Source organism: Pleurodeles waltl, chromosome 12 (genome assembly GCF_031143425.1).
Source record: "Pleurodeles waltl isolate 20211129_DDA chromosome 12, aPleWal1.hap1.20221129, whole genome shotgun sequence".
In the NCBI taxonomy this organism is placed as follows: Eukaryota; Metazoa; Chordata; class Amphibia; order Caudata; family Salamandridae; genus Pleurodeles; species Pleurodeles waltl.
The window spans coordinates 273,067,595-273,211,773 of NC_090451.1; positions in this window are offsets into that span (position 1 = coordinate 273,067,595).

Sequence of the window (144,179 nt, forward strand, 5' to 3'; positions counted from 1 at the left end):
CTGCAACATCACTGGAGAGCCCAAAAGCACAAGGTGTGCAATACTCAGAGACATGGCCAAGGTAAGAAAGGCTGAAAGACGACAACCACTGAACAAGACACACAAGCTGAAACGTCAAGACTGGGCCAAGAAATATCTCAAGATTGATTTTTCTAAGGTTTTATGGACTAATGAAATGAGAGTGAGTCTTGATGGGCCAGATGGATGGGCCGGTGGCTGGATTGGTAAAGGGCAGAGAGCTCCAGTCCGACTCAGACGCCAGCAAGGTGGAGGTGGAGTACTGGTTTGGGCTGGTATCATCAAAGATGAGCTTGTGGGGCCTTTTCGGGTTGAGGATGGAGTCAAGCTCAACTCCCAGTCCTACTGCCAGTTCCTGGAAGACACCTTCTTCAAGCAGTGGTACAGGAAGAAGTCTGCATCCTTCAAGAAAAACATGATTTTCATGCAGGACAATGCTCCATCACACGCGTCCAAGTACTCCACAGCGTGGCTGGCAAGAAAGGGTATAAAAGAAGGAAATCTAATGACATGGCCTCCTTGTTCACCTGATCTGAACCCCATTGAGAACCTGTGGTCCATCATCAAATGTGAGATTTACAAGGAGGGAAAACAGTACACCTCTCTGAACAGTGTCTGGGAGGCTGTGGTTGCTGCTGCACGCAATGTTGATGGTGAACAGATCAAAACACTGACAGAATCCATGGATGGCAGGCTTTTGAGTGTCCTTGCAAAGAAAGGTGGCTATATTGGTCACTGATTTGTTTTTGGTTTGTTTTTGAATGTCAGAAATGTATATTTGTGAATGTTGAGATGTTATATTGGTTTCACTGGTAATAATAAATAATTGAAATGGGTATATATTTTTTTTTGTTAAGTTGCCTAATAATTATGCACAGTAATAGTCACCTGCACACACAGATATCCCCCTAACATAGCTAAAACTAAAAACAAACTGAAAACTACTTCCAAAAATATTCAGCTTTGATATTAATGAGTTTTTTGGGTTCATTGAGAACATGGTTGTTGTTCAATAATAAAATTAATCCTCAAAAATACAACTTGCCTAATAATTCTGCACTCCCTGTAGGTGTACAGTACCTCAAGTGGGTATGCAGTAATACAACTGTATACATCGTACTGCACAGTCAAAAATGAAATATTTACTGTGGTCTACAAAGGAACAACATGAGCGTTTCTAAAAAAAAAAAAAAAAAAACTGCACAAAGTTTTGCACGTAAGCATGAGTGGGTGGGAAGTACCATAAGCACACATTCAGCAGACTGCACAATAATACACGTGTATACGGTAACAGTGTGCAATTTAGTCTTCACAATAACAAATGTGTTTGTGTTACTGTGAATGCAGAAGTATGTCACAAAGTTGTCTACAGTGACCTCCACACGAGAACAGTTAGTATTCAATAACGTGTTTTGAGTGGTGTGCACTGTAATGCAAAGGTGAGCACATAACGCACCTACGTATTGTCTGCACAGTAGTGCAACTAACTGTATAATAGCAATTATATTTAGTCACCGTCGTAACACAAGCATGCACAGTGCTCTGAACAGTTAGCACAAGTATGTGTATAGTAACATCTGGATCACCAAATGATCTCCATATGAAAATAGTTTGTGTTCAATAACAGGTATGTACAGTACTGTACGTGTAGGCACAAAATAACACAACTTATGGACAGTGGTCTGCACAGTAATGCAAGTGTGCAGTTACACAGTTATGTGTACTTGTTTTCCCAGTAACACAAATGTGTGGACAGTTACACAATATATACAATGACACAAGTGCCCCTTCAGTCACAAGTGTGTTGAGGTCTGCACAGAGTGTGAGTGTAGATTAACTCATTTGTTTAGGATTGGACAGTAATGATGTACGGGTGCATGAATGGTAACACAAATATGTGTAGTCATCTGAAGTGAAACACAAGTGGCCATGCAGTAAGACAAGCATGCATGGGCTTGTTTGAATATATGCATTTGTATTCTAACTCTCATAGGAGCACACATTTGTGTCCAATAATTGTGTTAGTGGTTTGCAGAGAAGCAACTGTGCAACGGTGTATAGTGACCTATAGATTAATACAAGACGGTGTACCGTAAACACAGGTGTGAATAGTGATCTCCATAGTAACATGATGTCATACATTTCATTTTCACAACCCTAGTGTTTTACCATGAGAAGTGCCACGTTCACTTATGGGGAGCACTACATTTCGGGGAGGTATGTAAAGATCCTGCGTGCAGTGTGACAAATATCTTTAGCACCCTCTGCCATAAAGCCCAATAATAATGTGCCCTATGCCTGCCAACTTGCCGCCCCATGCCTGCCAACTAGACTCACTGAGACTTGTAACATTTCTAATGAAAGGGGCGGTACTAGTAAATATGCTGTTTTTTTTGGAGGCACTGGCATTGTGGTAATAAAGAACCTCTGTTTCATATTAAAAACATCTGGCCTAGGGTCACATTAAAAGTGTACGCAAGCCTGAGATAGCATTTATTTATTTATTGCATATATAGCTTTTGTGGTAAGGCACAAGGTTAACAGTTAACACCTAGATGTTACTAACAATGGTTAGATGTTATTAATTAACATTAGTGGTTATACATCTCATCCGCCCACGGTCTGGGGCAGCGTGCAATCTTTAAAAATAGTGCATGGGTGTTTTCCATTCACCCACTCTTGAATTGTACCCCAAATGTGGGGGAAGTATTCTACATTTGCAGTTTCTGCACTGTAAGGTGAAACACTCACCTATCATGCTCTGTATGATGATGTGGCCTGCCCTCAGCGTTTTTGCAACATGAGGCCAAAAAGCACTTGCGCGCTCAACCTAAAAATCCAGAGTGCGCTTCGGTGTAGAGACTGACCACTGCAGGAGAGAGACATGGGACGCTGCACTAGAGAGAAAAGGGCTGAGATAGCACAGTATGGATGGGGTAAAGCACTGATTAAATCCCATACACCAGTAATCCAGACTGTTCCATATTCCTTTATAGTGTCCGAGGAACATTATTTGGGTCTACAACGTAAAGCAATGTAATCTACTCGTAAGGACTATGTGAATTGACCCACTTACAATCTTAACCACAGACAGACAGCATAATAGCGATAACTGCCAACAGCTCAGTACCAGTACAAAGGTTCGGGAACTAGGGGCAGTGCTGTCTTGTGCCCCCCTGGATGTGCCACAAGTGTGGCAACATAAGTATATTAAAGAGCGACCCAACTCAGTAATGCAGTTGGTTTGCCTTATTTTTATATTTGTTCCGTAATAAGAAACGTTTTATATTTTTTCGTTTGGGGAAGAATTGGGGCTGATCGTCATATACTAACGAGAGTATCACTTTCACTAATTGTTCCACTAGAATCATACCCAATATTTTGTTTAATATTTTTACCATTGACAGTGGAAGGTACGACTGAGGCTCTAGTGGGTATTTGCCAGGATTGGTGGGTGCCACCACCACCTACTTAGATGCAGAAACCCTCTATTGCTTCATGGCCCCTCTGTAGACACAGTAGCTCAGGTGACAGAAATTCTGAGTAAGTTGTATAACCGCAGTTTGCAGACAGTCTGTCTCCATCCACCCCACCCAGTGACTTGCCCAAGTTGATGGGTCTTATTATCCATTTTATCTCTTGTATTGTTAGTGGTACTCGCAGTGCAAGCCCAGCCTCTCCCGGCAATGTAGGCAGATATCTTTGTCCAGAAGTCTTCCCCCCCCATATCATGAAGGTCCTGCCTGAGTGGTTGCAAGCATAGGTCTGGATGGATTTGTAAACTCCTCTAACTAGTAACAATCTGTTTTAGTTAATTGTTTTCTGCTTTTTAATTAACTTTATGTCCCTACTGCGCTCTGTTATCCAACCATGTCAGTAGTGCAGATTTTTCAACATCACCGTATTGTGCTGTATTTTGTTTGTAGTATTAAGGTGTATTTGACTGTCATCAGTCACTATTTCTTAAAATCTTTCCATTCTGTTTCTAATGTGTTTATCTGTGATGTGAAGTCGTGTTTTCTGGATGATGTGCTTGGCTATCTAAAAGTTGTAATTAACAATGGACACTCGAAAATAAAATCCTGTGACTCCAGGTAAATGCAGGAAGCTCCATTTATACTTCATGATTCTGGTGCAGCAGCAAAAGTACCCCTGCTCGTGAACTCTATGGTTCATAACTAATAGATACCGTATATCTGACAGGTTTACAGACTTGCCTCGGGCGTGGCCCCATCCGAAAATAATCCAGATGTAACAAACAAAAGTAGTTCTGTTGAAAGGATAACTTTAATACAGTCAATAAAAACTTGTTGCTCTAACGCGAGTGTGCAGTGAGTCTGTATACCGGACAAATATACATCTGTTATGCTTGTGTATCTGACTCATAGAGTAACTTTAAATGCGTGCCAAAATTCACCATGTGTATTTCTACTTCCCTTATTAGATGTGAAGTATTATTCAATGTCCCCTTTTATTTTGTCTGCTAAAAAGTATCAGCAGCCACACATAAGTGTAAGGGCATACATACGTGTCCTTCCTTGGTTGTGTGTGTTTTGTGTCCATGGTTGATACTCTCCAGCATGAGTTAGGCCAAAGGGTGAGAAGAAGTAGATCAACAGCCTCTGACTGGAGTTTTAATGCCCCAGAATAGTGCAGAGCCTCTCCTGGTCAGTTACAAAGTGCTTCTTGCCTTTTGCCTCTATCCACTCTTGGACCCTATGGACTAGTGCTTATGGCATGTTGCATTCTTTTATTGTTTATTTCACTTTATTGAATGTTGGTCTTTTCTCTTGGGGCATTATAGTTACTGTGTATCCATGCAGCCATCAGAAGTCATACTTTGTCCCGGTTTTTTAATATTCAAATCATCCAGTGTGACCATCTTTGACGCGATGTGTAGTGTGCCCTATCAATCTGCACCCGTTTGATTGATTCTGTGCCGCTAAATGTTAAGGGTATGAGTATCTCAAGGAAAGTCTTCATAGGGCATTTCTCTGTTCTTTGGGAAATCCCATTAAACGTCAATTATCACTTTGTGATCTGTCTTCCAAAGCTGCCAACTTCTCTCCATTGCTTTTCAGAGTGGCATTCGTGGCAGTTAGATGGTAAGCATTGCGTTGTCCTGACCTCAGCTTCTGAGATCCTCTGCTCCCTTTCAGTAGCTTGTCTCTAACTTAATTAATGGCTTCTTTCGGAAGAGTTACTGTGATGTCCGTGATTTGTTTATTCCCTTCGATTGTCAATTATTTCAGTTGAGTATTGGAGATGTCTGTTCTGGCCGAAGTTGCAGCTTTCTCTGCCACCAGAGGTGATTGTGCCATATTTTCTATCGTTGAGTAATAGCATATGTTTAGTTCAGCCACACCTGTTAGTGTGTTTGCTATGTGGAATTGACGTAGAACCTACTTTCTGTCACCTGCTATTAGTTTTTCCTCATCTGCATAGCACGTCTTTGATGCAGTACAACGCTGCCTTTAAACAATGTAGCAAGGGCGAGTCGGCCTTTCTACTGATGTAAATGAAAGTCGTATTGCCAATATCAGCAGTTGCAGTTATAATAGTGTAAGCATCACGTGTCTTCGATCACCCCCTCTGTGTATCAGGCTCTTTAGTCACAGACACAGTGCATTTGAGTCCCTACCTGTCATGTTTCCTCCACAAAATTCTGTTGGTGGCGAAGGGGAACACAACTTGCTGTGTCTTTTTGAAACTAGAGTTGTTCTGCATGCCTGCTGTAACTAGTTTTCTCGTTTCTAATTCTGTTACCTTTTATTATAGACTCTGCACTTCCTTCACCCCCACTCTGCCTGATGACTGACCCACACTTCAGCCTGTGGTTGAGAGAATGATCAGGTAGCGGAGAGTCTGGTTCGGCCCTGTTAATCTTTTGATCTGATGAATACTTAAAACCTCATATTCTTTACCCTATGAATCCTACCAGGCTCCAGACTGGATAATGTTTCTGCAATAGCTCCTGTGCGTCGGCAGGTAGTGCCAATGAATTCCATGGCTCCATCCATCTCTAAAACTGATGAACCTGATAAAGACACCACCCCTGCACTCAAACCATTTTTTTCCTCTGCCCGTCAACCCAAATCCAGAGCTTTTCTCCCATTTTTTCCTGTTTTTACCAATTTCGCATAAATTCTCTTTGGCGGTTTTCAATACTGTCTCCCCACACAACTCTCCCCCTCCACCCCTCTAAAACTACAGGGTTTAAGCCAGGCTGCACCTGCACAAATCAGATGTCGGTCACGGACCAGCACAACATCTGTCTGTGGTGCTTTGCCTCCAAACATGAATCGAAGGCCTGCGACAAATACTCCCTGATGCTTCAGTGGGTCATCAGGGAGCATGAAGCCTAGCTTTACGTTGCCAATCATAAAAAGCGTGAATGGTCCCTGTCCTTATCACTGTCCTCTGGTAAGTTCAAGACCTATTCGAAAGGCAAGTCTCACTGCATGCAGAAGAGGGCCAGCTGGGCACGACCCCTGACATGCCATTCCCACTCCAAGATGAAGTTGCATAGACGGTACATGAAAGCTCTTTCTTCAGCAGTGGCCTTTAATTCAGAGAGCCTTCTGCTGCACTGCTGGGGCCTCCAGTAGGACTAGCTGGTAGACCCTTTCCCGGTGCCAACCGACCCCATTCATCCACAGCTGGCATCGGGCTGTGCCTCAACATTTCTGCTGCAGGCTTCATCTGTAGTGCCAAGGTCTGCCCTGGACTCCACTCCAATTCCTGTGTCAGATCCGGAACTGACTTCAGCCAGATCTGGATCTATGTTGCGCTTTAAAATACCTAACTCACAATTTGTCAGTGTGGAGGATTCCCCTACTGTTCCCTCATCTCAATGCTCGTACTATCGGGGTTGGACAGCTCTTTTTGGTTCTGATTCCAATGCATTTCGGGACCAAACCGGTTCCTCAACATAAAGATGACAATAAAGCAGACCATTTACTCGCATCTTGTTATACGGATGCTGACATCTACCTTGATCTCCAAAATGCTGGTGGTTTAGACATTTTGACTGAAACTAAACTAAATTTTCCCTTGACCCTTCCTACTGATTCCTTTGTGGTGATTGCTCACATTGCTGCAGAGGTCTTGGATGTACAGTTACCCTCATTGTGGATCAAAGCAAACCTACTGAAACTTTGCAACCTGGGCTCCTATGACTAAGCTCTGACTGCAATTTAACAAGGTCTTGACTGGACCTGCTACGGCTAATTGGCCCACATCTTGTTCAGCACCATCTGACAGCTGCCCAGTTGATAGTCACAACCAGCCTGCTCTTAGGGATCCATCTTTCCCGAGCAAACATTCAGTTTGGGAGAGCGTCATCATTCATGCGTTGGTAAGCAAGATGAACCCTGATGCTTCCCTACTGCTCCAATTGACATAGAAGCAAAGAAAAGTTGCCACTATTGGCAAAAGAGTTTTCTTCTAGTAGTTTCACCCTACATTGATTGAATGTTGTTAGCTTCTTGGCCGTAATGTACATACACATTATGTCAAACCAGGGAGAGCTTCAAAATGTTCAGTTTGATTTCGCCCTTCCCTTTTTTATTTTGTCCACCCCTTCACCTGCTTCTGGTGAGACTTTTGTGGTGCATGCAGCCATTCTAGCCAGAGAAGTTCAGACACTGCTCTCCTAGAGTGCAACCCAGATCTTCGCACTGACATCCTAGTGCATGTGTGTAGTCTGCGTGATACATGCAACCCGTGTGTCTGAGTAAACTAGGATAACTCAGGTTTCCATTTTGGAACCCCTGAACATTTCTTGTGCGCACAACGGGGGTATGGTATTCCAGGACTGTGGAAGTACATTGGTGATATTCCAGGAACTGGACAGATGGGACCCAGATATTGGAATGTGACATGGAAGACAGGCTTCCCCTAAGTAATTCAATGGGGTTCTTTTATTGCAAAGAGCTGCTGATTCGTCTTCCTGAAGTACAGCCATTTGGTGTAGTGTGGGACTGCAGTCTCTGTTGTTCAGAGGTTGAAGGGGCCATCAAAAGAGGACAGACTTTTGTATCCTTTCCTGTTCACTGTCATTGTGGCTTTTGAAAGCCAGGTTCAAATGACACATACCTCTTTGTTCCTCTGTTGTGGGTGCTCCAGCCTGGCGACAACCCCCCTGTGAAGAGCAGCCTGAGAAGGACATTTGAAGAGAGAACTGTCTCAAACCGGTTCTGGAAGTGTAGATGTCTCCTGTTTGTGGTACCTATATAAAAGAGCAATTGACCTTTGAGCTAAGGGTCCATCCACCAGAGACTCACAAGAAAGCCCCTGATTCACTTCCCTTACGGGGGCCATCACCTGATCTGAAGCACATGATCTGTGCCGCTGTCAAAGTGTACCAGGGATGATTGTCCTGATGAAACAGGCCTGCTGCTTGCTCATGGTATTTGCCCGAATTGACCCTTGGTGTTGCGTCCGGCTGCACTTTCCTAAGTGTGCCTGAGCATTGTTCACTGCTAAAAAACAAACTATCCAAACCGGTGGCACTTCCCCAAGTGTGCCTGAGTGGTTAGCTGCAACACTTATCTGGACTAAACTGCTTTGTGCAAAACTGCTGCCTCGAAGCACTTGTCCACTGTCTGCTAGAGAGACTGCAGCTGCCAAAGACACTGACCTTAAGAGCACCCAATTGGATTTTGCTGTTGTAGTCTAACCATGAAGTACCTAGAAGCTGAGTTGGTGACACGCTGCGTGCCTAGAAGAAAGGTTCACTTGTGCAGCTGCGATCAGCAGATGAGAAAACGGAGGCCCTACGAGGCCTACCAGCGATCCCCGCACTGCTAAGAGATTTAAGAGTGCCAGACCAAGTGCATGACTGTGCCTGTGAGGGGAGAGCATTGCACATGTGCTTGAGAGCCACCCCAGCATTGCTGTAACACTAGAGAAGAGTGAGAGGAGGTGGAAGGGAGAACAGATGGGAGGGGATTTTTATCACAGGAAAGATATATGCCCTGGGCAAGAGACTCGGAGTACCTGCATTTTGTAGTGTATATATAGATTTATGTTTTAAACTGTATTAAAGATGAGAACTGGGTGTGGCAATTGAGTTATTACCCTGTTGGGGGAGTTTGAAGAGCCATGGTAGGACCAGGGCATCAGAGGCAAACAATCTCAGCCCCCACAACTGATGCCCAGTAACGTCTGCTTACCCCACGCCCCCCCAATGGGCTCTGACAACTGCTAACTAGAACATAATAAAGTCTTGTGTATGATGTAAGACCCACAGCAGAAAAGTTATAATCTGTCTTTTCCTTACCTTTCCATAGGTCATGAACACCTCTCATGGTTAGTCAATCTCTAAAATCTTTTGATACCTGACATCAATAAAGCTGACTAGACCTGCCACAGGTGTTCTTCATGATTGTTTGTTTCCCAAAATACAAGGTCACCCTCAGTACATATAATGGATTCAGAGATTGCTGATTTCTTGACTTGTGGTGGGTGTGTACAAGACTGTGATTGTGTATGTTATGGCCCAAAGTAACAACACTCCGCCCCATGCTCATCCTTTTGGCTTTGGTCATTTCTTTCTTTGATGGGACAAAGGAGGGATGCTCTACTGGGAAGCATATGATCTGCAATCCAGACCAGTCCCTTGAGATAAACTGCATCTCTTTGAGTTATACTTCTGCGTTTGTTTCTTTAAAAAAAAAAAATATTGCTAGTTGCTTAGCACAGGTATTGAACCCTTTGATGTTAATGTTTTCAATTGTTAGCTTTAAGTGCTGTTACTACTTGCCAGGTATAGATAGCAATGCATCTCTCCCTGAGATAGTTAGCATTTTGCAATTTATTATGGCTCTATGTACTAGTAGAGAGAGTGTGTTCCCTTCCCAGCATTTCTCTGTAGTTCCCCTCCTGTAGAATAAAACGAACTATTCCACTAAAACTGTAGGTAAAGAATAGCAATTAGGTCTCTTCCCCCCTCAAGGAAGCATCATTCATATTGCTACAACAGGGTTTCTTTTAGCACTCTCTACCCCACAGACTCCATGGATATACCAATGTTATAATCCTGATCAATTGACTCTCCAGACGTTTTTATATTGCTGGTGCACCTCACTCTTACTCTCATCTGGTTCAGATAACCTGGCCGGGTCTGCTCTTATATTTGTTTGTGTGTTGCTCCATTGATGCATTTTACCTGTCCAAGGGCCTCCAGGAATGAGTAGTCTATATAGAAAACAGAGGGGTGCTTCTGTTGGTCTGAGCAGCTCACCCTACTCCACCTTTAATCGGAGGTTGGAAATTGCCTCATTCATTTCCTCCCTCCCTCTCTCACAAAAAGCCAGGAATGTCTTTCACCTCCATTAGACCTGGCTCTTTCTGTAAAGTTTTTGGCCTGTATTTTCACATTTTTACCGACAGAACAGTTATACTGTATGTCTCTAGCGCCAGGATACCAGTCTGGTGATAGTGTGCTGTATAAATGCCATAAATAAATTACTTCTCAAATCTCTCTCCTGATCTCTCATATGGGGGTTGCGTTCAGTTAGCTTCCGATCAATTGGAGGAGATTCTCCAAGTATCCCACTTGCCCTTCAGCATGATGCTGGAGTCCTCTTATACATTTATTATGCCTTGATTGGTTTTCTAAGTATTCCTGTTAATAGTATCTCCATATTGTCCTCCTGCTATAGACGTTTGTTCACAATGTGGTGGTGGTCTCCTGAGTGCTCATGAACAGTTTTCTCTAAGTCGCCAGTTCTTTGTCCAGTTTCAGAGATGTCCTTTCACAGGTGCTGTATGCAGGTTTCAAAGTCATTTTTAAGGGAGCCAACCTCCGATTATAAGGCCTATAGGAAATATTTGAGAGAGTCCTGCATGATCCACAGAGGGTGTGTTGGTCCGGTTCTTTCTGTAAGGACTGACAAGCCGACTCTGATTGCTTTTAACTTCATTCCTTCCATACCCCATTTGTCGTCAGCATATAATTCACAGCTGCCTCTTTTTCACTCTTTGAAAAGCTATCAATGTAGATAGACGTTAGAAGGCCTCGGAAGAAAGCCTATGTTGAGTTGAAGCATGGTGCCCCTCTCCACTATGTGCGCTCCATGAGATGCCTCTCACCTGATGGTTAACATCTCTTTTCGGTGATTGCAACTCTTGCTACAAAGGCTGTATAATAAAGCTCAGGCAATGAACCCCGTTCTGGAATTGGAGGCCCTCCACCATCCTTGGGACTCCTAAGTCCTCAGGGACACCAGACACAGCGCCCGGGAGACCTTGTAATACCTATGACTATTGTTCTTGTGCTGTAAGTTCCTCCTTAAGCCCTGGTATCGCACAGTGAATGGCGTCAGAACTCTGGCACAATTTCGTTAAGTATAGTCTAGGTTTTTATGCTTGCATCCAACAGGTGCTCTTCCGTGCTTCATTTCTTCCGCTGAGTGTATGCAGTGCCATCCCCGTCGGCGGCGTGTTATGCCATTCCAGACACCTCCCAGCTCATTGGCACCCCCAGGTGGTACCTGGTAGCAACAAGACCTCCACATTGATCACCTGCTTTCCAGGGCCTTTGGCATAGGGATCGAGTTGAATGTTCCCCTGCGTGCCACTTCACTCCACACTGTCCTACCTCTGTTTGGGATGTCTGGGGGGAATCTCACCTCAAGGTTCGTCTTTTATACAGCCTCCGTTTCCTCTCAAGCACAGTATCTCTGTGCTCTGCTGCTGTCACATGAGTCAGTGTTCTTTTCACTGGGTCCCTCTAGTTTCCATACAAGGGTCTCTCCTGCAATTGGAGAGACCAGGATAATCAGTATTGGGATCTTCTTGGGCCTGGGTGCTTCACCCCGCTGGGCCACGTGCTGCATCTGGTCCATCAAGAGGGAGTTTGGGGCTGCTCGTAGTCGTCTGCTGGTCAAACTGTCTTCATTTCTTCTTGAAGCTTACAGGAGCATTTCACCACTGTTGATGGTCTGCCAACCTCCATGTTCTCTTAGTGTTATTGGGTCAGTCACATGGTGCTGTGTTTACTCTTTAAGGCTGGATCTCGTGTGGGACACTGAACACTTACGTTTTCTCCATTCCCCGCCTGTCACGATCTGCACAATGCTTCTCACTACTGACTGAATGATTTGAAAGAGCACTTGGTCTTCTGCTGGTTCTAGACAGAGCAAGATAAGGGCAACCCTTTTTAGTAGCCACGGTGCTGCTTGACAGGAAACGCCTAAGTGGACCGTACCCTCCAGAAGGAGTCCCAGAGGGAAAAACCCAAAATAATGTGGGAAAAAAACCTCAAACCAGGAACTCTTAAAAAGGAAAAAATGAGAGTGAAAAAAGGAAAAGATTTGGAAAAAATCTCAATCAGAGCAACAGGACCTGGAGAAAACACGACGAAACAGGAGCGAGGATCAGCACCAGAAGGAAGTGTTTGCAACGCAAAGCAGATCAGGACTGTGTGACTTATATACTGGAAGACAGGAAGTGACAGCACAGGAAGAGGAAACAACACCATCTTGGATTGGGAAAGGCACTTAGAAAAGAATGGGGAAAAAGTAGCAGTATAAAAGAAAAAGGCATTCTGAGAAAAAGGAACAGAAAGAAGACAACATGGAAACCAGCAAGAAGACAGCATGGAAACCAGGAGAAAGAAAAAGACGAAATGCACTGAAAAAACAGCAGAAAAGAAGAAAAAATAAAAGAAGAGGAATCCACCACCAACAAGCAAGAAGAAATGTCATAGAGACAGGTAAGGATGACGTGACCGGGAGCACGAAATGTGCTTCCTGAAACACACCGAAAATGTTGTGCAAAAGCGTGTAGGAAGGCGCTCCGATAATCGGAGACGCGGTCTGACCGCGTCCGAAAAAAGAGACGCCGGAGTTAAGAGCAGCATCACAGTAGGTCCCCTCCCCGATGCCCCAGGCTTGTCAGGACAACGGGAATAAAAAAGGCGAACGGGGGGCACGGACCGATGAGGCATCCTCCCAAGAGCAATCACTGAGGGTATAACCCTTCCAGTGAATCAAAAACTGCAGTCTGTTCCGAAAAAATCGGGAATCACAGATTTCCTGCACCTCAGATTCAGGATGGCCATCCACAGAAAGGGGAGGAGGTCGTTGAAAACGGTTGTATGGATCAGAAATGAACGGTTTTAACTGGGACAGAAGAAAAACAGGATGAACTCTCCAGGTATGAGGCAGTTTTAGGTGAACAGCAACAGGATTCAGAACTTGCTGTACCCAAAATGGTCCATAAAAACAAGGTTTGAATTTGTTTAGAGAAAAAGAGGAAAGCCACACCTTGTGTCCTACTTGATATGAGGGTGCCTTCTGACGTTGACGATCCTCCTTCCATTTCATTGCTTGTTTAGAGGCCAAAAGAGTGGCATGGATTAGACCTTGGATTTGGCAGATTCGTTGTGCAAAAAAGTGACTGCAGGAACAAACAAAGTCTTACTAGGAATAGTGAAATGGCCCTAAGACGGAAACCATAAGTGCAATAAAAAGGTGTTGCTCCGGTTGCACTATGTACTCTATTGTTATAGGAGAAGTCAGCAAGGGCAAGAAAATCCGACCAATTACTTTGAGTGGCATTACAGTAGCATTTCAGGTATTGTTGAAGTTCCTGATTCACTTGTTCGGTTTGAACATTGGTTTGTGGATGAAACCCAGAGGACAAGGACACATCAATGTTTAATAAGGCACAAAAAGCTCTCCAAAATCGTGACACATATTGAGGCTCTCTATCAGAAATGACCTCTTGCGGAAGACCATGGAGACGAAAAATGTCTCACATGAATATGCTACTCCTTTCAGGCACTGTTGGTAATTTCTTTAAGGCTGTGAAATGAGCCACCTTGGTAAAGGAATCAACAGTGACCATGATGACATGGCTACCAAAAGAAGGTGGTAAGGAACAAATGAAATCTGTGGAAAGGGTACACCAAGGAGTTGAGGGAACAGGTAAGGGCATCAATACACCTGCTGGTTTCGTTCTGGGTGTCTTGGTTTGGGTGCATACTGGACAGGCTGAGACATAGGTTTCCGTGTCGTTCTTAAGGGAAGGGCACCAAAAAGATCGTTGAAGCAGCACCTGGGTTTTCTTGATTCCTCGATGCCCAGCGACCGGAGAATCATGACACATCTGTAATGCCTCAGTTTGTACCTTTTTAGTAGGTATGAAAAGAAAAGGGTGTTTTGATGATAGAAGTAGTCTTGTTCTTTTCGTAAGAGGTGTCACTTTCTTCCACTCTTCAAGTGGAAGGAACTGGTACTCAGATTTTACACGATCCAGAAAAGATTGAGTAACCCCAATGATTCGACTGGACTCAATGATGTGTGGAGAGGAGGTATTGGCAATGTCAGGATATCGACAGGATAATGAATCTGCCACTAGATTCTGGGACCCGGGTATGAAGTTATCACAAAATCATATTGGGTAAAAAAAAAGGCCCATCTTGCTTGGCGACTTATACGGCATTGGAAGCTTCGAAGACATTGTAAATTGCGGTGGTCAGTCCTGGCTTAAAAAACCCACCCAATACCTAGACATAACAAACTCTTTACGGCTCCACTTTCAATAAACAACTGACAAGTTCACCTAACCAATCCCATGAAAAGTTTTATAACAACTAATGTGAAGTCATTATACATTTTCCACCAATGACAGATTGTTTCTTCATAACAGCTTAGTTGCCTCAACATTGGTAATGCAGCTTTGGGCCAGTGTGCATTCAGTGAACATTGTTGACAATAGCTTTCATTTCAAATAATGGATTGTCCAGGGACATTTTGGACAGTTGGTTACCAGCCACAAAAAAGACTCGGAGGAAGCTCTATTAGTGAATTAGATTGCAAGTTTGCTTTCCTGTCATGGCAACAACGACCTGCAGTCAACCCGAGCTGGCTTTGTGCATAGGGCTTAAGGTTGGGTCCTCCTGGACAGAAGGTCTCTGCACAAACTGAAAATGTCAATCCTTGCTTTTTTTTTGCCTGCAGTTCCTGGAGTGCAGCAATACTTGCTTCCTTTGGTATAATTCAGCTAAGAGACCATGGCTGTTGAATTGGGTCATCACTTCATTGCAATAGAAACGTCAACTGCGTACTCTGTTTACCTAAAGTACTGTGCCCTTTTATTAAGTCTGTCTACAGACTGCTTTAGCTGTCTGTTGCCAGAACTATTGTCAAAACATCAAAAAGAAGTAGAGAGTGATTGGGCTTTGGGTGACTCCTCTTCATCCATTGAACCTTTGTGTGTTTTACGTATTGTGTTTTTTTAATGGTTTGGTATTGCTTGGAAGGACTGTCCGTTAAGGCTGTGATATTTTGAAGTAGGTTACATTACCTTTTTTGTGTTCCCATTGGATTTTGGTGACGAGATCAAGTACTGAAGATACAACAGGGAACATAGCTTGAAATACAGGCCTGGTGTTGTATCACCAAAGTAAATACATAAAACAATGTTTTATTTCTGGTTTATGGCTTTACTCCCTGCTTTTAGGATGCCTCAGCTAGTCAAAAAATCAAGACATAGGCCCTCATTACAAATAATGAGCGGTCATCACTGCTGCGGGAGTTGGTGGTCGCACCACTGCGGGCCCGGCGGTGAAGACCGCCATACTATAAGTACTGGGAAGGCACCTGCAGAACACAGCCAAGTCACTATTCAGCCTGCCACAGCAGAGGGGCCGGCGCACGCAGGCAGTATCCCACAACCACATTACGAGGTTGCACACTGCTAGTATTTCCAGGGCGGATCCACTGCCACCAAAAGCCTGGCAGAAACAAACAATATAAAAGGAAACACCCATCTTCAGGAACATAGGCACGGCCATAGGCGCCATGGAACGAGAATTGCAACTCCTCACAATGCTCTACCTGGCCATGCAACTTCTGGACCGGTGACCAAGAAACCCAACGTAAGTACACACTGGAGGGAATGACGTTTGTACATACACAGGAAGAGAGAGAGAGACACACACACAGACACACACACACACACCCCTACACCCCTCCCCCTCCCACACACACACCCCGGAAGGAAAGCCAGGATTAGGTAGGTACCATCAACACCAACGGTGTTGTGACGCATATATATAATACATTTTAAAACTATGAGCACAGAGGCCCAGGGTACAGTTCAAAAGTCCAACAGTGCCCTGAGTACACTGGGCACAAGATGACGCCCCAACTTGACTACAAAGTGCAGGCCTCCACAGGACAGGGGCATCAATGGGGTATGCAGGCACCTCAGGGGTTGGGCAAGGGGAGGTCTTTGGGCTTTGAGGGGGGTCCTTTTGTCTGGGCTTGCCCTTGGAGGGGGGTATAGCTGGGGGGCTTTGGGATTGGCCTTGGAAGTGGAGGGAGCAAGCATGGGCTTGGGTTTGGCAGGAGGAGCAGTGGAAGTAGCAGGTGGTGGAGGGGCATGTCGAGCGGCAGTGGTGGACTCAGAGGCGGAAGGCAGGAGCCTCGGAAGGGTAGCAAGGCACTGTGTGGGGGGAACAGGGACTGGGGCAGTGTTGGGGAACAGGGAAAACTCTCTGAGGAAACATGTTTTGGGAACACAAGGGAGGTCAGGGTAAGGACGTTTGGGAGTGGAGGGAGTGGGAATGGTTGTGAGGTGTGTATGTGGAGGTGCCGTGGTCCAGGTGCGTGGGTGGATGAAATGTGTGTGCTGGGGGACTGTTGGGTGGGTGAGTGCAGGTGTTTAGATGTAATGGGAGGAGGCAGGGAGGAGATGGCAGGGGGGACGTGTGAGTGTATGTTGGGGTGGTGTCTGCAGGTAGGGTGGATGTGCTGCATGTGGGTGTGTTCACAGTCGTAGTGTCTGCACCAGTGGTGTATGGTGTGCATGAATGGGGGTCAGAAAATGGGATGACGGTTGCAGTAAGGGCACATGTGGCAGGATCAGTGTGGCGGTGGTGACATCTGTGGTGCTTATGTCTGTTCATGCATACCGTGTCCGTTTATGTGGATGCATGTGGGTCACTAGATGTGCCTTGGATGGGGGAGACGGATGTGGCTTTGGGAGCAGGTAGCTAGAGGGGGACGGAAAAAGAAGGGGCACTGGCTGCCATCAAGGAGGAGGCCAGAGGCTGAAACAATCTCTGTAGGCCAAAACAAGGGACCGTGAATGCCTTCCAGGAACACATTGCTCTGTTGCATCTGAGATACCAGTCCCTGGATGGCATTCACAAGAGTTATCTGCCCCACAGAGATGGACCTTAGGATGTCAATAGCTTCCTCATTGAGGGCAGCTGGGCTGACTGGGGCAGGGGGAGAGGTGCCTGAGGCGAAGGAGATGCCCACCCTCTTGGGTGAGCGGGCAACTGGGTGGGGAGCTACAGGGAGGATGGTGCTGGCAAGGGAGGTGGCATATGAGGATATTGCTGGGGTGGTCCCAGATGGGTCCGCCACCACCAGGGAGCCACCATTGGAGGAGGAATCTGAAGATGGTTTGCTTGATCCTGTTTTCCCCATGGCACTCCCCTTACCCTCCGTCCCACTGGTTCCCTGGGCTCCGCTGGTGTCAGCCTCCTGGGTCCCATGGGCTGCAGCTTCCCCACTTGCCGGTGCCCCTTCTCCTTCGCCAGATGATGCTGATGCACACAAAGACAGAGGAGGACAGGGATGGAGAGAAAGAGAGAGAGAGAGACAGGGTGCAATCGGTCAATGCCAGCAGTTACACAGGGTAGAACATCAGCACTTGGTACCATGCCATGAAATACTATGCCCAGCCCTGCATGTCCTACAACTAGGGAACAGCATGTGGGATCTCACTTCCACCTGTAGAGGACCGTTACAATGAGGCCCACGGTCGTACCAGATGGGTCATCGAGAGGTGCTTCGGCATACTGAAGTCCAGATTATGGTGTCTGCACATCTCCAGGGGTGCTGTGCTCTACAACCCATAGAAGATGTGCCAGATCATTGTGGCCTACTGCAAGCTGCACAATCTGGCACTGAGGCGTCACATCCCAATTCTGCATGAAGAAGAGGGTGTAGCTGTACCAGTGGCTGATGAAGGAAACATGGGGAGTGATGAAGAGGAGGATGACGAGGATGCAGCTGACTCCAGGGCAGAGCTGATTCAACAGTACTTCAACTGAGATGCAAGTATGTGTCAACTGTCTGGTATGTGTCCTCTACGACTGTCTGCCTCTATAACCCGAGTGAGGGCTTGAGCAGCAGTCATCCAACGAGATGGCATCTCTGCTACTGGCTAAACTGATGCTATAAAACACTAGCCTACGTAGACAGTCACAGAATTGCTGGTAGGTGTGTGTGTGTGATACGTGCAGCAGTAGAGGTCACCTTACCTTCGCTTCTTCCCTTAATCAGCACGTTCTTTCAAGACACTCAAAAAAAAGACACACTATTACTTCACCTTGTCACATGCCAATTGTCACAGTCTTTAGCACCTCTGGCGCCCAGTCCAACAATCATTATTGGTGCTCCCACTCCCATGACCTCCTCCTCCGATTCCCTCACTACCACCCAGTAAAGGTGCCCTTCATCTCTCCATAGCCCCCCGCACATACATTTTATTTGTATTATAGCACAAGTAATGGCTGACTTTACTGATGTACTCAGCTATTTACATAAAATACCAAATTGATCTTTGCAGTAGGCATATAAACCTTCTGCGCTACTTTATGGCATCAAAACTGCCACTAGACAAAAGTCTGATCCTTTTGTAGCAGAAACATAATCACAATACTTACTTGACTTTTTTATTGCTGCCTAAAAGCTACAGTTGAACCGCGTCAGTTGAAGTATGTGCATTGCTTTGAAGATGCAAGCTACAAATGCAAGACAACTGGTGGCGAATATATATATATACACATAGATCTCTTTTACATGTGGGTCCTGTTTTCCTGGGGGCCCATCGCAGCCCCCAGGGAAACCACACACGCATTGACAAAAGTGATCTATATATATATATATACATATCTGTCTATATAGATATATCTATCTACATAGATATATCTATATATATATATATATATATATATATATATATATATATATATATATATATATATATATATATATATATTTTTTTAGTAGCCATAGTGGCCCCCAGGGAAACCATACAACTACAAAAAAAATTATTGCCCCCACAGAGGCCCTGCCCCCGGGTGACCCCTTGTCAATTATTTTTTTTGTTTAAATTTAGCCCGATCGCACAGCCCACCCACCCTCCCCCGCCCAGGGGACACCTACCTTTTTTTTAAATATATGCCCCCGGAGGGAGGGAGCGGCCCATTTGTCAAGGGGGCCAACCCCCCGAAGTGAAATCCCTGGTGTCTAGTGGGGTTTCCTGGCCGCGTGGCGACTGAGGGCCAAGAAACCTGTTCAGGAAGGCCTTGTTTGAAAGGGGAGGGCCTTGTCTGAGAGGGGAAGGCCATTTGGGGCCATTTTCTCCATTGGAGGAGGAAGCGGCTACAAGGGGAAAAAAACAGTGACTTCAGAAAGGAGCAGGTGGGGGGAGACACAGAAGATCTTTCATGTCTCCCTGGGTATTTTTAGAAAAAAAGAAATCCTCGGGTGTGACGCACCCTAGGATTTTTTAACCCCCTCCCTGGCGTCGGCCACTGGTCATGACCCGCACCAGGGAGCGACGCCCGCACTCTAGGGGTTAAGAGACCATCCAGTGCCCTCTGTTTATTACATGACATTGTTCCTATCGCTAGTACTGCTGCAAGTGGGCGAAAAGCAGATTCAGCTGTTACAGAGTGTCTGCGGTGGACTCTAGGATGACTGGGCCAGCAGAGCCATACTGTCCCTAAATTCCAAGGTATGCCAGTGATCTTGACGAGGTCAGCACAGCAGGCACAAACATTATTTCTCCTAGGCAATGTGCATAATTCCTGAAATTTTCAGCACTCCGTCCCCCTCGTACCACTTTCAGACTGCAGCTATTGCAGCTTCTGAAGCTCCCCCTCAGAATGTCCGTTGATGCTCAGCCCTGCACCACCATCTTACTCCAGAAATGGCTCTGTCTTTATAAATTCTTGATTTGCAAAAACATAAGTGCTGAGGACCAAAGTTTTCCTCAGAAATCTGCAGACTGTGTTATCAAATGTGGGAGAAGCTGAATGCCGTTCATGTGTAGTCTTGTTTCGACCTCGTGCCTCTCATCCACCAACAGACACTCGCTGCCCCTTTTCCTCACTCTTTAACAATATATTTTTCTTTTGTTAATAAATATCTTGCAAGTTTCGAATTGACATTTAGCAAGATTTCGTTAACCATGTGCAAGAACTATCAAGGGTGTTAAACTATAGATGTTCATGCACCGTAAAATTATGCAGCTTAAACTAGCCATGATGTGAAGTTGTTGAGGGTCCTAACGATGAGGTAGCTAGACTGCTGTAACGTCATCTACAAAGGGTTTCTGGAAAAAAACTCTCAGATGGACTGCAAATGCTACAGTATTGTCTGCCAAACTAAGCCTAATCTTTAGAAGCACAATCATATGAAACTAGTCTTTAATATACCCCGCTAATAACCTCCAATCGGTCAATTTATTCATAATCCACCAGCTGGCCTCCGGGCAAAAGAGACTTTGTAGATCACTCGGTACCCGTTGTCCCAAACCATGGAATGGCTTGCATTCAACCTGAGAGCAGACCCTAAAACTTCTGGAGGCTGTTGCTCCACTGAAGACCTGTCACAGTGATCCAGAAGCTCCAGACAAGGGCTTCAACCCTCGTATCCACTTGCACACTAGCAACCCTTTATCTTTTCTGCGGTTCATGAACACCAAGCAGATAGCACTAAGTAGTGGTTGCAAGTAGGCATGCAGGTTGTTATAAAACTAAAAAATAAATGAGACCTGTAGTCTGGAAGGTGGGGACAGGCTTACGAGTAACATTCTTAAATATTAACTCACAGAAAGAGTATGACCTGCGTGAAACCATATGTCTTAAAGAAAATTTAGGTTAAAATTGCATAACCGGGGTAAAAAAAAGATCAGAAATACTAAAAAAAAAAAACGGATTCAACTGAGAATCAAAGTATATCTGCCAGGACTGGAAACATTTGGTGAGAGGGTGTTTCGATACTTCACACACAGAGCCAAATGGTAGCAAGTACTCCAAATTTCACCATCAGTAAAATAAGGTTTCTTAGGGAAGAGCAACCTCTCTCTCGCATTCTCTCACCCGCTCTCGCATCCTCTCTCATACACTCTTCCAGCCTCTCTCATGCACACTTCCGCCTCTCTCATACACTCTTCCCGCCTCTCTCATACACTCTTCCCGCCTCTCTCATATACTCTTCCCGCCTCTCTCAGACACAATTCCCGCCTCTCTTATATGGTTGACTTCAGGTCTCTGAGCAAAGTTTCTTTCCCGTACCGGTTCAAAGTTTCCATCCCTCAATCCCAAGCTCTCCTCCTCCTCCTCCTTGGGGTGTTTTCTTCGTACATAGGCGCTCCCTCTGTGTCGGTCACCTGCTCCCCCTTCTTTCTGTCTGTCTCACACACTTTCTGCTCCTCTGTCTGGAGTTCATATACCACTTTGTGCACAAACTACCTATACCTCTCTGTCTTCCTGTCCAAACCAAAAAACATGGGTAGAAGACATTGCCATTTACAACGTCAATAGCCCGAACTCTCAAGATCGATTGCATTGCAAATGCTTCTACTGTTCTCTTGCAATGCCTGTCATGGGGGTGGTTCATTTTCCTGGACATTATGCAGTGAATAATGTAGCACATTTTAATACAGTCTGTAACACAGGTCACGGCATAACAGGACTAACTTACCTTTCAAGGGGATTTAGAAATCTTCTTAAAGGAATTTTAGCTGAATGAATGGAAATGCTGCATTTTGGTACATTTAGCTGGTAGGCGTAGTGCAATGAAGCCTTTCAGATTTGTGGGACGATCAGTGGTAAGTGGTGCGTTCTAAACACACCGGGCCAGATGCGATATCCTTATAGAATATAAACATTTTTTTTTACAAAATATTTGGGCACCTTCTCCCAGAAGGAAGTCTTGAAAAGTTGGTTGCACATCATACACTTTCAGCACCTTTCTTTTAGTTATAGTTTTGTTTGTGCAGCGTTTACCGGCATACAATATTTTGTTGTTTGCTTGGTACCATGTTAGTTAAGGAGAGAAAACTGTCTTGCTGTGAAGGGGAGAAGGCCCAGTGTCCAAGCTCTCATATACAAAATGTTGAATTTTTATTTCACTGTAATTTGTGCGCGATCTCCAAAGAATTATTGGTTTTATGTGCCTGGGCAGTCTTTGAGTCTGAAATGCACCCTTGTTGGGTAATAACCCAGAATGAGGACATAAACTGAACACAAAAGTGTAATTGCCAGTAGTATACCCGCATCACACACAAATGCCAATTAGTGCTTACAAAAGGAAGCCAAAGCTACACTTGTGGTGTAGTTTGGTGTCCTAGATGCTGCATTTGCTATCTCTCATCTCAAGGGTCATGTAGGCAGTGTTATGTTGGTTTATTTTGAGCTGAAATTCTTTTCCCCCATCCTAGCTCCTAAGCAGAACATTGGTGCCTGGTTAGGAGTAAAAGGAGGTGAGGGGAAGAGGCCAACTATGTGATGACATTGCCGGTCGAAGGGCACGTGATATCACTTTCTCTACCCCAAGCATTTTAGTGCATGAATGCCATTGATGGCACTGATCCAGTACCAAAACTTAAAACATAGCCGCAAACACAGTAGGAGCAGATTATTAAGCGGTAATAATTTTCTGAAATATTTCATATGTGTTTACAGCTAGCATGCTGAGTATATTTCATTTAACTAATTGTGCTAGGTAAAAGGAGTATGAAATATGACTGCTAAGTAATAGCATAACAAAGTGCTTCTGAAACAAATTGGCAAATTCATGAGCTGGCTTCTATCAGAGGTGGTGGGACTAGGCAAAACATTAGAAAGGATTTTGAACAAACTGGAGTAATCGTACTGTGAGAAAAATATTTGGTTGCAGACAACATACTGTGCTGCAGGAGGCCTTTCGTCTAACTTTAGACTCTGTTTCCTTGGAGAGCCACCAAGCCATTGCCTACAAAACTGCAAAAAGAAAACTCATTCCTTGAGCATATGCCACCTCAGTATTTCTTTAGATTAGTTTGATTTTGACTATTTCATTTTATGGGTCTTTCAGTCTTTTAAGCCCTGTCTACACATGACTGTGGCAGACTGTGTATTTAATGTTCTAGTGCTTTCTGTTAACGTGGCAGCCCTTTTCTTTTCCTTTTGTTGCCCCTGCCTTGTATATTACGTTCCATACATGGAAATGCCAGTGCCAGGATACCCTTGCAGACGACAGTGTGCTTTACAAATACACAACAATAAAATTTGAAAAAGGTTGCAGCAAGCAGAAAAGTCGACCTAACTGGCAAGCCCTTCAAATCTAATTGCAGCCTTTTAGGCCGAGCCTGCAGGCAGCGTATGCGTGCTGTCGCTTGGCAATGATCTGTTTTATCTTAAAAATAAACAAGCATTTGCAATGCAACAGGTTTTGCATTTGCTCGATTTAGAGCTATTGGCATTTTAAATTCATAACTGGACTTTGCATGCCACATAAATCGGTCAACCCTGTCTCATAATTTCATCTTTTCCTGCCATATAATTCTAGTGACCATGCATATAGCAAAAGAACTTCCATGTACCTTCTTCCTCTATCTGCAGCAAAAAATGAAAATGTTGCCATATAGCATCCTAACTTAAACCACCATCACATGGTTAAAACCCACAGAATAGATCCCAACAGTTCGGAAGCTTGCACGATCAACCTAAAAAGAAGGGACAAAGAGGCATGTCTGACCACTAGCAAGCAAGAACTTTTAAATGACACTGAAACGAACAAATGAAATGGCTTTAAGCCCACAGAGGTATACAAGAGGCTGTATGCTTATGCTCAACCTAATAATTCTAAAGTTCTGCTCCTAGGATGGATATGGTCATGCCATGACTTCGAAGTGCAAGATGACAGCAATTTTAAAGTAAAAAAATAAAGACCCAAAGCAGAAGCATAACGATGTGTTATTTCCAATATCTAACCGTATCAACACGTAAAAAAATAGAAAATGGGGAAACTTAAGGCAAAGCGCATCTTGGTCCCAATTTTATCTAGTGCAGTTCTCAAGAAAACATTGATTTAATTTTGGGGGTAATTCTTTGAAAACAATAGCAGCTGCCAGTCTGCAACGTAATACATTTTAATGGTAGGCTAAATGCAATATAAAATTAACATTCCTTTATTGAGGGGCAGACTTTAGCCACTGATTAAATTTGAACATGATGTTATGTTGCAGCTATTTTGACACAAATATGTCCTGGAGACAAACAAACTGGAGAACCACTCAACCCCAGACTTATTACTTCCTAATCCCCTATGAAAACGTTCATGTCTGCGTTTTGAAATCCCAATCTTGTTTGGGATACACGTATTAAAAAGTAAAAGGAATTTGAAGGCATACAATCACAATGCAAAGTATGCAGCTCCTGCAATCTGTTCCACCAATCAATGGTATATTTTAGTAGCTTATTTTATAAACCACAATCGAACTGGTTACAGTGCATTTCTGTGCAACACAGACATTATTTGTGACACTGACAGCTGTCAATTGAGCCCATATCACGTGTGGCACCTTCAGCCAGTACTGACTGACTTTATGGCCAAGCAGACATTGAATTCTGGGACTTTTAGTTTCACTTTCAAATTGACAGCAGGAAAATCCCAACATACAAAATGTTGTATTATAAAAAGCCAGGACTAGCTGAAAGTGTTGCAGATGGCAACTGGCCACTGAAAAAAATACATTTAAACCTAGGGCCAGTATACACCAAGGAATTCTCCATTTCAAACAAGGCACCTTAAAAACAATCTACCCCAAACATCATGCAATCTAATGTTCTTAGTACCAGCACAAAATATCACAATCCTTCCATTGTCGCAGTCAGCCCGCTCCAATTAATCTGTGTTTAAACACTGATAAGCATCTGCAGAAACCAGAACTGAACGCACGAGAAGCCATGAAGCACAAACCTAGACCAATCAGTGCAGCATTTTGCTTTCAAAGCTACCCGCCGCTATGTTCTTGGTTTCATTTGTGACGTCCTGGGCATGTAATAGCCGGTAAATGCAGTGCCATGAACAAACACGGACTGGTAGCACAAACAGCATTCCTAATGTTTCTATGCCTTGAAAAGGGACTTGCCAACCTCTTCGAATCACACCGGAAAAGGGGGCCAAGCTGCAAAGCCGTAGAGAACCGAACAACAAGTTAGAGCTATTAGCGTTGTCAATTCCTAACTGGACTTTTCTTGCCACGTAAATTGAAAATGAAAAGTAAAACAGTTGACAAAGCAAGCCGATTCAAAGTGCCAAGGCCACCATGAGCATGAGCGCGAAGGAGAGACACAAAATGAAAACAAGTTAAAAAAAAAAAAAAAAACATCGAACACTGATCATGGCGCCGAGCAGTATCGAGAAAGGATCGTGGCTCGGATTAAAAGGGAAACTGAAACCAGATGGGAGGAGGGAGGCGGGGCCATCCAATGCTAGAGGAAGCTTGACGGCGTGTGATGGCCAACAAAAATGTTGTCTTAGTGAATGGTCCCTGGGCGGGAGCTGAGCATGCATAGGAGGGGCATTTAGCACAATGCACCAATAAAAGTGAAGCATTTAAGACAAGCACAACAAAGAACGAATGGCAAGAGTGAGTGTGGCTTAAGCACCTATACTGAACGCAGCATGTCTTGCAGAGACACAGTGCATGCCCATCCGTGACTTACAATTCATTAGCTTCATGATCACTCTCATTTCGTGTCTTACTGATTGGTCATTACCTGGGGCGCATCACATCCAGTTTCACTTTCTTCTTTGTGTTGTCCCTTTCATAGAGCACATGGACCAAGTACTGATTGAAACACTTATTTATGTGTCCTTCCTCTGGTCGCGCTCGCTAGAGGCACTTGTTTTTTCTCCATCCTGGCCCCTCTCCGTTGCTTGTTGCCCCGTGTCCTTCCCCTTCCCGCGCTATTGCTTATTTCTTTTGTTTGCTTCTTACCTTATCATTTCATGGAGGGGCGTTCACTTCACTCACTTCCAATCTGTGGCGCCTACCTCAAATATAAATTCAAATGAGCTTGACAAATGAGCTGCTATCTCAGTCAACTCCAATATCAACTTGTAATAAAAATGTAAATGATTCTTGGGTGCCTCAGAGCTGAAAAATAAATAGAATAATTGAGAGCGCGATACTTTTTAACTTGTGTGTACACTGCTGCATGCACGGGTTGCTTATTTCCTTGACATACATCATTCACTAAATGTGCTTTAGCTCAGAACTGGAACTAGCATTCCTGTTCGTGGTTTTAATTTGCCGGCAGATTGTTAAAAGAAAGTGTGGTGATCTTTGCACTTGTAATTTACAGTGAGACTTGACAAAGTTTGGTATTTCTTCCGTATGTTGCCTCTGGGCTAAGGACCTACTTTCCTTAAAGAGTGTCTCGTCCGATTACAAAGAGCTCAATACATTTCATGTATTTGAGAACAGCAACAAACTCTCCTTGTAGACAAGAACAACACTTTTATTTTAGTAAAACTGAACCACAGATGGGAGACAGATTTACAGCTCCGTGACGCTGTGCCTTCTTTTTTAGGCGTCGCTTCTGATGAGTTGGCTAAGATGTTGCTGAAAACATCGGAGTTGAACCAGCAGTTAAAATACAAAATCATTTCAGCGTCTATAAAAAGAGTATATTGGATGACAGTGACACATATAATCTACAGGTCCGTGACGCTCACACGAGCGCTGTGTAAAATACATGTTATTCTCATAATCCTATTTTATGGTTTAAGGACAGCGTTCAAACCGAAATTAGTCACCGGAAGCGCTTAGATTTTTACAACACATATATTAAAACACTTTAACAGCTGCTTTATTTTAAGAAGCTCGTGATGCAAGTTTTGTGGAAAAACGCTGATTCGAAAATATTTATTTTTTCTTTCAGTGTTTAGATTAAGGTATGTGAAATTAAAAACTTGCCAGCCGTATAAAGCAAAGACATCTTCAACAGACAGATACGAAAATGATGGTAGACTTTAAGACGGGAAAAAGTCAGCTAGCTGCACACAGGCCTGCACTACTGTATTCCAGGAAGGGCTGGATCCAAGTCAGTTACATGTGCAAACCAGTGTCTCTACCACTAAGGCTGGGGCATCGTCAATCACATGGACAAGACTGTGGCTGTCAAAGGCTGGGAGGATCGGGCATAAGCCAGCTAGATGGACAGGTAATGTCTGTTAATGACAAAATGACTGGCACAGATTTAATAAAACGTGAGGCATATCTCTGGGGCTGGCCTCCAGGCTTGCTGGGCTTTCACAAACCCCACCCTGTCCAGAAACCAACTGATGTCTAAACTGGCCAGTACTCCTCTTCTGTTTTTTTACTTTTGAGCTACCTGACTTACACATTTATATAGATTTTAAATGTTGTTTCATTCTTGTAGATTCAATATTTTTCGGTCTCCTCGCGGACTTTAACAGCTCTTCTTGTCACCCAGTAATGGGTATTGGTCGTACACTGTTTGTAATGCACAGGTCTGCAGCATCTCCAGTGACCATCACTACCTGATTTGCCCTTCCTCCCACCTCTCATCATTCCAGCTCCCACTAAATACATCTGTGCTTTGACTCAGTGAATGTGATTCATGAAATCATGATAGAATAACGCTGAAAACAGTGCACACTGTTTAAAAATGTCATCTATATTGACACAATATTTAACTTTTTTGTCCAGTAAAGCATTTCTTTTAATAACCTAAAGTAACGTTTAGATTTACTTTCATTTATATGTAGAGTAGCTTTTTGCGTATTTTTGTTTACCAATGAAAAACAATCCTAATCATTTGTCTGTATCTTCACATACCAACACAAAAGGATGATGGACGGAGTGTTGAAACTTTTCAAAAACTCACCCCTAGTCACAGACATGGGTTTAATCCATTGTTCTTTTGCTCACCATACCACCCCAGTTTGTACCCAGCCATATGCAAATCAGTCTTGCCTTGTTCCTCATGGGAACAGTCCAGCCCGAACTGACAGGTCAGGTCCTCCCTGGACCAGAAATAAGCATCCTAGGACTGGTTTCAGGGTATCACCCTTCATCAGCCAGGATAGCATGAAACCAGTGACACAGTGAGCACGGACCCACGTCTGGAAACCCTTCCCACTTGGGGCAACTTAACAACACGAAAGGACGATGGGTGGAGTGTTGAAACTTTTCAAACACTCACCCGCAGTCACAGATCTCGGTTTAATCCATTGTTCTTTTGCTCACCATGCCACCACAGTTTGGACCCAGCCATACGCAAATCAGTCTTGACCCTGTTCCCCATGGGAACAGTCCAGCCTGAACTGCCAGGCCAGGTCCTCCCTGGACTGGAAACAAGCATCCTGGGACTGGTTCTCTGTGGCTTCAGTAAAGTAAGGTTTCATGCACAAGTAACTACACTTTTGACAGTCAGAGTCACTAAAAAATTCTGTAGTCGGGACTTAACTCAATGTGCTATTTTATATAAAATATCAAGATTCTGACTTTATCTAATGTATCTGGTGCACAAATTGCTCCAATACCGCTTGGGCTGAGTTGCACTATGAAATACTGTACAATTAAAATATTTTACTTAGATCTCCAGAATGCATAGCTCTTTCTTCATGTTTACATCTATTCCGGGGACATTTGGGCTGTGTGGATTCGCTTCAGAGGAGATCCTGAATCACGTTGATTTCTTGGTGATCATGCCTTGTAACTATTGTCTTGCCTACAGCAGGGACCTCAAGATCAGTGTCCGATAGCAGTGACTCACCTGCCGACAGCCAATGCATGACACTGTGATGGGTATTGGGTACAATAAGGGGATTGGAGTCCACCCATTGCTTACCATTCATTGGCTTTCGTTGCCACTCTTATTTGCTGACTCCTAAAACCTAAAAATATGGACAAAGGCAACAGCTCTCACATGTGAGTCCTATTGGTTTTACCAATGTTTGTTTGATTTACTGAGGTAGCGTTGATTCTTCTAAACAGTACTCTGTTAATGCAAGACAGTACATACTGCACTTAGTACTGCTTCTGCTAGCCTAGTCCTGTCCATTCCACTTCTCTAAACTTCTGTTGAAGACCTGACACTTCTAAACCTGATGATCTCTGTAATCCAAGAAGCATGCATCTCTCTCCAGCCGAGGACACGCAGATAATTATTGTTGAAGTTTATGAGAGGTTTGACTTTAGACACTGTGGAACGGCTCTCCAGTCTGCCCTACTATCTCTTAAACAACACGCCCTTATTTCTAACTCTCTGCCACCCACGTGGCCCTCTCATTGTTACCCCACACATATACCTGCTTCCCTCTCCCTTCATTAGTTTTTATTTTCCTTCCCTCTGCTTCTTGCTGAGATACAGCTGGCCATAGGTAATGCACTGTCTCTGCCTGGTAAGGTACCAAAGTCTTAGGGAGCACTCATTCTATTCACCAGGTTCCTTTTCCTCACCCCTTCTCTCTCGCTAGTGTCCTGCTTCTTGTCTTTCTTTGATGTCCTCGCCCCTCAGGGCTTTGAGGAAGTACAGGAACACGCAGCATAGCATCCTAGGAAAAGCAGAGGCAACCACTAGTATCCATTGCACATCTGCATGTAGCTCAACATTTCCTTTCATTTAAAGCCCCTCTGGGTTTCTTTCTCCCGCGTTCTCTGTGGGTATCTCTCACTCATTCTCTCTCCGAGTCCCTCTCCTTTTCCCTTTCTCCCCCGGAACCTCTCTGCCTCTCCCCTCTGCCCAAACTTGAATTGGGCAGAATGTAAAATAAGTCATTCATAGGAGAAACTAAACAGGAATAGGTAATCTCATTTGCACATCTCCCTCTCACCCACAACCAGAGTGTGCTATCTGTGATTTTACCACCTATTATACAGTAAGGTTTTCCCAGTTTAAAAAGTGCTCAAACTCTGACGTGATAAAAAACACAATTACAAAATGTTTTTGTAGAACACCTTAAAGTATTTTTTTTCCAAAAGTTTTTGCCTCAGATTTTACCAAGAAAGACACAAGCATCTAAATTAATTTGGATACCATGTATAAAAATTGTGAGTAAAAATTGCCTTCACCGTTTCAGCAGTGCTACGTGTATCTGTAATGTGTGTTTTGTGGGCACTGAAAAAAAAGTTATAATTAGTGAGTCGCCGAAAAAAGATGGAGTGTGCAGTACTCTAGAAAGCCATCGTGAATGCAAGTTCAGCACCTGTCTGGTAAATATGACATGTTATATAATCTGCATTTTATAGAATGTTCTACCATTAGCATGTCACCATGTGCGCCTTCCTAAACTGAATGCCTCTTTCGTATGTTTCTGGGATTTACATCGATCGGTTGTGTATAGGAAGCTCATGCGAATTTAGATTCATGAACATTCTTGGAATTGCGCACATTATCTAAAGAGATGCCTTGTGTGATCTGGATGGGTGGACCCTTGGTACGACAAACAGTCCCTGCCTCCTGTGACCAATGTCTGGCAAACATGCTGAAATCCAGCTAATTGTGTTGTGTATTTAAGTGGCAGCCCAAGCTCCCACAGTGGCCTGGTAATTTTTCCCTGAGTATATTTATAGTGAATTGCTTGGGTTAGAAGCCCTCAGTCTTCTTTCTGTATCGCTTGTGCTAGATGTCTTCTGCTTCTCATTTTTTTATTTATCTCCCTGTGTCCTTCTGCTCCTCCCACCTGTACAAAGTGACACCCCCATCTTGTCTTTTTGGCACTGGTTACTCGCCTTACCTTCCTTGCTCTGAGACTGCTGCTGTCATCTACTGCAGTCCGGTTTGATCCTGTGGCCCATGTGTAGATATCGTCACGGGACCTTTGCCTCTCCTTGCCTGGTCCGGTATCGGCCCAGAGCAGCCAGCCATCTTGTAGGGAGGCCAAGAGGCCTCTGGAGTTTGGGAACACTTCATAATTGCCAGCCTTTCAGACAGGGGCTGCTTAAAGGGATTTAGACTCTCGAGCTCTCGATACAGCTGTCGACCTCGTCCTTCCTGCATCAAATAACTCTTCTTATCCCATAAACCCGCCTCTTCCTTTAATAACTGAACTCCCCAATCACACAGCACCCTCCACAACCTCCTGCAAGATTTTTCCTCCTTATCACTATGCTATTTCTGAAAAAAAAAATCTAATCATCTGCAGCATGAACTCCAACTCAAACCTGAACTTCTTTGTCATGACCAAAACCTGGTTTGCAGACAATGCTGCATCCTCCCTTTACGAGACCATCCTGATCACCAGAAACCATCCTAAGGCGGAGGAGGTGGTTTAGCAGCTAATTTAAGAGTTCCCTAAAGTTTGCTGGATCAAATGTGAATTGCTTCTCATGCACTGCTCACCTACCCACACATTCAGTTTCTCTATCTTACTGATATATAGGCCTCCACACAACAACATTCGACACTAACTCTGGGGAGCCACAAGGTTCAATCATCTTAATTCTTTTTGCAACACCTCATCATGTCACCAGGCCTTAAGTCCTTCAGTCTAGCCTGCTTGAACTAGGCAACCTCAAACCACACCCAACTCATCCTCCCACTGGAAAGCTGACAGAGCTCGACCCCTCAAGCCAAGACTTTTGCCTCTGAGCCACGAATCTGTCTATGCTAACTGAACACCTGAAACCCAATTCGTCCAAATCCTAGAATGCAGAAAAGAAGTGAATCCCATTGAACTCCTTCCTGATCCCAACAACGTACCCCACCACACTAAAGTCTCTTAAACTTAACTTAAACTCATTCCCCAAAGGAACAAGCACCTGCTTTATGCAAACACTTCAATGCTTTTTACCATAGTCAGGCTTCTCTCCAAAGGTCCACTATAGTCTTTTTTTCTGTCGCATCTGGAGAAGGCAACATGCTTTACCTAAGAGCGCCACTCTTCCTTCTCAGAAAACTAGAACAAATACAGATTGGAGCAGTTAGTGCATCTTTGCCTGCCCACCCATTATTTCAGCTCTCCAAGCACTAGACTGACTAGACCTCACTCCTCTTTCAGGGCCATCTACATCACAGACTTTCATTTATCCAAATTAAATTTTGGCATTACACACAGCATAGAAACCTTGTGCTCGAAACACTGACACCTCAATTGATTAGCCAGCCTTTCAAGAAGATATTGGTGAAGTTTCCTCTTCCTTCTGCATCCTCAGACATGGTCTGACTGGGATAAATTGCAGGTGACTGTATCAAAAGATAACTTGGGACATTTTTAACTAGAACAGGAGTCCACTCCGTAGAACGGGGAGGTGGGAAAGCAGTGAGGAATTTATGCTTAGATCAAGCATCCACCATACCAAACATAATTAACATTTACTGCTGATGGATGCTCCTACCACAGATTCCTCACCTTTATAATAGATACCCAAGCAGTGCTTTCCCAAAAGGTGGAGGGTCTAAGCAGTGGACTCAAACCAGAAAGTTCTGCAGGACTAAACAGGCAAAATGGCACTCCCTGTGGACCTGGCTATCAAGGCAGTAGCACTTGGTAAGCGGATGCTCTGATCACCATGTTGCACCTTGAAGGATGTCCACGACAGGAACTCCCAACTCTCTTTGCTATTGCAATTGTTTCAGCCTTGGCTTAGTGGAATGGGTCTGTAGGCATTATGGAGGCTCCTTCTTGGCTAGAGCGTATCACATTTTATGCTTAGGAAAATCCACCTTGACAGACCTCTCTTCGGTATTCCCATTCTCTTTATAGCACCTGCAAACCACACAAAGAGTTGATCATCCACATAGCGATTTTCTGTGTGTTCAGTGTAAAAGCTTAAAGCTCCCTTGGGGTCAAGCTAAAAGAGTTTGTCCTCCTCTGTAAAAGGAAGTAGTGAAATGAAAAATGCAGGTAGGGTGGTGAATTGTCCCATCTGAAAGGGCAGTACCACTCTAGACAGAAAAGTATCCCCAGTCTTCTGCACTATTTTGCTAAGAAAGAAAGTGCTGTACAAAGGTTACACTGACATTGCCTGCAGTTCACTGACACAACGTGCAGAAGTGATGGCAATAAAACGTCTTACTGGTCAGAAACAGCAAGGACCAAACGGTGCATGAGCTGCACCAGAGTGCACATGAGAAAAGTGAGGACCAAATTATGGTCATGTGGAGGTATGATGAATTGTTTAGGGTGAAACATATGCATCAAGCCTTTCAGAACACAGGTTCCCAACAGGTGATTTGAAGAGGGAAGGCAGTTCTGGCAAGCATAAAAAGGCTGAAAGAGCCAACATGTAACATTTAATGATGCCCACTGCAAAACCTTTTTGTGCTAACAACAAAACAAACAATAACACATCTGAGAACTTAGTCTGCAACGGACCAAGGTGATGGCCTCTACGTCAGGCCACAAACTTCTCCCAGCACCCTGAATAAATTAACTTGGTCTAGCAGCATCTGGCTTTGAGGATCATCTCCACCACTTCAGGTGCCAAATCATAACCGGCCTTTTGACACCGTTCAGTTTCCGACATGGAGGTATTAATTGTGTAGTTTTGGGTGTAGAACCCTGCCCTCTTTCTGAGACAGGATAGCCAGATTGGAAGGTAAATGCTCCAGCTCAAGAGATCTTGGTACCACACTCTTAGACCAGTCCAGGGCTAACTAAATGACTTGAGCCTGGTGTTTCCTGGCCTTCTTTAGAATTGGAAGCAGAAGAGGTAATGGTGTGAATGCACATATAAGGCCTGTGGTCCATCACGGGTGGATTGCACCTACTAATGACCTTCCTGGTAGGAACCCCAGCACACAGTAATCTGGACACTGCATGTTTGTGGCAGGGGCAAAAAGATCCAGTCAGGATACGCCGCATTGGTTAAAGATGTCCTGAGCCTCCCTGGAATGAAGACTCCATTTGTTATCTGCTGATGCCTGTTCAGGTCATATTCATTGGTTTATATTAACCCTGTTTTATGTTTGGTCTCCAGAATAATCCACTGCTGGTCCAGCCACCTCCAAAGGGGCAGGGCCTCCTGGCACAGGAACCAAGACCTCACCCTGTTCCACTTATTGCAGTACCACATGGCGGTTGTTTTGTCTGTGAGAACTAGAACAAGATCCTCTTGTTGACCAGAAGAAAGGTTTTGAGGGCCAGCAGAATAGCTCAAAGCTCCAACAGGTTAAAGGGAAACTGCTGCTCCAATGGAGACCAGAGACGTCCGATTTTCACCTCTCCCAGATGGCCCCCCACTAACCGGGAAATCATGCATCTGTCACTACTGTGAGCGCTGCTTTATTTAAGGTGAGTGGCTTACCACAAGTTGGATTGGTATCCGCTTGCTGCCACTGAAGGTCCCTGGTGATTCCTCTGAGGCACAGAATGTGTCTGACAGACTACCCTAGTGCAGCGTCCACTGAAACTGAAGGTTCCGTAGGGCCTGTACATCCTATATAGCACATGGAATGAAAAGGATACATGAGGCTAGGAGCCCAAGAAGCTTCAGAATGATCCTCACCAAGACTCAGGATTGAGCCCAAAAAGTGAGGTCAGTTCCTTAATACCCCAGGCTTGCTGCGGAAAAGCCATAAATGCCACTGTGTCCAGAATGTCCCTTATAAAGGGAATCCTGTGCACGGATGTCAGGTGGGACTTTGATACCGAAGCCTAGGGAGGACAGAAAGAAAACAGTCACTTGGACGATGTTTGCGACTGGTGAACCTTCCTTGATCAGCCAGTCACCTAGGTATGGGACTACACGTATCCTGACATTCAAAGATGAGCTGTGATGACCCCCCCCCCCATAAATTTCATGAATATCGAGGGACCAACGTGAGTGTGAAATACAGATCGGCATATTGGAAGTGTTCTGACCCCATCATGAACTGTACGTAGCATCTGTGGGATTGCAGGATCGGTGTATGAAAATATGAATCCTGCATGTTGAAGGACACCAGCCAGTCTTCTGGGTCCAGGGCAGAAAGCACCTGAGCCAGTGCAAGCATTTTAAATTTGTTTTCTCATATGAAGGCATTCAGAGGTTGGAAGTATAGAATGGGTCTGAGACCACCATCCTTCTAAGGTAAGACGGAAGTAGCAAGATTATCACCCGTTACCTATTTCAGCCTTCAGAACCCTCTCAATGGCATCTTGGGCCAGAAGATTGGAGCCCTCCATCAAAACTGTGCCATGATCTGTGAAATGTCTCCTGATGATAGGGAAGAAATAGGAGGGGCACAAAAATAAATGTCTTGGCATAGTGCTTCTGAACAATTTGTAAAACTCATTGATTAGACAAGATGGATTTCCAGCTGGGAAGTTAACATCGAGTCCTGCTCGCCCTTCTACCTGATTGTGGCTCTGGAAGAGGAGATCAGACTGCTTGGTGACTTCTGCAGTAGGGGAGGAGGTGAAAGATATGAACGCCATGTACATCCTCTGGGCTGTGAAAAGTCTGGGCTGGTTGTTGCACCAGCTAAGAGGGGTGTCACCATCTGTCTGTCAGGCTTACTTTCCGGTACTATTGGTGAAATTGACAGGGCACCAAAAGCAATCATAGGGACTGGGCTGTGGCTCCAGCACTGAGTCAACCTTCTTGCCGGAACACTCAAGAGGTGTAAAAGTGCATGTCCATCAAGGGCTCCTGGCCATGCATGGAAATACAACTGCACACATAAAAGTGTCATCTGGTGGCCATGCTTTAAAGGCCAGCAAGATACACCTACAAGCTGTATCCTGCCCATCCTGAACAGTTTGAGCTAATGTCACCCCGAGGTACTCTGGAATGGTCAGCAAGATCTTGCTGGCCATGTCCCAAAGTGCATGGGTGTATCACCCCCCAGGAGGAGAACAGCATTCAGAGAGCACAGGGCTAGACCAGCCAAGGAAAACTTCATTTTTTTCTGAACATATCAATATGCTTAAATTCTCTGTCTGGATGGTTGAAAATAAAAAGCTTTTTGAGTTCACCTTACTGGTCGCTGCCTGCACCACTTGGCTCCCTGGTGTCTAGCACTAAGTGAGAAATGCAGGGTAACTAGGGGGCAGTCTACATCTTGTAGCCACAGGTTAACTAATTGGAGGAGCTGAACATTGTTTTGTCCTAATGGCCTCATTGAAAGTGATTATTGGCTATGTGGTGGCCGGTCCTTGTTGGAGATTTTCTGTAAGCAAATTCAACTTTGTTTCAATAGTGGGCAGTTAAGGGTCAAGGACCACCGTTACTGTGCACACCACAGCTGCAAAATAAGTGCTTTCTACCTTTGGTAGACTAAATGGTGAATCCAGATCCATCTTTTGAGAGGTACCCAACCCACTTCCATTCTGTAGGCATAAAGGTCACTCATCTATATAATGAGGGGATGTAAGTTGTTCACCTCCTCATTGTCACTGATGTTGTTGGGGATGTGGTGTAAACCTTATTCTGATGCATACTTCTACCTGCATATTCCTTATCGTGTGAATATTCCCCAGGTGTTAGACTGAATCCAGACATTTTCAAGCAGTACTCCTGCATGCAGAAGGTGGCTTTGTGCAGCTCTGTGCCATTGTTGTCCTGCTCTGAAATGATACACAGAGGTTCATAAAATTGCCACCCATACTCTCTGAAGTTAGTTTCTTTCTTTCCATGCCTTCTGATGCAGATCTGGAGTTACTCCTTCATCTCTTATGAGAAATTTTCTCTTAATTTTTAAAAAATCATGTGTACAACAAAAAAGTCACCACCCAAAACAACAGGTTTTAAACCTTGTATGGACTGACAAAAACTGATGTGACTAACAGACGCTACCAAGGTATACCTTTGGTTCTTGATGTCAGAACACAAATCCAGGGCCTGCAACAACTGCATACAGATGAATCTGAAGGCCATTTGTGACTCTGAGGTGAAAATGTTTGATAGCAAACTTCGAAATACTCCATGCCATGCCATTGTCGGTACAAAGGAAGGTCCCGTTCCCACTCCCAAAGTTGTTCCAGCAACAGATCTTTGTCGTAGTTAATTGGTCAGAAAAGAAACATAAGAAGTCCAAGCAGGACTTGGCTGCTTCCTGCCACTCTAGAGCTTCAGAGGCGGCACATAGGTGTCAACTTGCCTCTTGGTCTTGCTCCCGATCTCTGATTCTGAGTCTGCTCCACGTACACACTGAAATTTGGGGTCCATCTGCGATTCCACAGCAAATAGACGACTTCCATGAGGACATGCTGTGTCTTTATGGCATCTTACTGGGTCCCTTTGACACATCTTCAGCCCAAAGGATTCGCCCTCGCCACTGTCTGTGCCATGCTAACCCACTTCAGGTTCTGCACGAGCCCCAGAGCGGACTTTGGCTCCGGGTCCAATCTCTGCACCAGTTCCCTTCACATTGACACTGATTCTGACACTGTAGATGCTCCAAGAAGAGGCACAACCAATAGTGCTTTCCGACTTAAAGCCAAACTTTTCTCAACCAAGGCTATATTTCAATCCTGATCCAGCGCAGTCACTAAACAAGCCATCAAATTCAGATATGCTGCCCCTACCACACAGAGGAGGTCAAGTTCTACAACAATCTTTTTGACACTGAAATGAACATTGACAGCTTGGATAATTGGGTTGAATTTGACCCCCGAATACAATGTGGAAAACTGATATGAGGAACTACAGGACGCCATTGGCCTGGATATTTCCCCAGACACTGGCCTTGTTTCTCCTCCAAGCCCTGCCATAGAGGAAAACACCTCCTTCGCTGTTGTGATGCAGAGGGTGGCAAAAGTGTTTGATTTACACTTACCAACTGTGAAGAGGAAAAATAATGTTTTCACAGAGATCCTGCAAATGGTTAATGCACCTACAGAACCCTTCTTGTCCTTCAACAGTGCCCTCATCTATACTCTTCTGGGTGCATGGGCATAACTATGCTCCAGGTCCTCAGTAAATTGACAAATTATTCATCAACATAGACAAGCACCAGGTGACTAAGATTTCCTAACTCAAATGTACGTACGGGATCGGATATACTTCTTTCCTTTCTATCTGTCACCACTCCTCTGTTTAGGCTGGTAGAAATTGGGTTAGGGGTGGTTGGAACAGGGCTCCGCCTCGGTAAAATAAATAAACCTGCACCTCTTTGGTTTTGGGGTTTTTGGTCTGTAGCATGCCCCTGTTTCTACGGGCCTTACCCTTTCTCCCCCTCTTCTTGGTTTGTCCCAGTACTTGAGGATATGGACCGAATTTACATCACCTGGCATTAGGACTCATCACTCTCAATGACGCAGGCTTAGCGTATCGCACATGCAAGGGCTAGTGTGCCTGTAGTATAAATGCAAAAGGAATGATGGGCTAATATTTCAGTCATACAGGATGCAGTGTGTGTTCATACGGTGTAGGTGTGAAATAGTGACCCCCTAAACACCAACCCACACCGCGACCCGATTCTGAGGCTGTGCACGGGCTACCTGTTACAAGCTCTAACTTCTTTGTACTGTGCATAACACTCAAGGTAACATACGGGTGAGGACCAATATTTTACAAGTGAAGCACTCATAGAAAATGATGCTAAGTCCCAGCCCGGCATCACGGCTAATTGGTGGATGATATATAAAGAAACGTGTTGATACATATTTTGTTGTTGTTGTTGTTGTTGTTGTTTTGTATCCAATGGCTTCGCTGCCAGCAAAGATATGGGCCATTACTGTAAACAAGATGGAGTTTAGAAGCATGCAGAAAATATGGGTATTTCCCACCTGAAACTCTGAGTATAAAAAACAGAGTAAGGATCTCACTATCAACAGGAAGTGGGGACTTTTCACATGTTTTACACATCATCGACAAATATGGAATACCAGGTTGCACCTAGAAACGTGGAGGAAGTCCTGCTTATCTAACGCAGATCCAAGGAGACCCAAAAAGCATTAATGAAATTCTGACAACTTTAAAAAATCAATAACATACCTTCTTTTACTTTTATTTCTCGCCATGATATAGCAAAATGTACACAACGTGCACAACAGGCATATTTCATACCTTTACTAACTGAAGGTACATTCCATGTCTCTTAATCTATAGTGCTTGACCCTCCAAACTAAATCCTACTAAGCTGCACCCACAAGACTCACTAACCCAGCCTGTATGAACATGACTGAAAAAAACATATAATTATGTCCTTTAACAACCCTACAGCCATCCAATAATGTTGTACTAGGACAACCAAGCAACAGATGAGTACAGATACTACAGTGCATACCCTTCAAACAGTAGGACAGAGATAGCAATGCAAATCCATACATAAAGCACCTGCATCAATAACACTATGTAACTATCTTTCCTCTAGGCTAGACACGGCTTGCAACTAATCAGTACCCCAACTGTGATAATGTTACATAATTTAAAGCCAGCTACCAGACTTACAACTAGTATTACAATTTAACAGTCAGCTCCATGGAGTGGAGAGGTACCCATGTGCAGTGCATTTCAACTTCTCAGCAGCGCACTTCAATCCTTGATCATAGCTTAGTAAGTGCTATATAAGTCAACAATCCAGTACAAGGTAACCGGACCTGTTGAGCCAGCTCATCCATAATAAGTGCTTTGTGGTGGAAACTGGCTGGCCAGAAGCACGAAGGACTTTGATGCGTTATTGCAGGATACACAATGAGCTTAAGGACATGCTACCTTAGGTGGTAGATGGTCCCACAGGTTGTGACACCTTTATCACCCTAGTTCTTCAGCTGGAATACTGCATTGTAGAACTCAAGGAAGAGATGAGATGTACGAAATTTCAGATGCCCCCTTAGTAAGATAAGTCACAGCGGCCAGATGTTAACAATTCAGCATCTTTGGTGGTGGTTTCCATCCACCTGCCTCTCTCTGAGGCAGAGAAAGAGAGAGAGGTGTCAGAAGAACCTTTGTTTGTATTCTGGACCCTAGGTTTGTTTTGGAAGGGAGTGTACCATAGAGCCTCAAACCTAAAGAATTTCCAGTTGTGTGGCCATAAAGAACATGACAAATTATTTGCCACTTCACTGAAGCTCGTTCAACTCTCCATGTATCCTGGCTGTTACCTAAAGTCCAATTGCAGAATGGTTCATGTATTACAACTAGCAATTTCGGGGAGAGGCAATTTGTGCGGAGTGAGGGATTGTTTTAGACACACACAATCCAATCATCAGTGGCTTAAAAGAACTATGTGAGGTACAGCTAGTCCTGATAAGTCAGAAGCATCAACAAGCTCTGTCTTGGACATAAAGTGAGAGCCAGGTGGGTGTGGCCAAGATGGCGGCGTGAGAGGACGTGTTCGTCCGAGCTCCGCCGCCCTGGCCCAGACCATCAACGTGCGGCCCAGCGGGGGGATGACCTGAGGCCCTCCGAGACGGCGAGCGGTGCCGCGGTCCAGAGGACGCCCAGCGGAGACCGAGCAGCACGCAGCGCCATGCGCCGCGGGTGAGGAGCGGCCGGCCCTGGCCTGCGCCTGGGGCCGCCGAACGGCTTGGGCGGCGGTTTGGGCCCCGTGGTGGGCCCAGCTCCAGCGGCTCCCTCAGACGCGGGGCTGTGGGGGCAGAGCCCCAGAAGGACAGCGCTGGGCCCCGCGTGCGGTGGGGCCGGAGCGGGGGCCCGAGAGCCAGGATTTGTGGGTGCCCCCGGGAGCGGAGGGTGTCCTGCCTGCTGCACTTGTCTGGGGGCCGGGCAGAGGCTCCCCCCCTTCCAGCTAGACCCTCCTGGATCGCGGGGAGAGCCCTGGAGGTGGTGGTAGAGGCACGAAGGGCCATCGGCCGGCCTCGAAGTTGTAGTAATCAGACGCAAGGTGGAGGGGCAAGATCGGGACCCTGAGTGATGGTGCAGACGATATAGAGGAGCGGCAAGTGGAGGCTCAAGAGCGCAAGGTCAGTTGCATTCTCGGACACAGGGGGCTCCTGGTGGTTTGGTCCCAGACGGAGCATGAGGAGGAGTCCAGGGGGGCAGCCTGTTTGATCGAGATTATACGCACGTGCCATGGCGGCATCCAAATCCAAGCGGGAGCGATCAGTTAGAGAAATGCTGACTGGGGCCCGCATGGCATCGGGTGGCGTGTCTGAGGACCCACCGGCGACGATATCCCCAGAGATGCGGACGGAGACGGAGCTGGACGAGAGCTCCCCGGTCACGAAGGGCTTTTTAACCTCCTTGTTTGACTCGCTCCGGAGTGATATCCAGGATCTTCGTAGGGACATCTCTCAAGAGGTGAGAGAGCTGAGAGGAGAGGTTACGTCCCTGGGCGAGCTAGTAGCGCAGATGGAGGACGGCGAGATCTCTCGTGGTGAGGAGGTGGCGGGCCTGCAACAGGAGGTCATCCGCCTCCGGGAGCAGCAGGACCTCCTCCAGATAGCGGTCGAGGATTTGGAAAACCGCTCGAGGAGACATAATATCCGCATTAGAGGGGCCCGACGGGGGTCGAGAAGGAGGACATTGGGGACTTCGTGGTGGGCCTGTTTCGCTCATTGCTTGGCCTGGATGAGACCCAGGAGATAATCCTGGATAGAGTTCATCGAGTGGGCCGTGCGGGTGGGCCTGGTGACCGTCCTCCAGACATCCTAGCTTGTGTCCACAACTTTGGGCTTAAAGAGAGTATCTTACAGTGGGCCCGCAATCTTCAGCAGGTACTTTTTAGAGGCCACGAGCTCCAATTATTCCAGGACCTCTCTGTGCAGACCTTGCAGAGGCGGAGAGAATTTAAACACATTACGGAGCACCTGCGAGCACATGAGGTGTCTTACTCCTGGGGCCATCCGTTCCCCCTTGTCTTCCGGTGGGAGGATCAGCTCCGGCAGGTGAGGTCCATATCGGAGGCGAACCGGATTCTGGGCTTGGAGGACCACAGCCAGGATTCGGGTGAAAAAGCGAGCTTGGCTGGCGGGGATTTCCCGCGCTGGCGGCGGAAGGAGAAAAGGAGGAAACTACAACGCCCTACGGCTTCGGAGCTGAAGTCGGAGAGGGAATCTGTTTTGAGCAGCGTGGCCGCTGGAACTAATGCCTAGGCGAGAGGTGATCGGAGTGGTCTGAACTGCGGATGGTCGCACTGCCTACGGCCTGGTGGCCGCTGAAGAGGGCCAGGGCGGCGGGGCGATGGACCTGGTTCCATGATCATGACTGGTTCTACAGCCCTGTGGAGACTTTACCTCGTGGAGATGGATGTGCGAGGACTTCTTGCTTGTGAGCACCTGTTGTGCGTATTGGTTGGATGTTGGATGTTGGTGTGTTTCCCTGCGATGCTGGCCTTTGTGTGGAGATGTCCTCGGGCCTTGGCGTTTGAGGTGGTTGATGCTGTGGCCTGTGGGATGGTTTCCCCGTGAGGCCTCTCCCTTCTTGATCGCCGCTTTCATTTTAGGGTATGGCTATTAAATGCATAAGCTTGAATGTCCATGGGCTTAATAATCCAACTAAGAGGTTAGCCATCCTGTCCGCCTTAGAGAGGTCGGGGAGTCATATTTGCCTGTTGCAGGAGACACATCTTGTGCAGAAGGACATCTATTGCATGCGTTCTAAGTGGTTCCCTAGGCAATTTTGGTCTTCACCTTCCTCGAAGCATGCAGGGGTTGGGATTCTATTAGCGCGCTCATTTCCCGGGGAAGTGGTGACAAAACTACATGAGGTGCAAGGTAGGCTTTTGGCCATGAGGATGAGGTTGGGGGCCTTCTCTTTTACTATTGATTCCTTATACGCGCTTAATACCCAGCAAGAAGTCTTCCTAAAGCAGGCTCTGGCCCTGCTGCTGCACTCGCAGGATGGTGCCATCTTGGTGGGGGGCGACGTTAACCTGGTGATGGATGGTGATTTGGACCGCTCTGGTCACCGTCATGGGCAGACAGGGTCCTTGACAGCGGCTGGCCGTCAGTGGCTGGGTGAGTGTGGCCTGGAGGATGTGTGGAGAAGGGCACACCCCACGCTAAGGGATTATTCCTTTTACTCAGCAGCGACCAAGACATATGCTCGGATTGACCTTTTCTTGGCCTCACAAGACTTCCTTTCCTGAGTTAGGGAGTCAGCGATTGAGCCTCGGGCCCTGTCGGACCATGCTCCTGTCACCGTTGAGGTTGATATGGTTGCGGAGCGGGTAGGGGTGTCGGGGTGGCGATTCAGGAACTCAATGCTTCAGAATGGTGCAACAGTGGAGGCGATCCGTAGTGCAATAGCAGATTACCTTAGCATGAATGACAATGGGAGCACCTGTTTGGCGACGCTGTGGGAGGCATTGAAGGCAGTGGTGAGAGGTGAGGTGATGTCATTGTCCGCCAGGGATAATAAAGCAAGGAGATTGATGAGAGAGGACCTGGAACAGAGGGTGGCGGTACTGGAGCGCTCCCATAAACATACGGGTGCCCCAAGAGTCTGGCGAGAGCTTGAGAAGCTACGGAAGCAGCTGAAACGGCTGGATTGGGACAGGGCAGAGTACGCTGTGGCACGCCTTAAACACAAGTATTATATTGGGAATAATAGATGTGGGAAGCTTCTGGCACACCGGTTACGCGCGCAGTATGTGGCCTCGACAATAAAACTGGTTCTCCCTTGGGAGCGGAAGCGCGCGCGAGCGAGCGATCAAATTGCGGAGGCGATTGCGGAGTTCTATCGGGGACTGTATGGGGCTGAGGATCCTGGTGATGTGGCTCCTGAGGCCTTCCTAGAGGGTATAGCAATTACACCCCTGGGCGAGAGGGAGGCGACTTCATTAGATCAACCAATAAGGGCGGAAGAGGTCATATCAGCAATCGCACGTTTGCAGGTGGGGAAGTCCCTTGGTCCGGACGGTTTCACAGCACTTTTTTATAAGACCTTCTGTGTGTAACTTTTACCGATATTAGTGCAGCTTTTCAACTCCTTCCGAGCGACGGGAGTCCTAACGGCCTGTATGTTGGATGCCACTATTGTGGTTATTCCTAAGCTGGGGAAGGATCCAGAGGAATGCGCCTCCTATAGGCCGATCTCGCTCTATCGATGCCAAATTATTTACTGGAATACTGGCACATCGTCTTAATTATTATATGCCGGGCCTTGTGGATCCCGATCAAGCAGGTTTTATACTGCACAGGCAGTGTAGTGATAATACCAAGCGATTGCTTCAACCACTTGCTAAAACAGACCCCTCACGCAGGGAGGCGCTTTTCCTTTCTATTGATGCCGAAAAGGCGTTCGATAGAGTCCACTGGCCATATCTGTTCAAGGTGCTTGAGCGCTATGGGCTGGGCCCGGGTTTTATGGCATGGATCCGCTGTATCTATCAGACGCCTCGGGCAGCGGTCCGGGTCAATGGGACGGTTTCATTGCCGTTCTCAATCCAACGAGGGCCCCGGCAGGGGTGCCCGCTTTCACCTCTCTTGTTTGCGCTCTATATGGAGCCCTTGGCGCAGTGGCTACGGGATAACCCTCAGATCACGGGTGTGAAGTTCGGGGGCGATGAGCATCTCATTTCTCTGTACGCAGATGACGTGATTCTCACCCTGGCGGAGCCCGCGACCTCACTGCCCGCGCTAATGGGGATATTGGATGAATTTGTCCGGGTCTCGGGATTCCGGATGAATATGCTAAAGTCGCAGGCCATGAGCTGGTTTATTAGCGCCGAGCATGAAAGGGATCTGAAGGCCTGATTCCATTATATATGGTCTTCCTTGAAGCTTCCTTATTTGGGGAATGATTTAGCGCCTTCTGTTGCTAGAACGGCGACTCTGAACTACACAAAATTGATTCGGGAGGTGCAGCGAGATTTAGAGACCTGGGGGAGACTTAAGCTGTCTTGGTTGGGCAGGGTGGCGGCGGTGAAGATGACCATATTGCCACGTGTCCTGTATGTGTTCCAGGCGCTTCCTGTGACGCCTCCGCCTCGAACGATTGCTACCCTTCAAACGGCGATTCTGAGATTAATTTGGGAGGGTAAGGCGACGCGTCTTCCACGCCGGGTCTTGTACCGCCCAAGGAGAGGGGAGGATTGGCGGTCCCCTGCCTCTTATGATACTTTCAGGCAGCACAGTTGCGTTTTCTACTAGAATGGAGTCGCCCGTCTACCGAGAAACATTGGTGCTTTATGGACCAAGCGGTGGTGGGCTCCCATATATGGAAGGAGCCCTGGCTTCGACGCCGCCATAGAGCGAGCAATCTTTATGCAGCTCCGATCACGGAAGTAACGATGCGTGTATGGGACGCAGTGGCTAGTAGATCGGGGCTGACGACGTTCCCATCCCCAATGACTCCCCTGGGTGCGTACCCTGACTTTGGACCGGGTCTGCAAATGGAAGCGATGTGCCGATGGTATGAAGGGGACTGTAAAAGGGTGGGATACTTCTTTGACGAGCAGGGGGTGATCTCCTTTGACCAGATGAGGGAGACATATGGCTTAACAGAGGCAGACAGGATGATGTACTATCAAATACGCCATTGGGCCTTGTTGCCAGCTAATAGAGCATTCATTGATAGACCGTTAACCCCGTTTGAAAAATGGATCCTAGTGAAAAAGGATGATAAGCAGGTGATCTCGGAGCTTTACGGACTGTTACGGGGGGAGGGTCGCCCGCCTAAGTCTAAGGGTCAGTTGAGGTGGGAAAGGGAACTGGAAAGAGAATTGTCTGATGAAGATTGGGATGGCATCTTTTACAGGTCACATCATATGGCTTACAATGCAGCAGGCACAGAAACAGCCTATAAGGTGGCCTCCTATTGGTACTTCACCCCAGCACAGATTCACGCTTGGGATCCCACTAAGTCTAGCCTCTGTTGGAGGGGGTGTGGGGGTTCGCTGGTGCACTTACTATGGCATTGCCCCAAACTTCATAGATACTGGGAGAATGTTATAGACTCTATTGATGTGGCGTTTGACACTCAGATTCCCTGCGTATATTTTGTTGGGACTGCCCAATCCGCTCACCTTCCCCCTGAGATCACTGAAGGGGCGGCAGATGGCCTTGGCCCTCAATGCAGCACTGCAGCTGATATTAGCGATGTGGGGTACGGACAAGATCCCGACATTTACATCATGGCTTCATAAGCTGTGGTTCATTCTCGCTATGGAGAAGCTTACTCTGACCTCACAGCAGCGCAGTGGCGATTTTAGGGACCTCTGGCAACCATTCATACAGATCTTATCCACTGAGTTCACAGAGCTGACATGTCCGACTTACTTGAGAGTGCTGCGTTTGACTTGAGCTAGTGGGAGTGTATGGGTGGGGGAGATCTTTTTGGAGAACCAGGATCACGTAGGGGTTTGGCCGGGAATCAAGTGATTGTTGCATGGCGGGCCAGTTGTGGGGAAACACTGTTGATGTTTTACTATGTATTTTCATGTTCTATATTACTATACATGGAGTACGCTTCATACTGCAGCGCAAGGCAGTGGACAACCCTTTTGGGGGTGAGAGCAAGTGGAGGAGGATGAAAGGTGGCCTATTGGGACATGGTTGTCCAGGAGTGGATTGTTATGGCCTACTCCCACACTTCCTGACAAGTACTTCTGCATTGTGATTGTCCTATTTTGAAGAGCTGTCATTGAAATGTTTATAACTTGAAATAATAAACAGATTTGATCCATAAAGTGAGAGCCATCAGTGTGAAACGTCTTGTGGAATGCAAGGAATTTGCCAATAGCTTTATTGAGAAACAGGCCAACACTTGACCCCACTATCAATTGTTGAAATCGGAAAGTCACATCCCATGTAGCAGAATCTACCCCCTACATAAACCTGAGCATCATCACTTACGACCATACCCGGAGAACTATTTAGCCATTGGCTTAATCCTTTATTCCAGATCATCATGTTGGTCTTATTATGCTTTTGCTTTGAAGCATGAAGGTGATCAGTGCTTTTGTATCAACCAAGGGCTTTGAAACAGATCTTTAAAAAAATATTTATCCTTTGCCCTTCATTAAGGATGACATTGTCTTGTTGCCACTAAGAACCAAGAAATGAAGAACCACATGTACCACACTAATGAAGAACTAGAAAGATACTTGAGAAAATATGTTGATAACCAGGGCATTTGGGTTACGCACGTGGATTGCTCCATTTTGTCACAATATTTGTAATGCTTTCAGCCCTTCAGTCCTTTTTATTGCAAGACAGGCCACGATCTACGGATGTCAGATGATGTTTAGCCAGCCTGTTGCTCGTCAGTCATCACAAGTTCCTGCAGAAGATTTCACCCCATGCCGGAAATGGAAGAAGTGCTGGTCCACCTATATTGCAGTTTGACAAAGAAAAAAAACTACAGTAATTAGAATCCGGAACAAGAAAGCGATAAATATCAACAGCTTACCAAGCAGGGTACTTTATCTGGCACTCCTCCAAAAAGTTTAGCTTGGGTGACATCCATAAATCAAAAACATGGTACATAGGTCCCTTTACCTATCAAGCCTGTCTACCATAAATTAACATTATAAGCCACAGTGCCACGTGTCCCATGGTTTCCCTCTGGGCTTTGCTGTGTGTCATTGTTCTGTCCTTCTACCTGATCATTCTGTGCCCCTCATTAGATGCTAGTTCCTCCCTAACACTCCGCCTAATTTCCATAAAACAGAATCAGACGCAAATTAGCCCAAACAAGACTTCTGTGACCTTTTATTTTTAGACCCAAGAGGTTTTACCAAATTGAGTTTTTAGGGGCGAGCGCAAAGCACTCCTCCATTCTGTAATCTCTCTTTGGGCTTCAAACCACGCCCATGCCACGTCAGTCACTTACATTGGTTTGTGGGCTTGCCTTTTAAAATCCGCTTACTTTCATTTGTGAAAGGCATGCATATGTCATGCCTTTCCTGGTGTTTAGCCCACCTACACAGCACTGGTAAACTACTAAAAACATGTGAGGCTCCATGTTTTCAGCATGGTTTCTGGACAACTTTATCTGTTTGTTTCCCACGCAGCGCGATGGCCCTGCGTTTTTTTTTTCTTTACAACGCTAATAGCTCTAACTCGAGCAAATGCGAGACCCGTTGCATTGAAAATGCTTGTTTTTTTATACTGACCGCCAAAAAGATTAAATCCAGAATGTTAACTTTCACTGTATCTTCAAAGTAGGTATTTATAGGTCTGAGAGATTTACTTTTCTTAACATCTACGTACCAGATGCGGAGGAAAGAATATTAAATACTTACCTTGATAAACTAACCGATTTCTTGATGAAAACACGTTAATACCACTCCTTTACAGGTCACGTGGCTATTTCACTTCAGACTTCTGAACACGCTGAGTCTGCTGCTGGCCTAGTTGGCAGTGGAATGACTATATCTCATGTGCATTATTCTGCCTGTTTTGTTCTTTGATTTAACTTGTGGATATATGTTTGGACAACTGCCAAAGAAACTGGAAATATAGTAAAAACGTTACTGTTGATGCACGTTTGCCGCACTGTTATCTGTTCATCAGATTTTGACCACTTTGACTTTTGGTGATGGACATGAATCACCTATTATCGAACAAGCAGAAGAGGTGTTGTACAGTTTCAATTCATGTACCTATGAATTCAACATGTTTTATACAAAGGTGAGACACTGAGCACATAATACTGTCACCAGTCTTACTGTGTGGTCAACCCTAGTTTGTTGTTTTATCGATTATATCCCTGAAGAGTCTGCATATTGATTTAAAAAAAAAAAAAAAAAAACTCGAGGACCGCCCAGTATTAAAGGAAAATGGATTCCATAACAGAGAAGCAGTGGGTATGTAGGGGAGTTTTGTGGGGAGACTTTCTCATAAATAACCATAATCATGGTACCCATCCTCTATTTCTTTGCAAGTAGAGTTGCAGATCAGTGTTTTTATTTTTTATTGTAATTTCTTGTTTAACCCATACCCCCGTCCCCTAGATTTAGCAGACTATCTATTCTTCTTGCTCAGCCAGTGATGGCCATATATTCTCAGGCGACAGTAAGGTCCAATCTGCAATCAAGGGAAGAGAAGATCTGCCAGTGAAGAACATTGACCCTCTGAAGATGTATGGGGTACTGAATCTTGCAGGTGCAGCACACTTCTTCCTTGGCCCAGGGGCCAACCACTGGTTCATTGTTTTGGTTTTTGCTTTTTTATTTTGTTTTTTGTGATGTTGTTTATTTGGAATTTTCATGTACTTTCTTCATTTTTTTTTAAAAGTTCTTGTAAAAAATGTAAAACGAGGAGCTAACACGAAGTCGAAAAGGCTGTGTACTCCGCCTGCAGAGGCAGCAGTTAGGCTCAGGCACAGACCATAGACTTGCTGGTGGAGATCCGTGAATCATTTCTTCGACCTCACTCAGGAATATTCTCTGCAGTAAAACCCTGTTGTAGGAGCAGGTGTGAGTGGCACTGTTGATGAAACTGAGGTGCCAGGGTAGCAGCATGGTGCCACTGCCACAGCATGGGGGTTGCGGTATTGCAACAAGGTCCAGGCCATGGCAATGCAGTGCTATTGGCTTAGCCAGTGAACCGTACACCAACCTGATGATTTGGTGGTGGTCCTCTGTTGGGCTCTCTGTAGGTGTGATACAACAGAGGCTGTCACAGCAGGACGGTGAAGTGACACTGTGTGTCCACACAACACGTTCTAAAGAAAATGGTGATGCTAGATCACATTTGTCCATGGCAGGAAGGAGCTCGCATGGGAATGGAAGCGTCCTCAACTGATAAGGAGAAAATAGAATTGAATGCAGGCCCCTCTTCTCAGACTGCCTATGAGCATATGCATCCTCACTAGAGAGTTGTGTACTGATGGCCAGTCTCGCCAACCACCACCTGTTTTTAATGATCTTGAACCTGCTACATTGAGGGTTTCTGCCACTGTATCAACCCTGGCGGGATCTTATGTCATTGATTTCTTTCACTATATTTTTGCTATGACCATACCTTTTTTTGTTTATTTGATGAAACACGGGAACATTACTATTTCAGTTGTTAGCTTAGCAGTAGTTGTAGTAGACGAGCAGTAGTGGTGTATTTAAAAGCAAAACATTCCTACTCAAGAAAATGTGAAATCCAAATATCAAAAATTATAAAAAGTTTTTTAAAAAAATACAGAGTAAAAAGCTAAAATGTCATGTTTGCAGCAGTGTGTTCTAGTGATTTCGTTTGCAGTTTGGTTTTCATGTGGGCTATTTTGTTGAGTGGGTTAGTTGATATTGATTGTTGGGGTTCTTCTCTGCCTAACAACATCAAGGGAGCATGGCAGTTCGCCTCATATGTATTATTTTGGGTTCCAAAACAGGGTGTCATCTTCAATTTGTAAGTCATTAAGCTGAATATACCTTCATTTTGAGAAAGCACTTTACCGATATAAAGGGGGGTTGACCCCAGCCACCTTTAATATCTTTAGCCTGACACAGTCGCTTCTTGCCCAATACAGAGCAACCCAGCTGTTCATTTCATGCCTGACTTTGGGTCCCAAAACATGAACTTTCCGTCTCCAGGGTGTCCTATATTAATAGTTGACAGTTTGTGAGGGAGTATATATTTCTATGTAAAAGTTTCCCAAATCTTTGCAAATGTGACGTACTCCACTTCACCACAAAGGCAAAATGTTTCCCATTCTAGAAATTGCCTGAAAACGTAATCTCACAAAACAGCTTCAAATATTTTCATTTGGAATTTAATATGTTCTGGCTTTCAGACCTGTATGTCTTGCTATTACTAACATAGGACACGGATGGGATTGCAAGCTGTTTTTCTTCACGGATAGAAATGAACCTTCAACGTGAGACTCTCAACACACCTTTTCTCAGCCTTTCAAAGGGTTGTCTCTAAAACTCCGACTTTATGGCTTTGGTAATGGTAAAGCATCACCGATGAAGGGAGTATAACTGGCCGGGTGGAGAGAGGGGAAGTGGACATGTAGGAGAAGAGGGAGGAAGGGGAGGGGTGGGATGGAAGGACATTTAGGCAAAGGTTAGGGTAAGGAATGGTAGGGCATGGATAGGTAAAGGGAGCGGAGGATTAAAGGGAGAGGAGAGGTGGGGAGGGGAGGGGAGGAGGATAACTGAGGCAATGTGAGGAGAAGCGAAGGGAGGTATGATGTTTGCTCCAAAACGGTTTCCTGCATAAAGATTTCCAAACCCTGGAATTGCTTTTGGGGACACATGACGTTTTGACCAAGGAACGGTTTATGGTAAGACGTAACGTAGCTTGAAGCCCACTGGACACGTATAATGTTTAAGACGAATTTTAATTAAGACACCAACCATTTAAGATCAAGGCTCTAATTGGGTGGTAACAGGAAACCATCTGATTTCTGCAGCTAGCTTTGAATCGAGCGAATCCACTAACCAGATTCCCTCCACCTCAGAGCAGTATGGTATCGAGGATACTTGTGATAACAGCATTAGAGTGCGGTGAATGGATCTGACAACTAAATGTAAAAGAACACTTCTGAATCTGTACAGGAAGCGGGCTGTTGTCTTTTTAGTCCTAGGCATTTATAAGCAAAGCCCTGGGATCCTTAATATGTTTATGCAGGTTTGGTGAATGTTGTCTATTAGTGTGAACCTCAGGGTGTAATATTCGAGGCCTCCCCACCCCATGTACGAGTCATTTAAGAAAGATCAAGGTGAAACAGCAAAAATATGAGCCTGTGGTTTATACAGATTTTAATCCAGGGATAAGTGGACCCAGAATATTGTAAACCCACTGAAGAGCAGGATGATCTGCCCCCAAGACAGGGGAAAGTACAAATGCTAATCCTTATGCAGGTTAGGAGCCTAACAAGGAACTAATACACACTTTGCAAGCAGGTTCTGCATAAGGCACAGAAGCCATGCACTTTTATAGCACAATGAGGAAAAAGGTAGTTCTAAAACAAATGCTGAAAAGTAGAAAAAAAATGTTTAGAAAAAATATATCAAGGGTCGCTTTCTATAATATTTTTTGTCTAATGAGCTTGCACTTGAGGATGCAAACTTGTTTTATTTGGAAGCTTTATTTGTGCCATCCCAAATTTTGGTCTTGCTTAAGACAGTAGTGCGTATGCGATCTGTTGTGAGATATTGTGTTAGCTTACAGTAGGCTTAGAGCCCAGCCCTTGCATTCCATTGGTTGGCTTCATTGTCACTCTCATTCGCTTGCTTCTTATTTGTCAGCCTGTTGCTTCTTCTTCATCAGTTTTTATTCCCTGGCGCATGGATACATTACTTGTGTCCTTCTACTGGTCATTTGCCAGGTGCTACTTTTTTATTTTTGTTTGAGCAATCACGAGAGTGCATGTGTTTTCCAGCTGGCTCCTCGTGTACTTCTTCCCCTCCATGTTCCTCTTTCTCTCCCTCCCTCACTTACAGTTCTTGCTTCCTCCTTGCCTACTTATCCTTGCTATTCTTTTTTCCCCTGAACCCCCTTGTTCGTTTGCTTCCCCAGGCCAGTCTTCCCACTCTCTGTTGTCAGATTGCTTACCCAGCCCCTCCTGCCATTGTCTGTGTGTTTCCAATTCCCCATCCACCCTGCGTTGTCAGCTTTATTCCACATTCTCTCCTGCCTATACTCCATTGTCTGCTTGCTGCCCCAGTCTGCCCTTCGTTGTCAGCTTGCTGCACTCTAGCCTCCTGCCCACCCTCCATCAGTTTGCTTCCTCATCAACTCCTGTCCGCCCTCTGTTGTGAGTTTGGTTCCCCATCCCCTGGCCCTCTGTTGTCAGCTTGTTACTCAAACCTCTCCTGCCCACCCTTCGATTTCTGTTTTCTTCTCCAGCACCTCCCGAGCCAGAACGACCAACAGGCATCACCAAAGAGGACAATTACTGTATGGTAAGTGCAGTCATCTGAGGTCAGACTTCCTCCGGAGCACCGACGCCAGTCCCAGGGCCCACATCTCCAAGAGCAGGTCGGAAACGTCAGCATGTGGTCTGGCCAGCGGGAATCCTTGTATACATACTTTGGAGGAGATATGTAGGAAGGGAAATGATTTGGACGAACTGCCAGGGCTGCCTACTTTGGAGGAGGAGGAAAACCAGTTTTGAGTCCCAGCGTCATCTGAACATCCTCTGATTCAGGTCAATTCACTTCACCTCCTATGCTTCAAAATAAGAATGTGATCTGATGCTCATTTGTTTGGGCCGAGCTCACGCTATATTAAAGTGGCCGAAAAGATAAATTGTGTGAGGGAGTATTATATGATGTCATGCATCTTTTACACACTGTGCAAGGTCTGATAAAACGCTAAATTGTAACATTCCTTTCAAAGTTGCCATCTCTTTGCCACACCACCGGAAGCAGAGCCTTACGGCTGTGAGGTCTGAGGCCCGGGTACTCGGAGACAATGGCGCCTGCAGGGGCGGGGGCGGCTGCACTGCAGCGGAGAATGACGAGAGAGACCACCGCTGCAGTGGTATGTCAGGAAGCAGAGGTCCATCTTTACAGGATCTTGAGTGCCGCTGTTTTAGAGAGATATTAGTTTGACCTCTTCAAGTAACGCGATCTTACTGATAGGCTTGCTCCGCACTCCCCTTTAGCTGTAAGCACTTGGTATCATCCACAGAGTGTAGCTAAAGGTGACGTGTTGTATGGTCTCCATTGTGACATGTCCTTGGTATAAAAGCCTTGTAACCGGGGAACCGCAGCATTGGACTGAAAACACTAGTTGGGGAGGCCCACAGCTGTTGCTGCAGATGGGGCACGGACGCCAGTAGCCACATGAGGGTGGACAGGGCCCAGAAAAGAAGACATCGGTGGGGGTGGGGTCAGAGGACACAGGTGAGAGAATAAACCAAATAAAAAATAACTGAAAACGCACTTGAAAATCGCCACCTGGCCTGGGCCTTGCATCCCTCACCTCAACTAGCACTCCATATCCTCCCACACAAAGCACACCCCTTCTGCTATCACCATTCTGCCAACCCACAACCCCTTCAGTCCTTACCTCCCTCTTTTCTCATCCACTGCACATATACCTCCCGCCCCTCCCCCATTTGCTCCCTTTTTCCTCCAGATCTATCCCAGCATCTCAGTTGTGCTCCCATAGAATCGCTTGCTTCAGCATTCTTTTCCCTTCCATACATTTCCTGATCCTTTCCAATCCTTCACCTCTCTACCATTTTCCACTCCTCCTCACCTTATCCCTTTACCCAACCCTTTCCTTTCATCAACCTTCCCCTCTATTCCATTCCATACCCTTTCCTGATTCATGCAGGTCCATTCATTTCCCTCCTGTCCCCTCAAATCTCTTGTATGTAAGTCTCTCACTTCCTGTCCCTCATCTCTCTTCCACTTCCCTTCGCTTACTTTCCCTTCACTCATCAAACTACATTCCCCACTTTCCTCTTACCCTTTTTTACATCCCTGTTCCTCTTATGACCTTTTCCCTTCCATCCTCTTCATCACCCTTGCTTACTCTATCCTGGTCCATTCCTGTACCTTGCCTTTCCTTCCTTTACACCCCTTCCTCACCTCTCTTTCCCTCTACTTTCCTTTCAATTCCCTCCCGGGCCTTCCATGTCATTCCCTACCTCCGGTTCCTTTTCCTTCTGGTCCCTTCTCCTATCATGAACTTATCCACTCATCCACTTTACTCCCAAGGCCGGACTGGCCGTACCGGGGCATCAGGAGTTTCCCCGGTAGGCTTCAAGGGTGAGGGCCACTTTTGTTACTGAGGGGCCGGTTTTGTAGCAGCACAGTAGTTTTAAGATCACTGCACAGTTCCTTGTATATCCAACAGTTTTCAGTGTCAAGATAACTCGGATGTTTATTGTACCTGTTGGAGAAAGATCGGAGTTTTGTCTAGTGGCAGTTTTGACTCATATAAGGCAGCGCAAAGGGTTAATATGCCTCCTGCAAAGAACGTGTACCATGCAGATCACAGAACAGTATTCTATATGCAGTACTCAGTGTGATACTAGTTTTGTTATAGAGATCCTTTTGTTACTGTGCAATTCTTAAGTTACTGTCATAATCTAGCGCAGTGAGCTGTGAACTTCCATCAAGAGCTGCATGCAAACTGAATGATTCAGGTTAGAACTTATGTTTTCACCCAGTCTTTAATTATCCTAATTTTGCTAGAAAATGATTTGTGTAGGTAGAAATTATTTGTTATTAGTAAAGTCAACCCTAACCACTGTGACGCCATCTGAATTCTGAGTTTATGCTTCCGCAGACCAAGCACTCTTAAAAAATGCCTACCAGTATGGACAACATGTGAATCCTACACCTTGTAGTCCCCTTTGTCTTATATACCATTTTCTATACACTGATCTACACATGTATGATTCGATGTGTGCAGCCAGTGGAAGGACACTGTCCATGTAGAAAGAAAACTGTAGTTGGTCCATACGCCATGGAATGGACAAACACCCAACGCAGAAGAGGAAGCAGGTGACGCTGCCGAATCAGACGCAGGGAAATGAGAGCTGCATAAAAGCGGACCAATGGTAAGTAACCAAAGCCCCACCTCCTCCTTCGGCCTCCCTGGGTAAATGGCCAATTCCCGTTTGGGCCAGTCTGTCCTCAATCAATAACGAATTATGCCAGAAAGTAATAAGAAGAGTAAAAAGACCTGATTTAAAAAACAAACATTTAAAAAAAACATCTGCGAGAAGCATACATTTGCGAAAACAGCTTTTTTGTATGTCCAATGGCCACAGTCCCTAGAGTTATGAACATTCTTTACAATGCTTGGCCTCAGACTTATCAACCAGCAAGTCAATAATGTCCACATATGCACCCTTCTATATCTTCTCCTTCGCCTTAATTGATACTTGATAACCCTACTGCTGATGCTCTGAGCAAATGTAACCCAAACCTGCAGCCAGTAAAGAGGGCCCAGTACCTGAAGTCACTGCTCCCTGCGCAAGGGAAATGTCACCGCTGCAGTTCCCCTGGGCACGCGTCCACTCAATGATGTTACACACGCAGTAGGCATTTGACTTGTTGGCTGCACGGTAGTCCCCCCAGCCTGCTGTGTCTGACTCCCTATCAAGCTGTAGTAGCGGTCCAGGGACCTCATTAAGCCCTGCGGTGGGCCCAGGCCCAGCCAAGCCCCCCTGTGGCCCTTGACTGCCCTTTGTGCTATCTAGGTGGGCACCTAAGCACCTCTCCCTCTCCAAAACATCACCCTCACCAGTTCCAGCCAAAGTGTCCCCCACTAAAGGGGTTGACAGCATTCGAGCCTCTGAGAGCCAAGACAACACAGTCACTAAATTACCCACCTATTCTGACTGAGTAAGCAACCCATTGGAGGTCACCCTGATAGCCCTAACCCACCAACATTCTGCACAATGCCGCCATCTGCCTCAGCCCCATTACTGCTGTGGCATTGCTCTGTCTGGAATTATCCATAGCCGGGGTCAGATCCACCGGCGCAGCTTCCAAGGATGGCTCTGTTACTGCCATGGCATTGAACTGTACTGCAACCTGGACCGAGTTATCCAGAGCCGGGGTCAGACCCACTGGTGCCACTACCAAAGGGTTAGTGCCCTGAACCCCTGACGCATCTGGGTCAACTGCTGCCTGCTCCTGAAAAGCCTTCTTTTAACGCCTACCCTTCCCATGGACCCTCTTCGGAACTGAGAGGAATGCTTCATTGGGAGGCACTCCCTCCCTCCTAGACCTCTCAACCATTTCTGCAGGCCCCCCGGGCGGCTGCAACTTCGAAAACATGATTGCCTGGTCCATAGCATCTACCTTAAGCGTTAAAGCCTCTAGCAATGCCTCAGGTCGCAAGCGCTTGGCACTGCCCCACACACTCCCAGACATGATGCTTACAATACAAATACGGTTTTCACTGAACAGATCCCAAAAGAATGACGGCAGCAATTAACCCCCTCAGCAATATACAATGCGAGCTGCTAACAAATTGGTAACAATAACAGTGTGATATCAAACTAACCGTCACCTCCACCCCAAATTCAGGACACAGCTGTCAGCCCCGTCATCGGCAGCACGAGGGCCCCTTCACCGGAGCCGCCACAAGTAAACTCAGGTCAGGCGAGCAGAAACACTCTAACCCGTGCGGCTTCCAGGCAGGAGACAGCTGGGCCGCTGAAGCTTAATCTAAGGTTGCAGAGCAAAAAGTGCAGCGTAAACAACAAAATTCTGGATGAGCGTTGCACGTCAGGGAGGCAGCATCCTCTGTGAGGCAGTGAGCGGGTCACTGCCGTGCCGAGGATGCCTTTATGGGCGGAGCTGACGTGAGTGAAACGTTTGCGTGACCCAGAATCACTAGAAGTGCTTTCAGCGTTGCACTGGCACCAGGACCAATCGCTTCACCCCTTGTTGAGGGGTCGGAGATTCATTGTGCCCCTGCCACCACCCAGGCACCCGGCCCGGCATGACCCACCATATGTGCAGCTCTCCTGAAGATGTGGGAGCCTGGTGCATACTCAGAAATAGAAGGCATGCAGAGGATCAAAGCTAACAAGAGTCACTCAAGAAAGTAGAGGAATCTAGTGGAAGGAAGGCAAGGTTATTTTTCATGCACAGTTTTAGGAGTGTTGTGGAGGGCCTTCTGATGTAGCCAGTAATCTAAAGATTTAAACTGTAGAAAAAAAAACAGTATTACATACATATAGTGATCCACATCTGGGGCAGACAGCTTAAACATGCAAAGTCAAGTGTACATATCATTTAATCATTAAGAGCAGAGCCTGCTATGTGCTAAGCAAGGCAGCCCTTTAAAACATAGGATTATCCCAAGTATGGTGCAGGGTCTGTACACTGCACAAGGGGGGGTGGCACAGATTCCTTCATTAGGAAAGGTCTAATTTAATGATCTTCCCGCATTAGTCTCCATTAAAGGTGATTTCGCTTAGTAAAAAAGAAGTTATTTGACACTTGCTGAGAGCATCTTGCTAATGTGCAGTCAGATTTATCCCTGTTACCTAATCCCATTCTAAGTTGTTTCAATGGCACAGTAGAGCAACTGCTGATACGAAAGATGCCTAGTGCTATCATCCAAAGTGTATGTTATATATGTTAGCGTATGCTTGATTTCTATTCCCATGCTTTATTTGCTTTAACCGCTCGTGCATGTTTGCCGTTTTCCATGAAGCATAGCCTTTTCACCACTTCTTATTGGCACCTTCCATTCTTTCACAACTGCCTACTTTTCAGGAACTTTTTTTTATTTTTTATAAAGCACTCCATGAGAGTGCAAGTGTTTTGCAGTGTCTTACTTGTATGTTTCTCTCCTCCCTGCAGTCCTTGTCCTCTCAAGCTCTGTGTGCCTCCTTAGTCACATTACTGTTTCACCCATGTACATCTGTCCTCCCACCCACACCTGTATTGCTCTTTCCTTTTCCATGTGCTTCTCTGCTGCCTCTTTGTTGTTTATTTTGGAGAACAGTAAAGACGGATAACCTTATCAAAAGAATCTTTAGTGATAAGCAAATGTTTCATAGGCAAACACAATGATTCTAATCAGAATGTTGCCCACCATGACTGCCTGCTGTCACACAGCATATTTTTTCATCTTACAACAAAAAAACAACTTAATGCATGCAGTGACCATCTTTAAATCCACCATGGTTTGCTCCCAGCAGCCCTCAGAGCTCTGCCGTGGACAGTAACATGATCTCATCGGAATACTGCTAAGATGACCACAGTGCAGAGGCCCTGAGTCATCAGACAACCCAGCCAGGCAGGTAGTAAAACTATGAAACAAGGCACTTGTGTACTTCCAGCTTCCAAGGGATGGAAGCCCTGCGGCATCACTGTGTGAGGCAGAGGCAGCCATCTCTGGGTAAGGAAGCTGACACTTCACTCACTGTTTACTTTGGATTCGCTTACTGCTTCATACCACCCTTGTTCAGTTTCTAGGCACTGAAATAAACACCACCCTACCACCATCATCTTACTCACTACCCTAACCACCACCAGCATAACCACTACAAAAAACCTACACCAACTATCACAACCTCCTTAACCACTACCACCCACATCCCTACCACCACTACCCTAGCTAGCCTACCATCCTATTGCCACCACCACCTCTCATCCACAACCCTATCCAATTCCACCCTAACCAGCCTATCACCACCCTAACCACCACCACAACCACTCTAACCACCACTACCCCTACTACTCCCTGACCACCACCCTACCCTAACCACCACCACCATAACTATGACCACACTAACTACCACCATCGACCCTAACCACCTTCCACCACCCAAACCACCACCATGACACAATCAAACCCATCACATTGACCACCACCACCCTAATCACCACTACCACCCTGACAGCCACCCTCACCCTACCACTACCTTACAACCACCACTACCACCACCCTAACTACCAGCAAACTTGGAACTACCAACCTTCCACCACTCTTACCACCCCAATCACATCCTAACCAACACCACCCTACTACCACTACCACCTTAACCATCACCACCACCCTACCATACCTACAATCACTCTACCACCACTATAACTACAAGCATGCTACCACCACTGCCACCCTAACCATCAGCACCCTACCCTAATCACACCCACCTACTCTAACCACTACCACCCTAACAACCACCTTAACCACCACCCCACCATAACCACCACCAACATAACCACCTACATCACCCAAACCACCAACCTTGCCATCACCACCAACCTAAGCACCATCACCTAGCTACCACCATCCTAACCACTAGCACTCTAACCAGCTTAACCCACCCTACCATCACACTACCTCAACCTTATCCCTGCTACTACTAACCCCTGCCACCACCCCACACCACCCTTACTACCACAATACAACACAGCTCCTACCCACCACCAACTTAACCACATCCCTACCCTTACCACCACACCCCAAACCTTACCACTGCCAACACCCTACCCACCCCTTCCCTAACCACCACCCTAACTACCACCACCCTCATTACCACCACCACTCTAACTACTACCATCACCACCTTCAAAAACATTACCCTCACCACCACCCTTACCACTACACCCCGTCAGCACCACCAACCTCACCACCAACTTCCTTATTACCTCCACCTCACCAGCATTACCCTCACCATCTTCACCACCACCCTATCCTTGCTACCCTAACCACCACCACCCTTTCACTAACTATGGCTCTCTATTCCTATAATAGTGCTTCAATTTTTAACAACCATTTCCAATTTATCACTTGGCCACCCAAGACCGTGTGCCACCACCCCATACATCACCCTAATCACCACCACCCTAGCCACCACTACCCTATCACCCCCTAATCCCACCACCACCTTAACTACCACCAAAACCATACCCACCACCACTGCTACTCTACCCTAACCACTCCCACCACCCTACGCTTATCACCACCCTTCCCTAACAACCATTTTATCCGCCACCACCCCTCACCACCACCCTACTGCCCCTGCCACGTTACCACCACCTTCACCACCACTACCCTCACCACCACCCACACCACTAACATTTTACCATCATCACTGTCCTCACCAGCCTTACCACCTCTACCTCACCACCTCATCCACACCACCGCTACCCTCTCCATCCTTACCAGCTCCACCTCACCACTACCATAAAATCACTACCCTAACCATCACCACCCTTTCACTAAACACAACTCTCAGTTCCTGTAGAAGCACTTCGTTTTTTAACAACCATTTCAAATTAATTGTTTGATTGTTGTTTTCTTGGAAGGTTGTGGCCTATATCTGTGTTTGTTTACTCTCGAGTTACTTGTTCTGACCTGAAACTATGCATCTAGGTATCCAGTAACATTGAATCATATCAATGCTTAAGAAATATTTACATGCTGTCTTTAGCTATCTATTGGCACGTCGGCCTTATTTAGGGAACCTAATATGTGAACGACGAGAAGGAACTTTATAGTTGGATATTGCCATAAACCCTAGGACGGGTGCTTGCTGAGCAGATTCAGAGTTGTATAAACTTCATATTTGATTGCCTTGTACATTTTTATTGATGTGCAGTGTCAATAAGAATACGTAGTGTTCATTGCATTATGTGGCATGCTTTTAATAAAGTACCCTACAAATGCAAATAATCCTACTTCGAAGACTGGTTGTGTTGGCTTTTCTTCCTCGTCTTGTGTTTGTTCCTCCCATAAAGCATGTTCTCAGTACTTGTGTCCTTCTACTGCTGCTTTTCTAGCACTCCTTTCTTGGTTCAGCACTCCAAGAGAGTGCACATATTTTCCAAAGGTTTCCCTCGTGTGCATCTATTTGTGCATCGACTGTGCTCCATGTTCCTCTCACCATGTGCTTCTCGCCCCACACACCTCCCTGTTGTGCTTTCCGTTTTGTGCTTCTCCTCCACATTTCTTGCTTGCCTTTGTGCGTCACCCTGTTTCACATTGCACTCTCTCACCCTTGTGCTTCCATTCTCCTTTGCTCTCCGATGCTCTCTCTCTCTCCCTTTATGTACTTCTGCTGCCCGTCATCTTGCTTCCAACTCCATCCTCTGTAATCGTTCTCTCCACCAGCATCCTCTGTTACTTCCACCCCAGCTCTCCTTGTTGCTTCACCCCACCCACTTTAACAACAAAAAAAGCTTTGGCACTACCTTTTTGATCTTTACCAGTCCAACTTGGATAAGTAAATTAAAAGACCCCTGTGTATTTTGTAGGCACATGCATGCGTGGTGCACCACCTTCAAACTGGCATAGATGCTGTGGTTATGTCAAAACACCTTTTCTGGTTTCCTTTTTGCCATGCTGCATATCATTGCTAAAAACCAGTGGCAAAGCCAGTCATTTCAAATGGCATGACCTATTGGCTTTGGAAAGAGAGCAAGAGAGTCTCTATTCTCTTTTCACTGTTTGTGTCTGCTCTCTTTTCTTTCCCTTCTTATGTTTTCTTTGCTTTTGTAACATGGTTTCTATTTTTCCAGGTTGGAATCCCTGAGCTACACAGATGAGAGCTCCAGCCATTCAGGTAATTCAGTACTTTTCTTGTACACCCTTCCTTTACATACTCTTCTATTTCCCCCCTGACCCTTTACCATCATATCCATTTCCTTTTCCTTATACCCCCTCACTCATCTCTTTTCCTTTTCCTTTCCACCCCTTTCTACCTTTTCATATCGTTCCCTACCTTCTACGCCCCTTCCCTTTCCATTCTTCTGCTTCCACTTTCCTTCCTAGTCTTATGCTTTGCTCCCTTTCTATTCATTACCATTCCCTACCTTCCTTCTTCCCCTGCCTTTCTTCTCTCCATATCCTCTTCCAAAACTCTCCCATTCCTACACTTCCCTTCCTTCATTTCATCTCTCCTATTTCCCTTCCCTTGTGTCATTTTTCTTCCCCTGTTTTTTCATGTCTGTTCGCCTCTTTTTCATTTACTATCATTCCCTTTTCTCCACTTACCACCCTTCCCTAGCCTCCTTTTCCCATCCCCATCCCTGTACTTCCCTTACTTCAATAATCCCCTTTCTCTCTCTTATTTCTACTTGCTTTTCTTTCCCTACCTTACTCTACTTCTCCTCATCTCACTTTCTATCACATTACCTTCCTTTATTTTATCTTCTATCCACTCACACTTTCTGCCATTTTCTTCTCTTCCCTTTCCCTTCTTATCGCTTCCATATCGACCTTGACTTCCATAACCTTCTCTTCCATTTTTGAATAATGGTTTTCCCTTCCTTTCTATTTCCTTTCCTTCCTTTTCCTTAAATCTATCCCCTTCACTCCCCCTTGATCTCTTAGCCTTTAGTCTCCCTTATTTCCTTTCCATTCTTAGTCATCACAGCATTCTGCTTTACCTTCTGTACCCATCCCATTCTGTATACTTTCCCTCCCTTCCTTCAACATAAGCTTCCCTTCAGTATCCTTCTCTTCTATACTCAAGTATTTCCTTTTGCCCTCCTGAACTTCCTTTCTTTTCTTTCATTTCCCTTATACTTTCCCTCTTGCTGTTCTTTCCATTCACGTCCTTTCCTCCCCGCCCTTTCATATTGTTCACCTCATTTTCTCTTCTGTTCCTAACTCCTTCCTTATTCTTTTCTTACCTCAACATTCTTTTCTCTTCCCCATCCTCCATTTCCACTCATTACCCTATCCTTTCATGATTGCTTCCCTCACACTCCCATCCCCACCACTCTTTCAGCTTCCCTTGTCTTCCATTCTCTTTCATAAAGCTTTACTTCCATATACCCTTCCGTATTATTTTCCCTACCCTTCAGTGATCCATGCACTAATCTTACTTTCACTTTCCACCACTCAAATCTCCTCCCCTCCCTTGCCACCTGTTTCTTTGCCGTTCTTACCACTCACGTCACTTTACTTCCTTTCCCTTCCCTACACTTCCTGCCCATCTGCTTCCCTTCCTTTTTCTTCTGTTCTGACCGGCTTTCTTATTCTTCCCACTTCCCCTGTGTATGCTTCCTTTTCTTACTATACCCTCTCTTGATCTACTCCTTCCTTTGCTTTCACTTACATCCCCTCTCTTACCTCAATCCCTTCACTTCCCTGTGCTTCCTTTCCTTTAATCTACGCTTCCATCATTTCCAACCTTCTGTTTCTCTTACATACTCTTTTCATCCCTTTTCTTTCTATTCATGAGACCGTTTTCTGTCCCACTCTGCCGCTTTGCTGCTTTGTCCTCCCTTCCCCTTCTCTTCCTTTCTCTTCCCGTCACAATCATTTAGTTCCATTCCCCTTCAACGCATTACCCTTTCCTTTGTTTCCTTTCTCTTGTCTCTCCCTACACTTCCATTATTCCTTATCTTTTATTTCTCTTCCTTTCCCATTTGTTTCGTTACCTTCCTGAGCCTCCCATTTCCTTTGCATCCCCCAATTTTGCTGCCTTTCCCCTCTCTTTCCGTTTTCCATTTTCCCTACACTTCTACAGTCTTTCCTCCCATCCAGTCCCCCCAAATCACTACTGTTTCCTTTGGAAACTGCCATACCTCTCACTTCCAGTCTATTCCCTCTCTTACCATCCCCTTCTCTTTCATATCATTGTCTTCTCTCCTCTTTGCTCTTTTTCCTCCTACTTTTCTCATCCTACCGTTTCTTTTTCGTCCATTCTCTAATCACCCATCATTTTCCTTCACTTTCTTTAACTTTCCTTTCCTTGCGTCTGTTCGCCTTTACTTAACTCACCTTACTTGTCCTCCCTGTTAATTCTCTTCACTTCATTTTCCTTTCTCTTCCTAACTTTTTCTGTCCTTCCCCACCTTCTGTTTCACTTCCTTTCCCCCTTCAGTTTCCATCTCTTTCTATGTTTTTCCCTACATTTCTATTTTCCCTTTGATTCCTTTTCCTAGTCTCTTTTTCCTTTCCATTCTTTACTTTCTCATTCGTCCCCTCCATTTACCCGCTTCTTTTCCTGTCCCCCAGAACCTTTACTCCTATTAACTTACCATCCACCCACCCCCTTTATACCCTTTTCCTCTCTCCTCCCATTGCTTTCTTTTCCCATCTTTTTCTTTTTCTCACCCATTCTTTCCTTTCCCATCCTTCCCCGCCTCCAGATCTTTCTCTCCTTTTCCCTTCCTTAAATGTCCTTTGCCTCCACTTTCCCTCTCTTCCCATCTCTTCTCTACCATTTTGCCTTCCCTTAATGTTCCCTACTTTCCCCCACTCTTTCCCAACCCTTACTGTACCCCATCTCTTCTTAACTCTTCCCCTTCACGTCCCTACACTTTATTTCCTTTCACCTGTTTTTCCCCACCCTCCTGCTTCCTCCCCATCCCATCACGTTTCCTTTCTTGGTCTTTCTCTTCCCCCTGCCTTGTCCTCTCATTCGTTACTATAGTTTTGCTACCATACCTTTCCCAAAGGACCTATTCTCTACCATCTTTGCATCTTCCCACCTATGATTTAGTATCCCTTCCCTCTCAAGCCTTCTCTTTTCCCCCACTCCCTTTGCCTAACTTTCCCTTCCAAGCAACCAAAAGCACTGAGAAGGGACCCTGAAACCATGGTTGTGGTGTGCATTTTTCTTAGTAGTTGCTATAGACCTAATTATTCCTAGTTCTAAGTACATAGTTCTCCATGGTTTCTATTGTGAGGTTATGTGGTTACTATGGATATAATTATCCCTAGCTGCTATGCACATAGTTCACCTTGGTAGCGGTAGGCATTGTTCTTCTTGTTTGCTATAGACATAGGGGGTCATTCAGACCCCGGCGGGCGGCAGGAGCCGCCCGCCTGGAGGGAACCGCCATATGGACGCTCCGCGGTCGAAAGAACGCGGAGGCCATTCTGGCTTTCCCGCTGGGCTGGCGGGCGACCGCCAGCAGGCCGCCCGCCAGCCCAGCGGGAAACCCCTTCCCACGAGGAAGCCGGCTCCGAATGGAGCCGGCGGAGTGGGAAGGTGCGACGGGTGCAGTTGCACCCGTCGCGAATTCCAGTGTCTGCTGAGCAGACACTGGAATTCAAAGTGGGGCCCTCTTACGGGGGCCCCTGCAGTGCCCATGCCATTGGCATGGGCACTGCAGGGGCCCCCAGGGGCCCCACGACACCCCTCACCGCCATCCCGTTCCTGGCGGTCGGAACCGCCAGGAACAGGATGGCGGTGAGGGGGTCGGAATCCCCCATGGCGGCGCAGCAAGCTGCGCCGCCATGGGGGATTCCCAGGGCAGCGGAAAACCGGCGGGAGACCGCCGGTTTTCCTGGTCTGACCGCGGCCAAACCGCCGCGGTCAGAATGCCCTGCGGGGCACCGTCAGCCTGTTGGCGGTGCTCCCGCATTCCCGGCCCCGGCGGTCCTTGACCGCCGGGGTCGGAATGAGCCCCATAGTTCTTTTTTGTTGTGTGGACATTGTTCTTCCTGATTGCTATGTACATGGTTCTTAATGTTTGCTATTGACATGATTTCCGGTTGGAATTGACATAGTTCTCCCTGGCTGTCAAGGACATATTCATGCTGGTAGATATGGACAATATTCTTTCTTTTTCCTATGGGCATAGTTCTCCCTGGTTGACACTGTTCTTCCTGGTTCCTTTGCGCACAATTATAAATGTTTGCTATGGACTTAGCTTTGTCTGGTTGCTAATACATTTTTTCTTTCTGGTTGTTATGGACATTGCTCATCCTTATTGTAGTGGTTAAGTTCATCCTAGTTACTATGGGCATTGCTCTCCATGTTTTCCTGCAGATATAGGGGGTCATTCCGACCCCGGCGGGCGGCGGGCGCCGCCAGCCGGGCGGAGACAGCCATAAGACCGTACCGCGGTCAAATGACCGCGGCGGTCATTTTGACTTTCCCGCTGGGCAGGCGGGCGACCGCCAAAAGGCCGCCCGCCCGCCCAGCAGGAAAGCCCCAGCAACGATGAAGCCGGCTCCGAATGGAGCCGGCGGAGTTGCTGGGGTGCGACGGGTGCAGTGGCACCCGTCGCGATTTTCAGTGTCTGCTTTGCAGACACTGAAAATCTTAATGGGGCCCTGTTAGGGGGCCCCTGCAGTGCCCATGCCAGTGGCATGGGCACAGCAGGGGCCCCCAGGGGCCCCACGACACCCGTTCCCGCCAGCCTCTTCCTGGCGGTGTAAACCGCCAGGAACAGGCTGGCGGGAAGGGGGTCAGAATCCCCATGGCGGCGCTGCTTGCAGCGCCGCCGTGGAGGATTCCCTGGGGCAGGGGAAAACCGGCGGGAAACCGCCGGTTTTCCTGGTCTGACCGCGGCCAAACCGCCGCGGTCAGAATGCCCTGCGGGGCACCGTCAGCCTGTTGGCGGTGCTCCCGCATTCCCGGCCCCGGCGGTCCTTGACCGCCGGGGTCGGAATGAGCCCCATAGTTCTTTTTTGTTGTGTGGACATTGTTCTTCCTGATTGCTATGTACATGGTTCTTAATGTTTGCTATTGACATGATTTCCGGTTGGAATTGACATAGTTCTCCCTGGCTGTCAAGGACATATTCATGCTGGTAGATATGGACAATATTCTTTCTTTTTCCTATGGGCATAGTTCTCCCTGGTTGACACTGTTCTTCCTGGTTCCTTTGCGCACAATTATAAATGTTTGCTATGGACTTAGCTTTGTCTGGTTGCTAATACATTTTTTCTTTCTGGTTGTTATGGACATTGCTCATCCTTATTGTAGTGGTTAAGTTCATCCTAGTTACTATGGGCATTGCTCTCCATGTTTTCCTGCAGATATAGGGGGTCATTCCGACCCCGGCGGGCGGCGGGCGCCGCCAGCCGGGCGGAGACAGCCATAAGACCGTACCGCGGTCAAATGACCGCGGCGGTCATTTTGACTTTCCCGCTGGGCAGGCGGGCGACCGCCAAAAGGCCGCCCGCCCGCCCAGCAGGAAAGCCCCAGCAACGATGAAGCCGGCTCCGAATGGAGCCGGCGGAGTTGCTGGGGTGCGACGGGTGCAGTGGCACCCGTCGCGATTTTCAGTGTCTGCTTTGCAGACACTGAAAATCTTAATGGGGCCCTGTTAGGGGGCCCCTGCAGTGCCCATGCCAGTGGCATGGGCACAGCAGGGGCCCCCAGGGGCCCACGACACCCGTTCCCGCCAGCCTCTTCCTGGCGGTGTAAACCGCCAGGAACAGGCTGGCGGGAAGGGGGTCAGAATCCCCATGGCGGCGCTGCTTGCAGCGCCGCCGTGGAGGATTCCCTGGGGCAGGGGAAAACCGGCGGGAAACCGCCGGTTTCCCTTTTCTGACCGCGGCTTTACCGCCACGGTCAGAATTGCCCCTGAAGCACCGCCAGCCTGTTGGCGGTGCTTCCTCCGTCCCCGGTCGGAATGACCCCCATAGTTCTTCCTGGTTGCTTTGGATATTATCTATCCAGGTTGGTATGTACATAGTTCTCTGTAGTTACTGTTGACATTGTTTTTCCTGGTTGCTATGAACGTTTTTCTTGGTTGTGAGGGCATTATTCTTCCTGGTTTCCATGGACACAATTCTCCCTGGTTGGGATGGTCACTGTTCTCTCTGGTCCTGATGAACATATTTACCCTGCTAGTTATGGACATTGTTCTTCATGTTTACCATGGACCAACCTCTCCCCGGGTATTATTAGCCTGGTGCTATGAACATAATTATCTACTGGTGCTTTCAACATTGTTTGCACTACTTATTAGGGACACAATTCTTGCTTCTTGCTATGGGTGACATTATTCTTCTATGCTTGTATGGTCACTGTTCTGTCTGGTTTCAATTGACTATTCTATATAGTTTTGATGGTCATAGTCCTCTCTGTTTCTTATAGATATAGTTAATCCTGGTTACTTTGGACATGCTTCTTCCTGGTTGATATGGTCATAATGGATGACTGGTTGTTTGGAGAATTTTCTCCCTACTTGCTTTAGGCATTTTACTTCCAATTTATTCTTCTCTATTACTATGGATAATATTTACCCCTGGTTCCATAGACATAGTTCTCCATGGTTCTTATAGACATTGTTTTCCCTGGTTGCTATCAACATAGTTTCCCCCGGTTGCTACAGACATTCTTCTTCGTGTTTGTAATAGTCAATGCAATTCCTGGTTGCTGTGGTCATTGTAATTCCTGTGTTTATGTTCATAGCTTATTTTAGTTACTATGGACATAGTTAACTTTGGTTACTATGAACAACGTTCTCTCTGGTTGCTACAGTCAGTGTTTTCTAATTGTTATATATATTGTTCTTCCTAGCTGTATGGTCAATGGTTAGGCTGGTTACTATGATCTTAGTCTTCTCTGGTTGCTATGGATCTAGCTAACAGTGGGCATTGTTGTGGGCATTTTTCTCCCTTGTGGCTACATTCAGTGATCTTCCTGGTTACGATGACCATTGCTTTTCCTGGCTGCATGGTCAGTGTTTTACCTAGTGGCCATGGCCCCTATCCTCCTGGGTCCAATAGACATAGATATTCATGTTAATTTGGACATAGTACTCCCTGGTTGGACATAGTACTCCATAGTTGCTTTGGACATAGTTCTTCCTGGTTGCTATGGACACTGTTCTCCCTGTTTGCTATGGACAAAGTTTTCCCTCTATATACGCTGTTATACCTAGTTACCGTGGCCATAGCTTCCCATTGTTTCTGTGGACATAGTTATTCCTGGATGCTCTACAGACTGTATTTTTGTTTGGTATAGACATGTTATATTTTTATCTGTTTCTTTAGCAACCAAAGAAAACAATATCTGTAGCAACCACTGAGAACCATATAGGTAGAAACCATGGACGAATAAAGAGCCCATAACAACCACGAAAAACAATGTCCACAGTAACTGGGGAAAACCGACCAAAGTACCTACCAAAATAACCTATGCCCATAGCAACAGAAAGAAAAATATCCATAGCAACCAGTGAGAACTGTACACATAGCAACCTGGGGGGACTCTGTCCACATTAACCAGGGAGAACATTGACCAAAGCATCCGGGAGAAATACAGGAGGAAAAAAATCCCTTTACCAGCCAAGGCAGATTTTGGTAAATAGAAATGGAGATTTTCTTAGCTTTTAGTGAAAGAAAGTCTTGATTTGATTAAAGACACGGAGGCTAGTATTATGCTATCTTCTCTTGCAGTTATTTCAATAGCAGCCAAGACACAACGACAACTCCCAGCATTCCAGGTTGGAGAACTACAAAATGATGTCATTAAAGAAAAAAAACAACCAATCACATGAAGGTAATACTATAAATGACTTGACTGGGAGCAACAAGCCCTCTTTTCTTGCTTGAGCAGATAATACACTCAAAACAAAGGAGCAATGATCATAACAAGCCAATAGAATTGCAAAACGATCCTTGAGACAGTCTATAACTTGTAGAGTCATAAGGCTGAGATCCAGGTCATTGAGACCAGCTTTGTGATCCTTCATCTGTATGCCGGTGGAGGTAAGAGAAAAAACACGGGAATGCTGAATGCGTAAAGCTTGAACCTCCTTCCAATGGCATCTGGTTGGAAGCAATGGGCGTACCTTAAGCAAAACAGAGGGAGGGTTAAGAAAAAACAAATGCAGTGGGATAATACTCGCCTCCGTGTCTTTAATAAAATCAAGACTTTCTTTTCATAAAAGCTAAGATAATCTCCATTTTATTACAAGACCTGGAGGCTCCTATTGTGTTAGTTTAAAGCATATCAACTTTGGAATTGGCAAAATGAGAAATAGGTTTACAATAAAAGGTTCTAAAAGTTGAAACATTTGACCAATCAGCCGATTTGGGAATGCCATCCAGACTCAATCCAGACCAAAAGGCTTTCAATGCCATTGCACATCTGGTAGAATGGGCTCCAAAAACAGAGATATTAATGCCTGCCAAATTCATGACTCATTTAACGCACCAGGCTAAGGTAGTGAATGAAACAGAGTTATGGGGATTTTTAAAAGAGATGAGGAGTTGAGGTTACAATGGCTTTCTCAAATCTTTCGTTTTTGAAATATACTCTCTCAAACAACTTCCAACACATAGTTTTGGATGGTCTGGAAAATAAGGATAAAAAAACGATATTAAATTTGTTTAAGGTCTTCTACGAACCTGAAAGAAAACACCTGCTGAAGTATACTATACTGAACAAAACGTATAAAGCTTTAGCATCTAAAATACCCTTTAAAGAAACTAAGAATAAAAGTACAGTGAGTTTCGCAGAAAGAAATTTCAACGATAAGCCAGAATTAACAGGTTGATCAATAAAAAATTGTAATGTAACATTTACATCCCACATAGAATTATACTTTGGTATAGGAAGTTTAGAAAATCTTACTCCCTTCAAAAGACGACAAATCAATGGATGTTCGCAGACAGGTCTACCATTCACCCTGTTGTGTTCAGCTGAAATGGCTGACCTGTATGTATTACCTGTTCTATAAGCTCTCACTTGGGAGGCCAGAGAGGCTAAAAAGTTAGCAATTAAAGTTACATTTGCTGAAAAGGGATCAGCACCCCTGTCCATGCACCAACTATCCCCCATACTTTCAAGGCTGATTTGTATGCCTTTGATGTACCAGGAGCCCAGGACTGTTGGATGAACTGAGCAGTTTCTTGCGAAATTCCTGGGGTTCTCCAGGAAGACCCAAAACCATCCATACCAACAACCATAGGGATTGATTGATGATTAGATTGTGAGGAACACCCACGGGGTTCCGAAGTAATGAAGGAAATGGAGGTAGAAGAACAGAGTAGTCTATTGAAAACTCCAGAGCTGAAGGGAACCAAGGTTGACTTTGCCAGAAGGGAGTGATCAATAGAACCCTCGCTCTTTGGCGTTGAATCTGTGCCAGAACTCTGGATATCATGATAAAGGGAGGAAACGCATAACCTACCTAGTTGGACCAGACCTGAAGAAAGGCATCCATGGTTAAAGCTTGTGAATCTGGTCTCCAACTGTGAAAAGCCGGAAGATGGGTGTTCAGTCATGAAGCAAAAAGGTCCACTGAGAAAGGACCGAATTTGGAAGAAAGGTTTTTGAAGATTGAAGGGTGAAGACGCCAATCGCTGGAGTCCCGAAGATATCTGGAGCACCAATCAACTATTATGTTCATATTTCCTGGAAGATATTCTGCTAAAAGAGAAATCTGTTTTTGGACACAAAACTCCCACAGACGTTTGGCTAGTTCGGCTAGAGATTTGGATCTTGTGCCTCCTAAATGGTTTCTGATAGGTTGTCCATTCGAAGGATTATGGAGCAACGTTCTCTGTCCTTGACAAAAGTATAGATTGCAAAGGAACCTGCAAGAATCTCTAAACAGTTGATGTGCAACGACAACTCCTCTTTTGACCATACGCCACCAATCGAGAACCGACCACATCTTGCGCCCCAACCAGTCTGACTTGCATCGAATTCTAGATCTGGTGATGTAGAGAAAAATGCTTTCCCGTTCCATGCATCTAGAGGTCCAGCCACCAGAGGAGTCCTACTCAAGTCTTGATCTAGCATGACGAGGTCCCCATACCCGAGAACCTTTAGAAGATGTTTGATTTTTAACTGGTGAAGAGCTCGATAATGGAGAGGGCAAGGAAAAATAGCCTGACTAGAGAATGCCAGAAGACCTATTATGTGAGCCAACATTCTGAGATTTCATGTTGCTTGTTTCAAAACCTGTTGAATGTCTTTTCTTATATAAGAAACTTTTTCTTCCGGAAGCTGAAGAATCGATTTGTCTGAGTCTATTATGAATACCAGAAATTCCATCTGGCACGAAGGATTGAACTCTGACTTCTCTTTGTTGATTATAAAACCTAAATTTTGAAGAAAGGATGCAAAGGATGAAAGATGATTGATCAAAATGAGCTTGTCTTGGTGTAGTAAGAGGAAGTCGTCTAGATATGCCAATAGTCTGTCTCTGGTTTCATTACCTTGGTAAAACACCAAGGAGCTGAAGACAGCCTAAAGGGAAGGCTCTTGAAACATAGCGGACGGCAAAGCAGCTCCTGCCTTTGCCGGCCCTGCCAAACACCCGACTTTTGAAGATCTTCAGTAAAGATGTTTGAGCTTTATCAATGGAAGAAAATTTGGCTACATATTTGCTAAGGCAATTAATAAAAGAGTCTCCAAAAAGCAAGTCATTATATTCCTGACACCCTTCAGTAGAAGCTAAATAGCCCAAATTGGGATCGATCTTGAGAAGTAAACTTTTATGTCTCTCTTGTTCCATGGCTGAATTGGCATTCCCAAAGAGGCATATTGCTCTTTGTACCCAGTTTGATAAAACTACTGGATCAACTTTGGTGCCCTCTATCCAAGCCTCTTCAGCCAAGTCTAGAATTCTTGTGAGAGGGCCAGAAAGGTCTAATAATCTGTCCTGACAATTGGTCCAGGCTCTATCTACTCCCTTCTTGGGATCTTTTCCGAATTTGGTAAAAAACAGAAGCATATTAGGGTCTATAGACAGAGTGGCAGTGATGTCATTAGGCAAAGCAGGTCTAGGACATTCTGAACGTAGTCTTCTGTTTGACAAGTTATCAACAGGTTGTCTCAATTTATTTGTAACATATGTGGCTACATGCTCACAAGGAGACCACTCAGTAGAGTACGGGTGACGGATAAACGTAGGATCAAACATCGGTTGAGCTGTAAAATCCAGAATAGTGTCAGCATTATTAATATTAGTTTTTGTTGTCTCTCCCAATTCAATAAGAGAAGTTTTGCGCCTCTTCTCCACAGGCCCTGACCAGATCATTATGTCTGGATTATCCTTATCCTTATGAGAATCACCCATGTCATCATCTGTGTCTCCTGAACACTGAATTGTCTGCCATCAGTTTTATTTGCCTTTTTTGGACCAGTAATAGAGGTATCTTTGGCCAATAATTTCCCCATAGAAGGCTCCAATGTCTCAGTAAAATCAGTCATGGAATTTGACTCAGCCTTCTGAACAGAATCATTTATAAATTAGTCCAAATTATCTTTAAATAACTGAGCTTCTTCCTCTTCAGAAAGAATTTCCATTTTTTTATTAAAAAATGAGCAAAATATTATTAATAATTAACTAAGAAAAAGTGAGGGCACAAAGGGGGTCATTCTGACCTCGGCGGTAAAAGGCCCTTACCGCCGGCCAGAAGTCCGCCATTCTACCGCCGCGGCCGCGGTAAACCGCCACGGTCATTCTGACCACCAACTGTGCAACCGCCAAAAACCCGACATCCACGGAACTCCGCCTCATCAGCGAGCAGCGATAAACTGGAGATGACCAAACCTCCACCGCCACGCCAACACAATCACGCCCATGCCATTCTGACCCACGAATCCACGCGGCGGTCTATCAACCGCGGTATTCCATTGGCGGTACACACCGCCGCGCTCAAAATACACACACAGCTCCAAAACACTGCCACATTGGACAATTCGAAATCCACACACCTGATGCACATACACACACCACTCCCACACGCCCAATTAACTATAAAACACACACCCACGTCACCCACAAACCCCTACAACCACAAATATCTGAGAGAAGGCGCAATACACTGAGAGAGAGCACAGGGAACGCAAAGCACAACACACACAGGAACACAACATCCTCACACACACCACATCTACGCACACATCACCACACATCACCACGCACATCACCACAAACACCACCCCACACCTCATCCACACCACCCCATGGCACCCCAAAGACACCCCAGGTTCTCGGACCAAGAACTCAGGGTCATGGTGGAGGAAATTATAAGGGTAGAGCCCCAGCTCTTCGGCACACAGGTGCAGCACACCACTATAGCAAGGAAGTCGGAGCTATGGCAAAGGATCGTAGACAGGGTCAACGCTGTGGGACAGCATCCCAGAAATCGGGAAGATATCCGAAAGCGATGGAACGACCTACGGGGGAAGGTGCGCTCGATGGTGTCGCGACACAACATCGCTGTGCAGAAGACTGGCGGCGGACCCCCACCCACACCACCCCAATTCACAGCATGGGAGCAAGAGGTAGTAAACATCCTGCATCCTGATGGCCTCGTTGGAGTACACGGAGGAATGGACTCTGGTAAGTCGAATTTCAACTACTTCACCCCCCCCCCAAACACCAGCATGCCAACCCCCACCCCCACCCTCACCCCCAATCTCAACCCCCCAGCACACATCCTCCCTGCCAATGTCTCACCAGCACAACCCACCCTAAACAACACCAACCCCTGAATGCCAACACAACCCATAGACAGCCATCACCAAAGCATGACCATTGCACATACCCATACACCCCCCCCCACCCTCACAACACCTCCCACAAGGGAATGCCAGCACTGGGGGACAAGGGCACTCAAAATGCACGCCATGGCACACACAAAAACAATAACCATACTCTTTCACCCCTGCAGGGCCCGAACGCCAACACACCGCCATGGAGGGTCCAGATATGTCCATCCCACCCCCAGAACAGGCCCCCAGTGAGGACAGCAGCTCTGTCGACCTAGAACCTGATGACCAGCCCGGACCATCGGGACCTCTGGACAGTCGGTTCCCCACACACAGACACAGGCCACAGCAGACCCAACCCCCTCTGGGAACACCAGCACAGCTCCCACCCAGCGGGCCCATGCCTCTGTCTCCAGGACGCGTCAATCAGCGGTGTGTCCGCCACTACAGGGCACCCAGGCTGACCCAACACCCCAACAACAACAGGGACCTGGGGGCAGTGGTAGTGGGCACACCGTCCAGGGGACAGAGGCCCGGGGAAACAGGGCAACTGGGAGGGCTGCTGTGCGACAGGGGGGGGAGGACAGGCCCAGGGAACCGACTCTCCAAGAGGCCCTCACCACCATCATGGGAGCATACCATCACTCCCAGGAGACGATGGCGACGGTACTGGCCAGGTTCACCGAGATCCAGGCACAGCAGGAGGAACGGTACATGGGGTTCAGCAATGAACTCAGGAACATCGGTACCGCTATGGGGACCATAGTCCAGGCCCTCAACCGTATAGAAACCACATTGCGGGACCATGTGGCACCACAAAGGGCCCCTGTCACTAGCCAGGACCAGGAACAGCCTACCACCTCCGCCGGCGCTAGTGGACAGGAGGCCCCACCACAACGACAGGCCACCAGAACCCCACCTCCTGCTGAAGAACAACCACCCCGCAAGAGGAGCCTGAGATCCCAAAGGAAGACAGAGTAGGATGCCAAGACCCCCGCCAGCATAAGATACCCCCTGATGTCATCCCACTGTCCCACATTGTCACCCTGTCCAACCTTGAACTGCCCCTGCTCCATCCTTCCACAGGCATATGGACAATGCACCTGTGCGACTGAGAACTGGACTCTGCCATGGACATAACTCCACCCTGACCCATCACCGTTTTAATATCATGTACCAATATCTAGCACTAAAATAAATCACTCATTGCACTGAAATCATTCAGGAGTCAGCCTGTATTATTTACAAATGTATAACACATTATTGATCAATAATGTTCAGGTAATTTTGTGATGACAACATACCGATGTCAATAAGCATTAGTCCATGGGCTAACCAAGCTGAAGTCACGCAGTGGGTCATACAGCACTGAAAAGGGAAGGGAAAATCAAACATCATTTTAAAAGAACTGGGGGGAAATACACAAAGTAAAGATGCAGGAGGCTTTCAGCAAATGTTAAATGGCGTGGTTGATTCTTACCTGTGTGCTACTGAAAATACTGTTGGATAACTGTGTCCCTGTTGTCTGTGTCGTCCCCGTCGTCTTCCTCCTCTTCACTCTCCACAGGCTCCACAGCTGCCACAACACCACCATCTGGACCATCCTCCTACAGGAAAGGCACCTGGCGTCGCAAAGCCAGGTTGTGAAGCATGCAGCAGGCCACGATGATCTGGCACACCTTCTTTGGTGAGTACATCAGGGATCCACCTGTCATATGCAGGCACCTAAACCTGGCCTTCAGGAGGCCAAAGGTTCTTTCTATGATCCTCCTAGTTCGCCCATGGGCCTCATTGTACCGTTCCTCTGCCCTGGTCCGGGATTCCTCACTGGGGTCAATAGCCAAGGCAGGTTGGGGTAACCAGAGTCACCTATTAGCCACACACGTTGTCTCTGTAGCTGTTCCATCACATAAGGGATGCTGCTATTACGCATAACATACGCGTCATGCACTGACCCAGGGAACTTGGCATTTACATGGGAGATGTACTGGTCAGCCAAACAGACCACCTGGATATTCATAGAATGGTAACTTTTCCTGTTTCTGTACACCTGCTCATCGTCTTTTGGGGGTACTAAAGCCACATGGGTCCCATCAATGGCACCAATGATGTTGGGGATATGTCCAAGGGCATAGAAATCACCCTTCACAGTGGCCAAATCAACCTCCTCAGGGAAAACAATGTAGCTCCGCATGTGTTTCATCAGGGCAGACAACACTCTGGACAAAACCTTAGAAAACATAGGCTGAGACATTCCAGATGACATGGCCACTGTTGTCTGGAATGAGCCACTTGCCAAAAAATGGAGGACTGACAGAACCTGCACAAGAGGGGGAATTCCTGTGGGTTGGCGGATGGGGGACATCAGGGCTGGCTCCAGCTGGGCACACAGTTCATGTATAGTGTCTCGGTCAAGTCGGTATCGTAGTATGATATGGCGTTCTTCCATTGTCAACAGGTCCACCAGCGGTCGGTACACGCGAGGATTCATCCTTCTCCTCGCAAGTCCCAGCGGACGGTGCCTAGGAAGGACAACATGGAGCACAGAGTCAAGCAAATCACAGGTACGTTCACCACAGCTTGCATAGCACACGATTATCTATGTTTTGAAAGGCGTGTATGTGTGTCAATGCAAGGCCTAGGCCTGTGTGACGCAGTACAGATTAGGCCATGTGGGCCCTTGAAATGGCGGCTGCCTGATCTGTGAAGTGGGACAATGGGATGTGAGGTCAATGCGCTGGCGTGGCACACCGTGGCGGTAGGCGGTCGAAGACCGCTATACGAAGCCGCATTGGTTAACATTGAAGCCTATGGCTTTCAGGAGCCAATGATGAGGTGCACCGGCGGTCGCGGTACGCACCGCCGCGGTACGCACCGCCGCGGTACGCCCCGCCGCGGGCGTGACCGCCATTTTCTATCTGCTTAATCACTCGAGACCTGATCATCCACAGGAGAGGACCTATACTGCATGTGCTGCTGTGACCTCAGTCTGGAAGAGACAATGGCTGCTGCGACTGGGGAAAGGGCCCCTGCCTTCACGTCTGAAGAGTTGGAGAAACTTGTGGATGGGGTCCTCCCCCAGTATGCGTTACTCTACGGTCCTCCAGACCAACAGGTAAGTACACTGGGTGCACATTGATTGGGCTATGCCTGTGTTGAGTGGGGTGGATGTAAGATGGTGGGGAGGGGAGCGAATGAGGAGTGCAACGCACGACAGATGAGAGCATGTGCCACATGGCAAAGTTGGGGAGGGGGGGGGCAATCGCATCTAACATGCAGATAAATGATGAATTTTCCTTTCCCACCCTGTACATGTCAAATAGGTCAGCGCCCATCAGAAAGTCGACATTTGGCGTGCCATCGCCAAGGAAGTCCGGGCCCTGGGGGTCCACATCAGACGGGGCACCCACTGCCGCAAGAGGTGGGAGGACATCCGCCGCGGGACCAGGAAGACCGCCGAGTCACTGCTGGGGATGGCCTCCCAACCTAGGAGGGGTGCCAGTCGTACCCTGACCCCCCTGATGTCCCGGATCCTGGCGGTGGCCTACCCTGATTTGGATGGGCGCTTGAGGACATCACAGCAGACACAAGGGGGTGAGTATCAGCACATTCTGCTATCTTTATGCGCAGTGGAGGCGTCTGGGTGGGGGAGGAGGGTTGTGGGTGACATTAGGCCAGGGCGTTTCCTGTAGTGTAGTCCTCTCCTTTAGGCATGGCCCTGTGCCCCCGCCCCCCACCTCTGTAGGGTGCCAAGTACAGCTATCCATGGTCCTGCATCATCCAGGTGTGTATTTGTTGTGCATAGACCTGTAGGCCTGGTCACAAGTACTGAGTAGTATACCCCGATTGCGCAGCGTAGTGCATGAGGCTCCTGTGTCTGTCCTCTCCGCCAACGGTATTGACATTGCATGCACTCAACCTGTTTTATTATTTCTCCCCCCCCCCTTTTTCTTAATCTGCTTGTGCATTAGCATCATCAAGCGGAGGAGATTTGGCATCGGAGCACGAGGGAGCTGCAAGTCACAAGGCCCCGGTGGGCCGTGGTACAGACACCGAGGGCACCAGTGATACGGAGGGCGAGGGGAGCACCACAACGGGGACCGGTGGTGACACCAGCGACACCGACACGTCCTCGGATGGGAGCTCCCTAGCGGTGGCGGCAACATCCGGGCCCCCCGCCTCTACAGGTACAGCCGCCACCCAGCGCACCAGCCCCACCCTCCCAGCAGCCCCTCAGCCTACGCTCCGTGCCCGCTCGCCCAAGAAGGCAGGCATCTACTTCGCCCCAGGCACCTCAGCCCCTGCCCCTGTCACCCCTGCTGCCCTCAGTGAGGAGGTCATTGACCTCCTTCAGACCATCATTGTTGGGCAGACTACCCTTTTGAATGCCATCCAGGGGGTAGAAAGGGAGGTGCATCGGAGCAATGCCTACCTGGAGGGCATTCATTTGGGTCAGGCTGCCCATCAACGATCGTTCAATGCTCTGGCCTCAGCACTGACGGCAGCCATTGTCCCTGTTTCCAGCCTCCCTCTTCTAACTGCCTCCACCCTGTCTCTGTCTCCTGTTCTTCTGCCTATCCCATCCACACCATCAGACCAGCCTGCACACACCTCAACACCCAAGGGCAGCTCATCCAGACACAAGCAGCACAGATCCCACAAACACTCACCCAAGCAACACCCAGATGCAGACATGCCAACAGTCACTACCACCTCTGTGTCCCCCTCCTCCTCGTCTCCCTCCTCCCTCCCTGTGACGTCTACACTCACACCTGCATGCACACCACCATCAGCCAGTGCTTCCATCACCAGCACACCCTCCAGTCCAGTACGCACACGTGCAGTCACCACCCCCACTGCCATTTACACGTCCCCTGTGTCCTCTCCCACTGTGTCTGTCACCCCCTCTTCCAAGACACACAAACGCAGGCAGCCACCCACCCAACAGCCATCCACCTCACAACAGCCTACGTCACAATCACCTGCACCCAAAGACAGCACACCTGACTCTCCTACAACCACATCCTCTTCCTCCACTCCCATCACCACTACTCCCACCCTTTACCTTGGTCCTAATTTTTTTTACCTCTCTAATCTTGACCTCTTTCCCTCCCCTGACCCACCCCCTCCATCTGCTAAGAGTCCCAAGAGCACCTCAGCCACCACCAGCCCAGCTTCGAGTGTCACTGTGGTGCATGGGTTCTGGAGCCCACCCTTTGGCAGCAGTGCCACTTCCATCAGCAGCAAGGGGACAGCCCGCCCCCCCCCCAGGCAAGAGGACCCGGAAACTCAAGGGCCGCCGTGAGAGGAGTGCCACGGCTGCCCCCAAGGACCAAAGTTCGGCCACTTCACCTGCCACAACATCCAGGGGAGGCAAGGGCCAGAGAGCCTCTTCTAAGGAGCGAAAGGGCAGCAGGGCGGAGAAGTCAGCCAGCAGGAGCGCGGAGCAGGAGGGACCCACAAGCCCCATCCCGGCTGTAAGGGAGGACACCAAAGGGCCCAGGACTCAGTCACCGAAGGGTCCAGCAACTGCACGGTCGGAGGGCGACTGAGCAGGGAGTCCAGGCCAGGTCTGGCTCCTGTGAATTACTGGACAAGCACCGCTGAACAGGGCCCCGCCGTGCAGAAGAGCACCGCTGAACAGGGCCCCGCCGTGCAGAAGAGCACCGCTGAACAGGGCCCCGCCGTGCAGAAGAGCACCGCTGAACAGGGCCCCGCCGTGCAGAAGAGCACCGCTGAACAGGGCCCCGCCGTGCAGAAAAGCACCGCTGAACAGGGCCCGCCGTGCAGAAGAGCACCGCTGAACAGGGCCCCGACGTCTCAAGCACCGCTCCGCTGGGCCCTTCCTGTCAAGCACCGCTCCGCTGGACCCTTCCTGTCAAGCACCGCTCCGCTGGGCCCTTCCTGTCAAGCACCGCTCCGCTGGGCCCCGCCGTCTCAAGCACCGCTCCGCTGGGCCCCGCCGTCTCAAGCACCGCTCCGCTGGGCCCTTCCTGTCAAGCACCGCTCCGCTGGGCCCCGCCGTCTCAAGCACTGCTCCGCTGGGCCCCGCCGTCTCAAGCACCGCTCCGCTGGGCCCTTCCTGTCAAGCACAGCTCCGCTGGGCCCTTCCTGTCAAGCACAGCTCCGCTGGGCCCCGCCGTCTCAAGCACCGCTCCGCTGGGCCCTTCCTGTCAAGCACCGCTCCGCTGGGCCCCGCCGTCTCAAGCACCGCTCTGCTGGGCCCCGCCGTCTCAAGCACCGCTCCGCTGGGCCCTTCCTGTCAAGCACCGCTCCGCTGGGCCCCGCCGTCTCAAGCACCGCTCCGCTGGGCCCTTCCTGTCAAGCACCGCTCCGCTGGACCCCGCCGTCTCAAGCACCGCTCCGCTGGGCCCTTCCTGTCAAGCACCGCTCCGCTGGGCCCTTCCTGTCAAGCACCGCTCCGCTGGGCCCCGCCGTCTCAAGCACCGCTCCGCTGGGCCCCGCCGTCTCAAGCACCGCTCCGCTGGGTCCTTCCTGTCAAGCACCGCTCCGCTGGGCCCTTCCTGTCAAGCACCGCTCTGCTGGGCCCTTCCTGTCAAGCACTGCTCCGCTGGGCCCTTCCTGTCAAGCACTGCTCCGCTGGGCCCTTCCTGTCAAGCACCGCTCCGCTGGGCCCCGCCGTCTCAAGCACCGCTCCGCTGGGCCCTTCCTGTCAAGCACCGCTCCGCTGGGCCCTTCCTGTCAAGCACCGCTCCGCTGGGCCCCGCCGTCTCAAGCACCGCTCCGCTGGGCCCCGCCGTCTCAAGCACCGCTCCGCTGGGCCCTTCCTGTCAAGCACCGCTCCGCTGGGCCCTTCCTGTCAAGCACCGCTCCACTGGGCACCGCCGTCTCAAGCACCGCTCCGCTGGGCCACGCCGTCTCAAGCACCGCTCCGCTGGGCCCTTCCTGTCAAGCACCGCTCCGCTGGGCCCCACCGTCTCAAGCACCGCTCCGCTGGGCCCCGCCGTCTCAAGCACCGCTCCGCTGGGCCCTTCTTGTCAAGCACCGCTCCGCTGGGCCCTTCCTGTCAAGCACCGCCCCGCTGGGCCCTTCCTGTCAAGCACCGCTCCGCTGGGCCCCGCCGTCTCAAGCACCGCTCCGCTGGGCCCCGCCGTCTCAAGCACCGCTCCGCTGGGCCCTTCCTGTCAAGCACCGCTCCGCTGGGCCCTTCCTGTCAAGCACCGCTCCGCTGGGCCCCGCCGTCTCAAGCACCACTGGCACAATGACAGTGCCGGATCTGTGTCGAGCTACTGTTCACGGTTCACTGTGCCGACCATGCCTCCTCCTTGACCAGTGGTGACTGTTATCCACCTGATGGACTGTGGCTTTGCACTCCCCAGGATGGCACAGTGGGCAACCCACCCACTGTAGAGACTTGAGAGACTGTAGCTTTGCACTCCCCAGGATGGCACGGTGGGCATGGTGGCCCCTTCGTGGATCTGGCGTCGTGGACTCATGTGGCTGTGGTGCCCCCCCCTTCCATTCCCCCTGAGGTGCCTGTAGTTTTGTCATCAGATGCCCCTGCAGTGTTCTCTCCAAAGACTCAGGTCTCCTGTGTGGGCTTTGCCCTTGTGTTGATACACTTTGGCCCACGGACACTTGGAATTTCGTTAAATGTGCAGGACTAATTGCCTCGGTTTATCGATTGCACTAAATATTGAATTGAATTATTTAAATTTTTATTGCTATTTGACCATGACTTATCAGAGGCTATTTTTACATAAATTTTGATTCACAATTTAATTATGTCTTTGCATTTTTCAGCGGGGGTTTGGGTGGTGTCACTGTGACTTGTTGCTCTGCATTGGTGTGTAGATAGTTTGGTGGGGGTGGGGGTCGCATATGTGTGTGCCGTAACCTTTCCTCCTCCCCCCTCCCCTGTGTCGTAGGTGCGTTACTCACCGTTGTCGTCTGCGCCGCCGTTCGTACTCGTGGTAGATGAGCAGGTAGACGAGAGCAGGTAGTATGTTTAATTCGGGTTCCATGCTGTCCTCCTTCCTCGTGGAGTGCGTAGAGGTGAGCGTTTTCCCGTTCGTAGTCTGTTTCCGCCGTGTTTTTATCGGCGGTGCTCCCGCCCCGGAAAAGGTGTCGGATTGGTGAGTTGTGATAGTGTGGGCGGTACATTGTCTGCCGCCTGTCTGTTGGCGGTGACCGCCGCGCTGTTTGTTTGTCCCGCCGTGGCGGTCGGAGTGTTAAAGTGGCGGGCTGTGTTGGCGGTTCCCGCCAGGGTCAGGATTCCATTTTTTGGACCGCCGGCCTGTTGGCGGGTTGGCCGCCGCTTTATCACCGACCGCCAGGGTTAGAATCACCCCCAAAGTGTTTAAAAGAAAGAAATGAGCAAAATATGGGCAAAACAATAGACCGTAGTTGAAGGGGTTAAGTGTGTGCAGATCAATGTAAAAAGGTGGTCCAGGGGATGTGCCACACGTAACAGGGTGTGTCAAATAAGGCAGCCAGGCGGAGGTGCTGGTCAAAAGAGAAAAGCTGGGACCAAAGGCCAGGATGAAGACGGGCTTACGGATGGTACTCTCGGCAGAAAGAGGCGGTGAGGCAGTAACGAGATAACACTTTTGTCTGAAACAGGACACGTATGAAGGAATAAATTGCTCACAAATTAGTGTTGACGCTGCGCGATAGGGCAGGAAAGATATTAATGGTTTCTCATAGAGAAGGTTGTGTAACATGGCGTACGCTGCCAACTGACAGCGCTCCTCATAGGAATTTGCGCTCGAGTAGAACGTTGCAAGGATACCATATAAAGTAAATATCAATGAGTTAGACGGCAATAAATATGCCTCAAAAATACATAAGAAAATATACTGAAATATTATGCAAATAAGTATAAAGCACAAATATTATTACTATTGTTGAAAAGGTAATACTTATCTTGACTGCGAGCAGCAAGAAACGAGGGCTTGTTGCTCCCAGTCAAGTCATTTATAGTATTACCTTCATGTGATTGTTTTTTTGTTTTTGTTTTATGGCATCTTTTTGTAGTTCTCCAGCCTTGAATGCTGGGAGTTGTAGTTGTGTCTTGGCTGCTATTGAAATTAATGCAAGAGAAGATAGCGAAATAGGAGCCACGGGTCTTGTAATAAAATTCTGGGAAAATGCCCAAAGCAATCAGGGAGAGTTATGTCCATAACAACCAGGAAGAATAGTACCCATAGCAAGAATGGACAATGCCTATGGCAACCAGTACTAACTTTGTCAATAGCTACCAGGTCGAAGTATGACTATAGCAACAGGCTGAGGTATGACCATAACAACCAGAGAGAACTTTGACAGTAGCAGGTAGGATGAATAACAACCAGGTAGAAATTTATCAAGAGCAACCACCGTTAACTTTGACCATAGCAAACAGGGAAAACTATGTCCAAACTGACCAAGTAAACTGTGCACATTTTAACCAAGAAGGACATGGCCTGTAGCAACCACAGAGAACATAGCAACCCTAGAAGACTAGGGCCATACTAATCAGGTAATACTCCATTCAGTAATGAAGAGCAGTGTTCATAGTAACTAAGAGGAACATTGCCAATAGCCACCAAGAAGAGCAATATCCATAGAAACCTGGAACAATTAGGCCCAAAGCAACTGGAAGAGTGACTGCCCATAGCAAACCAGGGTCGCCGACTTCCATAGCTATCACATTAAATATTGACCATACAGTCAGGAACAGCTATGTCCATACCAACCAAGAAGAAAATGTACTAAAGAACAGGGGTCTTCAAACTAGGGAGCGGGCCCTGTTAGTGGGGTCTCAAGTGATCCCGGGGTGGGTGCCAGGCTCTGGCCAAAAGAGGCCAAAAGAGGTATTATGTAGATAACCCTGCTTTTTTAAGCCGAAAAAACATTTATTACATTTTTAAAAAGGTAACTGAACTTAACAGCAGTGTTGCCAACTTAATAGAATGATTATGAAACATTCTGAGGGAGGACCAGATGACTTTTTTGCCCCCATTGGGGGGTTGCAGCATTAAAAAGTTTGAAAACCACTACTATAGAAACAGGGGAAAACTCTGTTCATATGTAGCAGTGTTAACTTAATTCATAGGAACCAGGGACTACATTGACCTTAGTAACTACAAAGAAAAATGTCCATAGTAATCAGCGAGACCTATGTTAATAGAAACCAGGGAAACCAATGTCACCATGCATAACTATATGTATGGCAATCAGGCTGAATACTAACCATAGAAACCAGGAGGGATTATATGTATAGCAACCAGGCTGTCCACAGCAACACAATAGAACAAAACCTATAACAAGCTCAGAGAACCATGTTATAGCAATCCTGAAGAATATATATATTTACCAGGTAGCACATGGACCAAAACAACCAGGGAGACCTATATCCACAGCAATGAGAGAAAACAATATGGCAACTTTGGAGAACCATATCAGTAATAACCAGAAATAATAGGTGCCAGCAGTAACAATGTTGATAGTTCTCAAGGAAAACTAAGCCTATCTTGACTAGGTAGAACATTGACCATAACAAGGGAAAGTGATGTCAATAGCAAACAGGATGCTAATTCAACATGGTTCTCTATGGTTTCAAAAGAAATTGTTCTGTCTCATTGCTATGGATATAGTGCTCACTAGTTGATATGGTCATATGTTCCCTGTTGTTACTTTGAACATTGTTGTCCCTGATTGCTAGAGACATATATCCATAGTTAAACCCAATTGCTAGGGAATTAGTACTTTATGGTTATTATAGTTATCATTCCCCCTAGTTGCTATTGACAAAAATCTCCCCAGTTGCTAAGGACATTTTTCTTCATGTTTGCTAAGGTCAATGTTCTCCCTGGTTATTAAGGGCACACTTCTCCTTAGCTGATATGGACATTGTTCTCCCTTGTTGCTATGCTAATCTTTCATCCAGATTGTAAATGGCTATTGTTCTCCCCAGTTGTTTTACCTATGATGACCATGATTGCTATGTACATTGTTCTTGTTGGTTGCTATGGATATAGTTTTCCAACTTTGAACATAGTCCTCTGGTTGCTATGGACATAGATAAACCCGGTTTATGGACATTATTCTTTCTGATTGAAATGGACATCATTCTCCATGGCTTCTATGGATAGTATTCATCCTGGCTGCTGTGGACATGAGTCACCATGGTTGATGTGGACATTGTTTTCCCTGGTTGTGTGGTGATGGTTCTCCTCAATTGTAATGGGCATAGTTCTCCCTGGTTGTTACGGCTATGGAATATTGTCTATCGTAACCAGAGTTAACTGTCTGTAGCAACCAGGAATTAGTATGCCCCTAGTAACCAGGGAGATTGTTCACTGTAGCCCCCAATAAATATAATTTCATAGTAACTAGGAATCCTTTTTCTTTCTTGTTGCTATGGACATTATTCTTAATGTTGCTACAATCAGTGTTCTTCCTAGTTATAATGAATATCTTATCTTTGGTTGCTAATGGACATAATTCTCTGTGGTTGCCATGTACATTGTTAAAAGCCACTGCTATGAACATGGTTAACCCTATTTTCTATGGGCATAGCTAACATAGTTGTAGATAGGTATGCAGTACTTTTATAGTGTGAAACAAGCCGAAATGTTCACATTTTTAACACTGTTTACTATGTACAATTTTCCCTCTAATTGCTGTGGTAACAGTTATTCCTGGTTTCTATAGCTATATTTCTCCCTTGCTGCTATGAACATAGTTCTCCCTAGTTGCTACTGGCACTTTCCTACCTGCTTGCTGCTTCTCCTCATTTGTTATGGAGGTTGCCGAGGATCTGCATTAAGAAGGTTGGGTGTATGTGGTGACATCCTGGGCCCAGGCGTGCCAGCAGTGCCTACAGATGACATGCTCCTGTAGACCATGCCTGCATCTAACTGGAATTTTGGCAGCTCAGAAAGGCTGGGTTATCCTGCTTTCTCCCCACCCTCCATGGCAGACCTGTGGTTGTTGGTGGCTGCAGCATCTATTTGGTGCCTTTTCAGGTTGTCTTGGAGATTCACACTAGGATGGGGGCTTCCGCAGTGGCCCATAACTGAACACCCCAGTCGCCAGATGATCCCCGTAACACCTCTAGACAATGTACGTCTGGACCTTGACTGGCAGTAGCAGATCTGCCAAATAAGACTTGGAGCAGCCCTCTCAACCATGACCAAGGACAGAGGCTACTGGGCCAAGCAACAAACCAAAATGGAGAAATATGCAAAGCTGACTCATGGGGAGCAGCCATGTCTCTCTGAAGTGGTGTCAGCTGGTCTGGTCCACAGATGTGAATCTGCAGGCCAAAAAGGAGACCTTAACAAAGCTTGAAGGGAAAATAAACACTGTACATCTAGATGTATCTGTTTTCTGCCATGAGTTCCTGTTTACTGAAGCAGAGGGACGGATCACGGTTGCACACTTTTCAGACACAGTGAGATGCCTGGGGGAGAGGTTTGAATATGCTGAAGAAAGAGCCAACAGGAACAATTTAATTTAAGGATCATGAGGATCCACGAGGGTTGAATCCTGAACAATTCCTCCGCAATTGACTCATATCCTGCGTATCCTCGGAGGAGGTTTACCAGTGCTTCATCACTGAGATGGCTCACTATGTCCTAGCCCCGAAGCCACCCCCATGTGGTCTGGCTTGACTCATCTTCATCCAGCTATTTAACGACATGGACCGAGATTCAATCTTCACAGTGGCAAGGTGAGGTGACCCTAGGCTTTGATAAACTGATGCTGTTCCCGAGGCAAAGGAGTTAGTTTCTGGCATCCAAGCAAAAAATGCAGGCCATGACACTCCGTTATGTCCTGATCTACTTAGATAAGCTAAGGGTTCACTATGTGGTCAAGGTGCACTTCTTTGACACACCAGAGGTAGCCTGGGTCTGAGTTGAAGAGAGGAGGAGCCTACGGTGCCCCGTAAACTAGTCTGTGCCTACTGCTCAAGACACCACCAGTGCCTCATGAATGAGACCCTGAAAAAGAAGACCTCAGCAAATTCGATGATAGCATGCAATCAGCCCTTCATGGGTGAGAATCAGCAGAGACAGCAGTAACAACCCTAAACCTGAAGGTGTCATGACTCACGTGCTGCTTACGCCTGGAATCCGCAGATCCAGTGTCGTGGGTCTTGAATGTTCGGCTCTGGCCCAGAAAGGGGCGACTCTTTCTGGTAGCCACGGTGCTGTAGGCAATGGAAACGCCAACAACAGACCGTGCCCATCAGAAATAGCGCCAGAGGGAAAAAAAAACTGAAAAGGGGAAAAAACCCTCCAAACAGATAGATTCCTGAAACAGGAACAAAAGAACAGGAATCAACAGAGGCAAAAATACAGGTAATACACGAGATAGACAAGATCTAGCGCAGAAAGGCTAAGAAACAGGAGCAAAGACACTATCTGAACAGAAAGTGTTGCAGCGCAAGGAAAGAAAGAAACACATCCCTTAAGTACCACTAAACAGGAAACGACCAACAGGAAGTAAAAGGACACCATCTTAGATAGGGAAAAGTACATAGAACAGAATAGACTAGGAACCATAGAGAATAGGGAACAAGGAATGCTGGGAAGAAAAAGGGAACATGGGAAGGGGGAAAAAACATAAAGGAAGGTACAACCAGATGTCCCAGAAAACGAAGAAAATAAAAGAAAAGAACAGGTAAGAGGGCTCAGGATGCCCGAAAAACGCGGTGCACAGAGACAGAGCGAGGCCCCATGCCCAATCTGGGGCCTCGCAAAGCACACAACAGACTGGGGGCGCGCTGCGTCCTGCAAACGCGTTGTGCGGCCCGAGCCGAATGTTCAGCTCGTGCCGCAGCACGCAGCGCGACAGAAGGAAGAGACCTGGAAGAGATAGCAGAGACTGTGGAGATCCATGTTAGACCTGAAGCTGAGCATGCACTGTCCGTGCTGTCTGGGGGTTCATTGGCCTCCCTCATTCTTAGTTTATGTGCTCCTCAATGTAGATCTGGATCTTTAAGTGGGAGCAATATATATTGGACTGCCTTTCTCTCTTGTGCATAAGCAAGGACACAGGATATCAACAGTGCAAATCAGTGCTACTGAAATACACTTCACATTACACAGTATACATTCATGGTAGGTGAGGGGGAGATTGGGGTCGTTTGCTGAGGCACATCCCCGTCCCTCAGGTAGTTGTTTTTGAAGGGGTGAATAGCTGCATTGGGCAACCGATTCTTCTAGGGTAGAACTGTAGGGTGGGGGAGGCTACTAGAGGGTCTGGGATATTAATTAAATACAAGTTTAAGTGTTTACAGCATTCATACATCTGCCACCAAGGTGTGGGCAAGCACTTTAGGGTAACATGTTCAACCCTTTGCACAGCACTTCCCTGGGGCAGACACCCCAGCCAAGCCTTGGCGATGGGGTCATCACAGCCATTCAGTATGGTTCCGTGGCACCGAGAGCATGATTGGCTTGGAACTATCTTACAAATGTATCTCCTGGAATGTTAGTGGCTTTCGGAGAGCCATTGGGCAAGCAGGAGTAACGGGGCTGAAGTGTGGGGGTTGAAACCTTTTACTCCTGATGTCCCAGGGTCTGACTTATTATAGATACTGAATAATGGAGCCAAGTACCCCTTTTCCACTTGACTCTCAGGGTATGGGTGGTCTGAACAGTCCAAGGCTTCCTTGGTGGGGAGATGTGGATACGGGATAGTGAACATGGGCTCACTCAAAATGCATGCAACAGTAGCAATAAATCACTGTCCAGCTAACTGCTCAGTCTTATGAAAAAGAGAAGTATTTTATTCTGATCCGCTAACCAACACAAAGGAAAAATGCAACATTCACAAACAACTACTCGATCCCCCTTGAAGTTGGTGCTGTAATGTTTCTGTGGCGATTCACTGTCCCACTTCCTTCTCATGTTAGCGATAGTGATTATTCCACATTCACTATTCGTAACTTCCAGGGTATGACCTAGTACAGAGTCTGAAAAGTCCACTGTGACTGATTTAAAGTCAACAGTGTTATAGTGCACCTAACAGCAAATTAGCCTGCAACCGACATGCCTGAAACCAGACTTATCCTCACCGGCAAGTGTGAAGCATTCCAATGTCCTGGTTGCGCCCCATCTGTGGGCGTTCACAGCCACTGCAGCTCAGTTCACATAAGTCTGCTGCATGTGAACCATGCAGCTGCACTCAGCGGGTGTGGGATCTCTCACTTGTAGTTGTGTTCCTGAAGCAACCGGACATTTGCTGCGTCTCCTCCTGCGTAGTAAGTGTTCATTTGGCTCCTGATGCAGGGTGGATACGACAGGCCTGCCCTAGGTCCCTTGCCGGGCTGACTGCTCCCACGGCGTCTTCGCTTCTCCAGTGCGGCAGAACAAGTTGCAGTCCTTGGTGACCTCCTCTGGCAAATGGGGTCATCACAACTAAGTCCACAGGCTTCGCCCTGATCAGGACAATGATACTCTCCATGGCGGCCCCTCCTGGTATACAGGGTCACTGCTTCACTACCATACAGAGCTATGGCGCTTTTCCACACAACAGTCTTTCTCTGGCAGCCCCTCACAAATGGGTCTGCTGCTTCGCTACCACGCTGGGCTCCAGCCCAACTAGTGCAGCACAACACATGGCTAAGTTCAAGGTGGCCATCTCCTGGCATACAGGGGTGACCAAATCGCTCCTGAAAACTGACAACAACCTGATCGGTGCAGTAGCCATTTCCTCGCACAGGGCTGCCCACTGGACCTCACGCACACACACACACACACTCGCTCTCTTTTTCTCTCTTTTCTCCCCCCCAAACCCCCACCCCCCTCCACACTGGTCTTGGCAAGCGGGTAGCCTCTGGTGATGTCCCCTAACCCAGCAGGGAGACTATCAGGCCTTGGCCCCTGCTCCTGGTCACAGTTAGAAGTCTTGCAGAGTTTCCCTCCTCACACAGCCCATCTGCCTGCTTGGCAGATGACCATTTTTGGGGTCTCAGCCTCCCTTTCTTATAGTCCAATTCCAGATACCAAGTGTGAATTATGGTCTGAGTCGTTGAAGGTTCTGCTTCTTTTGAAGTACCCTCTCCTCTGCCCCTGCTTCCTCTTGAAAAGCAGCCCGTCACAGCAGGAGTGTCTCCAAAGCTGGAAGTTCCATAACTTAGGACATATAAGTGACTAGAGCTCACACCTGGATTTCAGCCACAGGGATATGTGCATCAAAAGGTTAGTCCAGGGCCCACAGCCCTATGCTCTATGATTCTCAGCCCATCTCCTTCCTGAGATGTGCTGAGGCCCCTTCCTTATAGCTTCTCTCTGAATCAAAGAGCACCCTTTGAAGTGTGCGGGGGAAGCTTGGCTCTCCCCTCTTCAGTGTGTGTCCACCCAGCTTACAGGAATGCATCAATAAACAAATCTGTCTGAGGTGTGATTTCTCTACCACCTCTCCCTGTTACACCCTGCCAGCCTGGTCTCCTAAACCCAGGCCCCTCCATGTATTGTATCATCGACAGGCACACATACACCCAGTGCATGTGTTGCACAAACATGCAGTGCACAATACTGTATCTCCTTATACTGTACCACTCACAGGCACAAACAAATCCAGCATATGTCCTCCGTTCAAAATGTGATTTTTCTGGGTAGATGCTGGTGTAACAGAGTTTTCCATGGATGGATCACTCGGGGCACTAGGAGAGTAGTACTCCTGCTTCATAAATCCTTTGTACTCTTGATCTCAGGGGTACTTGCCGATGAGATGGGAATATACATTCCAATTATCCATCTTTTAGAAGCCCGTCTATGAACCTTTGTGAATGTATGTCCACCACCCCCTCTTTTGCAAAAGACCCTACACATTGAGTGACCCTCTGTTTGAGTTACCATTAGAAGTGATGGTAATGAAAGGCCATTTAAACACCATTATGGAAAGTACCATAGACCTGCCACCTCCTACCCTAGAGGCCTAGAGCGTAGAGGCTCATTGTTTCTGGGTTAACTCAGTGGGGTTATGTAATGTCTGGAGAAGGAGGCACCACATGACAGAGCCTAATTTTTTTTTTCTCCACACTACATATGTCCCTCTCCCACATTGATTATTTCCTACTCCCTACCACTGATCTGCGGTGAGTCACTATCATCCGTATCCACCCATGAAGTATTTCTCATCTCTCCGTTCTGGAGGTATTTTTGCATTGTCCATACAACAGTGCATGGTGTACATAGCACATTGACGCTTGGTGGCTTACTGATAATGACTTTTCAGCTTTTCTGCATGAGGAAACCAGGTCAGGTCTGGGTCTTTTCAGAATACCATGCCTCATTTCAGCCTGTGTCCCAGACCATTCACAATCCATTTCATCTTCCTAAAGTTCGAATATTTTTCAGCAGTTTCCTGAATAGTGCCCGTCACCCGCTGGTGTATCATTTAGATCCCTGTCGAACCTGTTGCGTTTTCATTGAGCTCCTGTGTTCTTTACATTTTTAACTATGTTCTCCCGCTCACTCTCCCCTACTCCATCATGCAACAGGCGTTGAACTAGCCACCCTCCAATGCTCAAGGTGCCTTTCGCCATTATCTAGTAACCAGATTAATACAAACCAACTAGAGTTCTTATAACATTGTGTCGCTAATAGCTGATGGTGCTCCCACTCTTCAAGGGATGGAGCAGCATTTCTGAGGAGTCAGGTTTTTAGGTAAAAAGAACTCTGCAGCCAAGCGCTAACACCTCCTCACACCAATCTTTCCCCCAGCCGCCAGGATATTGGCACATAAAGTGAGATAAGTTACTCAGTTGTTCACTGATTCACATTATTCATGCTTCAAAACAGATCTCTTTGCACTTGATCTAAGTTACACATTCTTGTTTTTTAGTTAAATTGTCATGATTGTAAAAGATATATCACATATACAGCTACAGCCGACGTGTTTTGAGGTAGTTCCACTTTTTAAAGGCTTAAAGTAATTCATCTTTGAGATCATAATACTTGTAAGAAACCAACTTACTTGCAGTACACCATTTGAGAAACTGTATTGTTTTTCTACAATTTAATTACACTTTTTCTTATATGAAGAATTCTTTATTCTATTCTTCAATAGATTCACCAATATTATTGCCATGTTTAGCCTCATTAACAGTGTGGCTCAGTGGAAACTTATGACTAGGGATATTTTCTCTATGTGCTTCTGTGCAGTAGCTTACCTCATGTTGTGGCTCATTTGTCCCCCAGTTCCATCTCCACATTTTCCCATTTTTTTTAAATAGAAATGTCACATCTTGATGGACTACTGTCCCATCCTTACATGCACCATAGTGATGTTAATGTTTTCTGTGGTGCTCTTATGTGCTGCCCTCCTTGCTATGCTTATACTCATACATTTCTGTAAGACTATGCTTGTATGAGACATATGTATTACCTATATATGTTTTCCTACAGAATCAATAAAATAGTTTTTAAAGAGTGAATTCGGAGAGTGTGCTTCTTGGCAGACCATTAGGTGCTGGTATATTTCATGTGTCCCTCAAAATGGTTGCCTGTAAAACCTACGACTCCCTTAGAAAATGGCATTGTAAAATGTACTGTTTGGCCTATTGTTTTCCAAAATGTCCATAGAAGAGAATGTTCTTCAAGAATTTGGGGTCACTTGCTTTGAATACACAGGTCAATTAAATCCAGGATTTGCACATGGCCTCCTTCAAAGTTCTCAAGTCTATTCTGAGTAGAATACTGCAATCTGTGCTGATATTGTCTGTATGGCCCGCATTTCTCCAAAAGAAAAGTGGCAACCCTGCAAAAGTGGGTACTGAGGGTTGCTTATAGCTATTTCAGACAAGCCGCCAATGGTAGCAATGGGGTAATGAACCTTATTCAGTCTGAAAGGAAATAACCATTCTCCAAAGGAAGTACCGTAGCCCACACTGGTAACACAAAGTCCACTAACATCTGTGTCTTAACTAGTGGCCACCTATAGGCAATGGAGGCTACCCCATTGGCAGTTGGCCAATGTAAGGGAACAGGTCCGAGCAACGCAATCCATTTCCCAGGTACTCAGAAACAGCAAAACCCCAATCACTGAATGGGGATGCATAGCAAAGGAGAAGGCACATGAGGGACTGGAATTTTGAGCATTGGAGGGAATCTTCCTTGTAATGCAGCATGCCATCACACATCTGGCTGCATCCAGTTGAGCCAGGAACTGCAGTTGGCAGACACTAGCACTTGAATCAGAGACACAAAAGCATCCCAGACCTCCTCTTCAGATATTGTATGCCAGAGGTCTTCCAACTGGGAACCAGCACCCATACACCCACTCTTTCTTTACAGTTCGCAGTGTTCACCGAGGGATGATTGTTAAGCATGGAGGTCTGTTCTGATAAGCACTTTTTCTAAGTCAGAGCTTAAGAAGTTAATTAACTATAAGCATGTTTTCTCACTCATATAATTTTTTAATGCTTCACACTACTGTTGTTTTAATTTACATGCACTGGGTTATTGTCTAATCTTACAGGTTGATGTCAGAATAGACTTCCTTCTGGTATGAGAAAGGTTTCTCGACTTATTTGCATGTATCTCTGGCACCAAGTGTAGGTTGAAACATGTTGGTAGTTTTAGTGGTCAGGCAAATCATTACATTCTACCTATTGACTACAGTCTTGATTTTAACCAGTACCATGGGTACCCTGAAATACAAGCAGTTCCTCTGGGTATCCTCCTTGTTATTTTTCATCTTTGAGATTGCATCTGGACCAATTAATTTGTTCTGAAGAAAAATATATAAGGACTCCCAAGCCTTTATTTTGGTTGAGTCAGCTGGAGTGCCTCTGCCCTGCTCCAGTGTGAATGGTTGCCTATGATGAAGCATGTCATGGTAATTTGTGGGTGAGGCGACCTCTCAAATATCTTTATTTACCCAGTTCTACACTACCCTTCTTGATACAAGGCAAGTTGGCCTGTCGTTGAGACAAGACAAGTTGGTCTGTAGTCCACATGAGTACCTTATGTGTGAGGTGTTGTAGTTTGACTCTTGCTCTAGGCAAGACTGCAGGATCAAGGATAATGGTACTTATGTTTGTAGGAGACTATGGCAATCCTACAACGATCACAGCTGTCATCCCAACCCTTCCGGCTCACAAGCAGCACCTCACCATAAACCCAAACAGTAAAAGGTGATTTGTGGCAGCCTTTATGCATGGACTCAAGAGTGTGACATCTCAGGGAGTGTCGTGGTTAAACAGAGAGTACTCCTTTCTCACATGTACAACATGTCTCAATCAAACACAGGCAATGAAGAAGATGCACTAAGGGTTCAATAAGTTTTGTTTAACAAAACTACAATCTACGATAAGTTGCATGGGCTGCAATGATTAGGATAATGAATAATGCAAGAAAAAAAATGGTAAAGACAAGAGTCATTAATACCAAGATCCCCATCATCTTGCAATGACATGAAATGACATAAAGTATGAGATATGTCCTAATATCCCAATATGATGTACTGAATCCATAACCTAAAAGAGAGCTAGGTGTGTTAAACCTAATCTGCCAATGCCATGTGCATGAGAAGAGCCCCCCCAACCCTTGTTACCTTGGAATGAGGTCTCTACCTCAGACTCTGTAGGGACACGAAGACTGGGTCAGCATCAAGGTGATGGGCAGCATCGATAGTAGCGATGGCATCTGGTCGGAATCCCTATGTCTGTCTATCTAAGTGAGGTGCATTTATACAGATCTGCTCAGACCCCTTACATAGGTCTGCTCCCAAACAATAGATATCAAGACATGCTTGGGATGGTAATTCATATAAACAGTTCCCTCGAAGGGGTGAAGAGGGAAAGTACCTAATGTGAATACCTACAGTTTGTTTATCTTGATATTGACGCTTTACCACAGTGGCACTGATAACATGAACGAAAACATAGGCCTAACTAAAAACAAGGCAGCCATCTTAAAATATATAATTTTAAAAATGTGCTAAAACAGAGCAAGCTAAGTAGGGTAAAAGTCACTGGGTGACGGGGGCACGAGTCTGCAAGCCAAAGGCTCAGCTAACTCCTGTTTCCCATTAAAACAAACTAGGATTCACTACAGAGGATTTAGAAAATAGGAGAATGTACATGAGTGCTTACCTCTTTAACTCCTATGGGGATTCAAAACCCTTTCTTCCATCCCTGGTAAAGTGTATGCAAAACCGTATGGTAATTTCGACATTTCCACATCTTTCTGATCAGGGTTGGAGAATGGAGGAATGCAGGAGAAATGCCCTGCAAAACAACAATTGCTCATTCCAGGCATTGACAAGTGCAAGGAATAAGGAATTATACCACCCAGCGATGTCAGGGTCCCGGTCATTGTAATTGACCTAATGGTAATTGCATTAAGTTATTACAATAGCCAGCCCTTGTCAGTGCTCTTCAAAGAAGCATTTCCAACTGTTGAAATTAAGTGGGGCACCAGCCTGCCAGGAGGAACCTGCAGGCTGGCACTGTATATAAACCTACTTGTTGGCAAAGTTGTGAGAAGTACAATTAACATTAAAGTAAATACATTGACCAGTCCCTCACATTGCTTTCATTGTGCTTTTTATGTTTTTTTCTGCCCATGGAGCAGCCACTTAGGTTCATTTTTGCTCTGCAGGTGTAATAAAAACAAGCAAAATTCCTGCGTTCCACTGTGCGCTCAAGAATTTCAGCCGCCTTCTGCTGGGGTTAAACGTGGTTGGATATTTTTGAACTTTTTATTTAGTGTTTTAGGACAAGGGTGGAACAATGAAGAACACTTTACGTGTGTATTGGGACTGGTGAGGGTTTGCAATTATGCAGAAAGTTTTCTGTGTGTACTGGGGTTAGGAAAAGGGGTTATTTTTATTTATTTGTAATTTGTACACAGTAGGAAGATATTTGTAAATATGATATGTAGGACACAATTTTTCTATTAGACGGTATTTGTGCTGATAATATTCTGAAATATAACAAACTGGATACAGAACACTGGGGCAAGTGTACCATAGGTTTCCTCTTTAAGTGCCTAAGTGCCATTGCATGACTAATCGTTGGCTTGGTGTTCTTCACCGTGAATAGAACATTTACTGCTAGAAGATACATGCTGCAATCATGTGAAAAGACATGTGGTATTACGATATATTAACACTTAAAATTCACTTATAAAGCACACAGAAGGTAATATAAAACACCAAGGGCTTGATGTTTGTCATTGTTGCAATGATGAGGGACACACGGTTGAGGGACATTTTAGAGATTAGTGAGAATCTTAGATGTATAACTGGCTCAGAGAAGTACTGATGAGCAGATGGCTCCAGTGTTTTACCAGCAATGATCATAACTCTGAATTGAGACTTCCTCAACACAGTCCTTCACCTGTGCTTACTCAGCTATGGCACCCAGGGTCTTTTGACTGGTACTTAAAGGAAATGCTGTGGGTCACCAAAGGTTTATACCTCGAAAGGCAAGGCGTTTTAAAAAATAATCATTTTTGGTATTGGGGAAATGTTAGTTACACATCTCTTGCGTAAGCTATTAGCTCACTTGTTAAGGCTGTGTCAAAGAAAGGCTGATAAGTTAGTGATGAACCTGCAGGACACACACACACTTGCAGAGAATGTCTAAGTGTCAGGATGGTCCCTCACGATGTGCTTCTCCAAGGCACATAAGGGTGTATGGCCCTCATTTTAACCCTGGCGGTCTTTTGACCGCCAGGGTTGATGTGGCGGCATCACCGACAACAGGCTGGCGGTGTTATGAGTGTGGCAGGTTGGCCGCATCCAGCCCACCACATCACCACTCATACCGCCATGGCAGTATGAACCGCCAGGCCGGAGATGTGCATCTCCGACCTGGCGGTCCACACATGACTACCAGCAGTATAATGAGCCGGCCTACTGCCATGGTTTTCGCAGCAGTACCACCACCATGAAAACCATGTCAGTAGGGCTACCGGTGAAAGGGAATTCCTTCACTGTCACCAGTAGAAAGCTCCCCCCCCCAGTAATCACCTAGAATCACACCGCCCCCTAATCCCCACCCCTCTAGAATCACACTGCCCTCCCAATCCCCGCTCCCACGCCTAGAACAGTGGTTCCCAACCTGTGGTCCGGGGACCCCTGGGGGTCCACAAAGACTCCTCAGGAGGTCCGCAACTGCTCCGAAAATTAAATAATATTAACACATTAGGTCCCCAGCTTTCAGTAATGACTCACGGGGGGGGTTCCCGGATTCCAATAATGATTCAGTCGGGGTCCCCGGACTCCAGCAATGATAAAGTGGGGGTCCACAGAAGTCAAAAGGTTGTGAACCAGTGGCCTAGAATCACACCGCCCCCATAGCCCCCTCCCCGCAATCATGAACATACACACCCACACGCACAACGCATGCGCCACCACATCCATACACGCATTCCCTCACACTCAGCCATACACACATTCACTCACACATGCTCACACGCATACACACTGACATGCAGAAATGCACTCACTGTAACACGCATTAACTCACATGTATACAACCACGCATACACCACAACACTCACAGACGCATACACACACGTACACACACATTAATACACACACGCAAACACCACACACAACACCCCCGCCCTCCACCCCCCTCCCCTGACGGATGCCCAGCTTAGCTTGTTCGGCGAGGTGGTCGTCGAGCAGGGAACAGGAAGGGGCGGGCACTGACAGGCCGTCTTTTTGGTCAAAATGCAGGTGGTAGCACCGCCCAGCTCCTCGACTGCTATCATGGCTACTGCTGGATTTCTGCCCTTATTGTGGCGGAAATCCTGCAGTAGCCATATTATGGCAGGCGGAAGACCACCAGCACTGGCGGTCTTCTGGCGCCCTTGGCATCAGTAGGTTCCTGAGGAAACTGCTGATGTCATAATGATGGCCTATGTCTTCAAAAGTGGAGGAGGATGGGTGTGCAGGATCTGGGTGCTGCCTAGACAAAAACCTTAGGTCTAAGTGGTATGCATTTAAAAGATGCATAGCAAAGGCAAGAAGGACTTCATGTCCCATGAGTCCCTAGGACCCTCACACGACCTGCTAAAGGTAATGCCCATCTTGAAGCTCAGAGGATAAATCCCTTGTCATCCATAGTATCCTTGGTAGGAAATCATGAAACATAGGTGCTGCAGCCAGTACTTGTTGGAATCATATCAGCAAATATTCTGTGAAATCAACAAAGACATCTGACAACCAGAGAAGGATCTTCCAAGAATAGATTTGCACTTGTTTGTTTCACAACCAGTCATCCATGTGGATTATAAGCTCTACAGCACTTATCTGTTTCTATAGGAGTTATCCATAGGAATTGTGAAATCTATAGCACTTGTTTCACAACAGTCCTCCGTAGAATTGATCATATCCAATTACCAAGCATATCTGAAGTCCATTGTGGTGATGTAACCAGCTTAAAGTATTTTGTCATTGATGCGGTTCCCCAGCACCTTAAGTGGGGAAATACAGAGAGGCTAATGAGACAGATGGAGAGCAGGTATATCTTCAGGTTGCACAGTAAAGCACCCACTGGCCTGAATGATGGTCAGCAGTACACCTGCTGGAATAGCACCTGATGTCATCACACCAGTAAATGTAGTATGTGAAGTGAAGGCATTAACGTTGCCATGCTATGGAGGCAAGGGACTTGGTAATCCTTCTAGAGGGCGTGTAAGTACTAATAATAACACACACCAGAGAAAGGTATAAGGGTGTTAAAGTCATTGGTGGGGCACACAAGAAGAAATCGGGAAATATCATTAGAAGTTTCAAAAACATTTACAATGTTTAGTGAAATTTAGCTAATTGGCCCACTTGGGCATGATTCATGGGCAATTTCACTTTGGGACGTAGGCAAGAAACGTGCAGATGCCATGGTGAGACACATACAATGGAGCAAAAAAATTTCTTCAGCAGTAGATCGCCATTCTAGGTATTTGGAACATGTATTACTGTTTGACAGAGGATTTAGCCCTTATCGGTTGAATTATAAGTGTGAAATTTGTAGACATTTAATTTATGAGATAACCCTGTCTGATATGTATACCTGAAAAATGACGACATTAATGTGGGAAGGAGGCCATGTGAAAATGGCGTTAGTTTTGAAGCGAGTAAAATGAATTTGGACGTGTAATGAAGAGGATAAAAGTGTCTCTAGTAGGTCCCAGTCATGACTTGTAAACAATGAATACCACTGATCACGATGCGGATGCTGGTAATTGGGTTTAATAATATTTTAGTACATGCTGGAAAAAAAGCATGGGTAATAATGATGCCAAATGATAGAAGGATGTCAATTTTTTTGCTGATTTGAAAGTTTTGTTTAATTTCGATTTATTAATGACATTGTATATTTATTAATTGCACAAATAAGTCTGTTGTCAGCGACAGTGGGGGCACGTAATCACTTGGGATGATAAATAATGTTCTAAAATGGTGCCTCACGTCTGTCATGTGAACAATGCCACTGGGGTGGCCGAAACTTGTTATGGTGGACTAATCAGAAATAAAGCAATTTTGGCGGCATTGAGTGGTACCTGGCATTCTTCATTGAAAAATAACAAAATTGTGTGGGAAAAAATATATATGTGTGTGTGTATATATATGTGTGCGTGTGTGTGTGTGTGTATATATATATATATATATATATATATATATATATATATATTTATATTTATTTTTTCACTGAAAATAAACAAAGGTTGAAGAAACATTATACTTAGGTGAAGCTTTCAGTGACAACGTAACATTTTAAACTAAAGAAAACCCTAAAAATCAGGAGTTATAATTATCTCAAGTAACTATAACTTGTGCCATAAAGTAACTATAACTTAAACCCCCTAAGTGCACAGTATTGTCATGAATTATGTAATTTCAGATGTTGCAGTGATTTTATCAGTAATGTCATGATTAATGAGATATGTAAGGTAATTAACAGTGCATGGTGAGAGCCAGGCCCTGCGTCCAACTGCTGGGGGGCAGCCAACCCTTGGCGCACCTTGCCCTCTTGCATGCGTAGTGTGAGGTTGGTCTTGCAGGTCCTGGCTGCACTCAGACTGACTTACTGACTTAGTCAAAGAGTCACAACACCAATATATAAAAAGCCGGTCTTTTGGCCTTATTAAGGGGTGAGCATTTCAATATATATATATATATATATATATATATATATATATATATATAGCAGATATATCAATAATTCACACAATGTAATGTTTAATACTAGTGATTATTATACAAATGTAGATAAAGATTAAAATAAAAATAACATCAACAGGTCTGTGAGTAATTATTATTAATTTTATGGGTTGCAACATTAAAGACTGACCCTTTTGTAATAAATCAATATATATCTGTCTTTTTAGTAACATTTCTCAGCCCTCAAAATGCAATCTTATAAACAACCACAAGAGGGCCTTGCACTCAAGAAGAAGAATGTACAACTGCTTTGCAGAGAAGCGTCCCGGCGCTCATACAAGTGGGCAAATAGGACAGCAGTTATAAGTAGGCAGCCCTAAAAAGATGAGCTTTCAAACAAGATTTGACAGCTTACTCAGAATCAAGTAGTCTCAGAGCCTTCAACACCAAATTCCACAGTTTAGCTGCGCAGAAAGAGAAAGATCTGCCCCCAGATCTTTTTTGATCTTTGAGATGCACATCGTTCCTTGATATGCAGGCTGAAGAGGCCTTACAGGAGTGTACAACTTAACTCTTCTCTGAAGGAACAGAGGCCCGTTATTGTGCAGAGCTCTAAAAACTGTTAGTATAGCCTTAAATTTGATTCTGTCATTTACAAGACGTCAATGCAACTGCTTGATGTTTTCCCGAGTGGAATACCTCTTAGGGCAGTTCAGAATCAGGTGGGCTGCAGCATTTTCTACTGCTGAAGCTTATTCTAGAGCCCAGATGGAAGACATAAATATAGCACTTTAGCATAGTCCAACCTGGAAGTGACAGGCATGCACTACTACTTTCCAGGTGCGTTCAGGAAAGTAGATTCAATATCATTTTTAATCATCTGTAATAGCCCTTACTTGAGGTTTAAAAGATAAATTGTTGTTGAATATGGTACCCAATTTCTTGTTTCAGGTTTGGGAGTGGGTGGTTGTTGGAAATTGGGTTACTGGTTGAATGGGGTGAAACCTTACTTAAGCAGCAACCACAATTTCTGGCAGGATGAGGTCACAAGCAAACCCCAAATGAACCTTTGCTTAACCCTCTGGTAGCTTGGCACAAACAGTCAGGCTTCACTTGGAGGCAATGTGTAAAGTGTTTTTGCAGTATTTCAAACAGTAATAAAGGAAAACACCAAACCAGAAAAAAATATCAAACCAATGTAGAAAAATAGAATAGAATGTAATAAACATGTTGACACCAAAAGCAACAAAAATCCAATAACTAGAAATTGAGATGCGCAGTTTTAAAGATTTCAATGAAAATAGTGCCTAAGAGCAGAGTGCCAACTGTAGTCACCTGGTTGCACAGAACCAGGACAAAGTAACATGCTCAGGCCGACCACAGTGGAGCGCGGGCCCGATACAAGGGCAAAGTTGGGCCTGCTGAAGAAAACAAAGTACCTTGAATCCTGGTTGTGGAGCATTGTGAGAACCCTTGGATTTCTGATCGATTGCCAAGCCCACCATGAAACCTCAACTAGAGATTGTGATTTCCTCATGCTTTTTACAATTTAGGAAAAGTAGAAAGGTCAGTAAACTTCTCTCCTATGAGGCTCTTATGCAGGTTGTCATTGCCCTGGTCCTTCTAAACTAGATTATTTTAATTACTTGTATCTGTGTCTTTCTAAGTACCTATGCCGCAGACTTAAACTGGTCCAAAATCAAGCAGCTAGGTTTTTGTTCTATCAACCCGTGATTGTCACGTTATCCTCTTATTGAGGAGCTTGCACTGGCTGCCTGTAGAACAGCGTTTTATCTTTAAGGCAGGGTGCCTTATTTTTAAATCACTTCAGACTGGCAGTCCTACTTTTGTTTTTGCCTATATACAAAAACATATCCCTATCCGTAATCTGTGGTCTTCACATGCTAATCTTCTCACCATCCCTACCTTTAAAAAAAGACAACGGGTGGCTCCAGGTTTGAGTACTGGCTCCCCGCATCTGGAATGCTTTTCCTCAGAAAATTAGGTTTACCTCCTGTTATACTGTATTCAGGAAACTCCTAAAGGCTTGTCTGTTCAGGTTGGCATATGAGTAATGAGCTATTGCATGCTATGTTTGAGTTCCCTCAGCGCCATGAAACCGATAAGGTGAACGTGCGCTATAGAAATATTTGTATCATAACAGGTTTCAGCTAAGCAATTTTTAATGCCATTGTTATGAATTAGCAGTTTTATTAATTTGCAGAGGTGCAATATGTTTTTCTTACAAATGTTAAAGGTTGACATTGTCTGTTTTAGACTTGGATCATTCTTACAGTTTATGAAATGTTGAAATGCAATCCTCTTATTTATAACAGGAGTGTATGGTATTTTATGCATTGTACTTTTTATGGTTATCTATTGATATTTGAAATAGTTTGTGACTGACTTGACTGACTTTGGAGTGAATTAGAAGAAATTCCTTATTTTGTGGGCTTCAGTTCAGTAAGAATATATGTAGGATTCAAGTTGGACATATTAGAATCTCCCTTAATGAAACTAAAAGTCTCTCCGTTGCCTTTCCTTTGCAGTGCATTCTGGTCGAGAGAATCTAATTGCCGACGGTGTCAAAAGTGGTAGAGAAGTTCAGGGTGGTCTTCCTACTACCCTCAACCTTTAAGGGTCACATTTTCAGTGCTGCACCTTTGTCTAAAACCTGATCGGTAGAGAGGGGTTATTGTTTGACGTGTTATGAAATCTGGGTTGAGACAACTTTCCCTCTTACTTTTCCTATGGGCCGCAGTGCTGCCATGGGCAGGTCCCGGTTTGGTTTCTTGAGTACGGAGTTTATTTATCTAACTTTGAAAACAGAAAGCTCATGGGACAGGGTAAGAAAGGTTTGAGAAGTAGATACTTCTCTAAGTAAAATGGCAGAAACTGTAAAATGGCCACAATATTTTACAAATGCAATACATTGAAGGTCTCAAAAAGTCGGGTTTCTGAATGCGGAAATGGGAGGCAGGTGTGTTTGCTGATCCAATATTTTGTACCAGAAAAGAATAGAGATTATTTTATCTCTACATTACTTGTTTTGTTCTTTAAGTCGACAGAATATACAATGGGGTGGGAGGTTAGCAGCGAATTTGTATAGAGTTAATAGTATGGAACGAGATTCTCAGTTTCGGTGGAGAGGCTGGTATCGATTTTGTCTTTGATGCAGGTTTTTTTCGGGTTTGGGATTCATGATTTTCATTGTTGTTAAGTGTCTTTAAGTGTTTTCAAGTGTGATTGGAATCGCGAGAAGTACATTTTTCAATTTAACTGTTCCATTGCTCCTTCTGACATCTTCAACATTCCAGAGAGGCAATTTGACAGTGTCAGGATTTTCCATTCGACAGGTGTAGCTTAGTCCATACAAGATTATATTTTCCTCGTCACGAAGTTTATGAGTCTTGTGGGCTAAGGATGCAAATCTGGCTAATAAAAAAGGATAAAGACCGCAGGTGAATATACAGGTCATTAGAGTGTCATATGGTGTAAAACAGACCCTTTCATAATGATTCTGCCTCCTTTCTCAACACTGCCTTACATGACCTCGATAACAAGAAAATTGTCACTGCAGATTAACCCTATGGTGTAGTTATTAAAATGACCACTAGATGGCAGGAATATACAGTATAAGAATAAACAACCAGTCATCACTTAATAAGGTAAGTCTATTGGTGTTCAGCGAGTAACGATGAGCTACAGCGAATTGGATCATTTCATAAAGTGTAATACAGAATTGTCTTATTAAAAGTAATTTAAAAATTAAATTCATTTCACCCAGAAAAAAGTAAAGCATTCTTATTACAAATGCTCACACCGCCAGATCAAAATAAAGCGTATTCTGAACGTCTTCTAAATTTCATTGTTCAAATCGTTAGAACAAGCATTCACAATACAATAGGTCTGGCATTTGCTTTAGTTAGTGCAATTGGCATTGTAAATTCGTAATTGGACTTTTCTTGCCACATAAATTGGTCAACCCTGCCTCATAATTTCGTCTTTTCCTGCCATATAATTCCAGTGGCCCTACATATAACGAAAGCACTTCAATTTACCTTCTTCCTCTGTCTGCAGCAAAAAATGAAAATGTTGCCATTTAGCATCCTAATTTAAATCTGCCATGCTAATTCCAATAGAATACCACTTTTACCACCCCACCATCAGAGCTGCTGGCTGGCTAACACAATTCCCCAAAAAAAAGACACACGTCAGCCACAGAGGAGAAATAAACTAGAAGGGTCACCCAAGCATATCAAGAGTGTTCAAACATGTAACAGGGATGTTAAGTTGGCTGGAATCATAGTCATATTTGTAATAAGGAGACATTATTAAAATGTATGCAATTATCATATAAACTTTTATCAGAAATAAACTTTAGGCATTAGACTGTAATGCTCAAAACAGCCCCTAGAGGGCACCATAACAAAAATATAATTTGTAAGAAACATGGTCATGTAACCATACTGTTAGCCCCTAGAGGGCATAACTCCATGGAAAAAACAGGAGAAAGTAATGCAGTGTAACCATATATTTAGCCCCTACAGTGAGTTTTAGGGCTGGCAGACCTACTGCAATAATATTACAAACAAGGCCTTTAAAACAAAACTTCTCCCAGCTGTAAAACAAAACTTCTAGCCATGAGAAAGCTTAAAAGACACTAAAAAGGTGGGAGGGTTATCATTTTGGGATCCCACTTACATAGTGTGGGGACCCAGATATATTGTAGACAGTGAGCAAAACATTTTTGTAGAAGTAATGCCTTGCAAAGCAATAAGGAGCACGTTTTTGTGCCGTAATTATTATAGCATGTTGAAAGTAATGCTGAGAACAGTCCCAAAAGCACACCACAATAAAAATAGCATTTGGAAAAATCATGGTCATGTAACCATACAGTCAGCCCTAAGAGAGCATAACCATTTGAAAAAATGAACAGGAAAAGTAATGCAGTGTGACCATATATTTAAGTGTGACCATATTTTTAACCCCTAGAACGCATAACACATTACACATTTTCAAAGCTAGCAGGCCTATTGAAATGATATTACAAGCAAGGCCCATAAAACTTAACTTTTCCCAGCTGTAAAACAAAAGTTCCAGGCATGAGAGAGCTAGAAGAGATACTGAATGGTGGTAGAGGTTATTATTTTGGAGTCCCCACTAAGATAGTGTGGGGAACCAGAGATGATGTAGACAGAAAGAGCACACTGTGATCAGTGTTTTGAAGGTGGTCCCATTGTCCTAAGACAACCACAGGCTAAGTTATGAGCAAAAATGTTTTGTAAAAGTAGTGTACTGGAAAGCATTATGGGGTAGGTTTCCGTGCCACAAATATTTTAATAAGTTGATACGACTGTAATGCTTAGAACAGCCCCTAGAGGACACCACAATCAAAACAGCATTTGTAAGAAACAAGGTTATGTTACCATATAGTTAGCCCCCAGAGGACATAACCACACAAAAAAGAAAACTGTAATAAATAATGCAGTGTAACCATATATTTAGCCCCTGGAGGACATAGGGGGTAATTACAAGCTTGGCGGGCCGCATTAACCGCCGTGCAGCCACCAATGCGGCCGCACTCCCGCGGCCCCCATTACGACATCCCACTGGGCCGGCGGGCGCAAACCTAGTTTACGCCCGCCGGCCCAGCGGGGATGAGGCCGCAACATAGGAGCCGGCTCCTAATGGAGCCGGCGGTGTCGCGGCCGTGCGACGGGTGCAGTAGCACCCGTCGGGCTTTTCACTGTCTGCTATGCAGACAGTGAAAAGCTGCCCGGGGCCCCCAGGGGCCCCAGGACACCCAGTACCGCCAGCCTCTTCCTAGCGGTGCAAACCGCCAGAAACAGGCTGGCGGTAGGGGAGTCATAATCCCCAGGGCAGCGCTGCTTGCAGCGCTGCCCTGGCGGATTATCACCGCCGGGGCTAAAACGGTGGGAAACCGGCGGTGTGACCGCGGCGCTACCGCCGCGGTCGTAATACGGGTCTCCGTACCGCCAGCCTGTTGGCGGTACGGACGCCACATTACCCCTGGCGGTCTCCGACCGCCAGGGTCGTAATGACCCCCATAGTGCATTACATATTTTCAAGGCTGGCAGGCCTACTACAACAATATTACAAACAAGGCCCGTAAAGCATTAACTACTCTCAGCTGTAAAACAAAAGTTCCAGCCATGAGACCTTAAAATGACACTAGCTGGTGGGATGGATTATTATTTTGGTGTTCCCACTTACCTAGATTGGGGACCCAGACATGACCTAGACAGAAAGAGCATGTTGTGTTTAATGTTTTGGGGTGGTCCCATTGTCCTAGGACCACCACAGGCTGAGTTCTGGGCAACACAATTTTGTAAAAGTAATGCCATGCACAGCATTATGGGGAGAGGTTCCCGAATGCAGTGAAAGTTGTAGTATTAGCTCTCCCACTGTGCCGGGAGAGATTCTTTCACTTTGAGGATTTCTGTTGACGTAAAGCATTCACCAAATTCAAGTGTTTTAAGGGGTGAGCCACAAGTAATGACTCGGATTAGGTAACTGTGAACAATGTGACCAGCGCTCCGATAACACCAATCGAGTTCACGCTGTTGTGCTTGTTCACGCTCTGAGTGCCATGGCCGCCATGCAGGACGAAGGGGAGAGACAAAAGAAATACTTCACCCGCGCTGAAGTATATTGGCAATTGTGCAATAATCCATCTAAATTGGGAAGTCTGCAAGGCATGACAAAAACAGCATAATGGCGGGACAAACATAAAGCATTTACTAATGACATCCAGGGATTTTTGAAAGGCAAGCCCAGAAACAAATTAAAGTGATGGGCGTGAGATGGGAGTGGTTAAAAGCCTACAATACTTACAACATGTCAAAGCGCTTGCACGCTCGACCTAAAAATTAGGTACTTCCAGAATACAAACATTGTGTATGAAATATTTTCCTTAGTAGATGTTACATTTTCCACCTAGTGACAAATGTAAACCAAAAAATATCTAAAGGTTTTCAGTCATTCATTTTGTATAAACAAGCATTGAATACTTGGGGAAAACAGTTATCTGTAACCATTTAGAGGTCAAGGATAACTTCAGCAACTCTGGCTGTCCCGCTGTGGCTTGGACATTCCTGAACAACCAAGAGTTCAGGGGCATAGCCTAGTCAGTGAGATTCAGGGGTTGTGAACAGCAAATTTCCCAACTAAAGCAGTGGTCTGCAGGGTGGAGGAGTAAGATGACCAAGGTTTGCGATAAACTGTTTTCATGAGGATTAGGGTCACCACTGTTTTGCATCTCTGTCGCAGAGGGCGAAAAAAACATGGGTTGGAATGCTTCCCGAGTGATCGCCACTGGGTAATCTATTTACAAGTGTTAGACCTATCGGCTCTTGGTGCGGTTTCTCCTATCTTTTCCGGCTTCTGACCCTTTTTGATCCTGTGCTGAATTTCGTTTTTGCTGGCTTTAGGACTCTGGGCACTTTACCGCTGCTGACTAGTGCTAAGGTGCCAGTGCTCTCTATTTAAATTGGATTGATAATTTGTCTATCCATAATTGGCATATTTAATTTACCAGTAAGTCCCTAGTACAGTGCACTAGGTGCCCAGGGCCTGTGAATCAAATGCTACTAGTAGGCCTGCAGCACTGATTGTGCCACCCACATGAGTAGTCCTGTAAACATGTCTCAGACCTGGCACCGCAGTGTCTGTGTGGGCAGTTTGGAACTGCTAGTTCGAACTGGCAAGTGTACCCACGTGCCAGGCCCAAACCTTCTCTTTTACTACATCCAAGTCACCCCTAAGGTAGGCCCAAGGAAGCACAATGTGCAAGGTGCAGTGTATTTAAAAGGACATGTACTGGTGTGTTTTGCATGTCCTGATAATGAAATACAACTAAATTAGGTTTTCACTATGGCAAGGCCTATCTCTCCCATAGGTTAACATGTGGATTGCCTTTAAATATCGTTTAAGTGTAATTTCCCATTTGGTGCAGATCCAGATAGTGAGTTTGTAGTCTCTGAACACACAATTTAAAAATACATCTTTGGGTGAAGTTGGTTTTTAAATTGTAAGTTTGAAAATGGCACTTTTAGAAAGTGGGTATTTTCATGCTTAACCATTGTGTGCCTCTGCCTAACTGTGGAATACACGTCTGGGACAGGATGACAGTTGGGCTGTTTTTGGATCACTCTAGACAGTTACACAAAGGGAGCTGAGGTGTGCCCTGCATAACCTGATGGGTCTTTCTGGGCTAAAGTGGAGGGAGGAGATGACATTTGCACCTGAACACGGCTGTGCCTGTCCTTACACAAAGCAGTCTCCAATCCCCTGGATTGTGTCTGGGGCCAGGGCAGGAAAGTCAGGGTCTTGTGAACTACAAAGACTTTCCTTTGAAGTTTGCCTATGTCAAAGGCAGAAAGGAGTATAAGTATTGGGCCTCTGAGACCACAACTTCAAAACACTTCTGGCCAGAGGACATTCTGGCAGGAAAAAAAGCTGGATGCTGTATTAGAGACTGCCACTCTGCCTGTTGCTTTGTTGTGATGGCCTGCTGCTTGCTGTTTCTGTCCTCGGAGTGAAAGGACTAGTCTTTGCTTTCTACATCCTGCTTTCCAAGGTTCTCCAAGGGCTTGAACTGTACTTGCCTCCTGTTAGGAAGTCTCAGGGACATCAAATACTTAGGCCCTGATTCTGACCTTGGCGGACGGCGGAGGCCGTCCGCCAAGGTACCGCCGACAAATGACCGCACAGCGGTCAAAAGACTGCGGCGGCCATTCAAACATTTCCGCTGGGCCGGCGGGCGCTCTCCAAAAGAGCGCCCGCCGGCCCAGCGGAAATGCCCCTGCAACATGGACGCCGGCTCAGAATTGAGCCGGCGTAGTTGCAGGGGTGCGACGGGTGCAGTTGCACCCGTCGCGTATTTCAGTGTCTGCAACGCAGACACTGAAATACTTTGTGGGGCCCTCTTACGGGGGCCCCTGCAGTGCCCATGTCATTGGCATGGGCACTGCAGGGGCCCCCAGGGGTCCCGCGGCACCCCCTACTGCCATCCTGTTCATGGCGGGTTTCCCGCCATGAACAGGATGGCGGTAGGGGGTGTCTGAATCCCCATGGCGGCGGAGCGCGCTCCGCCGCCATGGAGGATTCAATGGGGCAGCGGTAAACCGGCGGGAGACCGCCGGTTTACCCTTTCTGACCGCGGCTGAACCGCCGCGGTCAGAATGCCCTTGGGAGCACCGCCAGCCTGTTGGCAGTGCTCCCGTGGTCGGTGACCCTGGCGGTCACCGGCCGCCAGGGTCAGAATGACCCCCTTAATCTGCCAGTGCCTGAACTCTTCTGCTGAGAGTCCTGACTTGCCAAGTGGTGCCAAATCCAGTCTCTGGACCTTTAGAAGTGGAAACTGGTGTCCTGAGGAAGAACATCCACTCATTGTATCGCCTCAGCTGAAAATTGGCGCATCGCTTGGCTTGCGCCAGAAGATTGGACCAAGCGCCTGCTTTGCGGCTGAAGAATCGACACAGGGTCTGTCTTGCGATGGAAGGATCAATGCAGTGCCTGTAAGATTGATGCAGCGCCTGATCCACCACAGCTTTATCAACACCGTGCATCTGGATTTTCCCACGCATCATCCCTGGGTGTCATTTTCACATCAACCCCGCCCTGCAGCAAGGAACCAAGGCTGCGTGACTGGAAACCGAAGCGTCATCTCTCCTGCGGGGAGAGAACCGATGCATCACCTCCCCTGCCAATAAGAAATCGACGCATCACCTCGCCTTCCAGTAAGGGACTGACGCATTGCCTCTCCTGGGAAGAAAGAATCAACGCATCATCTCCCCTGTGCAGTAAGGAACGATGCATCCCTTTTTTTCCAACACTTCACCTCCTCTACGGCCTGCATTGCTTTTGTTTTTGATGCATGCCAGATACTGTGTGTTAAAAAGAGACAAACATTGGTTCCTCTGGATTAAGACTCTTTGCAACTTTAAAAAGTGATATCTTTGCTTGTGTATGTTACATTTTTGTTGTTTTTGTCTTGTTTTATGCAGATAAATATTGGCTATTGTTCTAAACTAGTGTGGAGTTATTATGTGATGTTTTCACTGTGTTAGTATGTGTGTGTGTGTGTGTGTGTGTGTGTGTATACAAATACTTTACACATTGCCTCTGAGAAAAGCCTGACTTCTGATGCCAAGCTACCAAGGGGGTAAGCAGAGGCTATCTTAGTTGTGTGACTCCTTTACCCTGACTAGAGTGAAGGTCCCTAATCGTACAGGGTGCAAACCACTGCCAACTAGAGACCCCATTTCTAACAACAAGCATTTATCCCATCACCTTCTGGGGTTTTAGAGTAATATGCCTGGAAACATGAGAATGGTGCAGGTTTCCAAGCTTACCACTGCCAATGTTTGTGAATTCCAAAAAGCAGTACATTTGCACAAATTCAAGGAGCACCCCTGTGGGTGCAGATCTACTATTTGTTTTATAAACCAGTCACTCTATACATTTACGTTTCTGCGGCAAAAAATAAACAAGTTAAAAGCTCTTAGTGAAATAAGGACTATGAGAAAAATGGACATAGACATGCCAAACATTAGTCAGAGCATCCTGACCCATCTACCAAGCCAAGAATGCATTCCAAGGGTGTCACACCATACACCCCCAACACTTACGCCCCTGCCCGTCCCACCCAGGCATGGTAGTTCTCCCTGGGAACTCATTACTAGAGCCACGTTCAACACAATGACCTGGAGTCCCTGCTCTTGGATCATTTATTTTTAATGTATTTTCACTAAACATACTCTTTTTTTGTCACGCATTCTAGGACCCTTGGCGGTAGAGGTGTCAAATGAACGCATGTAAGTAGGTTTCCATGTGTCCAGTGCTTGCCTTTTGCAAATCATTATATCAAGTGACTTATGGCCCAATGTACCAAGCCCAAGCTGCAAATAGAGGTGGGTGTGCCTGCAAATTAATAGTGTGAGCTGAGCTACAGCCAAGCCAATAGTCTGGCTTGGCTATAAGAGTGCAAGCATGAGCCAAGCTATGAAAACGTTCGGCATGTATATCATGCAACAAACATAATGTAACAATATGATAGAGTCTCCAAAATTCTCTGTATTTCTTTAACGTGCAGACGCATTTAATCTTAACACCTCTGATTAAATCACTGCATAGACAGACATTTATTAAAAGCAATATTTGTAAACATAAACTTGGAAACATTAATGGCCCACCCCCCAACCATCATGTGAACACTAAACCTTGCCTATTTTCTTAGATAGAGCAACATTGTAGTCTATAAATTCAAACCATAAGAGATGCTTGCACAGCACACACCCTGAACACAAGTATTTAAAAGAGCTCACATGTGTTATAATAAAGAAAAAGGAGGCTCTGTGAAATAAAATGTTTCCCTATAATCACACAATTTCAACAAGCAGGGAAGCCCATATTGATTCCAGGTTATTTGATTTCAGATTTTGAAGTTGAGTTACCAGATGGGTATCGCTGTCTCTGTATTTCTCTCTCTCTCTCTCCTCCTGTTTTACATGAAAGGTCACTGTTTTCGCATTTGTTCTTGGTGCACAGTCAGAAAATCTGACACAAACATCGCAGACTTTACTCCGGGCCCAAGACCAAACTACCAAGCCAATAATACTTTTATTTGGGGCTGTTGAACCGCAACCAATCCCCCGAAGCTACACCCCCACAAACGTTGTACATGTCTGTGTATTCAAGCAAAGTGCCAAAGTGAAAAAAGTCCTATTACAGGAGCCATTGTGAGTGTAGTATGCTACTCAGCACATACACGGCACACTCATTTGCACTCATGCACCCAGGCACATGGTGGTGTGTCAAGATATAAAGGGCTGCCTCAACACCACACCACCAGCATCTTAGGCAGCTGGAACATGTGACAAAGAACAAACAAAAGTCTGGGCCTTCACGTGACCTGCTCTGCATCTCTTCTACATGTCTTGGATCCACTAGGTGGCACCCTGATGGAGCTGGACCAAAAGGTTTGTTCAATCTCCATTCCTGCATCAAATGCTAGAGGGAAGATTGGCTTGTCATGTGAAAAGGTAAGCATATTCACCATCATACAAGAAATGGATCAATGTGAGAAACGGGGAGGAGCCACACCCTAACCTTCTGCCACCTCTGATAAACCTGTAAGTGTGTTTTTTCTTGCACACAGCAGAAGGCAGCAACCTTGACACAATTCCCTTGTAGCATTGCCACCAACCAACCAAGATGTGTGACAAGGAGGAGAAATGAATGCCCCAGCAGATGGCCCTGCACCAGCACCACAAGCCCTGCAGGGGAAGATATACATGAACTGTGGCAAGCCCAACCACTTTGTGAGGGTGTGAAGAGGAGTGAGGCTCAGAGGACCCAGAACACAACACAATTTTAGTCTTACTGTATGCATGTTAATCCAATTCAGTAATGATGACATGTCCCAGCCCAGACACGAATGTTGATGATGACAAAGGAAACAAATAGGTCTTCCTCAGGTCATTAGCAGATAATGCAACATGTAGGAAGATAGAACAGCCACACTGTATGGATCACATTCAGGTGCTCACAATCACAGCCAAGAACCAGGACCAGTCTTATAAACCCAAACCCGGTCCTAAGTTAATACCCACCACTTCCAAGATCTATATCTAGGAAGGCCTAGCTCCTCTACACCTAGCAGAGACATTCACTACTGACATTAGATAGGCAAAATCAGCAAGCCGGACGAACACTTTGTGGCCAGAATAGGGATAGGAATGCTACTAAGCTGCAACTCAGATGAAGAACTCATGCTAATGCATTTCACTTGAGGCATAAAGTATAAGGGGATAACTATTGACTAACGGGGCTTTCAAACACCTATTTTATGGAATAAGGTGTCACCTATGATGGTGACCCCAAGCCAAAACAGTCAGGGGCAATATGAATGTGTATAGATATGAGACTCTCAAGGGAGAGACATCTCATGCTGACCATTGATGCTCATATCAATAACCTGAACGGAGCCCAGTGGTTCTCAAAGCTGGACCTCAGTGCTGGATAGCACCATCAGCTCTCATGTGAGGCTGAACCTCAGAATTTTACGGACTGCGAAAATCTTACAAAATTCAAGCAAAGAGACAGTATCCAGACTTGATGGAATCCTGAATGTCAGCGATGGCATTTTGATTTACGACAGCGAAACATCTGAGCATCTTAGACGCCTCGGAGCGGCCTTACAGAGAATATCTGTATGTGGCATAGCCCTGCACTGACATTCCTGAAGACAGAAGTCCAGTTTTATGTGGCATCTTCTCCTGTACCAGTGTCAGAATAGACCCGCACAAGGTGATTGACACCAGAGAGTTGGCACCGTTCCTTTGCAGTGTTTGGTACATCTAACCAACCCTAATACTTCTAGCTAGTTGGAAATGTGTTTACAGCAACACCCACTCTGGTCAGTGATGTTCTGTAACAGACAATGCAGAGGCTTATGAAAAGGGGATGAGAGAGAGCAAGAAAGGATTGTTCATCTGGGGAGGCTTGTCATGTGTGGTACCCCCACCTGCCCACAAAGGACAAGGTGCCAAATGAAAGAGGGGAAAAGTCGCACAAAGAGGGCAGCCAGTGGCAGTAGCCAGCAGCATTTGAAGGGGTCTGTGGGCAGGGGAGAGAGATTTTCAGCAACAACTGGGACAGGCCAGACATAAAAGTAGGACTAAAGCTTTAGTCATGCATAACATTAACTATGGCAGGATCTCTGCTCTATGCCTGCCCAGTCCTCCTCCCCACTCTGCCTTCCCTGTTAGGGGCATGAAGCGACCTCCTTCTGTGCTGCCTGAAATAAATAGATACATTACTTAAATTATTACAGACTTTAGAGGCACCTGTCAAGGGCATCTGGTCACTGTATTTATGGAGGTGCAGAGAGGAGTTTAAACCATCCTCAGGAGGCCCCTCGCAACATCAGTTACACCCTGGAAGTTGACCCAGACCCAGGGATACATTAAAAATGGATGCATATGTGATAGGTGCCATATGGATTGGCACAGTGGAAAACAATAGGCAAGTGGCGGTCCTTCCCACAAGACCAATGTCAAGGTTGCAAGAAAGGCCAAAAGGTGCAGTCATACCTTACCTGTGGGCCTTTGGATGCCAAATGACAGGGTCACAGGGGGGATACTAGAGGTTCAAGTCGATGTGACCATGGTGCGAGCACACCTCTTTTGGCCCAAGCACTGTAGGAGTTGGCAGGAAGGTATTTACAAAGGTAACAAGTTAAGTCTAAGTACTGCAAACACCCTCCCCCCCACCTCAATAGACATAACATCCAGTAACATAACGAAACTTGAGCCCCCCCTACAAAGTAAATGGGGGCCCCCCTCCTAGGCTCAATCAGGAGCTCTCAGGCCAGGATAGGGGGGCCTCCTGGAGCTCGGTGTCCCCTTGCACCAGAGGGGCTGTGGTTACACCACTGGCGTAACCCAGACCCTTGTATCCCCTAGAGCAAAAGGGGTCCCCCACCCTTCAGGCCTAAGGCCTATGGATTTCTGTGAGATATCGAGTGCAATTTACCACATCCATCCGGGGACTCTATGATTTTGCCTTACGACACTGAGTAACAATAAGGTACAAAACTAACAGTGGTCCCCAACTTTATAGGTTCTTATCTTGAAAAAATTAATTTTGATTTACCGTGTGAGTGATGATGACCAACTGCAAGTGGTTACATTAAAATTGCTAAAAAAAACAAAACACTGAGGTCTTGTAACTCCAGTGAGTATCTCCTGCACATTGTTTCGGGAATATCTCGGCGATGGGCTGGGTGGGCTGCGTGCATGAGTTAAGAGCTTCACCTCTGATTTCTCCGGTATTCCCTGGCCTTAGCTCTCCTTACTGTTCTTCCTCAGGGGCTGCACTGCATTCAGCCTGGCCGCTGACCGGAAGTCTGCGCCACACCGTCATTTCCATGTCCAGATTCTACTTCCTGAATATCTGTTATTAGTTCTCTTATACAGCTGGGTAGCCTTCTATGTTGCATATTCCATTCTAACAGCTTTCTGGGCAGCCAAATGCACTGTTGTTTTGGTGGGGGGTGGATTTTTTGGGCGGGGAGGCGTGTGGGGGGGGGGGGGGGGTAGTGCTATGCTCAGCAGAGAAAAAATGTGATCATGTAATTCTTATTTTAAAAGCCGGTGAATTCTTTCATTCGAGGCTTGTTTATATAATAAAGTCACCAGAGGCTGTAGTGAAAGTATTGCGCGGACAGCTTTTAGTTCTAATATCTGCAAAGAATGAATACCAACTTGTACGAGAGGAAATATCCGAATGATTCACTACATGTAAATACATTGCTTGGCGAGCCAAATCGCGCCCTGGGTGATTTCTGACCTGCTGTGACTGAATGTCTCGCCAACAAACTTCAGGGACATGGGAGAGAGAGGAAGCCTAACCAATAATCTGCAGGGGCATGTGACACAGATGAGCAGTTTCAACAACAAACTGCAGGGCCTTGGGAGAGAGGGGTGGTCTCACCAACAAACTGCAGGGCCATGGGGGAGAGGGGTGGTCTCATCACAAACGGCAGGGTCGTGGAAGAGAGGGGTGGTCTCACCAATAAACTGCAGGGCCATGGGGGAGAGGGGTGGTCTCATCAACAAACTGCAGGGCCATAGGAGAGAGGGGTGGTCTCACCAACAAACTGCAGGGCCATAGGAGAGAGGGGTGGTCTCATCAACAAACTGCAGGGCCATGGGGGAGAGGGGTGGTCTCATCAACAAACGGCAGGGCCATGGGGGAGAGGGGTGGTCTCATCAACAAACGGCAGGGTCATGGAAGAGAGGGGTGGTCTCACCAATAAACTGCAGGGCCATGGGGGAGAGGGGTGGTCTCATCAACAAACTGCAGGGCCATAGGAGAGAGGGGTGGTCTCACCAATAAACTGCAGGGCCATAGGAGAGAGGGGTGGTCTCACCAACAAACTGCAGGGCCATGGAAGAGAGGGGTGGTCTCATCAACAAACTGCAGGGCCATGGAAGACAGTGATATCTCACCAACAACCTGCAGGGCCATGGAAGAGAGAGGGTGGTCTCACCAACAACCTCCAGGGCCGTGGTAGAGAGGGGTGGTCTCACCAATAAACTGCAGGGTCATTGGAGAGAGGAATGGTCTGACGAACTACTCTCATGGCTGTGGGGGAGAGTGGAAGCCTCACCAACAAACTACAGGGCCATGAGATAAAAGGGAAGTTTCACCAATAAACGTCATTGCCTTGAGAAAGAGTTCCCCTCTCGGGCGACAACCTGCATCCGATAACTTGCACATAGCAGCACATACATGTGAGTAAAATGTGTTACATCTGTGATGCCTGTGCCCTGTAGGATACTGTACAGAACATTGATGCCCCAGTCCAGACTCAGGTTCCATACGCCACCTTCCTCTGACGTCCTCGCTCTGTGCTAACTATGCTTTGTGTGGCTTGCCAAATATGTAACACATCGAAAACCCGTGCCTTTCATTACCAGTACTCAAAATGTGCAGGTATAAAGGAAGCTTTGACTGCTGCTGCCTGCATTGTAAGCTTTCGGCAAGAGAGAGTCTTGCCCTGCTCTTGCCTATGTACTCTAACGGCTCTGTTTGTGTGAGGGAAGCTTGCACAGATGCTGTACCTGCACCTGTTGTGTATGTGTGCTTGATGGTGGGAATAACTTTGCCCTATAGCTTCTTCCTGTGCAGTACCTGTTCTGTGTGTGTTAGCTAAGCTTGGTAGAATCTTTTCACTATAAATAAGATAAAGCAGTTCGCTTTGTCAGTGTTTGTTTTAGAATCGCAGGCTTATAGCATATATAAATATATTTCATCCCTCCTACCGGAACTCTCTACAAAAGATCTTCTTACCTCTCACAGAAGAGTGTACTTCCTTACTTATGGCTTGATTCCTAAAATCCTTTGAAGCACAAGAATACATTTGTGTCATGCTTAAGTGTACAATGTAAGTGTGGTTAAACATGTCTAAAACAGACCCTCATTTTAAGAAAACCATTATACAAAAACTGAAAAGTAAAACAGTTGACATAAGCGAGACGATTCAAAGCGCCACGGCTGCCATGAGCGCAAAGGAGAGACACAAAAGGAAAAAGAAGTTTGCTTGCAGTCAAACGTATCGGTAAAAGTGCAATTTATTCATGTAACAGGGTCGATGGCCAAGGCGGTAACAAAATTTCCTCAAGGAAGGACAAACGTAAAGCATTTACCAATGATGATAAAGAATTTTTGAAAGGTGAGCCTGTGAACGAGTGATAATGATTGGTGTGAGGTGGGCATGGTTAAAAGCCCACAGATAGATGACAACACGTCAGAGTGCTTGCGAGCTAAACCTAAAAAACCTTTGGTATGGAATGCAGTCCAATGCACACCACCTGTCACGTTTTTTCACATGTTATCGGCAAACTGATACACAGAGAATGGTGAGTGATGGTAATTATGATGTGCATTGTGTATCATGTACCTTACATGACTGGTGAACTTCTGGGCTTTTTTGTTCACTAAACCACAAATTTAATATACAGTGTATTTTTTCAGTGAGTTTCTGTGTGTGGTGTACTGCCATTCATTTGCTATTCATCTGTTGGCCCAACCTCCATGTTGGACATCCCCTCTTTTGTGCATGGCCTTCGGTCGTGTGCAAAATGTATTTGGCCACATGGGCCTGGCCTATAGCTAGGCTCTGTGCCCAGTCCTCCATAAATAGAGAGCGTGCCCGCTTTTGATCCTCTCCTTTAACTTTGCTACCCTTATCTGATCTGCATGAAACCTGATACGCTTGCACTGGGTTTCAGATGCTAATTTATAACATATTTGACCCCCGCCCCTCCTTTTAATGTACCTCTCTTGATGGACCTGCATGAATTTAAAAATACTACAAGTTAGCTATACATGGCAAGTTTATACCGAAGATTGTGGAGATCCAGCTAACGGCGCCACGGTTATTAGCAAATCAAAAATATTCAGACCTCGCTTTATGTTTGTCGCCCTCTGTTGGATCTGAAATGCCTGCACTGGCCGAAACTTGCTATTACACAACCACCACTGAGTCATTACATCACACCTCACCGCACATTATAAGGATATTGAAAGTCACCAAGGAGTTCCATGCCCATATAAAGGAATGAGTCCAGAGGCTGAGTTCCTTTATAAGATCATGGAACTCTGACGTGACTTACAATTTCCTTGGCAAAGGGTATTTTATTCCTTATAATACATGGTCACACCATCACCATTCGCTCAAACCACTTAGGGGGTCATTACGACCTCGGCGGTCTTGCAAAAAGACCGCCGAGGCCGCGGGAGAAAGAATACCGCCATTGCCGGCGGTATTCCTGGCTCCCTATTATGACATTTCCGCTGGGCCAGCGGAAATGTCACATCAACATTGCTGCCGGCTCGTAATAGAACCGGCGGCAATGCTGATGTGCAGCGGGTGCAGTAGCACCCGTCGCGCATTTCACTGCCTGAAATTCGGGCAGTGAAATGCGCGACGGGGCTATGCCTGGGGGCCCCTGCACTGCCCATGCCAAGTGCATGGGCAGTGCAGGGGCCCCCAGGGGCACCCCAAGTCCCCTTTCCGCCAGCCTTTCAATGGCGGTGTTTACCGCCACGGACAGGCTGGCAGTCGGGGACTCATAATCCCAAGGGCAGCGGTGCTTGCACCGCTGCCCTGGGGATTATGACCGCCAGGCGGAATCCTGGCTGGATATTGGAGGGGCCGGCGGTATGGCCGTGGCAATTCCGCCACGGTCATAATTGCTGGTGGAACACCGCCAGCTTGTTGGCGGTGTTACCGCCAACTTACCGCCGGCCGCCAGGGTCGTAATGACCCCCTTGGTGTCTTGCTTTTTCATTGTTATTGCGGGCATAAATAATAAATGCAAAATCTGTAGTGCTAAATTAAATACACCAAAAAGATTTTAGTAATTTTTGCAAAAAGATATTAGAATCAGTTTAATGTAGGTAAGATTTTAAAAAATGCTGTATTTTTTAATGTGTAGCGATATGAAGATATTTTTCCTATTAGGACCTATAGCATAAAAAAAAAATATGTATAAACATGTTTCCAAAAATATTTACTCTCTGCTGATTACTTTTTCTTTTTTAGAAAAAGATATCAGATGACGGAAAAGCCAGTTCCCGATTTCCTTGTTTAAACGGAAGCTGTAATCATACTTTGGGACCCATCTTTCACCTTGGCTGCTGGCTCCTGCAGCAGGCATTATGACATCAAAAATCAATTGTAATATCATTATTACAGTTGTGCAGCTACATGTTTTTTGGGTTTTTGTTCATATACCATATATATTCCAACGTTGGAACAGTAAGGCCAAGGAGCACAGTCAATGGTCTGTAAAGCATTACACATTTGTTTCCATAGCATCTGGAGGGAATTTCAACCAACACAGTATCCCCAGGCGTAGTGAATATATAAATACCTAACCCCCTAAAGGGGGAGCCCCATAGTCATGACATGTCCCCAAGGGGAAGGTGGCTGAGCACCGGCATTGCAATATCCTCCATCACATCAAGTCCGTAGTACTCTCGCCACCAACCCCATGCCTTATGAAATGTCCGGGGGCATTCCCTGCTGTGGTAGGTTACCTTTTCGGAGGCCATGTAGCAGTCCATCCCTCGCTGCCATTCTTATTTCGTGGGTAGGTCTTTGGTGCCCCAGTGTCTGGCCACATCACTCTTAGCCACAATTAGGGCATACATCATTTCATTGTTACAGATGACTAGAGATGTAACAAATAGGGGGTCATTCTGACCCTGGCGGCCGGTGACCGCCAGGGTCACCGACCACGGGAGCACCGCCAACAGGCTGGCGGTGCTCCCAAGGGCATTCTGACCACGGCTGAGGGTAAACCGGCAGTCTCCCGCCGGTTTACCGCTGCCCCATTGAATCCTCCATGGCGGCGGAGCGCGCTCCGCCGCCATGGGGATTCAGACACCCCCTACCGCCATCCTGTTCATGGCGGGAAACCCGCCATGAACAGGATGGCGGTAGGGGGTGCCGCGGGGCCCCTGGGGGCCCCTGCAGTGCCCATGCCAATGGCATGGGCACTGCAGGGGCCCCCGTAAGAGGGCCCCACAAAGTATATCAGTGTCTGCTTTGCAGACACTGAAATACGCGACGGGTGCAACTGCACCCGTCGCACCCCTGCAACTACGCCGGCACAATTCTGAGCCGCCGTCCACGTTGCAGGGGCATTTCCGCTGAGCCGGCGGGCGCTCTTTTGGAGAGCGCCCGCCGGCCCAGCGGAAATGTTTGAATGGCCGCCGCGGTCTTTTGACCGCGGTGCGGTCATTTGTCGGCGGTACCTTGGCGGACGGCCTCCGCCGTCCGCCAAGGTCTGAATGACCCCCATAGTCTGTTAGAGGACATTATGATGGGGCTTTTATACACAGAGGAGGATAGGAGGGGGGAAGGAAGGAAGAAAGGAAATTGCACAGTAGCAGTTATAGTTAGAAATGGGTTTCCATAGTTAATGGATTGTTTGGTTTGCTAATAATTTTGGCTCAGTTTGATCCATCTTCATTAAACTTTTCAAAAAATGTTAAGCCAACTCGGCTCCTTCCTGGAAATTTTCAGGGTGATGTGTCGGGGGAGGGCGGCGATGGTGAGTACGGGAAAACATTTTCCCAGTCAATTTTTCATAGGAAAATTAATGGCTAAATAAAATTACACCAAATTTGGCAGAAAGATGTATCTTGATCCAAGCAATGTGTTTTTTGTGATTTGGTGTTTAGTTGTTTTTGAAAAATTAAGGCAAAAAAATTATGCATAGTGATGCAGTATCTTCGCAGTACTTTCACCGGAGTACCAAGGTATTGCAAGCTCAATATATGCAATCAGATTGGCTGGTGCGGTACTCACTTGGTACTACCACGGTACCGCAAGATCTAAACACCCAATCTGATTGGCTAGCTGCAACTTGAAGATACATTTTTAGTCACCACTTTATGAGTGAGGGACTCTGTCCCCATGTTGTAAAAAAACAAAAAAGAATAAGAAATAGGGGGGCAGGATAGAGGTAACCTGACCCCCTGGCCCTTTTAGGTGGAAGAGAGGGACACTCTCTGGGGTCATATACAAAAGATTTTTTATTCACTGCTCCGCAGTACCACGGCTCTACCTCGACCACAGCAAGGCACCCTGTAATTTCTCTATAGTACTGCGGCACCATGAGAAAACAAAGGGGGTGGGGCCTTGGGGCAGAGACCATGTTGGTTTGCAAGCAATGGGGTTATGGCAGACTGTGCGACCAGCCCTGAGGCCAACACCTTGCTATGCATAGCCAAAGCCTGTAAGGGTTGGCAACCTCAGAGGGGGATGCGGGGGGAGTTGGGTCAGAGACGGTCTGCAGCTACCGAAGTAACTATGATTCATGCCCTCGCAATGCACTGCTTATGACCTCACCTATTACACCACTCATGACAGTCTATGACATAATTGATACCATCAATGCGACTTCAGGAACAACATCATGGATAACAACATTGTGCATGGCAGGGTCACGAATCAAAGTTAGTTCAGTTAACTATAACTGGTGAATTTCAGTGTTATATAGTTATAGTTTAAAACATTACATTTTAGGGAGTCCGACACGGTGGACTGGTCCTACCTCCAGCGAGTACTGTTGAAAGCCGGGCTCGGGCCACAATTCTGAGCACTGGTGGGACTCCTATACTCTAATCCAAGGCCCGGGTGCAGGTAAACGGGGCAGTGTCAGACCAATTTTCTATCCGCTGGGGAACACGTCAGGGATGTCCCTTATCCCCGCTCCTTTTCGCACTAGCGATGGAATTGTTCGCGAAGCTAATCAGGGGGAACCCCTTGGTTGACGGTTGGTCATGGCCTACCAGGAGGGAAGACCGCATTGCGTTATACGCAGACAATGTACTCTTGTTCCTGGCCAACCTGGCCAGCAGTGGACCAAGGGTGATGCAACTGCTGGGGCTGTTCACTGAGGCCTCCGGCTTGATAATTAATCCTGGTAAATCTCTATTGATTCCACTTCGCCCTGCCAGGGACTGCTATGACTGGCAGAGCGCCATTCCCATCCGACGCAACAGCTTCCAGTACCTGGGAGTACAAATAACGTTGCTGCCCGAACTGGCATGGTCCCTTAATGTTGAGCCACTAACCCGGAGAGTCAAGGAGGACCTCCAGAGATGTTGGTCTCTGCCCCTCAACGTCCTGGGCCGGATATCGCTCTATAAAATGATGGTGCTTCCCCGGTTCCTCTACCTGCTCCAGAACTTCCCCTACCACATCCCCAGGCGATGGTTCAGGGAAATGGAGACTGTGGCGCAGCAGTTCCTATGACACAATTACCTCCCCCGGCTGGCGTTCCGCTCCTGTCAGGGTGATGTGTACGAGGGTGGTCTGGGGATGTCTAACCTCTACCTTTACTTCCTTGCAATGCATCTATTGGTAATTAATGACTGGTTGGGGGGCTGGTCGGACCCTGCCTATCAGCTACAACTCCCGGTTTTCCCGGTTTGTTTGGGATGCTGTATGGTGACCCCCTGCCGTGTAAAGTCCTGAAGGTGACGAGGGTGGGGCTGATGAGGTGGAGGGCTGCGCAGCGAGAGTCAGGGTGGTGGCGCCGTCTCACTCAACACACTCCGCTGTGGCAGGGATTGTGGCTAGGCGATGTCTCGGTACTTGAAGGGTTTCATAAATGGGACCTCATTGGCATATCACTGCTCGGTGACATTTGGGCGGGATCTCTCATGCGGTCCTTCCGGGAGCTTCAGCAGCAGTTTTCGCTCACTCGCACCCAATTTCATAAATATCTGCAACTCCGTCACGCGCTGCACGTGCAAGTTCAGACAGGGACGGTCCTCCCTGAGTTTAGCCCTGTCAAAGCCAAGACACTGATGGGACACCTAGGTAAAGGGGGAGTGCCGCGCATATATCGTACCTTGGTGACAAACACAGCACAGACACTTGACAAGCTCCAAGAGCGGTGGGAACAATGGGTGGGTCCAATGGAAGACGAAGACTGGAGGGACGCTTTGATGGCAGCTAGGACACTGACTATGGCCTCCTGTCTCCGGATGGTGCAAACCTACTTTCTCCACACGGCTTACCTTACTTCTGACAGGTTGAATAGAATGGGCCTCCGGCCCCAAGCTGATTGTCCACGGTGTGCAGGCCCTGATGCAGACTTCTTCCATATGGTGTGGACTTTCCCCCACATCGCATCCTATTGGCAGGCGGTGGTGACAGAGATTGCTAGAGTCCTGCAGGCGGAGGTAGAGGTTGCCCCGGTGCGGGTCCTGTTGGGAGTCCTTGAGGGGGTGGGTTCCAGCAGAGCGGACCGGGCCTTTGTGGGAATGGCCTGTTTAGTGGCCAAGAGGGACATCGCAGCGAACTGGAAAGCAGAGACAGCTCTTGCAGTAGCAAAGTAGCACAAGGGAGTCGACTGGTGCGCCCAGCAAGAAAATCTTGTTTATGAAGCAAGGGGCTGCCCCGCTAAACACGATAGGGTGTGGGGGTAGTGGATGGGGACCTGGGGAAATGGGGCTGCCACTATGTCATTGATGTAAGTTTGTCGTGTGCTCTGTCCTAAACTTAAATGGCGGTTCTTGACCATATTCTTCGGCTTTATTTTAATTTGTGCAGTGCTCAGTCCGCACAACGCTACTGTGACCTGCTGGGTTTCATGTTGCTATATAAAACTAATAAAAATGCTTATTAAAAAAAAAGCATTACATTTTAACTGACATGTTTACCTAACTATAACGTCACTTTAACCTTTGTGTTTTTTTTGCACACATATGCAGTCTACCTTTCAGTGACGCCATTTCTACTATAGGTTACGTTTACAGTTTTAATACCTATTGTATGTTTGCAAAATAATACAGACTTGCCTATGCTTGTTTTATTTTCTTCGTCACAAAGGATCTGCAACCAAACACGGGGAAGAAAATCAGCAATATATTAATAAAAGTCCACTTTTTGTTTTTTGGGTTTCTAGCACAAGCACCTCAGGTATAAGATGTGATGGTTGTGACCAGTAGAGATCCTCTACACGGTTGATATTTTGTACATATTGAGCGGCCTGGCTGGAGTGTCTTCCAGTTGTGTATATTGGAAGCACATATTCCATAGCCTCCTGTGTACAGACTGTGACACATTCCCTATCCTCCTGTGCACAGAGTGTCAGGCATGCTTGTCAGTGCCGTGCAAGTTAAAGTTGCATGTGTGAGGATTGTATCCCGGTGTGTGAATGGCGTGACACCTACACAAGAGCAAATGAACAGGTTGCCGGGAGCCACGCGCAGGAGATGATTTTGAAGACAGTGCAATAGCAACAGAGACAAGGACAGAGTTGGAATGGGACAGGCTCATGACGTCAGAGAGAAAACGTAGGAGAGACGAGGGAACACCCTGACAATGAGGTGAAGAGTGTAGGAAAGTACCATCTTGCCTGGCATGTTACCCCCATATTTCACTGTATATATGTTGTTTTAGTTGTATGTGTCACTGGGACCCTGCCAGCCAGGGCCCCAGTGCTCATAAGTGTGCCTGAATGTGTTACCTGTGTTATGACTAACTGTCTCACTGAGGCTCTGCTAATCAAAACCTCAGTGGTTATGCTCTCTCATTTCTTTCAAATTGTCACTAACAGGCTAGTGACCAATTTTACCAATTTACATTGGCATACTGGAACACCCTTATAATTCCCTAGTATATGGTACTGAGGTACCCAGGGTATTGGGGTTCCAGGAGATCCCTATGGGCTGCAGCATTTCTTTTGCCACCCATAGGGAGCTCTGACAATTCTTACACAGGCCTGCCACTGCAGCCTGAGTGAAATAACGTCCACGTTATTTCACAGCCATTTTACACTGCACTTAAGTAACTTATAAGTCACCTATATGTCTAACCTTTACCTGGTAAAGGTTGGGTGCTAAGTTACTTAGTGTGTGGGCACCCTGGCACTAGCCAAGGTGCCCCCACATTGTTCAGGGCCAATTCCCCGGACTTTGTGAGTGTGGGGACACCATTACACGCGTGCACTACATATAGGTCACTACCTATATGTAGCTTCACAATGGTTACTCCGAATATGGCCATGTAACATGTCTATGATCATGGAATTGCCCCCTCTATGCCATCCTGGCATAGTTGGCACAATTCCATGATCCCAGTGGTCTGTAGCACAGACCCTGGTACTGCCAAACTGCCTTTCCCGGGGTTTCACTGCAGCTGCTGCTGCTGCCAACCCCTCAGATAGGCTTCTGCCCTCCTGGGGTCCAGCCAGGCCTGGCCCAGGATGGCAGAACAAAGGACTTCCTCTGAGAGAGGGTGTTACACCCTCTCCCTTTGGAAAATGGTGTGAAGGCAGGGGAGGAGTAGCCTCCCCCAGCCTCTGGAAATGCTTTCATGGGCACACATGGTGCCCATTTCTGCATAAGCCAGTCTACACCGGTTCAGGGACCCCTTAGCCCTGCTCTGGCGCGAAACTGGACAAAGGAAAGGGGAGTGACCACTCCCCTGACCTGCACCTCCCCTGGGAGGTGCCCAGAGCTCCTCCAGTGTGCTCCAGACCTCTGCCATCTTGGAAACAGAGGTGCTGCTGGCACACTGGACTGCTCTGAGTGGCCAGTGCCATCAGGTGACGTCAGAGACTCCTTCTGATAGGCTCCTTCAGGTGTTGCTAGCCTATCCTCTCTCCTAAGTAGCCAAACCCTCTTTTCTGGCTATTTAGGGTCTCTGTCTTTTGGGATTCCTTAGATAACGAATGCAAGAGCTCATCCGAGTTCCTCTGCATCTCTCTCTTCACCTTCTGCCAAGGATTTGACTGCTGACCGCGCTGGAAGCCTGCAAAACTGCAACAAAGTAGCAAAGACGACTACTGCAACTCTGTAACGCTGATCCTGCCGCCTTCTCGACTGTTTTCCTGGTGGTGCATGCTGTGGAGGTAGTCTGCCTCCTCTCTGCACTAGAAGCTCCGAAGAAATCTCCCGTGGGTCGACGGAATCGTCCCCCTGCAACCGCAGGCACCAAAGAACTGCATCACCGGTACCCTGGATCTCCTCTCAGCACAACGAACGAGGTCCCTTGAATCCAGCAACTCTGTCCAAGTGACTCCCACAGTCCAGTGACTCTTCAGTCCAAGTTTGGTGGAGGTAAGTCCTTGCCTCCCCACGCCAGACTGCATTGCTGGGAACCGCGACTTTTGCAGCTACTCCGGCCTCCGTGCACTTCCGGTGGAAATCCTTTGTGCACAGTCCAGCCTGGGTCCACGGCACTCTAACCTGCATTGCACGACCTCCTAAGTTGTCCTCCGGCGACGTGGGACTCCTTTGTGCGACTTCGGGTGAGCACCGTTTCTCTCCACTTCGTAGTGCCTGTTCCGGCACTTCTGCGGGTGCTGCCTGCTTCTGAGAGGGCTCCTTGTCTTGCTCGACGCCCCCTCTGTCCCCAGACACAATTGGCGACACCCTGGTCCCTCCTGGGCCACAGCAGCATCCAAAAACCCTAACCGCACGATTTGCAGCTAGCAAGGTTTGTTGGCGGTCTTTCTTCAGGAAAACACTTCTGCACGACTCTCCACGGCGTGGGGGATCCGTCCTCCAAAGGGGAAGTTCCTAGCCCTTGTCGTTCCTGCAGAATCTTCAGCTTCTACTGTCCAGTAGCAGCTTCTTTGCACCCACAGCTGGCATTTCCTGGGCATCTGCCCATCTCCGACTTGCTTGTGACTTTTGGACTTGGTCCCCTTGTTCCACAGGTACCCTCGTTTGGAAATCCATTGTTGTTGCATTGCTGATTTGTGTCTTTCCTGCAGAATTCCCCTATCACGACTTCTATGTCCTTTGGGGAACTTTAGTGCACTTTGCACTCACTTTTCAGGGTCTTGGGGTGGGCTAATTTTCTAACCCTAACTGTTTTCTTACAGTCCCAGCGACCCTCTACAAGGTCACATAGGTTTGGGGTCCATTCGTGGTTCGCATTCCACTTTTGGAGCATATGGTTTGTGTTGCTCCTATCCCTATGTGTCCCCATTGCATCCTATTGTAACTATACATTGTTTGCACTGTTTTCTAAGACTATTACTGCATATTTTGGTATTGTGTACATATATCTTGTGTATATTTGCTATCCTCATACTGAGGGTACTCACTGAGATACTTTTGGCATATTGTCATAAAAATAAAGTACCTTTATTTTTAGTATATCTGTGTATTGTGTTTTCTTATGATATTGTGCATATGACACTAGTGGTACTGTAGGAGCTTCACTCGTCTCCTAGTTCAGCCGAAGCTGCTCTGCTAAGCTACCATTATCTATCAGCCTATGCTGCTAGACACCCTATACACTAATAAGGGATAACTGGGCCTGGTGCAAGGTGTAAGTACCCCTTGGTACTCACTACAAGCCAGTCCAGCCTCCTACAAAGAGGGAACAGAAACATGGAGCCAAGGGAACATGGCGCCTCAGGGCTGATGACACTGGCATGCGATCCATGCACTATGTGTGGGGGAGGGTGCCGCGCTGCTTGCTTAGGGAGAGTGAGTTTGAGAAGTGTCCCGGGGCGCATTACTGGGCTCGCTGCCACCACTTTCATCTTGACCCCTTTCTCCTGCACATCTCTTCTCGCCTCCTCACTTGCTTTTCATGCGTGTGGACGGAAGTTGAGGAGTGGGGCCTCCCAAGCATGGACTGAGCACCGAAGAAAGACGGTGCCTGTGCTCCATGCATTATTACCCCGTGCCCACGTGTGTCTGTTTCCGTCGTTCACATGTTCCTGAATAGGTGATAACGATCTATGTCTGGACTTAGTCATGCGTCAGTGTTCATAAGATGTGACCTTCGACCTCCTACGATTGTACTACTGAATATCGAAGACAGAAATATCGTCACATAAGAATATCCTGGACAAAATGTCGAAGACCAAAATATTGAAAGGTGAATACACATAGAGTATAGATTTACTATTCCTAACTTCCCATCTACGTACCTTGTGTGTGTGTGTATCTGTCTATACATATATTTATATATATATATATATATATATATATATATATATGTTTTTCGATAGCTTTTTAGTCCCCCTGGCCCTTGCTCGTGGGCTAGAGTGCTGAAGTCCATCACCACTGTTTATGTTCCCCTAAACCTCTTCAGTTCTGCCTTACTCCTCAGCGCCTGCTGGTACATGACGTCCATAGTTCTGCAGAAGGGAATCATCATAAAGTGTGCGCCGTGCAAGTGCAAAATACTAATTCCAAAGTGCTTAGAAACAAAGGGGGTCATTCCAACCCTGGCGGGCGGTGATAAAGCGGCGGCCAACCCGCCAACAGGCAGGCGGTCCAAAAAAAGGAATTCTGACCCTGGCGGGAACCGCCAACACAGCCCGCTACTTTAACACTCCGACCGCCACGGCGGGACAGACAAACAGCGCGGCGGTCACCACCAACAGACAGGCGGCAGACAATGTACCGCCCACCCTATCACAACTCACAAATCCGCCACCTTTTCCGGGGCGGGAGCCACGCCGATAAAAACACGGCGGAAAGAGACTACGAACGGGAAAACGCTCACCTATACACACTCCACGAGGAAGGAGGACAGCATGGAACCCGAATTAAACATCCTACCAGCTATTGTCTACCTGCTCATCTACCAGGAGTACGAACGCAGGCGCAGACGACAACGGTGAGTACTGCACCTACGACACAGGGGAGGGGGGAGGAGGAAAGCTTACGGGCACACACATTCGCCATACACCCACCCCCCCACCACAAATACCTACACCCCAATGCCGAGCAACAAGTCAGAGTGACACCCCCCAAACCCACTGGAATAATGCAAAGACACAATTAAAATAATCTATAAAATATATGTATAAATAGCTCCATTAAAGGTATGGGAAATATGCTATATGAAAGATACAAAAATAAGGAATGAACATAGTCAACAATATATACATAGGCAATAAGTCCTGCACATTCCGTCAAAGTTCCATAGTCCGTGGGCCAATGTGCACAAACACATGGGCAAAGCCCACACAGGAGACCAGATACCATTGGAGAGAACACTGCTGGGGCATCAGATGATAAAACTACAGGCACCTCAGGGGGAAGGGAAGGGGGGGCACCTCAGCCACATGAGTCCTTGACGCCAGATCCACGAGGGGGCTCCATGCCCACTGTCCCATCCTGGGGAGTGCAAAGCAACAGTCTCACAAGTCTCTACAGTGGGTGGCTTGCCCACTGTTACATCCTGGGGAGTGCAAAGCCACAGTCTCACAAGTCTCTACAGTGGGTGGCTTGCCCACTGTGCCATCCTGGAGAGTGCAAAGCCACAGTCTCACAAGTCTCTACAGTGGGTGGCTTGCCCACTGTGCCATCCTGGGGAGTGCAAAGCCACAGTCTCTCAAGTCTCTACAGTGGGTGGCTTGCCCACTATTCCATCCTGGGAAGTACCAAGCCACAGTCCATCAGATGGATTAGCGACTCCACTGTTAATGGAGGAGGCATGGTGCCCAGAGTGCTTCGTGAAGCCCTGCTCGACACAGAACCGGCACTGTCAATGGGCCAGCGGTGCTTGAGATGAAGGCCCCAGCGGAGCGGTGCTTGAGATGAAGGGCCTAGCGGTGCAGAGATGGCGGGGCCCAGCGGAGCGGTGCTTGACAGGAAGGGCCCAGCGGAGCAGTGCTTGAGACGGCGGGGCCCAGCAGAGCGGTGCTTGACAGGAAGGGCCCAGCGGAGCGGTGCTTGAGACGGCGGGGCCCAGCCGAGCGGTGCTTGACAGGAAGGCCCAGCGGAGCGGTGCAGAGACGGCAGGGCCCAGCGGAGCGGTGCTTGACAGGAAGGGCCCAGCGGAGCGGTGCTTGAGACGGCGGGGACCAGCGGAGCAGTGCTTGACAGGAAGGGCCCAGCGGAGCGGTGCTTGAGACGGCGGGGCCTAGCAGAGCGGTGCTTGACAGGAAGGGCCCAGCGGAGCGGTGCTTGAGACGGCGGGGCCCAGCGGAGCGGTGCTTGACAGGAAGGGCCCAGCGGAGTGGTGCAGAGACGGCGGGGCCCAGCGGAGCGGTGCTTGAGATGAAGGGCCCAGCGGAGCGGTGCAGAGACGGCGGGGCCCAGCGGAGCGGTGCTTGACAGGAAGGGCCCAGCGGAGCGGTGCTTGACAGGAAGGGCCCAGCGGAGCGGTGCTTGAGACGGCGGGGCCCAGCGGAGCGGTGCTTGACAGGAAGGGCCCAGCGGAGCGGTGCAGAGACGGCGGGGCCCAGCGAAGCGGTGCTTGACAGGAAGGGCCCAGCGGAGCGGTGCAGAGACGGCGGGGCCCAGTGGAGCGGTGCTTGACAGGAAGGGCCCAGCGGAGCGGTGCTTGACAGGAAGGGCCCAGCGGAGCGGTGCAGAGACGGCGGGGACCAGCGGAGCGGTGCTTGACAGGAAGGGCCCAGCGGAGCGGTGCTTGAGACGGCAGGGCCCAGCAGAGCAGTGCTTGACAGGAAGGGCCCAGCGGAGCGGTGCTTGAGACGGCGGGGCCCAGCGGAGCAGTGCTTGACAGGAAGGGCCCAGCGGAGCGGTGCAGAGACGGCGGGGCCCAGCGGAGCGGTGCTTGAGATGAAGGGCCCAGCGGAGCGGTGCAGAGACGGCAGGGCCCAGCGGAGCGGTGCTTGACAGAAAGGGCCCAGCGGAGCGGTGCTTGACAGGAAGGGCCCAGCGGAGCGGTGCTTGAGACGGCGGGGCCCAGCGGAGCGGTGCTTGACAGGAAGGGCCCAGCGGAGCGGTGCAGAGACGGCGGGGCCCAGAGGAGCGGTGCTTGACAGGAAGGGCCCAGCGGAGCGGTGCAGAGACAGCGGGCCCAGTGGAGCGGTGCTTGACAGGAAGGGCCCAGCGGAGCGGTGCAGAGACGGCGGGGCCCAGCGGAGCGGTGCTTGACAGGAAAAGCACCAGCGGAGCAGTGCTTTACAGGAAGGGCCCAGCGGAGCGGTGCTTGAGACGGCGGGCCCAGCGGAGCGGTGCTTGACAGGAAGGGTCCAGCGGAGAGGTGCAGAGACGGCGGGGCCCAGCGGAGCGGTGCTTGACAGGAAGGGCCCAGCGGAGCGGTGCAGAGACGGCGGGGCCCAGCGGAGCGGTGCTTGACAGGAAGGGCCCAGCGGAGCGGTGCTTGAGACGGCGGGGCCCAGCGGAGCGGTGCTTGACAGGAAGGGCCCAGCGGAGCGGTGCAGAGACGGCGGGGCCCAGCGGAGCGGTGCTTGAGATGAAGGGCCCAGCGGAGCGGTGCTTGAGATGAAGGGCCCAGCGGAGTGGTGCAGAGACGGCGGGGCCCAGCGGAGCGGTGCTTGACAGGAAGGGCCCAGCGGAGCGGTGCTTGAGATGAAGGGCCCAGCGGAGCGGTGCTTGACAGGAAGGGCCCAGCGGAGCGGTGCTTGAGATGAAGGGCCCAGCGGAAAAGTGCAGAGACGGCGGGGCCCAGCGGAGCAGGGCTTGACAGGAAGGGCCCAGCGGAGCGGTGCTTGAGACGGCGGGGCTCAGCGGAGCGGTGCTTGACAGGAAGGGCCCAGCGGAGCGGTGCAGAGACGGCGGGGCCCAGCGGAGCGGTGCTTGACAGGAAAGGCCCAGCGGAGCGGTGCTTGACAGGAAGGGCCCAGCGGAGCGCTGCTTGACAGGAAGGGCCCAGAGGAGCGGTGCTTGAGACGGCGGGGCCCAGCGGAGCGGTGCAGAGACGGCGGGGCCCAGCGGAGCGGTGCTTGACAGGAAGGGCCCAGCGGAGCGGTGCTTGACAGGCAGGGCCCAGCGGAGCGGTGCTTGAGATGAAGGGCCCAGCGGAGCGGTGCAGAGACGGCAGGGCCCAGCGGAGCGGTGCTTGACAGGAAGGGCCCAGCGGAGCGGTGCTTGAGATGAAGGGCCCAGCGGAGCGATGCTTGACAGGAAGGGCCCAGCGGAGCGGTGCTTGAGATGAAGGGCCCCTGTTCAGCAGTTCTTGTTCCGACGGGCCCCTGTTCAGCGGTGCTCCTCCTGGCGGGGCCCTGTTCAGCGGTTCTTGTCCCGGCGGGCCCCTGTTCAGCGGTTCTTGTCCCGGCGGGCCCCTGTTCAGCGGTGCTCCTCCCGGCGGGGCCCTGTTCAGCGGTGTTCGTCCCGGCTGGGCCCTGTTCAGCAGTGCTCCTCCCGGCGGGCCCCTGTTCAGCGGTTCTTGTCCCGGCAGGCCCCTGTTCAGCGGTTCTTGTCCCGGCGGGCCCCTGTTCAGCGGTGCTCCTCCCGGCGGGCCCTGTCCAGCGGTGCTCCTCCTGGTGGGGCCCTGTCCAGCGGTGGTACTCCTGGTGGGCCCCTGTTCAGCGGTGCTCCTCCCGGCGGGGCCCTGTTCAGCGGTGCTCCTCCCGGCGGGGCCCTGTTCAGCGGTGCTTGTCCTGTGTGTCTAGGGAGCCAGACCTGGGCAAGACTTCCCGCTCAGTCGGCATCTGACCTTGCGGTCGGGGGGCCCTCCTGTGATGGAGTCCTGGGCCCGTGGGTGTCGTCCGTCTCAACCGGAATGGGGCTGGTGGGGCCCTCCTGGGCAGCTCGCCTGCTGCCTGACTTCTCCGCCCTGCTGCCCTTGCCCTCCTTCGCTGAAGCTCTGTGGCCCTTGCCTCCCTTGGATGATGTGGCAGGTGGCGGGGCAAGGCTACTGTCCTTGGTGGCAGCCGTCTCAGTCTTGTCGCGCGGGCATTTTTTTTTGTCCTCTTCCCAGGGGGTGGGCTGGCTGTCCCCTTGCTGCTGGCCGATGTTCCTGCCCTAGGAGCTGGTGGACTCCAATAGCCCTGCACTATGGTCACAGTAGATGCAGGGCTGGTGGTGGCTGAGGTGCTTTTTTTACTCTTACCAGATGGAGGGGGTGGGTCAGTGATTGGAACGAGCTCAAGGTTGGAAAGGAAAACGACTTGGGAAGGACAGGGACGGGTAGGTGTAGTGAGTATGGGAGTGGAGGAAGAGGATGTGGTTGTAGGAGAGTCAAGTGTGCTGTCTTTGGGTGCAGGTGCTTGTGACGGAGGCTGTCGTGAGGTGGATGGCTGTTGGGTGGGTGGCTGCCTGCGTTTGTGTGGTTTGGCAGAGGGGGTGACAGACACACTGGGAGAGGACACAGGGGACGTGTAAATGGCAGTGGGGGTGGTGACTGCACGTGTGCGGACTGTAATGGAGGGTGTGCTGGTGATGGAAGTACTGGCTGATGGTGGTGTGCATGCAGGTGTGAGTGGAGACGTCACAGGGAGGGAGGAGGGAGATGAGGAGGTGGGGGACACAGAGGTGGTAGTGACTGTTGGCATGTCTGCATCTGGATGTTGCTTGGGTGAATCTGTGGTGCTTATGTCTGGATGAGCTGCCCTTGGGTGTAGAGGTGTGTGCAGGCTGGTCTGATGGTGTGGATGGGATAGGCAGAGGAACAGGAGACTGGGACTGGGTGGAGGGAGTCAGAAGAGGGAGGCTGGAGACAGGGACAATAGATGCCGTCAGTGCAGAGGCCAGAGCGTTGAACGATCGCTGATGGGCAGCCTGACCCGAATGAATGCCCTCCAGGTATGCATTGCTCCGATGCACCTCCCTTTCGACACCTTGGATGGCATTCAAAAGGGTAGACTGCCCAACAATGAGTGTCCTGAGGAGGTCAATGACCTCCTCACTGAGGGCAGCAGGGGTAACTGGGGCAGGGCCTGAGGTGCCTGGGGCGAAGGAGATGCCCGCCTTCCTGGGCGAGAGGGCACGGAGCGAAGGCTGAGGGGCTGCTGGGAGGGCGGGGCTGGTGCGCTGGGTGGCGGCTGTACCTGTTGTGGCGGTGGGCACGGATGTTGCCGCCACCGCTAGGGAGCTCCCTTCCGAGGACGTGTCGGTGTCGCTGACGTCTCCACGGGTCCCCGTTGTGGAGCTCCACTCGCCCTCCGTCTCACTGGTGTACTCGGAGTCTGTTGTATGGCCCTCCGGGGCCATGTGAGATGCAGCTCCCTCGTGCGCCGATGCCACTTCTCCTCCGCCTGATGATGCTAATGCACACATGAACAGGAAGACAAAGAAAATGGGGGGGGGGAGAAATGAAGACAGGTTGAGTGCATGCATTGGCAACACCGTTGTCAGAGAGGACAGACACAGAAGCCCCCTGAACTAGGCCGCGCAATCGGGGTACACTACTCAGTTATTGTGACTAGGCCTACAGGTCTATGGACGACAAATGCACACATGGGTGAGGCCGGACCATGGATAGCTGTACTTGGCACCCTACAGAGTTGGGGGGCGGGGGCACAGGGCCGTGTCTAACGGAGGGGCCTAGCCTACAGAATGCACCCTGGCCTGGAGATAGCCACAGCCCTCCTCCCCCACCCAGACACCTTCACTGCGTGCAAAGATAGCAGAATGTGCTGATACTCACCCCCTTGTGTCTGCTGTGATGTCCTCACGCGCCCATCCAAATCGGGGTAGGCCACCGCCAGGATCCGGGACATCAGGGGGGTCAATTGGCGGCTGGCACCCCTCCTACGTTGGGAGGCCATCCCCAGCAGAGACTCAGCGGTCTTTCTGGTCCCGCGGCGGATGTCCTCCCACCTCTTTCGGCAGTGGGTGTCCCGTCTGTTGTGGACCCCCAGGGCCCGGACGTCCTTGGCGATGGCACGCCAAATGTCGATCTTCTGATTGGCGCTGACCTATGTGACATGTACAGGGTGGTAAAGGAAATCGCATCAGTTTTCTGCCTGGTCAATGTGAGTGGCCCCCCCTCCCCAACCTTGCCATGTGGCACATGCTCTCATCTTTCGTGCGTTGCACTCCTCATTCGCTCCCCTCCCCACCATCTTACATACACCCCACTCAACACAGGCATAGCCCATTCAACGTGCACCCTGTGTACTAACCTGTTGGTCTGGAGGACCGTAGAGTAGCGCATACTGGGGGAGGACCCCATCAACAAGTCTCTCCAATTCTTCGGAAGTGAAGGCAGGGGCCCTTTCCCCAGTCGCAGCAGCCATTGTATCTCCCAGACCGAGGTCACAGCAGCACTTGCAGTATAGGTCCTCTCCTGTGGATGATCAGGTCTCGAGTGATTAATCAGATAGAAAATGGCGGTCACGTCCGCGGCGGTGCGTACCGCGGCAGTGCGTACCGCGACCGCCGGAGCACATCGTCATTGGCTCCTGAGACCCATAGGGTTCAATGTTAACCAATGCTGCTTTGCGCCGCGGTCTTCGACCGCCTACCGTCACGGTGTGCCACGCCACCGCAGTGACCTCACATCCCACTGTCACACTTCACAGGTCAGGCAGCCGCCATTTCAAGGGCCCACATGGCATGATTTCTACTGCGTCACACAGGCCTAGGCCTTGCATTGCCACTCATACAAGCCTTTCAATGCATAGCGATTCGTGTACTGTGCAAGCTGTGTGAACGAACCTGTGGGTTGCTTGACTCTGTGCTCCATGTTGTCCTTCCTAGGCACCGTCAGCTGGGACTTGCGAGGAGAAGGATGAATCCTCCCGTGTACCGACCGCTGGTGGACCTGTCGACAATGGAAGAACGACATATCATACTTACATACAGGCTTGACAGAGCAACTATGCATGAACTATGTGCCCAGCTGGAGCCAGACCTGATGTCCCCCATCCGCCAACCCACAGGGATTCCCCCTCTGGTGCAGGTTCTGTCAGTACTCCATTTTTTGGCAAGCGGGTCTTTTCAGACAACAGTGGCCATATCATCTGGGATGTCTCAGCCTATGTTTTCTAAGGTTTTGTCCAGAGTGTTGTCTGCCCTGATGAAATACATGCGGAGCTACATTATTTTCCCTGAGGTGGGCGAATTGGCTACAGTGAAGGGTGATTTCTATGCCCTTGGACATATCCCCAACATCATTGGTGCCATTGATGGGACCCATGTGGCTTTGGTTTCCCTCAAAGAAAGTGAGCAGGTGTACAGAAACAGAAAAAGTTATCATTCGATGAATGTCCAGGTGGTCTATTTGGCTGACCAGTACATCTCCCATGTAAATGCCAAGTTCCCTGGGTCAGTGCATGACGCGTATGTCATGCGAAATAGCAGCATCCCTTATGTGATGGAACAGCTACAGAGACACCGTGTGTGGCTAATTGGTGACTCTGGTTACCCCAACCTGTCGTGGCTACTGACCCCAGTGAGGAATCCCCGGACCGGGGCAGAGGAACGGTACAATGAGGCCCATGGGCGAACTAGGAGGATCATAGAAAGGACCTTCGGGGTCCTGAAGGCCAGGTTTAGGTGCCTGCATATGACAGGGGGATCCCTAATGTACTCACCAAAGAAGGTGTGCCAGATCCTCGTGGCCTGCTGTATGCTTCACAATCTTGCTTTGCGACGCCAGGTGCCTTTTCTGCAGGAGGATGGTCCAGATGGTGGTGTTGTAGCAGCTGTGGAGCCTGTGGAGAGTGAAGAGGAGGAAGACAACGGGGACGACACGGACAACAGGGATACAGTCATACAACAATATTTTCAGTAGCACACAGGTAAGAATCACCCACGCCATTTTACATTTACTTAAGGCCTCATACGTCTCCACTGTCTGTGTTTCCCCCCAGCTCCTGTTAACTGATTTGTGACTTTCCCTTCCCTTTTCAGAGCTGTATGACCCACTGCCTGACTTCAGCTTTGTTTGCCCATGGACTAAAGCTTATTGAAATTGGTATGTTGTCATCACAAAGCAACTGGACATTATTGCACCGTTATGTGTAATACATTTGTTAAGACTACAAGCAGACTCATGTTATTTTAAGTGTAATAAGTGATTTATTTTAAGTGCTACATATAGGTACATGATTGGGAAACGGTGGTGGGTGGGGGTGGAGTAATGTCCATGGCAGAGTCCAGTTCTCAGTCGCACAGGTGCATTGTCCATATGCCTGGGGAAGGATGGAGCAGGGGCAGTTCAAGGTTGGACAGGGTGACAATGTGGGACAGTGGGATGACATCAGGGGGTATCTTAGGCTGGCGGGGGTCTTGCAATCCTACTCTGTCTTCTTGTGAGATCTCAGGTTCTGCTTGCGGGGTGGTTCTTCTTCTGCAGGAGGTGGGGTTCTGGTGGCCTGTCGTTGTGTGGGGGCCTCCTGTCCACTAGCGCTGGCGGAGGTGGTAGGCTGTTCCTGGCCTGGGCTAGTGACAGGGGCCCTTTGGGGTGCCACGTGGTCCCGCAATGTGGTGACGATCTGGGTAAGGGCCACAACGATGGTCCCCATTGCGGAACCGATGTTCCTCAGTTCCTCCCTGAACCCCATGTACCGTTCCTCCTGCAGTTCCTGGATCTCCTGGAACCGGGCCAGTACCGTCGCCATCGTCTCCTGGGAGCGGTGGTATGCTCCCATGATGGAGGAGAGGGCCTCTTGGAGAGTCGGTTCCCTGGGCCTGTCCCCCCCCCTGTCGCACAGCAGCCCTCCCAGTTCCCCTGTGTTCCTGGGCCTCTGTCCCCTGGACGGTGTGCCCACTACCACTGCCCCCAGGTCCCTGTTGTTGTTGGGGTGGTGGGTCAACCTGGGTGCCCTGTAGTGGTGGACACACCACTGATTTACGTTTTCTGGAGACAGAGGCATGGGCCCGCTGGGTGGGAGCTGTGCTGGTGTTCCCAGAGGGGGTTGGGTCTGGTGTAGCCTGTGGCTGTCTGTGGGGAACCGACTGTCCAGAGGTCCCCGATGGGCCGGGCTGGTCATCTGGCTCCAGGGAGTCAGAGCTGCTGTCATCGCTGGGGGCCTCTTCTGGGGGTGGGATGGACATCTCTGGACCCTCTGTGGCGGTGTGGTGGCGTTCGGGTCCTGCAGGGGTATAAAGGTATGGTTATTGCTTCTGTGTGTGGCATTTCGTGTGATGGGTGGGTGTCCGTGTACCCAAGTGCAGGCATTTCCTTGTGGGGGCTTTTGTGAGGGTGGCTTGTGGGGGTGATGTGTGTGTGCAGTGGGCATGCTTTGGTGATGGGTGTCCATGCTTTGTGGTCGCATGCAGGGCTTGGTGTTGGGATGGGTGGGTTGTGCTGGTGAGCCTTTTGCTAGGTGTTGGTGTGATGGGGGTGGGGGTATGATTTGGCATGCAGGTGGGGTGGGGGTGGGAAGCAGTAGTGAAGATTTGACTTACCAGAGTCCATTCCTCCGCCTACTCCTGCGAGGCTCTCAGGATGCAGGATGTGCAAGACTTCCTCCTCCCATGCGGTAAATTCGGGGGGAGTAGGTGGGGGTCCGCCACCAGTCTTCTGCACCGCAATGTTGTGCCTTGATACCATGGAACGCACCTTCCCCCGTAGGTCGTTCCATCTCTTCCTTATGTCCTCACGATTGCGTGGATGCTGTCCCACCGCGTTGACCCTGTCCACTATCCTTTGCCATAGCTCCATCTTCCTGGCAATTGTGGTGTGCTGCACCTGTGCCCCGAAGAGCTGGGGCTCTACACGGACTATTTCCTCCACCATGACCCTGAGTTCGGCATCACTGAACCTGGGGTGTCTTTGGGGTGCCATGGGGTGGTGTGGATGAGGGGTGGCGTTTGTGGTGATGAGTGTGGTGCGTGTGGTGGTGTGTGGTGTTTGGTGCGTGGATTCTGTGTGGGTGATGGTGTTGTGTGCCTCTGTGTTGTGGGATTGTCTATTCTGTGCTCGCTCTCTAGCCTTCGTCAATAATTTCGGGTCGTAGGGGCTTGTGGGTGATGTGGGTGTGTGTTTTATATTGTGTTGGGTGTGTGGGAGTGGAGTTAGTATGTGTATCAGGTGTGCATGTTTCAAACTGACCAATGTGGCTGAGTTTTCTATGTGTGTGTGTATTTTGACCGCGGCGGTGTGTACCGCCAATGGAATACCACGTTTGAAAGACCGCTGCGTGGATTTGTGGGTCGGAATGGTATGGGCGTATTTCTGTTGGCGTGACGGTGGAGGTTTGTTCATCGCCATTTTTGCGCTGACCTTTGGTGTGGCGGACTTTTGTGGATGTCGGGTTTTTGGCGGTTTGCCAGCTGCGGGTCAGAATGACCGTGGCGGTTTACCGCAGCCGCGGCGGTGTTATGGCGGTCTTCTGACCGGCGGTAAGCGCCTTTTACCGCCGAGGTCAGAATGACCCCCAAAGTGCTGGTGCAAGTGCAGTTTTGTGCAACATCCTTTTGAATGGAGGTGCTTAAATGTCATTTAAGTATTTAAAGTGCAACCCCGTTTATCTCGATTATCTTTACCCCATCTCATGTTTTGTATATATGTATATATATATATATATATATATATATGTATATATATATATATATATATAAAAATCCAAATACCTAATAATAATCACTGAATAATAACACTAACCTTGGATTCCAGAGCAGCGTTCTGAGCAGTGTAAAGCACTTTAGTGCCTTGTCAGACATAGATAGCCATAACACTCAGCAGTCGATTGCGGTTCATACAGACTACTGAATAATTATACTGCTTAATACTCTCACACTGATGTAAGGTAAAATTTCTATGGGTCATGGCCATCATCCAGTACTGTACTAGTTCACAGAAATACTGCACCCATCACCACCTGGACTGCATGGAGGAACTGAAGAGATCTGCCACATGCCTATTGCCAATAGAGAACTTCAATGTATTCCAACACAGCAGGTCCCAGCAAGCTACATACTATAGAAACTTCTTGACATCTCAGAATGACAATCAGCAATGGAAATGTATTAATAAAGTACATCCCAGCAGATCTCTGCATCCATAATGCCTTCCTCCAAACCACACCTGCTCAGGGCCATAAATGTTCAACAAAAAACCTCAGAATGGACAACCCCATGCTGTAATCAGCAAAGTGGACTGTCATAAGAAAAAATACTATAAAGAGACCCGCTGGGCTGTTCATAGCTGTCAACTTACAGAAAACCATAAGATGCGCACCTGTCTCATAGTTCCGCTTCCATCACACTGCTAAGCAATACATCCCAGAACATGATAACAGCAACTCAGCGGTCATCAAGCACAACAAGGAAACACTTCCCCATAGGATCAGAACCAAGACAATCCACTTCCAACCACACACTCTACACTGTTTAGCACGCTACTAATGTAGGCAAGCACCTCAGCGCCCCACATAGGGGTAGCAAATGCTATATAAATGTTGCAGCTCAGTCAATACAATATATGCATGAATTTTTTAATATTGCTTTAGGATGCCCCATGTCTGCTATTAATATGTCCCGAGCAGTTTCTTCGACAATTACTGCTTTTGTGTAAATTTCACACATGTGGCGAATAGGATTATGCATTGAGGAAATTCCACACTTACATTTTGTTTGTGAATCAGGCCCCTACTCGCACTTCATACTGTTAAATACAACCTAAATACCTCACACGCCATCTTGCACTCCCCCTTGCAACATAGACTTTTTTCATGATAATAGTACCTTAGCGCTAGACCTAGTGACATATTACAAGGCAAAGAGGGTTTAGCGGTTTAAAAGACTGGGGAATTTTAAAGAGGTTCATGCTTGCCAAATTGATGAACAAAACAAATGTCTGTACAGGTTGCTCTGCTCTGGCGTGAAGGCTGACTGGTTGCATTTACCATATCTCTAATGTGTAAGTCATAGGAAACAATGTAAATATATTTATAAAGCAAGCATGCACTAGCTAATTAGCTATGCGCTCTGCAATAACTAGACTACATCACAAAGCTGCTGTACTAGATGCACAAGCTACTTTGCTTTAGCCTATTCTACGCTAATTGATGACTTTATAATTGCAAAGTCCTGTTTCACGTTGTTCAAAGTGACATTTCTATTGTGAATTGTATTCACCACTTTGTGATTCTTCTAAAGTCACAGGGGGCTGGAAGGAGACGTCATGAGTGCTTCCAACTCACAAGAGAAAGAATCAGTGCTTTGTGACAGCTTTGAATGGTTACTAACTGTTTTGGATGGTTTCCAAAGAGCGAGAGAAGATGAGTGCCAAAGATCCAGATTAGAAAAACTGCAGCATATGCAAAACTCTTGCCGCGAAGACTTGCCGTTAATCCATATCTGTCGAAGAAGAACCCCTTCTCTCATTTGGGTTGAGTCTAAAAAGTATTTATTACAGAAATTAATAGCCCGTGAGTGTGATGCTATTAATTGTGTTTAACCAATGACTTTGTGTTTCACCACTGCGCATATTAGTTGCTCAATGTTCACCAGTAGCACATTATGGGGGTGATTCCAACCCTTGCGGTCGGTGATAAAGCAGCGGCCAACCCGCCAACAGGCAGGCGGTAAAAAAAAAGGAATTCTGACCCTGGCGGGAACCGCCAACACAGCCCGCCACTTTAACACTCCGACCGCCACGGCGGGACAGACAAACAGCGCGGCGGTCACCGCCAACAGGCAGGCGGCAGACAATGTACCGCCCACCCTATCACAACTCACCAATCCGCCACCTTTTCCGCGGGGCGGGAGCCCTGCCGATAAAAACACGGCGGAAACAGACTACGAACGGGAAAACGCTCACCTATACACACTCCACGAGGACGGAGGACAGCATGGAACCCGAATTAAACATCTTACCAGCTATTGTCTACCTGCTCATCTACCACGAGTACGAACGCCGGCGCAGACGACAACGGTGAGTACTGCACCTACGACACAGGGGAGGGGGGAGGAGGAAAGCTTACGGGCACACACATACGCGACACACCCACCCCCTCCACCCCCCCCCCAACTATCTACACACCAATGCAGAGCAACAACTCAGAGGTTCATTAAAGTCATGGAAAATCATCTATTTGAAATATAAACAAAAAAAAATGAACAGTGCAAAATCTAAATACATAGGCAATAAGTCCAGCTCATTTTGTTAAAGTTCCACAGTCCGTGGGCCAATGTCCACAAACACATGGGCAAAGCCCACACAGGAGACCAGATACCGTTGGAGAGAACACTGCTGGGGCATCAGATGATAAAACTACAGGCACCTCAGGGGGAAGGGGGGGCACCTCAGCCACAGGAGTCCACGACGCCAGATCCACGAGGGGCCTCCATGCCCACTGTACCATCCTGGGGAGTGCAAAGCCACAGTCTCACAAGTCTCTACAGTGGGTGGATTGCCCACTGTGCCATCCTGGGGAGTGCAAAGCCACAGTCTCACAAGTCTCTACAGTGGGTGGATTGCCCACTGTGCCATCCTGGGGAGTGCAAAGCCACAGTCTCTCAAGTCTCTACAGTGGGTGGATTGCCCACTGTGCCATCCTGGGGAGTGCAAAGCCACAGTCTCTCAAGTCTCTACAGTGGGTGGATTGCCCACTGTTACATCCTGGGGAGTGCAAAGCCACAGTCCATCAGATGGATAACCGACTCCACTGGTATTGGAGGAGGCAGGGTGCTCAGAGTGCAGCGTGAACACCAGCTCGACACAGAACCGGCACTGTCAATGGGCCAGCGGTGCTTGACAGGCGGGGCCCAGCGGAGCGGTGCTTGAGATGAAGGGCCCAGCGGAGCGGTGCTTGAGACGGCGGGGCCCAGCGGAGCGGTGCTTGAGACGGCGGGGCCTAGCGGAGCGGTGCTTGAGATGAAGGGCCCAGCGGAGCGGTGCTTGAGATGAAGGGCCCAGCGGAGCGGCGCTTGAGATGAAGGGCCCAGCGGAGCGGTGCTTGAGATGAAGGGCCCAGCGGAGCGGCGCTTGAGATGAAGGGCCCAGCGGAGCGGTGCTTGAGATGAAGGGCCCAGCGGAGCGGTGCTTGAGATGAAGGGCCCAGCGGAGCGGCGCTTGAGATGAAGGGCCCAGCGGAGCGGCGCTTGAGATGAAGGGCACAGCAGAGCGGCGCTTGAGATGAAGGGCCCAGCGGAGCGGTGCTTGAGATGAAGGGCCCAGCGGAGCGGTGCTTGAGACGGCGGGGCCCAGCGGAGCGGTGCTTGAGATGGCGGGGCCCAGCGGAGCGGTGCTTGAGATGAAGGGCCCAGCGGATCGGTGCTTGAGATGAAGGGCCCAGCGGAGCGGTGCTTGAGACAGCGGGGCCCAGCGGAGCGGTGCTTGAGATGAAGGGCCCAGCGGAGCGGTGCTTGAGATGAAGGGCCCAGCGGAGCGGCGCTTGAGATGAAGGGCCCAGCGGAGCGGTGCTTGAGATGAAGGGCCCAGCGGAGCGGTGCTTGAGATGAAGGGCCCAGCGGAGCGGTGCTTGAGATGAAGGGCCCAACGGAGCGGTGCTTGAGACGGCGGGGCCCAGCGGAGCGGTGCTTGAGACGGCGGGGCCCAGCAGAGCGGTGCTTGAGATGAAGGGCCCAGCGGAGCGGTGCTTGAGATGAAGGGCCCAGCGGAGCGGTGCTTGAGACGGCGGGCCCAGCGGAGCGGTGCTTGAGATGAAGGGCCCAGCGGAGCGGTGCTTGAGATGAAGGGCCCAGCGGAGCGGTGCTTGAGACGGCGGGCCCAGCGGAGCGGTGCTTGAGACGGCAGGGCCCAGCGGAGCGGTGCGTGAGACGGCGGGGCCCAGCGGAGCGGTGCTTGAGATGAAGGGCCCAGCGGAGCGGTGCTTGAGACGGCGGGGCCCAGCGGAGCGGTGCTTGAGACGGCGGGGCTCAGCGGAGCGGTGCTTGAGATGAAGGGCCCAGCGGAGCGGGGCTTGAGATGAAGGGCCCTGCGGAGCGGTGCTTGAGACGGCGGGGCCCAGCGGAGCGGTGCTTGAGATGAAGGGCCCAGCGGAGCGGTGCTTGAGACGGCGGGGCCCTGTTCAGCGGTGCTCTTCACGGCGGGGCCGTGTTCA